Source organism: Schistocerca cancellata, chromosome 1 (genome assembly GCF_023864275.1).
Source record: "Schistocerca cancellata isolate TAMUIC-IGC-003103 chromosome 1, iqSchCanc2.1, whole genome shotgun sequence".
In the NCBI taxonomy this organism is placed as follows: domain Eukaryota; kingdom Metazoa; phylum Arthropoda; class Insecta; order Orthoptera; family Acrididae; genus Schistocerca; species Schistocerca cancellata.
This window is the reverse complement of record NC_064626.1, coordinates 750,341,609-750,485,787: the sequence shown is the minus strand read 5'-3', so window position 1 is coordinate 750,485,787 and position 144,179 is coordinate 750,341,609. Positions and strand designations below refer to the sequence as shown.

Sequence of the window (144,179 nt, the reverse complement as noted above, 5' to 3'; positions counted from 1 at the left end):
ACAGCATGTATAGAAAGAAAACTCACATGTTATACCTACACGGTGATAGCTGCCACCACCTTGCTCAGAAGAATGACGTGCTAAAAACTCTTGTACACAGAGCTCGCGCCCTCTCTGAAGAGGACAGTCTCCAACAAGAATTGGCCCATCTGAAGTCCATGTTTTTGAGGAACAGTTACACGGAAAGGCAAATCCAGGATGCTCTATGTTTGACACTGGCAACACAACTGGCGGAAACTAATGAAAAACCTGAGGTAAACATGGCCATGGCATTCATTCCATTTTGTGGGGCCTTATCGATAAAAGTTGGACACATTTTACGCAAATATCAAGTAAAAACAGTCTTCTACCCTCCAACTAAAACCAGAGCAATTCCTGACAGCGTTAAGGACGACCGGGGTTTACGTAAATCAGGGATTTACAAAATACCATGCCAATGCGGTAAGGAATACGTAGATCAGACAATTCGCACCATTGAAGACCAATGCTGTGAACACCAATGGCACCTGAGATTGCAACAGCCTAATAAGTCTGCAATCGCCGAGCATTGCCTGTCAGAACTTCACGGCATGGATTATGACAAGACCGAGGTCCTAACCCAGACTTTGAAATATTGAGACTGTATCATCAAAGAAGCTATAGAGATCAGGGTAAGAAAACCTGAACTGAATCATGACAGCGGCTATTCCCTTAACCAAGCTTGGGAACCAGCCATTACCCAGATTAAGGAGAAGATAGAAATATCCCAGAATGTACTACTCTGAGGGCAGGAGGAGGAACCTCCGAAACTTTGCCGGCAAACCTCCCTGGGCACGGACTTATGGGGGAACACTCAGACGCTGGGCCACAAGCCGGTCGTAGAACCCCAGTGCGAATGGCCGAAAGAGCACCCACGGCCTGGATGGTGGAGGGGAATCTGATATATACCTCACACCTGCCATTCCTTGGCAGTACATCAGAACACCAGATGATGGCAACAAGGTAGATTGCTGAAATATTGTGTCCTTTGTACAGTCGCACCAGGCTGTTCACTCGAGATTTATTTTGCAGGTTAATGCAAAAAAAAAAAACCCTACATAGGATGAGTGTACGATCTTGGAGAACACACTCTCATGTCAATTTTCTCTTAGCTTAATGGTCTGAGAACTGGAGTGGTGATCTAAAGATATATAGTTAACAAATTCTCTAGAAACAAAATTTAGAATTTTTACCCAAACTATGCAGTTGAGTGCGACAGTAATAAACTAGCTGGGCTTACTGTATGTAGGCTGCACTGTAATTCAAATATTGAAAACAGGAAAGATAAGATGTCATGAAAAAAAAAAAAAAAAAATTGAATTGCTACAATAAATTTTCAGTGAGTGATTCCTCAAACAAAGAGCTGCACTTGAATTTTTCCTTTCCATTTCAACATCTTCCCTCCCTAGCACTTTTACTCCACCTGCCCAACGAATAATAATAGCTATTTAGACTATAAGATGTTTAAGTCACATTTTTGTGTCCAGAAAATGAAGGTCAACTGTAGTTTCCAACTTTTGAATGTGAGTGTTGTTATTTAGAGCAGAGGTACGAAAGTCTCCTGAGGCAACTTCTGAAAGTGATGGTTGATGGATAATTATATAATTCAAAGTAGAGTGTCTGGAGAATTACAAAGAACTGATGCTATTAATAGAAGGCAACCTTATTATGTAAATAACTATGGGTCAGATGATTCTCAAAAATAAAATGAACTATATAGTTTCAGTGGGAATTGAGGGTTTTTTTTTTTTTTTTTTTTTTTTTGACTATTGCATTTTGTAGTGAACATTGATCCTGAGAATTTTGATGACACAGTGTTCTGTACCTTTCCAGTAAAGTGATACAAAATAGGAACTTAATGGGGTGTATTCAGATTGCTGCAGGTCTGGTGACCTGCATCTATTTTAACTACTTTAACAACCACATGTTGGGATTTGATTAGAATCTGCCAGTAAAATTTTTCTCTTATAGGGGATATTGCACACCTGATAGCAACATGGACTGGGTTGACGATTGCCACTACAACCAAGAGCTGTGAAAGTAAGAAAACGGGCATTAACAGATATGTTTGCCATTTAGGTATAAATATACATTCGACACCTAACAGATGCAAAGAACTTTGAAGCCTAAATGTGTAATCTGCGTCAGTCACATTCCTTAAAGTCAGCTTATTAATGACTACCTTTGGGTCAGTATTTGTCATTCCCTTATGTTATATTTATGTGACCCCAATTTTTCAGTTAAAGTAATAGTGTCATGAGACAGGCTGATGTTCCCACGACCTAGCTTTTAGTCTGGGTTTGATCATGTTTATTACTTCACGGATTGAATTCAAATGATCAGCATTTCAACTATATTCCTACATCAGAGTTTGGCTAAAATAGAGATAGATATTCACATAACATTGTGTTAAGCCCAGCAACATAATATTCAATCAATCCACTTGCTGGGGGGTTCAAGGTGATAGAGAGTGTCTGAAACTATTGTTTATCAACTCCACAGCAAGGTTTTTGTCTGCTAATATGAAATTAAGTATTCTACCCATTTAAAATGGTGTTTCGTGCCACTCTGTAATCAATCAAATTATTTATTGACATGAACTTATATTTTGTTGGTTGCAGCTAGTATTAACAAGTGTAAAAATCTAGGTATGTTTTAGGTTTTTCACCTTCAGATCTACAAGGGACTGTCGTTGAGATTATCAGAAGAATTAGGATGCAAAGGTTTTCTTCAGATTTCCAGTTTGAAGATGATATTGGGATCAGCATGCTCAATAGCACAGTTATCAAAGCCTTGCAAAATATGAGTTAAACGTTTGCTGAAAATGGCTCGTGGACACACATTAGACACTAAAGACTTTCTCGCAATAAAAGAGAATGTGGCTGCTTATCAGTATATTTAAAATGTTCTTTTAGAATTCGCCGATCAGTTGCAAAATTTTTATTTATTTAAACCGTTTTACCATGGTTTTAATATTTATAAAAAAATCTTTTTCAGAAGTAAATAGTGACAAACTGGTTTAAATGTTGTGGCAGAACTACATTAAAATATAGCCTAAAGGGCATATCTCTGCAACAACATGTAACCCAGTTGTTAACAATTTCCATCTGAAGACATTTTTATGAACGTTGAAACCATGGTAAATAGGTTCAATAAACCTTCCATTTTGCAACTGATGATTAATTCTGCTAGATTTCGTCCTACGGTTGCTGCTCCAGCCATGTACAAAATTTTAAAACAAAGTGTATAATAAAAACGTGCAAGGTGGCATATATGTCTACATGGAAATTCATGCCCTCAAATTTCACACAGACTGCAACTTACTTTCTGTCTCCTCTTACGATGCCTTCGAAACAAATTCTTCTACTTGGTTTTAGTGGGCGCAGTTACAGGATACCAACCTGTAGCCAAGGTAGCTAAGTGAAGGAGCTGCTACCTTTAGGTTTCCCAGCACACCTGTTTTTTAATTTTCGACACGTCTCCTTTATCTGGCTGCTGTCATTGAGGATATGGATCCATCTCACCAGGTGTTTTAGTACTGTATGTCCTTTCCAGGTTTTATCAAGGTTATCTCCTCTAAGAGGTCCGGCAAGTTTCCATACGATGTGGAATGCTCTTCGTCAGCCTCCTGTCTACGTGACTGTTAAGAAGGCCCTGCCAAAGGCTTAATCTCCCAGCATAGTCCCAGATCACGGAGTGCACAAACCACCTCACCACTAAAGTGGCAGTGCTCAAGGAGGTATAATACTGAAACTTCCTGGCAGATTAAAACTGTGTGCCCGACCGAGACTCGAACTCGGGACCTTTGCCTTTCGCGGGCAAGTGCTCTACCAGTGAGTCGTGCTTCGTTAGCTCAGTTGGTAGAGCACTTGCCCGCGAAAGGCAAAGGTCCCGAGTACGAGTCTCGGTCGGGCACACTGTTTTAATCTGCCAGGAAGTTTCATATCAGCGCACACTCCGCTGCAGAGTGAAAATCTCATTCTGGAAACATCCCCCAGGCAGTGGCTAAGCCATGTCTCCGCAATATCCTTTCTTTCAGGAGTGCTAGTTCTGTAAAGTTTGGAAGGTAGGAGACGACGTACTGGCAGAAGTAAAGCTGTGAGTACCGGGCGTGAGTCGTGCTTCGGTAGCTCAGTTGGTAGAGCACTTGCCCGCGAAAGGCAAAGGTCCCGAGTTCGAGTCTCGGTCGGGCACACAGTTTTAATCTGCCAGGAAGTTTCATATCAGCGCACACTCCGCTGCAGAGTGAAAATCTCATTCAGGTATAATACTGTCGTAGAAGAAGCTGAGTAGAACTGTGGTGTAGTTGTTATGATACTTAACTGTTGCACGGAGGGTCGTAAGTTGAAAATTAACCTGGGCTGTACAATTTTAATTTCTATATTAGGTTAGAGTACATTCTGGAAGTATCCACAAATGTAAAGAATCACTGCACTGGAATATTCTGTAGCTGTACATATATACTGTATGTGTTTTGGCCGGAGGCAGTTCGCTCTGCACTCTTGTATGTGCAAGTGCTGAATAAACCTTTGTTAAGTGAAGTTAGTGTTCGTCATTCAGCTACTTACACCTTCTTCTTCATGGCATTATTCTGGTGGAGGCGCTGGGTATTGGAACTTGTGATAGTGTACATTTTTTTTCGACGAGACAGTGGCTCCTATCAGGCCATGGCAGAGCTGCTGTTTATATGGCGAGAAACCCGAGTTCAAGCCGTATTCAACAGATTGCAATTTATCCGAGACAGAAAAAGAAGAGGATGTTACAATGACAGCAACTGTGTGCCACCAAATGAGACATCCTTCCGGGTTCTCTGGTGACAATGGCCAAGATCCGAGCAAGTGGTTGAAGGTATTTAACAAATGGGATGACACCGTGTGTTTGGCTAACTTATTTTTCTACTTGGAGGGCACTGCCAAGCAATGGTATGAGAACAATGAGGAAAAGTTCGCAAGCTGGGAAGTATTCCGGCGACACACAACGACAGAAGTGCAAGGCTGAGGATAAATTGAAGTGCAGGACACAGCGTCCAGGAGGAACCACAGCATCCTACATTAAAGATTTCTTGGAGCTGTGTAAAATAGTGGATCCTAGAATGAAGGAGGAAGATAAGGTTGCACATATCACGAAGGTTGTTGCTGAGGACATATATCAAGCCCTACTCCTGAAGGAGGTTTCGACAACAGACGACTTCATAAAATGGTGTCAGTATACCGAGACAATGCATCAAAAAAGAATTACCCGCAAGAAGTTTGAATGGCTTCCAAACGTCGTATCGATGTCTGTGATGGAGGAAGCAACTGATTTCACAAGTGTTTTTCGTCAGATAGTGAGAGAGGAAGTTCAGAAGGCACTTGGATTGCATAGCGAGCAAAAAACTGAGACGCTTCAAGAGGTCATAAGAGAGGAAGTGGAACAGACATTGAACCCAATCCCTCATCCTTCATTTCCCTTTAAAACGGTGAAAAGATCAAGACCCAGGCGAAGTTACGTTCCTACAATGTTGCACGAAGAACCTGTTTGGACACCAACGAAGACTGACGTCTGGAGGACCCAGGATAACCAGCTAGTATGTTTCCACTATGGACGACCGGGACATGTGGTGCACTATTGTCAAGGAAGTCTGCGGATATTTGATCGTGCCTGTGCCAGAAGACAGCAGACCGATCTTTACTGACACCAACACTGAGATGACGAAAATGAACAAGAAGATGTGGGTGCAGCATGACGTAGGTCACCATCGCCGCAAGCTAGCTGCTGGAGAGGATTCTCCCCAACACGCCGATCAAGGTCTCCACCGCCGTTTAGAAGCTCCAGCCGATCACCTAGCTGCTGCAACCTTCCTTGGAGGTGAGGCCGCCAAAGAGAAAAATCCTCCGCCGTCGATCACAACAAAAATGATAGGAAACAATGTCGATATCCTCATGGATGGCTGGCTAGACCAAGATCTTGTGGACTCTGGAGCATCATATTCAGTCATTTTGGAGAAGTACTGTCACCAGTTGCAGAAAATCTTATTCGCCGACAACAAAACATCTCTGCTTAAGGTGGCTCATGGGAAATAGGTAAAACCTACAGGAAGATGTGTCGTTCGTGTGGGAAAAGTAGCCATACACAGCCCTTAGACTACACTCTTGTAAGATGATGAATTCTTTCTCAGATGTGACTTTCTGAAACCTCCTCAGGCAATTATAGATTGTGGTCGCTTGAAGATTATGCTAGACAAGTGGACAGGAACATGCACATCCGAGTGTTTGGAGACTATGTGTGCTGGATGAAGTGATCATTCCTGCAGTCATCACCAGAAAGGTAACTGTCGCGTGCCATGCTATGCATCAACTCATGAATCTTGTAGTGGAATGTAACAGAAGCATACCACTGAAGAACAACTTTGTCATCCCAGCCTCTGTCGTCTCGTTTCAGAACGGATTCGGTAAAATGTGGATTGTTAACTGTCGCTGAGAACTGCAGATCCTTCCAAGATGCATGTGCATAGCAAACGCTGAGCCATTAATTGAAGAACAACTGAGCATCATAGAAACCTCCCATGCCAAGTCTGTGGGTGAAATTAGCACTACCACTACAAGACAAGATCTTCTAGCTCGACTATCACCAAATCTCACTAAAGAACAACAGAAGCTACCTGCCATCCTTGAAGAGTTCTCTGAATGATTCAATCCACAGGTGAAGAGCAAATTAGACAAATCAAAGGTGAAGCACCAGAGAGCACACCATATGTCAGCAACGGAACGTCAAATAATTCATGATGAGGTAGAGAAAATGAAGAATGACATCATTTAGCCTTCACAGCACCCATGGTCGTCACCAGTGGTACTTGTCAGGAAGAAGGATGGCAGCTGGCGCTTTTGTGTTGCTTACAGGAAGCTTAATAAGATAACTAAAAAGGACATTTACCCTCTTCCACGAATTGACGATACCCTAGGTTGTATGAAGGGGGCTAGGTTTTTCTACACCATGGACGTGTACTCAGGATACTGGCAAATCGAAGTAGATGAGGCTGATCGTGGGGAAACTGCATTCATCACCCATTAGGGTTTGTATGAGTTTAAGGTAATGCTGTTTGGCTTGTGTAATGCACCAACAACTTTTGAAGGGATGATGGATAATCTTCTAAGGCACCTGATGTGGACAATGTGTCTTTGTTGTTTAGATGACATTTGATGAACATGTAAAGAGACTGAGGGCCGTTCTTAAGTGTCTCCAAGAAGGTGGACTGAAAGTTAATCCAAGAAAGTGTCTCTTTGGAGCAAAAGAAATAAAGATACTTGGACACCTTGTGTCAAACGAAGGTGTGCAGCCAGATCCAGAAAAGGTGAAAGGTATAACGAATTTCCTATTCCTAGAAGTATTAGAGATATGAGAAGCTTCCTTGGATTATGTTCTTATTATTTTCTTGCAGTGATCTGGGCCATGTGCAACTTTCGACAGTATCTCTATGGAAGGCCATTCACAATTGTTACAGGCCATCATTCACTTTGTTGGTTGACAGGTCTTAAGGATCCAACAGGACGACTTGCCAGGTGGGCCCTACATCTTCAAGATTATGACATTACCATAGTTCACAAAAGTGGAACAAAACACCAAGATGCTGACTGTATCTCAAGAAACCCTATGCAAGACCATCAAGACTTTAATGAAGATAGTGACTCTCTCTGCTGAGCAGAAGGATACCAAGGTATCTCAAATTATGCTTGCCTTAAATTGGTCAGAGGACGTGAAAGGACAATTTCAGGTAGTTAATGGATTGCTTTGCAAGAAAAACTTTGATCCATTTGGAAAGAGGTGGCTACCAGTGATTCCTAAACACATGCACTTAGATGTTCTACAGAAATTCCATGACACACCTGAGGCCCGACATTTAGGATTTATGAAGACATACGATAGAATCCGCAAGAGATTTTTCTGGCCAGGTTAATTTAGGAATGTCCGTCACTATGTGTCACACTGTTGAGAGTGCCAGATGAGAAAGGCAGTTCCTCAGAAACCACTAGCCCAAACACCTTTCCAGCGTGTTGGGATCGACCACCTCGGGTGATTTCCAACGTCTGCGAACGGCAATAGATGGATTATTGTTTGCACTGATCATCTGACACACTAAGCCATCACAAAAGCTGTGAAAACAGCCGAAGCATCCGAGGTAGCCAAATGCACCGTGGAAGACATTTATTAAAACACGGTGCCCCAAGGTCGTTAATTATGGATTGAGGGAAAGTTTTTCAATCAAATTTTGTGACAGAGATAAACCGTCGGTGCAACATTACTCATCACCTGACGACTGTCTACCATCCACAGACTAACGGGCTTACTGAATGCCTTAATAAGACCTTGGCTGACATGCTATCAATGTTGAGCAGAGCAACTGGGATGAGGTGCTACGTTTTGTGACGTTTGCCCACAACACTGCCAAACAAGACATTTTTCCTGGTGCATGGGCGTGAGGCGACGATGGATACTGTGTTTCCATTACATCCTGATGAAGTGAACAACGACTACATCGACTAGGTATTACCCAGAGCTGAGGCAGCTCAGCAGTTAGCTCGACTCCGCACGCAGCGGGCTCAAGATAACAATCCCATAGGTATGATGTGAGCCCCCCCCCTGTTGTCTACCAACCTTGTGACCTTGTCTGGATCTTCACTCCTGTTCAGAAGGTTGTTATCTCTGAGAAGCTCCTCAGGCACTACTTTGGACCTTGTAAGGTTGTAAGATGGTTGTCTGATGTTACTTATGAGGTTGAAGATTTCGACCCTGACACAAGACAACGAAAGATCAGATATGGTCCATGTCCTTCGAATGAAGCCCTATAAGGATCCTGCAACCCAGGGTAAATTCGAAGCTCCAGCGACAGGCAAAACGCGGAAAGGTGACGAAGAATGTAATGGCAAAAGAAAATCACCACCAGGGCGAGCATCAGTCATCGAAATACGTTGGACCGATGACTCGTTCCCAAACTAGGACGACGTAGCACGGAGATGCTGTTCTCTTAAGGAGGGAGCAATGTCACAGAAGAAGCTGAGTGGAACCGTGGTGTAGTGGTTATGATACTAAACTGTTGCATGGAGGGTCAAGAGTTCAAAACTCACCTGGACAGTACAATTTTAATCTCTATATGGGGTTAAATTACATTCAAGAAGTATCCACAAATGTAAAGAATCACTGCACTGGAATATTCTGTAGCTGTATGTGTTCTGGCCGTAGGCAGTTAGCTCCATGCTCTTGTATGTGCAAGTGCTGAATAAACCTTCATTAAACGAAGTTAGTGTTTGTCATTCAGCTACTTACACCTCGTTCTACGTGACAATACAATCATGACAGAAAATACTAAAGCTGCTAAAAGCTATTCTCTGGTACATTCGCCTGGCTGATCACAAACAAAAACAGGAAGAACTAGCCCCTCCGAGAAGCGAATGTTGTGGAATAGTTCCATATATGGATATTAAGCATAAGTAAATACAAAATGCAACCACTACGTGGATGAGTCCCAGCAGACTGGGTGCCTGTGTGTCAGAGGACAACACCTTATTCTCATTTATGTCAAGAGCCCGGGCTTTCCATTTGTGTGATTGGAGCAATATTTGCCATTGCCAAACTGTAGCCTTAATTTGTTGTTCTTTACCTCCAGCTACACAGTCTCCCATTGATACAGAACTCAAAAGGGAGAGCACAGAGCAATGCATTAGTGCCCTTGCTGCCAGTCTGGTTAGCTCATTTCCTAGTGTTCCCAGATGGCCTGGTACCTAGTTGAATGGTACTTTCTCCACTTGACTTTGTATGTGAAGTGTGTCTTGTAGTTTGGTGAATGGTATTTGGGATACTTCACAAATCAGAACAGACCTGAAAATTATTTGTTAGCTGAACCTTCTCTCTCCAGTTGCTTTAAAATTGTAAGAGCTCTGTGTCAAAGACTATAAATTTGTTTGAGGATTTCTTGTAATTTGTAAAATTTAAAAACAATCTTGGCCTTGCTACTAACAAGGAAGGATGACTGTGATAAAACATTCAGATCCATCTTACCGAATTCTGTGAACTACTGCTTTTCTCTATTCAGTCTTGACACTCTTCTGTGATTCACATGCATACATGTTCTGCTGACAATTGTCCTGAAGACTCTTGTTGCTAGTCTAATGCCTTCTGGATGAATTGAGTCCATCATCTTTAAACATGATGGTTGTGCAAAGACAGATAAAATACAACCAGTTCTCCGGTCATGACTGAAAAAAGTTCTGTAACATAGTGATCGGGAGACACACTTGATGGTAAGCCCAGGAACTTAACTGATTCATTAATTGCACAATTCAGGGTGATAAAAAGTCATACACAAAAGATTGAAAAACATCCTCGAAAAGAGATCTCAGGACCTGGGGGATACTATTCTCCTGGATTTGTTGATGCAAGAGACCACTGCCAATTCTGAATCTAAAATTCTGCTGTGAAAGGAAGTATGTACCAGGAGGGGTAGAAAAACCTGGAAGCTCAATTCATACATGTTTCAGGTGATATTGTATCTCCATGTAATGCCATAGGCCTTTCCAACATCATAAAACATTCCTATTAAGTGCTGCCTATACACAAAAGCCTCCTGTATCACTACCTCAAGTAAGTAGATCAAGTGATACCTGCGGAAGTGACACTGGAGGTGGTTGAGAAATTTTCTGATTTCAAGAACTCTTACAGAGTGTCTGTTGATCATCTGCTCCAGGCTCTTCCATGTACAACTGGTAAGTACTATACTGCAGTAACTACTTGGGCTAGTACAATCCTTCCTGGGTTTCAGGCAAAGATTCATGATAGCTTCCCTCTGAGTTAGCATACTGTCCCTCAAACCTGATTGTTAAAAAGCATCAGAAGGTAGTTCTTCGACTCTGTATTCAAATGCAGTAATGGGTCATAGTGAACCTTGGGTCTAGTGTTATACTGTGGGCCACAGAGTGCAGATGCTTTAATTCTTTTGTAATCTTCAAGGTTTCTAGAGCTTAAGTTTGAAATAGGGAATTTTGATTGGCATTAGATGTAACTCGACATTGTCTGGCCTACAACTTCTGGTGAAAGCATGGGGCCCAATGTCCTTTATGACCACTGTAGTGAATGGCATAAAATGGTTACTGGACAGTAAAAATTCTTGTCATGTCCACTTTTTGCTCTCTGATGATGCACTGATCTTTGGCTGGGGTTATGTATAAATCTGTAATGTTTTCAGTATGTGGGTGGGTTGTGTTAGAATTTAAAGTGCTGCCCATTTCTCTGACAGCTAAATCTCATTCCTTGCCCTGCCAGAGGACTAACTGTCTGCCACATTTATTTGACGACTTCAGTACGTGCATGTTATACCTTGTCCTAAGAGTGACAGTACATAATAAAGGTCTTCAACTTCGGGTTCTACATGTGTCAGAAGTAAAGTAATCTAATACTTTTCAGTCTCTTTAGCCTAGTAAAGCAAGCTGTGAACAATCTGAAGATTGTTTTGAACACCACAGGATAGTTCTGTTAAGAGTTGGTATGATCTGCAGTGGTACAGTGGCTAGGTTTGTGTCTGCATTGCTGCATGTACCTGTATGGATTAATAATGGAATAGAGCAAAGTTGCTGTGAATTATTATTATTATTTTTTTTTTTTTAAGCAGCTTGATCGCGTGTCTGGCAGGTGGATTCAAAGAGAAGAAAGTCATTGAAAGATAAGATTAATGATAAACATAGAATTATGACCAATTGGTTACCACTCTACTGTTGTCGCCTTTACCTTTCTTCGAGTAAGTTGTTTGGAATCATGTGATGATCTGCAATAATAAACATCAAAATGCTATTGTCTAGAAGCAGAAAATAGGTTCTTGATGAACAGTCATTAAAGACAGATACACGAGAGGCAAGGCTCAGTATGGAATTTTTAGTAATGTATTGACGAAGTGAGGAATAGAGGGAATGGTTTAAAAACAGGAGGCAGTAAACTAGTGTTTTATGTAGCCTGGTAAGGTCAATATACTATGGCGAAAACTTTGAAATTTGTTGGTGTAAAGTAGAAGGGACAGAAATTGGTCATACAGTTGAAAAGTTTATAATATGGAGTCCATATAGATTTATGTAGGGATAGAAGAACCCATAGAAGGGATGGTCTGTGGTCAGGGAAATCCATGAAAGGATTGACCCAAACTGTTTTTGTAGCAAGGGAAAAATGAAGGAACACTTAAATCTTGAATATAATATGGTACACTCACAGTATCTGTCCATATGACTAGTACAGAAATATGGCACTGCAAAGTGAATATAAATGAAATTAAGGAAGTATTCTCCAAAATGGTTTGAAGCATATAGCTCTAACCTGGTCACTGTTGAGTCCTTTGAATCTTCATTTTCTGTACATGTTGAATGAATACAAATATTGATATGTGAAAATGTGGAGAGTTAGACGGATTGGAAAGTCAGCATGTAACTCATTGTGCTAAATAAAAGTTTGAACTTCAATATCTTAAGGAAATTGAGAAAACTGTGTCACAAGCTAAGCACATGGGATTATCCACTGTTAAGAGTAATATGATGACAGGGCCTGAGCAGTCATGACAAATGATTCACATTTGGCTTTTATGGCCAAGTACTGATTCTGAATTCCATAACTGACTGTTACAAATAATTTACAGTAGTTTACTCATGTTTAAATGAATAGTCACTAACAAGTGGAACGTGTATTGTTGAGGAGCATATACATTTTGCTGAATTAAGCTTCAGTTTATAACAAAAAATTACCATTAATGGAAATATCGATTTTAACACTCACCCATAGCAAAACATCTGGTTAGCAATTTAAAATGACTTATTTAAGATATCAGAACATACATATTTGTTGGGGAGGTAACTAAAATGAAATTTGGGCCCAAGAGATGTTGATGTAAAAACAATAATAATTTATCAAGTGTCAAAGCTATCAGATACCATAAATAATTATGTAATTTATTTCCACAAAATCTTTCATCTTAGTGGGAGAATCTGTAGTGGTCCATGTTGTTATTTAATGTAATTATATTTCTCACTTTTTTCTACTATAACAATGAAAGATGTTTGTGGAGAATCATGATTTTATTTAGTAGAAAGGACTGCCCACTGTATGTGATACGAAGGAAGAAAGTGAGCTCAGCGCATCAACAGGATGCAATGATGAGCAAATGTGTCTACTTGCAATGGAGAAGTCATTTGCATTTTGCAGTCGCACTTGGGCAATGCTTTGGACTCCAGAGAAGGGGATCTGACAACAATGGTCTACCCCCAGAACAAAATAAGCTATATTAAGTGAAGTCTTGCCGTCATTCAATGAGTTTTGTCCAGGCCAAATATGAGCATGTTCTAAATGAATGATATTTTCACTCAGTATTGTAGTAGTTACATACAGAGTAGTTCTTAGAAGAGTGATTATGAGATTGTTGTTAGAGAATATGAGCGCTCTTACCGCTCTCGACCCTCTGCAGGTGGAGATGAAGTTCCACAGAACAATTAGTGGCACTGCATACAAAATCAGTAAAAAGACAACTATAAGATGATACTCAAGGTAACATATTACGAACAGCATTAGGGTGACTGATCACTTCATGAAATAGGTGCACTCACCAATGCAAATGCAAATCTGAGCCACCGATCCACTGCAGAGCATATCACCTTCAACAGGACCATCCCTAATAAAGCACTGTGGTGTTCGAAATAACCTTCAGATTGGTGACAGCTTTCCTTTACTAGACTAAAGCAACTGCTAAGTATATGATGATTACATTATTTCTGACACAACCCAAGTACAAAGTTGAATAAATTTATTATGTACTCTCTCGTAGTGGGTATGAAGTTAAATGTTAATGTGGAAAATTCCAATTTGCAGTGTGGTCTAGGGTTCATATCAAACCTTTTAAGCACTACACAATCCATTCTCTCAATGTGCAAATGATGCCATTTTATAGTTAACTGGTTGACCCTTTTCTTCCAGGGGTTAGAGTTTTTTTAAATATGTATTTTGATTTCCTTGTTTGGATTTCTTCATGTTGTAAGGGGTGGACCTAGACTTGCCTCTCCCACTTGGGAACTTATAATCTGAGAAGATCTCCTTAAACTGGAATGAATTGCTCGTGTTTTCACCTTATTTTACCACACTAAGTATGGATGGGTATCTCAAAGTGTGTGATAGCTTTCAACTGAACGCCACTCCATTAACAAGTGCTGCCACACCACCCTCAGGCCCCCTACCACATATCTTCTTGTCACTTATCATGGTGTTGCTTTCTGTCCCTGTGATGGCTTGTTCCTGCTGTCACCACTCCACATCACGCAGTCTGTCCTCTCCAGACACTCACTGGTTTGGTGTGTGTGGAGGGGGAGCAACTGCTGGGTCACATATATCTTGCATCAGATGGAAGGTTGCGTGCCAGGAAGGTGGTCTCTTCCATTTCATCTTTATGGCACCCTTGTAATTGTGCCATCATTAGACACATGGTCTACCATCGTGATCACAAATTACTGTCTGTCCCGAGTCATGACTGTCAGCACATTTGACAAACACTGCAATATTGTCCCACATGCCCCTCAAGATACTTAACCACAGAGGCTCTGTGTATGTTGTGCTGGAAAAGGGGTTAACAGCCTTATTAGAGTAAAAGCACTTTGCATCTCCAGCAGTGTGTCATCCTCAAAGAAACTTTCAAGTGATCTCACTGTGGAAGTCCAGCTAGTTTCCATCCCTGTTTTGGATGTATAGAAGGGGATGAAGTGCTTTCAGGGCTATCTGTTGCCTAAAGCCCATTATCTGAATCAAAGTAACACTATATTGCTCTCATGATGTTTGCCATAGAAGTTTACTTTAGAGGAACCATTCACTTGCAGGTCAGTCAGCCCTCAGTTGGCAGGCCTGCCACAGGCACTTTCATTTCCCTAGGTGTTCTTCCTCATCCACCACTTTTTCCTTTGCCTATGACGCACACGGAAACAATTTTGGTTGGGTATTTCAGTTAAAGGGTCGGAAGAGCAAGGGTATGCCACCTCCAATAAAAGTCATTGTGAAGCACGGGTAACAAAGATGTTGGCTCGCAAGCCATGCCCAGGTTCACGTACCAAAGCACTCAGCCTCGCTTCACATTTCCCCCACCACCATGCCGCGCTGCCTGAGCATGAGGAGGAGGAAAAGGGGAAAATAGTGAATGCACCACATTTAAATGGCAGTCATTTCTCAACAACACAGGTCACAAAACATGTTTTCAGTATTAATTAATTTTGGTGTGCTGAAGACATAATATAATCTTTTTTGGTACGAACTATGAAGAGATGCAGACTATTTAACACAGTCATGACTGACTTAAGTTTCATAAGCAATTTTGCAATCTCATTATGGGCAGTTGGAAAATCTACCTGAGAAAAGCAATATAGACATCCTGCACAGTTTTAACATGAAAATATTTGTAATTTGAATTCAAAATACTTTGCAGGGCAATCAGTTACATTGTGCACGCATGGGATTGCTTTCAACTGAAATGGCAAACAGTCTCAAAAAGAGATGGAAGATTGAGTGTGTAATCAAAATCTTTTTTCTACTGTTGTAATTCTGGCAAGGCCACAATGATTCTACAAAACTCGTGCTTCAACGCCAGTGAGCATAGGGAATTGTATTGTATTTGTCATAATGTGTCCCTTCTACCACACATTTTTTTTTAAAAAATGCATTGCCATCATCAAATCGGAATGAAGTTACCTTGGAATGTCTTATTGTGGACAGTGTACAGTCTCGTTCACTTACAATGTGATGTCTGCAATACATTCCGGATGTTCTAATTTTTATTCCTGCCCTCCTTTTTCCTTCATAAATTCAACAATAGCAAAATTTAAATCATTTCAGGCATGCCTCTTGACTTAACCAATGCACTCTGCAGTAAAATATCAAGTCTCCAAACTCTTCGTTCATTTCCATTAAAACTTGTTGCAACTAAAAATGTGTAATGGGTGCGACTTCAGAAACTTTACTATTCATACCACCAAGTTCTTCAAGTGTTCCATGCCTGCAAATTTAGCACAAAGTGCTTCTTAATGTACAGAACAATGTGTAGAGCACCACACTACGACAACCGGCACAATACAGTGTGCATAAATACTCTGTGAAATGTACAATTCTGTGTGTAGTGTTACTCTTCGATTTTCAACTAGTTTAGTATCTCTGCTTCATGTATTAGGGAATCTGACGTACCTATACATGCGGATAATGTAACGTGGAAATAAATCAATTACTCTCAGAAGCTAACCACATATTTTGGTGACACTAACGTGATTTTACATCAATACAACAGTGCCCTCTCTGATGCACCGTATTGCATTGCAACACACAGGCTCGCTTCTTCTGTGCCAGCCATGTCGCATTTATTTTCATGCTTGGCATGAAAACGCAACAACAAATGCGGAACCAGCTGCAAGCAGTGGGATCAGCAGAATTGCAATCAAACCCCCACTGTTCTGGCAACATAACCATGTATTATGGTTTGTGCAACTGGAAAGTCAGTTGGTGATAGTACAGATATCGAAATAAATCTCGGGTGAACAGCCTGGTATATGTGTGCATAGGACACAATATTTCGGCAATCGACCGCGTTGCCATCATAAGGTGTGCTGATGTACTGACCGGCGCTACGTATATATAGGACAATTCCCTTCCCGCTCCTCCCTCAGGCACTTCCTATGAGTCGGTGTGGTCTGCGCCCCGTGCGTGGTCCAGGTGCAGCGTCCGTTCTCCCGCCGTCTGGGCACTGCGTCCTAAGTCTTCTTGTTCGGGGGGGGTCTGCCGGCACCGCTCTCTTTATTCTTCCCTCCTCCCCCAAAGTCAGTACACTCTGGGAAATATCGTTTTTCTTCTTAATCCGGGAGATCACGGGTTCCCACGCCTTGCTAAGGATGTAACCGCTGTTGCAATTTAGTTGTGGCTCTCTTACTCTGATCTGTATGGCTTCTTTGATGACACAGTCCCAGTATTTGAAAGTCTGTGTCAGGAATTTGGTTTGGTCATAATCCAGGCTGTGGAGTTCCAACAGGCAATGCTCAGCGATTGCCAACTTACTGGGCCATTGCAGTCTAGTGTGCTGTTGATGTTCTCGGCATCGGTCCTCATTGGTACGAATGGTCTGCCCTATGTATACACTACCGCACTGGCAAGGTATCTGATAAACCCCTGATTTACGTAGACCAAGGTTGTCCTTGACACTACCAAGAAGGCTCTTGGTTTTGCTCGGACAACGGAAGATGGTTTTCACTTGGTGTTTACGTAAAATGTGTCCAATTTTTCCGGATAAGGCCCCACAAAACGAAATAATAGCCAAGGCCGCCTCCTCCTGAGGTTCATCCTCAGTTTCCACCGGTGCTGCAGGTGTGGGATGTAGAGCTTTCTGATTTTGCCCTTCCTTGTAACCATTCCTCCGAAACACTGTCTTCAGATGGTCCACTTCTTGTTGGAGACTTTCCCTGTCGGAGATAGTGTGAGCTCTGTGTTCAAGAGTTTTGAGCACGTCATTCTTTTGTGCCGAGTGGTGGCAGCTATCCACATGTAGGTACAAATCGACGTAAGTCTTCTTCCTATACACGCTGTGGCCCAAAGTGCCATCAGCTCATCTTCTAATCAAAACATCTAGGAAAGGGAGCATCCCATCAGTTTCGATCTCCATGGTAAACTTAATATTCTTGAGTCTGGAGTTGAGATGTGTGAGGAGGTCTGCCAGTTTCTCTCTTCCATGTGGCCAGATAACGAAGGTATCATCTATATATCTAAAGAAACAGGTGGGTTTTAGATGTGCTGATTCAAGAGCTTCTCCTCGTAATGTTCCATGTGCATATTTGCGACAACGGTTGAGGGTGGACTCTCCATAGCTACTTCTGTCTGCTTGTAGTATTCACTGTCAAATAAGAAGTTGATGTCTGAAAAGGTTGGTGGTCTCTTCGTCAAATTTCTGACTACTGAGTTCCAAGGATTCTTGTAACGGGACTTTAGTGAAAAGAGATACCACATCGAAGTTCGCCAGTATGTCAGATTCCTGAAGCGCGAGGTGGTTGATGCATCCCAGGAAATCCACAGAGTTACGGATATGGTGTGTACATCTCCCAACATAAGGGCTAAGCAGTTGTTTGAGGTGCTTGGCAAGAAGTTATGTTGGGGCACCAATATTGCTGACAATAGGATTTAACGGAATCGATTCCTTGTGCACCTTCAGCAGTCCGTAAAGTCTAGGAGGAACAGCAGCATTCGGGCGTAGCTTCTTGGTAATCTCGTCATCGAAGCCGGAATCCTTGAGAAGTGCCAGTCTTCCTCTTGACCCTCTTGGTAGGATTGGTGTCAATCCTGCGGTATGCGCTGTCATCATGTAGGCCCCACATCTTCTCAGCATCATCTTGTCGGGATAGGATCACTGTTGCGTTGCCCTTGTCTGCAGGTAATATTACTGTGTCCGGTACTTCTCTTAGCTCCCATATGGCAGCCCTCTCCCTGTAGGAGATGTTTGGATTCATCAGCTTTGTTTTGGTTAGAGCTCTGCAGGTTTCGTGATGAACTTCTTCAGGTGGAAGCACTGTGCTAATGATGAGAAGGTGTGGTACTGAATTTTGCTAAGGTCAAGCATCACATCGACTCAGCGGCGCCAGAAGAATCAAGAAACGTGCCAGCCTAGCCTTGGTACGAGAGAGAGTTCGCTTCACGTGGTGGCGCTTGGACACTACCAACAAAGAACTCCTACAGTTACATCTACAACTGGCCAACCGGTTCAACCCCTGGACGTGGGATTGGGTTGATGGTGTCACATGGGCCACAGCACACTCAAGCCAGAGGAAGTCAGCCGTACAACAGGCATCCAAGATTGAACATATATCGGAGAAACAACCTTCTGATGGCAGCAGAAAGACCATCATCAATCTCACTAACAAGGAACTGGATGACGACGCTATTTTGGTTCTTAATAAAGGATTGAATTTCGCTCAGATTACTAAAGATGTACCTATTGCTGACATCATTAGCACAGTGGGACAAACAGCTGCACGACTTCCACCCGAAGCTGCTGAAGAAGTTCGTCACGAAACCTGCAGAGCTCTAACCAAAACAAAGCTGATGAATCCAAACATCTCCTACAGGAAGAGGGCCACCATACGGGAGCTAAGAGAAGATTCAGACATAGTAATATTACCTGCAAACAAGGGCAATGCAACAGTGATCCTATACTGACAGGATTATGCTGAGAAGATGCGGGGGCTACTTGGTGACAGCTCATACCACAAGATTGACACCGATCCTACCAAGAGGGTCGAGTGGAAGACACTGTTGCTTCTCAAGGATTCTGGCTTCGCTGACGAGGTTACCAAGAAGCTACGCCCGAGGGCTGCTGTTCCTCATAGACTTTACGGACTGCCAAAGGTGCACAAGGAATCGATTCCGTTACGTCCCATTGTCAGCAATATTGGTGCCCCAACGTAACTTCTCGCCAAGCACCTCAAACAACTGCTTAGCCCTTACATTGGGCGATGTACGCACCATATCCGTAACTCCGTGGATTTCCTGGGACGCATCAACAACCTCGCGCTTCAGGAATCTGACATACTGGTGAGATTCGATGTGGTATTTCTATTCACTGAAGTCCCGTTACAAGAATCCTTGGAACTCAGTAGTCAGAAATTTGACGAAGAGACCACCAACCTTTTCAGACATGTTCTGACATCAACTTACTTCTTATTTGACAGTGAATACTACAAGCAGGCAGAAGTAGCTATGGGGAGCCCACCCTCAACCGTTGTCGCAAATATGTACATGGAACATTTCGAGGTGGAAGCTCTTGAATCAGCACATCTAAAACCCACCTGTTTCTTTAGATATGTGGATGATACCTTCGTTATCTGGCCACATGGAAGAGATAAACTGACAGACTTCCTCACACATCTCAACTCCAGACACATGAATATTAAATTCACCATGGAGATCGAAACGGATGGGATGCTCCCTTTCCTAGATGTTTTGATTAGAAGATGAGCTGATGGCACTTTGGGCCACAGCGTGTATAGGAAGAAGACTTACATCGATTTGTACCTACATGCAGACAGCTGCCACCAACTGGCACAAAAGAATGACATGCTCAAAACTCTTGTACACTTAGCTCACATTCGGAAGGCTCTACATCCCACACCTGTAGCACCGGTGGAAACTGAGGATGAACCTCAGGAGGTGGCGGCCTTGGCTATTATTCCGTTTTGTGGGGCCTTATCCGGAAAAATTGGACACATTTTACGTAAACACCAAGTGAAAACCATCTTCTGTCCTCCAAGCAAAACCAAGAGCCTTCTTGGTAGTGTCAAGGACAACCTTGGTCTATGTAAATCAGGGGTTTATCAGATACCTTGCCAATGCGGTAATGAATACATAGGGCAGACTATTCGTACCACTGAGGACCGATGCCGAGAACATCAATGGCACACTAGTCTGCAACAGCCCAGTAAGTCGGCAATCGCTGAGCATTGCCTGTTTGAACTCCACAGCATGGATTATGACCAAACCAAATTCCTGACACAGACTTCCAAATACTGCGACTGTGTCATCAAAGAAGCCATACAGATCAGAGTAAGGTAGCCACAACTAAATCGCGACAGCGGTTACATCCTTAGCAAGGGGTGGGAACCCGCGATCACACGGATAAGAAGAAAAATGATATATTTCCCAGAGAGTACCGAATTTGGGGGAGGAGGGAAGAATAACGAGAGCAGTGCCGGCAGACCCTCTGAATGAGAAGACCTAGGACACAGTGCCCAGACGGTGGAGAATGGACGCTGCACCTGGACCACGCGCGGGTCGCGGACCACACCAACTCATAGGAAGTGCCTGAGGGAGGAGTGGGAAGGGGATTGTCCTATATGTACATGGCGCTGGCCCAGCGCCAGTCAGTACATCAGCGCACCTGATGATGGCAACATGGTCCATTGCCGAAATATTGTGTCCTATGCACACTTAAACCAGGCTGTTCACCCGAGATTTCATCATAAAATACACCTGGAGAAATTGAAGAATCACATCAGTACAGATATCATTGGATGAAATCGAATACAGCTATGTGTTGCAGCACTAAATTAAGATCTAGCTGTGGAAGTGGAAGACATCTTGGCTGTACTGCTAAAATTGAATTTTATGCGTCTATTAAAAATGCTTTAGTGACACATTTATCCCAGTCAGAGGCGAAGCGATTGGAAAAAAATTCTGCGAATGGAAGAACTCGGCAATCACAATACATCACAGCTTCTATGACATCTACATACACTGGTGAATAATACGACATGTTTCCAAAATGAGATTTTCACTCTGCAGCAGAGTGTGCGCCGATATGAAACTTCCAAGCAGATTAAAACTGTGTGCCCAACCGAGACTCGAACTCGGGACCTTTGCCTTTCGCGAGCAAGTGCTCTACCATCTGAGCTACCGAAGCACGACTCACGCCCGGTCCTCACAGCTTTACTTCTGCCAGTTTTAATCTGCCAGGAAGTTTCATATCAGTGCACACTCCGCTGCAGAGTGGAAATATCATTCTGGAAACTTCCCCCAGGCTGTGGCTAAGCCATGTCTCCGCAGAATCCTTTCTTTCAGGGGTGCTAGTTCTGCAAGGTTCGCAGGAGAGCTTCTGTAAAGTTTGGAAGGTAGGAGGCAAGATACTGGCAGAAGTAAAGCTGTGAGGACCGGGCGTGAGTCGTGCTTCGGTAGCTCAGATGGTAGAGCACTTGCCCGCGAAAGGCAAAGTTCCCAAGTTCAAGTCTCGGTCGGGCACACAGTTTTAATCTGCCAGGAAGTTTCAATACGACATGTACTATGAAACATGTAGCTGTCATGCCTGGCTTCCATTGCTCAGAAAATTTTAACATTTAGCACCATTGCTAGCACAGAAAGCGGACAGATTAGAGGAAATGTATCAGTATGTGAGTGTCAACATTAGTTTTACAACAAGATGCTTGCAGTGACTTTCTCCCCTGCAGTCACAGTTAGCTGAACTGACTACACAAATTGCTACACTGTAAAGGACACACACTTGTTGGCCCCATTGTCAGTTGTCGCAAAGCTGCAATTGACCACCTGTATGCTAAGTTCTGCTTGTAATGTACGCAGTTCAGCAGCAACGACTAGAAATGTAATCCACCATGTAAATGGAAACATGACAAGAGACAGTAGACACACTCACGTGTTTAAGCTACAACCACTGCACCCGATTACGAGGCCCTAGCTCAACCCAGCTGCACAATGATGAGCTACTGATGTTATTGGATAACCCCGCAGGATACAAGTTATAATGCATGACAGTGCAGTACAACATTTGTTTACAGGCAGACAAGTGTCTGACACAATAGTACAACTGTTCATACCTCACCAATTTTGATCATAACCAAATGCGTCAATGCACAACCTGGCTCATCCTGGGGTCTGGGGCATGGAAAAATTAGTCGGTTTCATCTGGTTAGGAATGGATGCAAACTAAGCCATTTGACAGAAACTGCATGGGCTGCCAGAAAAACAAAATCACTTGCTATGTCAAAGCACCATTAGACACATTTCTCCCCTTCCAGTATCAGACAGCTACAGTACTGCTTCAAGGTCATGGATCGATTTTCAACATTACCTGAATCTTTCCCTATGAAAGACAGTACAGAACAGGTGGGAACACAGACATTTTTTCGTAAAAGGATAACAGTATGCATTACACCAGATCAATGATATCAATGACACCAATTTGAGGCTTACCTTTTCAAAGTGTTGGCCAGTTTGTCTGGCACTGAACACATTCGTACCCGTGCTTATCTTCTGGCAGCAAACGGAATAGTAAAACACCTGCATTGCCCATTGGAGTCAGCCCTTTGGCGTCACACTACACAAAACTTGATGTAGACACTCATTGTGCTCCTTGGTCTCTGTACATAATTTAAGAATTACCTGAATGTTGCAGCAGCTGAATTAGTGTACAAACAAATGTTGCACCTACCAGGGGAGTGTATGCATAATGTGACTGATGATGCAGTTGATGCATCACAGTTTGTCACCCGATACTATCTCACATCTGAGAAATCCAGCCAGTGACTCCTAAGAGCTAGCACCATATCCATTGAAGACTCTAAACTGCCTTCTACTGTAAACAAGATGCAATGAGGACAGCTGTCCCCACAAATGCCAGAGATAAAGATGCAGTACCTGAAATTACACATGTCCAAGAGATGTGACAGCCAACAGGCACTGTAACGAAGAAAGTGACACAGAGTGATGTTCCCTATGAAAAGCTGGTACCACTGAATTCAATAATAAAATACTTGGTTTCTAGAAAACAGTGATGTGTGCTGGATGTCATGACTGATTAAACCTCAGATACCATTGACACTAGGGGTGGTGGGGGGTGGTTGTTGCGAGACATGTAGAGCATCAGACCACCAGTGCAGTGTGTATAAATATTCCGTTACATCTACAATTCTGTTTGTTGTGTTACTCTTTGATTTTTCAGCTCATTTAGTATTCCTTGCTTCATGTATTATGGAAGAGAATCCTACAAATGCAAGTATTAATGTACTGCATTATGCGGAAATAAATCATTAACTCTCAGAAGCTAACCACAAATTAATCATGTCTGTCGACCTTTGTAAGTTTTTGCTATTGCATTGTCATCTAAAAATCCAAATTTTTTTGCATGGTACTATGTTGTTTCATAGCAAATAAGCAGTACCTGTTGCTCATGCAAATTAAGAATTCTCATCCCCCTCTTCTATCATTTCCATTCATTTTAGAGGATTGTGACGACAAAGTGCAAGACTTTTCTGCAGACAGCCTCTAGGCCTGCGAATTTCCTTCATATCACAAACAAATAGTGAAGGGTAAACAGTGCTGACAACTCTGATTTCAGCAGAATTGTTACAATCGAAAAATGCCTATCTGCAATGCTAAATGAAATATTGCAGTTCCGGGTAATTCGGAGAAGGACCGAGTGGCAGGATGGGCCTCGACCTGCTCGCAGCCCACACACACTGCTGCATGGAGTTCGGCATGTCGTGGCCAAATCCTGTCGTAAAGCATAGCAGTATTCAAACCAAACTTCGGTTTGCTGAAGCTTTACATTTTAGTATACAGTAAGCTTTCTATGTTGGAATTTCAAATTTTCCTCTCTGGAATTTTCCAAATGAGGAAAGGCCACTATCTCATAACTCCAAAAGCTGAAAGATAAATTCTGAAATTAGAATTAAATCGTTCCTCCATTGGAAATGCTGCACAAAAAGCCTGCACTGAATGACTTTCTTTTAACTGTAATTACCATATACATGTTAAGTCATGTACATATATCTGCAACACATTCAGTTTGCTGTACAAGAAAGTGAAGTAAGAGTTTTGGTGCATGCACCTGTTCACTAAAAACATTCCAAACTGTCAAGTCATCAACATGTTCTTTATTTTTATAATTTTAACTTAAAATAGTGATCCAATATTCCAAAAAAGAATTTAAAAATGAGGATTTGTTTCACTGCCAGAATGGCTATACAGATATATTTTACGAGACATACATGAGTGCCACCCAAACAAAACATTCATTACATACTGACGATACATAGTTATTTTCAGTAATTGCTTCTGAGAGAGAGAACAGGCTGTAATTGTGCCTTATGAGTCTGATTAATCCCTTGGATTTACACTCTTTTCTTACAAGTTTCACCTATACATCTACCTTCTGAATATTCAACGTTACCTCCTCCTTTACTGTTTTTCTCTCATTTCAGCGAAGAAAGTTGTCACTGCTACTTCAATGAAATGACAACTCTAACTGCAGTGGCTTTTCAACAGCCATGCTCAAATTGGTATTTGATGAAACTTTAAATGAATGAGGATGTATAATTCAAATATTTGTTCACTATTATACACAGACAGGGTGATGAAATTGAAAACAAGATGGATATCAAATTTAACCTTTCTGAATCACAGGTTCGTTTTTCAGTTAGCTGGTGAGAAAGCAAACAGAAAACGTGTAGGGAAGAACCAAGCTATTCACGAAATTGACTCGAGATGTATAGGAAGGTTACAGTAGCACATAGCATATGAAATCCAAGCAAGTGGTTAAGAAATTAATTCTTAGCAACAAGATAATGGTCATGGGCATAAAATAGAAGCAATGAGAAATATAGCTACACAAAGCTATAGCAATAAAAGACAGGTAAGAGCCTGAGGAATATGACTGCTGGGGAGGAACTTAATGAAATCAATGTGCTGTATTGCAATGCTCTCCTGAAAACAGAAGATGCTAAGGCTATTTTCTGTGTACATTCACTGTAACTGTCAGCTCAGAAGTGAACAATGAATATTTCTTGCAAGTGGGCTAGTGACTAATTAAAAGTCACGATGACCAACTGTTTTCTTCTTTATATGTTAATGGGAAGTCCTTGTCTTACTTGTGTAACCTGGATAATTGAATACTTCTGGCCTGTTTCATCAACAACACACATACACAAATTATGGTACAGTGGTGAAGGAATGATGCTAAAAGAAAATACAGTTTGTGGTTATTTTCCTTAATCAGTACTTTTACCAGAGGATGTACTTAGAGAGAAAAGGGCTTCTTTTTTTGAGAGATGTCCTTTCAAAAAAGTACTGTGTGCTGAAGGCTTTTATATAAAACCCTGTCACATTAAAGTGACCACCACTTATGTTAGGCATCAACATGTAGTAACCACTCAAAGATGGAGGTGGCAGCCCTGGCAATGGAGGGTATGTTAAGCGTGTCAGTGGGACACGGAAAACAGTGCAGTCCTTGCTGTAATGCAGAAATGGTGTTTATTATCTGACATTCAAAGGGCATACTCATTGGCCAAGGGTGATAGCATTTCTGAAATGCCCAAGTTTGTAAACTGTTCGCGTATCACCATAGTTAATGTGTACCATGCATGGCAAAACTGGTGCTGAAGCACCAGTGGCCCATAGACGACAGGGGTGACTGACTAGTGTGTGCGTGTGTGTGTGTGTGTGTGTGTGTGTGTGTGTGTGTGTGTGTGTGCGCGCGTGCGTGTGCATGTGCATGTGTGTTAGTAGACGTGCAACTGACTCCGCCCAGGTGAGCTAAGGGGGCTTAGTCAATGACTCTTCAGAATATGTTGCTGCATATGGGCCTCTGTAGCAAGTGCCTGGTTCATGCAACCATGCTGACTGCTGTTCATCAGTGACAAAGGCTGCAACTGGACGTCTGAATGACAACAGGCGGCCTTTCCAGATGAATCAAATTTTATGCTCCACTGGCATATGTCTGAAAGCGAACACCCTGCAACATATGTTGGAAGGGTCCAAGGAGGAGGGAGCGTTATGGTTTGGGAAATGTTTTCATGGCATTCTTGGATGGAGGGCACTATGGATCAACACAGATATGCATCTATCCTTGGAAACCATGTCCACCCCTGCATACAGTGTGTTTTTCCTCAGCAAAATGGCATTTACCAGCTGGATAATGCAACATGTTGCACAGCTCAAAGTGTGTGTGCTTCATAAGACGAGTTTAGAAACTCCTGGATTTAAAAACAGTCGAAAATCTGTGGGACAACCTTGATCAGGCTGTTCATGCTATGAACCCTCAAGGGAGAAACCTATCACAGCTGATCATAGCAGCAGAGTCCACATACCTCCATTTCCATGTCGGTACCTTCCAGAACCTCACTGACACTTCCAGCACATCTCTCAGCATTCTGGACTACAACAATTGGCTATTTAGGTATAATATAGGTGGCCACATTAATGTGAACAGACAGTGTATATATGGGCAACTCATGACAGAAAGGTCTGCACAGATGAAAGTTCTGTGACATTCAGTTTATGATAATACAAATGATTTGGTTGGTTGGTAGATAACACAACCCAGCAGAACATAAATGACACAATGCTTGGATTCAGACACCGAAAATGTCACGGCAACTGAATCCATCTCACACTGCTCTTAAACATAACAACTTCTGTGAAGGCTACAATTCCATCGTATCTTCATAGGATACTAAGATGAACAAATTTCATATGCCTACCATTAGCACCATTGTCAGTGGACTACCTACACGATTTCCAGTTTATTTCACTTGTTTCATCCACTTGACTAACACGAAATGTGTTACAAAATAAGATGATAGGTTTGAAGGCATATTAATTGTTTATTGTTTGAGTGACAGAATATTGAAGGTAAAAGCATAGAGCTCTAACATATATTTATATTATCAAAGAGATGGTAAGTTCATCAAAATACCAATCAGATACTTGTCATGTACCATTAAGTACTAACACATAAAATGAAGCAATGATTACATTAAAAACTTTTTTCTTCCATATTGACGAAGGAGTTAGTTTCCTTCATTATGGTTCCAGAATCTTGTTTCCACCTCGCCTTTCATATTTTTGCTTCACTATCCTTCTTTATTCATTATCTTCCTTTCTACTGCTGTTATCACTCATAAATAAATTTCACAATTTGTTTCAGTTTCTGATAAAAGTCACACTGTGTGATACAAAGCCCAATTCAAATTTTTAATACGGTAATCTAAGTGCTCCCCACGTGACACACACACGCGCGCCCGCGTGTGCACAATCTCTCAGTTCAGAACTAAAATTGTTGTTTTTTATTTTCTCTAGATAAGAAGTACCAAGTCATCTGCAACCATAATATGGTTTGCTTCTGAGAGTTTATCCATTGCTGCACTAATTTCTTCTTGAGAATATGGTGTGCTCTGCTCACTGTTCGCAAACTCCGTCACTCTGGCCACCGATAATGAATGTGTCCGAGCTTCTCTAAACACCTTTGCCAAGCTCGCTTTGAAACATTTGAACCTGAAATAAAAAATACAGTACGTTAAATACCATGGAATTACATAATTAACAGAAGTGGTATTTTAAAACTTCGTACTTGACTGGGACAGCTACCATAGGATGAAATCTACTTGTAAAATTAATAAACTGCCAATCCACTGCAAACTGAAGGTTTATTTAAACCCCTTGACCATGGTTTCAACATTTTTGTAAAGCATCTCCTTCAGAAGTAAATGACGATAACCTGAGCTTGTTGCTAATGTGCTGAGATATTACACACACAAGTATTAGCAATGTGATGTGTGATGTGTGGTGTGTGTGTGTGTGTGTGTGTGTGTGTGTGTGTGTGTGATACATTTTTATAAACATTGAAACTGTGGTCAAGGGGTTTAAATGAACCTTCTGTTTTGCAACTAATGGCTGTTTATTATGTTTACAAGTAGAGAACAAATTGGCTTGCAAATGTTTTTTGGGAGAGGGGAGAAAAACAATCAATGTCAAATACAATATAATATAATATAATAAAAATTCCATGTGGCTTAATGCCATGGTTCAAGTCTTCAGTGCCACTTTGGCGACATGCCTGCCCCTAACTTACTCCACAGTTTAACATTGAATCCGAACCACATATCACCGAGAGGTGAAGCCAAACTAAAATATTCCAGGGCCTGACTAATTCAATCCAACAACCTTTCCATTTTCATTTTCAAGCATTAACTTTACCACTTGACGATAAAGCACAAACTACATGTCAAATATCAAGGGGAATACAGCCACCCTGAACACTAGATATGGCTCCATAAATGAATACCTGGTATCTGGACAAACTGATTACAGCCAATGGGCTAAATAAAAAAAAAAAAATAAAAAAAGTATAACTTCTCAAATCACATGAAACATCTGCAGCTAAAACAATTTGGTAAAGAAGCGTCTTCTGTAAAGTACACTAAAAGCAACACCAGGAACAGAATTTTTCACTTATTGTGCAAAAATAATACTTTTCCATGGCCATGAGAGTGTGCATTTGGGTGATATGCGATTGTGTGTGTCAAAGTGGATACTACTGCTAGTGCTCGAAAGCTAGCGTGAATGCTGTTTTCTGTTGTGTTACTGTACTCCACACATCAATGCACTAGAGGTGAGTAGTTTTCTTTCTCTTATTTGATGTACAACTTGTTATTAATGTTCGTTAATACCATCAAAAGGTGAATTCAAATAGCAAGACAGTAAAATTGCAATGAAACAGAATGACTGGCCAATACTTAACTTCAGGAGAATACATTCAAAATGCCTTCTATTATAAATATTTGAAGGAGATAAAAGCTTTTGGAACTTTTATAGTCCTCCCTTAGGGAGGAAATGGTTGGGAAGGTTATTCACTTAATTACGCATCATGTTCTATAAACACATTATGAAAGAGCCTTTAGGAAGCACAATTAAGTGTAGTTAACTAGCAGAAGCAGCTACCTGCAGGCAACTTCTGTAAAGTATACTAAATGCAACACCGGGTACAATATTTTATTTATAACGTATAAGTAATACAGCAAAAGAATACTTGGTTACATTTGTTGGCAGTTTGGGGGTATGAAATTTAGTACATGGAGTTACCACCTCCTGGCAGCAGCAATGACTAGACCAGGTGGACATAGGGGTATATAATACAATACTACTTCAATTTTAGTGGCTGGTGGTGTGGTTTCAATGGATGAGAAATCTGGAGAATGTACTGATCAGTGCATCAGCTGAATACCTTCAATGTCAACATTTGTCAGGATAGCACAGGTCTTGAATTATTGTGCTGAGAGATAAAGTCATGGAGATGGCAAAATTGGGCACAGCCAATGGCCTAAACCCATCAGAAATGTACTGACTGCTGTCTAAATGACAGAGAGGTCATCATATTGTGTACAATGTGGCACCCCAACCCACCAAAACAGGTGCTGAGCCGGTACGATGATGAATGCAATTTAGCAATGTCTGTTCTCAGAGCCTCCACATACAAATGCATCTACAGTGATGCTGTACACCTAACAGACTCATCTGAAGCTACGATGTGGTACTGTTCCTTTGTCCACTGTTGTTGATCAGACCATTGTCAGTATGCCTCTCTCTGCTGCCATGTCAAGGAAGGCTGTGGTTACGGCTAATTCAGATTTAAGACATACTCAATGTCTCGTTGTGCTGAGGAATAGGGAAGAAATTTTTTAATATCTGCTTTAGGATGAGTTTTGACTAACAAAACTATGGTGTGAATACAATGATCTCACAGGTACACTCTGAACTGTAGCATCTTCTTGAAAAAAGATTCTGACACTGCAGCTTGTTATAATCAGGTGTCCCCTAACACACTGAAGCATCAGGGAGGAGGAGGGGGAGGGGCAGGAGGAGGCAGTGCCCTGACACTCCTGTACTTCAGGGAGCACCTGATGACAATGAGCTATATTGTCACAAGAAGACACTAAAATCCAGCAGTGTACCTTGAGACCATTGTACAGCATCAGTGCTAGCAAACTATTAAAGGGACCACACCCTGCCTATCTAACCCACATTAATTTAGGCAAGTATTTGACCCATTTCTGAAAAAACTATTTGATGCACGACCTTAATATTTTTACTGTATGTTACACGATGCTAATAATCAACTGTACTAAAATCTACTTTATCCACTTTATAGTTTTTAAGAAATACTTTTTTAAATTTATTAACAAAAATTTTTAGAATGAGATTTTCACTCTGCAGTGGAGTGTGCACTGATATGAAACTTCCTGGCAGATTAAAACTGAGTGCCCGACCGAGACTCGAACTCGGGACCTTTGCCTTTCGCGGGCAAGTGCTCTACCAACTGAGCTATCAAAGCACGACTCGCGCCCGGTACTCACAGCTTTACTTCTGCCAGTACCTCGTCTCCTACCTTCCAAACTTTACAGAAGCTCTCCTGCGAACCTTGCAGAACTAGCACTCCTGAAAGAAAGGATATTGCGGAGACATGGCTAAGCCAGGAGTGCTAGTTCTGCAAGGTTCACAGGAGAGCTTCTGTAAAGTTTGGAAGGTAGGAGACGAGGTACTGGCAGAAGTAAAGCTGTGAGTACCGGGCGTGAGTCGTGTTTCGGTAGCTCAGTTGGTAGAGCACTTGCCCCGCGAAAGGCAAAGGTCCCGAGTTCGAGTCTCGGTCAGGCACACAGTTTTAATCTGCCAGGAAGTTTCAAAAATTTTTAGGTTTTTTCTGCAGAAAATATTTTTTGTGAACTTCCTAATGGGGGAATATTAATGAATGTGGTACCAGAGGGGGCTTTTTACGTTATGCAGCGTCTTTGAAAATTTCATTCACTTATTTATGATAGTTTCTGATATAATGGGGCATATGTACTGAAAATTTTAGTTTGCAGAAAACTGACTTTAAAGAAAAAACTTTTGAAATTTGTTACTTGCAGTTAATTAAAACTGCCCTGCTGCATATGATGGCCCTTCTTTGGCCTATATCAGGTCTTACAGCTTCTTTTTCACCTTCCTGGATGTTTGGCTTGCTTTCTTGGCCATATTAGATGCAGACCTGTCTGCATCCGCTATCCTCATTTTATTGCAATGTTGCAGCCCAGTGACCATATTTTCACCAGGATTAATTCCCAGCTTTTTCAGTACCCAACACTTTCCAATATTACCACAATTTAATGTAATAACAGCATCATGAACTTCTAGTCATTTTATGCATGCCTACAAATACAGTTTTAGGAAGGTTGTTCCAAATTATGCTGTTCAAACATTCATTTGGGTTGTGTATCTGCCCTTGCAGACATTTCCTTAGGAGGTCAGGATGAGCCAAGTCTCTGAAAATAGGTTTAATTGCTGTAATAACAGCAGCAGGAATAGAATGCTGGTGAGAATAAGATTCTCCAGTTGCCTGAGCCCTACCGTATTTGCAGCACAAATTTTCTCCTGATGGACCCAATCGATGACATGGCTTATCATCAATAGAGGATTTATGGAAGAATATGGCCCAAACATCTCTCTTCATTGCCTCCAGATATTCTTTATTTCTCCTCATTGCCATTCCCTGCAAGTTTTCTATTTCAGTTTTAGTTAACCGACCCTGTCTGGTCAACAATTTTCCACCTAATTTTTTTCCTCTCATACCAACAGTTACTTTTTTCAGCATAACGTGCAATGTAGGCGATATAAAGATCTAAAATATATGCAGAAAGGTGGGTGACAGAAAAGTGGGCTTGGCACATAAACACATGTGGTAGGAAAATGCTCGAAAAAAAAATTTTTTGTCAACAAAATCCTTTTCAGAGTACTTAAACAAAAGCTTAATCTATTGAAATATGATGAAAACCAAAAATCGATTTTTTTCGACCTGAACCACGGTGTGGTCCACTTAATATCTTACATCCATATACCAGATACCTTCAACAGAAGTGAGGGACTTACAAGTTCTGTACTCAAGTCTCTTTTGCAGTAAAACTGCAATTTCCCACAATCCTATGAATGACTTGTAGCTTGCCATTTTCTTATCTAAAACTGAGAATGTGGTCACTCCACATAAAATCCCCATACACTGTTACTCCCAAATATTTGTATGCCACAGCAGTCTCTGGCTTAGAATCATAAATCCTGTAGCTAAAAGATATGAATCTTTGACATTTCACTTCATGAATTGAATAACTCTGCATTTCTCAACAGATAGCTAGTGACAAGTCTTCAAACAAGACTGGTACTCAGTTGAGCTGTAACAGATTATTACAGCTCTTTTTTTTTTACCTCAAAGGTATTGTGTCGCACAAGAAAGGCAGAGAAAGAAACTAGTACTATCTACCAAGTCATTTAAGTGTAATCTGAATGGTACTGGTCCTATTACACTCTCAGGGGACACACCAGATATTACTTCAGTGTCTGTACACAACTCTCCACCAAGGTAGTGTGTTGAGGCCTTTCAGCCAGGGAATTTTTTTATCCAATTAGAAATCCAGTTATGTTTCCTACTGGAATGTATTTTCCTTAGGAATAGTCAATGTAGTACTGTATTATAAATTTTTCTAAAGCTCACTACGAACAGCTCCATCGTACAACTCAATCTGGTTGTCCCGTATCCATGAAACTAAGAATATTGTGTTAAGTGTCAAGTTCTGTTTCCCAGAACTGAAGTTTTCAAAATCTGTGCTGATGTTTGCAGATTGGGTTGTTTTGTAGCAGATACACTGTAATGTTTGAACTGTGAATATGTCCTAGGATTCTGCTACAAATATACGTAAGTGATATAAAGACGCCAGTTTCTTGTATTAGTTCTATTGCTTTTGTTGTAGATGGGTATAAGCATGATGTTTTTGAATCACAACATATATTTCTCTGCTCATGGGATCTATGTAACTTACGTTCAGCAGCAGACCTATTCTCGCTTAAATTGCACACAGAACTCTACATGCACACAATGGAGCCCTACAGGCTTACTGAGTTTAGCAATTTGAACAGATGCATCTTAGCAGCAGTACAGATATTAAACTTCCTGGCAGATTAAAACTGTGTGCCGGGCCAAGACTCGAACTCGGGACCTCTGCCTTTCGCTGGCAGTTGGTAGAGCACTTGCCCGCGAAAGGCAGAGGTCCCGAGTTCGAGTCTCGGTCTGGCACACAGTTTTAATTTGCCAGGAAGTTTCATATCAGCGCACACTCTGCTGCAGAGTGGAAATCTCATTCCAGTACAAATATTGATTGATGGCAACATTGAGTTTCCTTTGTTAAGGAAAATTTTAAGACATATGAACTATCAGTCAATTGTTCTGTAACTGCAGAAAATTTATGTACTTAGTAGGCTTAATTTTTTTCATATCAAAGCTATGTTTTTCTTGCTTGTAAATCAAACTATGAAGTATCCATATTCAGTTCACAATGGGAATATTTATAACTACACATTGTTACAAAGCTATGTAACTTATCTTAGTTGTTAAGTGTTTGCAACAAATTTGTCAGCTGATAATGTTATTTGCTTTAAAATGAATTGGACAAAGACATAACTGCAACACACACACACACACACACACACACACACACACACACACACACAAATCTAAACTGTACATATATTCATCTTCAATCCAAGCAGGTAGACAATATACTTATCATACAGCTCTTATTTACTTTTATTATTCATGTCATAATAAACTTACCTCTCATCAGATATAGTAGTTGCCCCTCTTGAAGGAGACTTGGGTGCAGAAGAAGTTGGTGGTGCTGATTTATCTTCTGCATTTCCTGGCTCTGTCAGATGCACTGCTTCACTTTCATCTTCTTCACCGTCTTCTCCAGAATCTGTCACATCATCATATACGTCATGGCCCTCTTCCCCAGACTTTGGTGTGGGTCTCTGGTTAAACAAAAAAAATAAGCAAATTATAACAATGAAAAAATGATGCAACGAAGACTTATTATGTGGCGCAGAATATTGTGGGAGTCTAACATGAAAATAATTGCAACAAAAAGAAAATCTTGTCAAAGTCAGTTTGACCACAGACACTAAATTACAATTGTTGAATAGAATTTGACTCAGAAGACATCATCTGGTCTGGTTCATGTTTATTGAAGACATCTTTATATAATGGACCCAAAGCCAGCATACCTTATCCTCATTCCTCCGCAATCTCAACACCTTCTCCCCATCCATTTCACCTGGTCCTCCTCCACCCATCATGCAACCTTACTGCATGTCAATCTCCTCCTCTCAAATGGCTCCATTCACACCTGTCTACATCAAAGCCACCAGTCACCAACAGTAACTGCACTTTGATAGCTGCCACCCCTTCCACACAAAAAAATTCCTCCTGTACAGCCTAGCCACCTGGGGCAGATGCATCTGCAATGACGACTCCCTCGTTCAGTATGCTGAGGGCCTCATAAAGGCCTTCACTGACAGGTAATCCCCCGACCAAATACACAAACAGATCTCCTGTGCCATATCCCCCCCCCCCCCCCACACACACACCTGGTCCTCACATCCATCCCCAGAACCAACCACAAAGAAGCGCCCCTCATCGCCCAATACCACCCGGGACTGGAATGACTGAACCATGTCCTCCTTCAGGGCTTTGATTATCTATCACCATGCCCTGAAATGAGGGACAACCTACCCAAGATACCCTCATCCCCTCCCAAAATGGTGTTCCACTACCCACCCAACTTCCACAACATTCTAGTCCGCCCCGATCTCCTGTCACAGGGCTCTTACGCTTGTGGAAGACCCAGATGCAAGATCTGCCTTATCCACTCATCCAGCACCTCCTACTACAGTCCCGTCAGAGGCTTATCCTACCACATCAGAGACTGGGCCACCTGTGAAAGTAGCAATTTATATACCAGCTCTGCTGCAACCACTGCATAGCATTTTACATTGGTATGACAACCGACCAGCTGTCAACCAGAATGAATGGCCACTGTCTAACTGTTGCCAAAAACAAGGCGGGCCACCCAATGGCACAACATGTGAGATTTCAATGGCTTCTTCACAACCCATGTCGTCTAGATCCCCCACCACCAGCTTTTCTGAGCTGCGCAGATCCTTCGCTTCCGTAACCTCAAACTAAGGTTACTCGCTTGCCTCTTACTCTCGCCCAATATGTGTCAGCTAGTTGTGTGCTGCCATCTCATGCCCCAGTCTGTGAAATCGAGTGCTCAGCCATCTGCCATCTGCCATGTCCCCCCCCCCCCCCCCCCCCCCGCCTGCCCCATGGATGGCTCCCCACTCTCTCACGAGCCACTTGCCCCCAACCCCTCCCCTGCCTCTCTCCATCCTTCATCCCACCCCACACTGCACCCCCACCCCACCTCGGACCAGGAAAGAGTTGCAGTTGAATGAACACAATGTAGGGAGACTGGCTTATGCATGTTAGAGAGAGAGTAAGTGTTTGTGTACATGTTTCTCCTACAGCTTGAGAAAGGAGTTCCATTCTGGAAGCTAGCAAATTTTTTAATCTCGCAATCTTCTTCACATGTGGAGCTAGCTGCCATACAAACTTTAATACTGATAGTGGATGTTGGTTTCATGTCTATGATAATGTGTTCACTATGATGTTCATTAATGGTTTACCTGCATGGTACGTTATTTGGTTTTGTATTGATAACCCTGTACTCCCTATCCATTTCCCCTTTTAAACTCTCTAAGCAACCTCACCAATTAAGGGATCTAACATTCCCCGCTGTGACCCATAGAATATAAGTTTATTGTCTCATAACATACAGTTTCAAGTCACTACCTTAATGTATAACAGAATTGTCAGAAAACAAAAATTTGTTTACAAATTTTCTTACAATATCATGCATTGGATAATTAATTTATTAGATAGCAACAAGATTTTAAAAATTAACAGTCGTAAGTACTAGCTCTCTCCTGCTCAAATTTTCAGGTTCTCATTCATGACTTCTACTGAATAATAACATTTCTGCCCTAGTTAATCAGATAAAGTTTTGTTTTTCTCAGTGTTTCTAAATTTATGCTAAGCAATTCTCTTCCTTTCACTTTGTCATAAATTTTCATACCCATGTACTGTGTAGTTTGAGCACAAAGTTTTAAACTGTGGGTGGGCAGCATAAAATTATTTTGATTTCTGTTGTTTTAATCATGTCAAAAATGACTTGCTACAAATAAATCACTGTTGCTACATATAAAGATAATCAGCTCATAGAGAGAGAACTTAATATACTTAAGATTTTTTAGTAGTGAGCGACATTTTCTTCGTCCTACATTCTGAAGTTTTAATATTCAACACACATGGTTTGAGTTATTCCATAATAAAATTGCATACTTTATTACTGACTAAGTAGCTGTGATATACTACTTTTATTATGCCCATAGTAGTAGCGTTGTACCATATCCTCACTTCAAATGCTAGGCTATTTGATTTATTTACCAGGTACTGTCTACGTGAGCCCCATGATAGATATTCATCCAGTTGCATTCCTAGAAATTTCACACAGCTAGCTTCCTGCAAATCCTGGTTTCTGCGACTGATCTGAATATCATCTAATTTTTCTTGTTTTGTTTTAAACTACATTACCTGAGTATTTTCCATGCTTAATTTTAATAAATTGAAAACAAACCAAATATCTAATTTTTCTGAAGCAGATAATACAATTTGGGGAATTTGGTCAGTAGTATTACTTTCAATGATTACAGATATGTCATCTGCAAATAAAACTGAGTGACACTCAATATAAAGTGGTAGATCATTTATGTAAAACAGAAACAGAATGAGACCTAAGATTATTCCTTGTAGAATGATTTCCCATTTTGAAGTAGAAGTTCCTCTCTCTCATGATATAACCACACTTTGACCCCTGTTGGTTTGGTAGGGCTTAAACTATTCTAATACAGTGCCCCTAATTCCATACTTTTTCAGTTTACATAGTAGCAACGAGTGGCTCACACTATCAAAGGCCTTTGATAAGTCACAAAAAATTCCTGTGGCATGCAGTGAGCTGTCTAGAGACGAGCTAATTCTACCTACAAAACGGTTTATAGCAGATGCTATGGTTTTCCTTTTTTGTAATCCATACCGATTTTTTGAGATAATTTTAAATTTTTCTATGAAATTTTGAATTTGTATCGGTGACTACCTTTTCAAATATTTTGGGTAGTGATGGAAGAAGAGATACGGGCAATTGTTTCCCATATGTTCATTTATGCCTTTTTTTTTTTAAATCGTGGCTTAACTACAGTGTACTTACCGGCGTTTGGAAAATAACCTTCTTGAAGGGACTGGTGAACTGTTATAGATAGTAGCTGTGCAATTATTTTACAGACTGTTTTTAACTGTTTTGTTGGTATCCCATCACATTCTGCTGAACTTTTACTTCTTTGTGATAGTATCACGTTTTCTGTATCCTTTACAGTAGTTTTGGTGAACGTACTGAGAAGTTCACCTTCAAATCGCTCACTGTTAAAGAAATTTGTCTTATCTGGGTAATTTTCTACACTGATGTTCGATTTGTATACATTTATAAAGAATTCAGAAATTTGAAATATCATAGCCTCTAGCTGTGGTACCTGTTTCAGCTTTGATCATTGAGCATGATGCCTTTGATTTGTTTTCACTATCCAAAATCTATTATTTGCCAGTTTTTTGCTGCCTTCATAACTTAAAAAAAAATATTTTTGTAATTTTTTACATAGCTACCAAAATCTGGACTACATAGCTATCTTTTTCTTGCTCTAGAGATTTTTATTCCTTCAGTAATCCACTTTACATTATTTCTTACTTTTTTATGATTTACAGTAATGGGGAAAGTTTCGTCAAAAACATGTAGGACGTTTTGCAAGAAAGTAGCAAAATTTTCAGAACATGAAATAACTATGATCTAGAGCCCACTCCACTTTATTTGATCTATTATGGAATAAGTTCATGTTTTCTTTGCAGAACTGGCATTTGGTGTAGGTTTTTCCCCCAAGAAAGGGTCTATTGTTTTTGGTATCTTCATAAACAGAAAACAATTATCAGGAAGTCCTAAATCAACACAAAACTTATTTGTCTCATTATAATTGGTTAACATATTATCTATAGATGTTGCTGACATTTCGTTTACTCGATTAACACCAGTGAAATTAGCACTGAAACCCGATATTTGAATCCCAGTTTTGTTTTTTCTCCCTAGTAGTCCTCACCCTGAAGATCCAAGCCATCATCGTTTAAATATACAGGAAAGCTGCATGCATTTGCGGAAGCAGTACCAGCACAACACGGCCATGTTGGCTACTGTTACAAGGCCATATCACAACTACTGAAAAGATTGTTGTCCTCTTCAGGAACTACATTTGTCCTGCCTCTCCACTGTGGTTGAACCTATAGTATGGCTACCTGTATAGTGGAGGCACACAGGCAACTACACCTTGGCAGGGTCCATGGGAGGGAGTGGAACGGAGATGGGATTGAGGGCTACAGATGTGAGAAGTATATAAAAACATGAGGCATTGAATGTAATATTATGACAGCCAGGGTCGCTACTCAAATTTATAAAAAAAAAGTTCCTAAGAATTCTAGGTATGGGAAGCAAGATGGCATCATACAAGTTCATGATAATTAATAATGGTGAGGGCTCGAGCATCTCACATTAATGAACTACTTTTCTTTCTTCTTGGCTGAGAAATACTATAGTCAGGACAGTGTAAGTAGATCTTCGCCAGCTCTTAGTGGTGGTGTCAGCTTAGCCATCTACAGAGCTGTGACAAGACTAAGGCTTTGTCATAGACACATTACAAAATCATGTTACATGACAGGTTGAAGTAGACCCACAGAGCTGTCGCACCCAGTCCACTGCAACTGTCAGGGATCAACTTACGCCGACTTAACTATAGCCGTAAGCATTAGTTTGACCACAGTTTTTGAACATTGGTAAAAAAAAAAAAAGCTGTTCAAATGAGCACTTTGGGACTTAACATCTGAGATCATCAGTCCCCAACATTGGTAATTTATATGGAATAATATTCTTGTAATAAACACACTTTGGACTATTAAGCATTTTATAATTTGTGGTTTATAAAACTCAATATAATTTATTTTAGGACGATAGGACAAAAAACACTGAATTCCGTGAAATTTTATGAAATTCCTTGAGATTTTCCTGGTTTATCCAGGTTTTCCAGAAGAATCGCCACCCTGACATCTGAAGTTCTACTCAGTTATGGAGCTCTACTAGTTTCAAATGGTTGCCTGCAGCACATTCGTTCACATCTACAGCAGTCTGAACTCAATACTGTAGAGCACGAGATCAATGCAGGTAACTTTCCAAGTGTTCCTGAACATACTCCACTACCACTGACACACAGCTGTCCGATCAATCGAAGCAGTACTGTGTAGGCAATCACATGAGACACTAGCTGCACAATGTCTTATTGGAAAATGCCTTTTGTATTCAAGCAACGACAAGCCAATGAATGGCTTTTGTACAGCAATCTGTGCTATCAGTAACATTCATCTTTTTATTACTTCACGAGACAGCATGTAGTGCCACAGCAAAACCAAGTTGTGAGGCACAACCCAAGGTATCCAGACAAGAAGACATCTGTTGTCAGTGCACAACTAGCTGAACCTAATATAATCAATAATCAGTGTCTTGTGCATCAGTCTACTTTGTCCTTTCATAGAGAGAGAGAGAGAGAGAGAGAGAGAGAGAGAGAGAGAGAGAGAGAGAGAGAGAGAAAGCTATATACATATATTTACCTTACTCTTCTCCTTGCGTGTTTTTTTCTTAGGCCTGTCGTCACTACTTTCATCAGCTGATGCATCCCCATCTTCACTCTGTCGCCGCCTCTTCTTCTCCTTCTCGAGGACCTATCATAGGACAGTATTGTCCAATACTAATGAAGAAAATATGTACATAGTAACACATCAGAGAAATATATATATTACTAGACAAGGTGAGCTGGTTAATTGGCCATGGCAGCAGCATCACATAGTTTATGCCCAAGAAGTGCGGGAGGGAGGAAATAACTCACGCCCTTCAGCATTCTTACTAGTGGAGCCCTGTCACACGATACATGTCTACAGGCACCACTCTCTGAATGAACTGACTAGTTACAACAAGAAACAAGACGTACAATACAACTCACCCTGGCTGCTAAAGACGTTTCGCTGGCATTATTTGTAAAACTACCTTCTCCAGTGATGTCACTACATTCCACAGCTGTGTCTACTGATTCATTGTCTGCTGTTTCAGTCATGGATGATAATTGATTTTGTTGTCTTTTCAGTTTTGTCCTCCATCAAAGTATCTCTTCCTCAGTAGTCATTACACATTTTTTGTTGTGATGCACAGTATTCTAGCGTTATCGTACCACAGCAGTAAAGGCCAATGTCACAGCCGCATAAGCAAACTGAATGGTCAGTGGTTAAGAGTTTCTGGCCAGTAATGGTGAGATCCCAGGTTTCACTCTCAGCAACCACCTCACATTACTATCTGGTGGAAAGGTCTAGAAGGAGATCCATTCAGCCCTATAAGGCTAACCGTAAAGCTGCTTGAATATAATAGCACAGAAACAGACATGCAAACTGTCGAAGTAGCATTCCACTGAACGGCTTTCACCAGCCTGGATGACAATGTTTATTTATTAGCAGCAAAAGCATCATCCATTAGTTTTTTTCAGATTAGAGAGTGAGATGCTTTGATGTTTTATAACTATCGAACTTATTCTTTGCAAGATTCCAGATCAGTGCTATAAATTAGGTCTCGGTGGAACGTAAACAATTTTCTTGCAAAAAAATTGTCATTCGAATAAAGAGGAGAATGTTGGTGCTCCTTAATCCATTGGTTTTCCTTTGTTCTAAGAATTTTTAATTTTTCCATGACCATTTCTAAATCACATTCCTGCTTTAGTCGTAGAGGAGAAGTGAACACAAAATAAAACAATGAAATGCTGCACGACGCTGTTGTTTGACACTTTGTACAGTTACTTATTCCCAATGTAATCTGTACGAATCCACATTTGTCTAAATAAACCACTAGTCACTTTCATCTTGATGCTTCTTCTTTTTAAGAAAAAAATCTAATGTAGGATGTTCTTTTAGCTAGCACATTCTCTTGTCTGCAGACAACAATAGGTTTGTTATGACACTTTTTAACATCAAATTCCACATACGGATCAGTTTTTCTCAGTTTCTTTGCTAACCTGGAAGTCCAATTCTGTGTGACAAAAGCTGTGAAGTTTTGCAAAGATGGTATTACCTTGTGTTGTTCACAAAATTACGGAAGTTTATTTAGTACCACATTAGATATACCACCAATGAAACATTTCCTGTCAATGTTTAATTACTGTGTGGTAACTTTAAAAGCAAGTTTGATGAGGCCTTCCATGAAGGTATTTTTGGTGATCACTTTTTGCACTCAAACTGTGAAGTAACAATGCACTCTACTCTCAATTGGAACGTTACTGTACTCAGTGAGATGATCAAGTTAGTTCTCGCCATTTCATGTAACCAGTTCACCCTGCTGAGTAATTTAAGTTATGGCCCTCTTGAGGTATGAATACAGAGTTTCTTTCAAAAAATGCTTCTATGGCCAAATACAAAACATTGTATTTGTACAACTTCTGCTTTGACTTATATTTACCAGCAGTTGGTGGCAAGCACAGTTAACTAAAAAATAAAATCAGTACACTAAAATTAAATACCATAAATAGAATACAAAAAATAAATATTTGTAAAATGTGGTATAGTTCTAATAATTTTATTTTTTTAGATCCCCACTGACACTGCCGACTGACCACTAGAAGTTTCGAACAAGATGCCAAGTTGAACATCTAACAATGCAAAGTCCAGGATGGAATAACAACAAAATGTAAAATTAAATACTGCTCACTATATAGAGGAAGCTTAGAGTTGCACACGGGCACAATGAAAAATGATGATAAAAATATTTCAGCTTTCAGAAAAAGTCATTCTTTGGAATTAGAAAACTGACACACATTCAGAAAATGAATGACTTCTAATCTAGTTTTTCTCAGATTGCTGGCAATATTTATCAATAAAGATTAGGAAAGCATTTCTGCAGAAAAAAATCACGAGTATTTCTAATCTAGTTTCTCTCAGACTGCTAATAGTATTTAGCAATAACAATTAGCAAAGCACTTCTGCAGAAAAAAGTATGAGTATTAGAAATTACTATGGGATACTTTTATTTTGATTGAGTGGAGGGTGGGATGAGGGGGGCTGCAGTATCATGCACCAGAGATGAGAAGTACAAAACCCAAACAGAAGACTTACTTCAAGATTTGGACCTGGGTATTACCTTCTTAAAATATGCAAACTGCACTAACTCAATGGCTGCTTGAGCATCTTCCACGTCCACTGTTCGTGAGAGCCGGGCCTTTGCATGAGCTGTTGAAAGACGTATTAAAGTTTCTAATGTACGAGCTGTCACAGGTTGTGTCTGAAACAAATTCACATATTAACCTTGTGAAAATAAAAATACATGCTGAAATTTATACACAGAATCGGAAATTAAAAAACACTTACTCGGGCAACATCATTTTCTACACTGTCCTGAGAGCGAAGCTTTGAATATTCCTCACAGATTACATTTGAAGCCTCTTCTGTTAGGGTAGGCTTCATCATCTTTGCAATATGTATATATTTACGCATAAATTTCACACTAATAATTTTGTCCCTGTTCAAAGAAAATCAAGTTTACTTTAATAGTTATTACTGAGAAGTTCTGGTGGTTATTCATTGTCTAAACAAAAGAACCATGTGCAATTTGCAGTGAATTTTGTTAATGAACTGATGTAGTTACTACATTATAACCCAAAACTTTTCCTTAAGAACGTGTTCAGTTAGCACTGCCATGCTTAAGTATATGAACAGAATTTTTGTGTGTTACCAGTCCTTTTTGCATTATTCACTCAAAATAATTAAACAAATAACTGCCAATTGATTTGCCACGTTTGTAACACCAGTTCCCACTTGATCTCCAAAGTTAAGTGACATTGGGACTGGCTAGTGTTTGGGGGAAAACCGAGTGCCATTAGTTTTCAGGGCATGCAAGTTGCCAAAGTGGTGTCCAATTGACAGATTTGCACCAGGCCATAGTGTCACATGACACTGATTATTTTTTTATCAAACAACTTAAAAATAAGATGATGTGAATCGCACCAAAGTATAAAGAATAGAGTTTAATGACATGTTCAACAGAGCAGAACTACTTCTGCTTAAACAACGAACATACGTGTGTGTGTGTGTGTGTGTGTGTGTGTGTGTGTGTGTGTGTGTGTGTGTGTGTGTGTGAGTGAATGGGGGGGGATTACATTATATGATGTTAGAATTCAAAAGAATATCCTAATATAATAATAATAACTAAATTTAATTACTTTCGTGATCTTGTGTTTCCATGTAGAAGTGCATCATATTTTTCATAGATTGGTGCATTACTATCATCCTCCTCTTCCACATCTGGATTGTTGGTAGCAAGTAAGTCAGCTGCTGAACCCATTGGCAACACCGCCCCATCCTGTTCTCCTGGGTTCCTACACATTTTGAGATTTATGATATTATTCCAACATGTACTCAGCACAGCACAAATGAACTAGTAAAGTTTTTAATTGAGAGAAGTAAAAAAAAGAGAGAGAGAGAGAGAGAGAGAGAGAGAGAGAGAGAGAGAGAGGTCACATCCACTACCATGAAATATTATAACAGCATATGGAAGGTCTAAAATTAATAAGTTAAAATTGCCGCTTCATGACAAAGTTTAAGGACATAAATATTATTTTCCACAACTCCATATGCAGTTATGATGAGAATGAGGAATAGAAAAGCACAATAACAAAGACACAAAATACACTACCCTACAAAGAAATAAACTAAGCCTCTTACACCTATATCAAGTAACAGGAAAAAACTGTTTTATTTTGTTGTCAAATTTGGCATTATTTTTGCTAATTCAGTGTTATTTTTTGCCTAGTTTCATGTTTTTTCTTGTCATGTTAGTCTTTTTTGGCAAATTAGCTATTTTTCGCTGAAGTCAGTGTTGTTTCTGCCAAATCCAGAATAATTTTTTTGGCCAAATTCAATAACTTTTTCCCCAACATGAGTTTTTTTACCAAATCCAGTGCACTTTTTTTGCCTATTGCATATTCAGTGCTTTTTGCCACATTTGGTGTTATTTGTTTCCCATGTTAGGTCTTATTTTTTACCATATTCGATGGTTTTGTCAAATTCGGTGTTAGGTTCTGCCAGGCAGAGTGTCACCACAGATTGTCACGGACAGATTAGTGGAAGCTGGGTTGAGATCTTTACTTACTGTGTGGCCTTCACTGCTGACATCATACTAAAGACAAAGACTTGCACGATTTGAGCACGACATAACTGGAACAGTAAGTGGTGTTCTGTGATGGGGCCTAATTTTTGGTTGTAGATGTCAGTGTTGCTTATGCCTCTGTAGAGGACTGCTGACTAGTCACACTAAGTAGCGATTCTTGAGATAAGTAGCGATTCTCTAGACCCTACATGACCAACTCTTGGAATCATCACATGCAGAGCTTTCAGATATAACAAAACTGATTGGGTAATTGTTAAAATGAAGCCGAGTGCTTGTCAGGATGTGGCAAGACTGGTAAACCCTGTTGCTGTACCCTTCATGAACAGCGTACAAGACAGCATGTTCCAGCAGGATAATGCAACATCCTCCACAATGCTGTTCATGCCACAATCAACCTTGAGGAATGTATGAATGTATCCCTGCCTAGTCACCTGATTTAACATCCAAATGTCACAACTGGGATGTAATGGCAAGAGACACCTGCTTTCATACCAGCCTCATCAGCAATCTTAATGAACTGACATAGCAAACGTTTCAGACACAAGAAGAAATTCGTCAAGATGACATTTGGAGGCAATTTACTTCCATGTTGCAACAAATGTGGGAGTGTTCTCGTGCTTCACACTCATGATGGTGGTCATCAGTTCTGAATGGAATGAAAGTTTGATCATTTAATGGTAGTTACACGACGAGCATCTTCACAAAATTTGATAAATATTGGACTGGTGATTCATGGTGCTTATGTACAATTAACAAAGTACTATGGAGTCCACACAATTATGTATCATCTGAGCAGTTTCATATAGTTCCACAAATTGTACAAATGGCAGCCAGCACATTGAGTAAGTATTTGCGGAAAAGAGAGCTCCAAGTCATAAATTTGTGTTAGTCGGGAATAAAGTAACAAATTGGTTAATGGAAATTGTAAGAGGGAAAAACCAGTAAATATTTATGCCAGGTCAAATACTTACACACAATTAGTTTCCTCATATGTATCGTAAATGTGCGTATACAAGACCGTTAGTGACTAACTGAAACTTTGCATATCTTACTTTAACTATTTGTTTTTGTTTTGTTTAGTTACCTGTATCTGTGCATGCGTACTACATGATCAGATATCCTGTTGTCCTGCTCTCCATCCACAAGATCAAGCATTACAAATAGCAAGTCAAAACGTGAAAGAAGAGAATCTTGAAGACCAATATTCTCCATTGGAGTTTTGTACTGGTCATACTGCAACAGAAATTACAAATAAGTATGAAACTAACAAACTGCAATTTAATCTCAAATGTACTACACCACGGAATTCAAGTTCCACTGTATAACTATTCAGATTAGTTTCCATTTTATACACTATGATGAAATGGTTTGAAGCCCGTGGTGACAAAAAGAAATATTTTATTTTTATCATCAGTGGCCATTCACAGTTTTTATTTATTTATTTAGTGTACAATGATTACTGGAAAAATAATTTTCAATGTCAATCAAGTCTTTATTACGACATCTTTAGTAAGTAATTTTATATTAAACCACACAAACAAAAGGAGATATAAATGAAATAATTGCAGTATTCAAGTAAATGAAATTGTATTGTTGGAAACTGACATTCCGAGTCCACAGTCGTGTTCAAAGTACAAGTTGATCTCTGAAAAGGACAACCAGCCAATGCTCATAATGGTATTCATTTGCATAAATAGTGCCATTACTGGTTTTGAACCAACAGGTTTACCTTAAGATGGCACTTTGTGTTCAATTTGTCATCGTTTATATTAGTAGTTGGTAGCTTTCTCCCTTTCTTGTGAAAGTTCCTTGGGATGGTAAGTGCCCAACAGAAGAAAAATAAAATAAAAAGAGATAAGGTGCATTAAACTGCACCTGTATGTAATAACAAATAAAAACAATGTACAATAATCTCGAAGATAACCGAGCTTTAGGTCGCTTACGTTGAAATTCCTGCATCATTATGTTGCAAAGTTGACTGCTAGTCTACATAACATAGTGAAAAATACATAACACACTTTTTTGTATTAAAATATGCACACAGTGTAGGGCACCACACAGAGATAAATGTTTTTGTCACGTGGAAGACGATGTACAAAGATAGCAATATCATATCTAAAACACTCCAAAGAGAAATGTTGATACGTACACTGACGTGTCAGCAAAATATGTACAATGTATAAACGTTTCACTATATGCAGTCTACAATGAATGAGAAATGATTACAACTAAAATAAACAAAGAAACCAGTTTGTTAGGAAATGTTATGGAAATACACATTACGTAAATTTTATGGCACACAAAAAGAAAGAAAATAATTATGAAACAATTGTGCATAAAAATTGTTCATCAACATGATATTAAAATGTGATTACTAACTGGAAGTTTACATTAATGCAGCTATTGTGTTCATGTATGACTAAGCAGGCTGTTGTATTTTTGTGTAGTGTTTCATCTTGGGCTGGCTGTGTTGTGTTCTGTTGTGTTGTGTTAGCCAATGCAGGCTTTCTACAAAAATTTCATTTGCCTGCTTTCCAGTTTGAAACAAACACTACTCCCAATGTCAAAAACAAACACACACACACACACACACACACACACACACACACACACACACACACAAACGTGAAATACTACACTAAAATGTAACGCCTGCTTAGACATACATTAATACAAAACTTGAAATAATGTAAACTTTCAAATGACTATAATATGTTAATATAATGGCCACCACCATAACATTTATTTATGTACAATTATTTATCCTTTATTTTGTTTCCTTTGAATACCGTCAATATTTACTTAATATCTTTTTGTTACTTATAACAAACTGGTTTTATTATGTGCTTATTTTAATCGTAATCAGCACTCATCTATTATAATCTGGATGTAATGGAACTACAATAGATTGTAAATTTTCTGCTGTCACATTGGCGAGCACACCAGTAAACCCCCAATTCTATGAAGAGTTGAACTCCCATGTATGTTGATTACTTTACAAAATATGATCTAAAGTGTTGGGATGTCAAGCACGTCAGCAAGAAGTAGTTCAGGAAAAGTGTGAAACTGTGCTAAAAATTGGTCGGAAGTTCGGGAATTTGCACTCCATTTTAAGCAAACACAAATTTCTCACCCATGTTGCATATCCCAGTTAGTTGTTCAAAGAACTTTTGTCACCTTTGTTTATTGAATTTTATTCACCTTTATATGTGCAGCAATCCACTGGCAGAATGAGTGTGGAGCTGTTTCATAGCTGCAGACTCAATCGACAGTGTATCTTCTTCTGCAATAACTGAAATGTCATTCTAGAAGAAGGAAAAAACCTACTACTACTACTACTACTACTACTAAATGACATCCACATCATCTTAAGATATTTATCTATTGTATCTTGTTCCCTTTTAGGAGTTAATGAGTGCTGATTTCATTACTGTCACGATCTTCTTAATTCCACAGCCTGCAGTGCATTTCTGAACCGGGACAAAAGTGGCATGGGGTAATTACCCAATTAGCAGGTGCTGAAACATGCAGAAGTACTGCCCTTGTCGCCCGTCTTGCATATATACTGTGTCCGTGCAAACTAGGGCACATGCACAAAAGAAAAAAATTCTGCCCAGTTTACAAATCAAAACTGACTGTTTAACTAACAGAAAAACACTTGCCAAGGTTATGAGCGTCATTTGTCAATTAGAAGAAGACATGGGCCTACACACACACACACACACACACACACACACACACACAACTAACTTTACCCAAAGTGATATGTTACATCACAGCATCTCAATGTTCATGACATATCTCCTGAACTATGTGTCATACAGTGATGTAATTTTGCAGGTACATTCAGTGGGATATGTTGACACACCTGCGTACTGTGTTGTGAATAGAGTTGGTAGTAAGTTAGTAATAAATTAAAGTGTCATGTTTGATGGTGAAGTTTTACTGCATGAACAGGGAAAATATAGCAAGCCAAACTTTTTTCCTTTCATCCTTTTATGGGATGTCTCTGCAAGAAAAGTTTTGTTAAGGTTGGAAACTGTGTGTAAAGTTTGTTGGAAGTTGCTAATTGCTTTCATTTCTACATCTACATCTGTACTTTACAAACCACTGTGAGGTGCATGGCAGAGGGCATAGCCCATTGTACCAGTTATTATGGTTTCTTCCTGTTCCATGCACGTAAGGAGCAGGGAAGAATAATTGTTTGAATGCCTTTACACATGCAGTAATTATTCTAATCTTATCCTCACGATCCCGATGTGAGCGATATGTAGGGCATTGTATAGGTCCCCAAATACTGTATGAATAAATTTCAGATATTTATGCTCAAGACAAACACACTTTCAAATTGTAATACTTGTCTTGTTGTGTTACATGTTCAATATTAGATTACACCTTTTAATGAGCAGATTATGACAGAATTTAAAATGTTTAAATTCTATCAATAAACACAGGACGTATTAAAAATCACATTTTTGTTGCCCCTGTAAGATATTAGTTCAGCAACATGCAGATGTACCAGGTTATGGGAGAGTCAGTCAGCAATATAGATAGCATAACATCTGAATGAGAAAGAGAGAGAGAGAGAGAGAGAGAGAGAGAGAGAGAGAGAGAGTGTGTGTGTGTGTGTGTGTCACTACATGCATATTCATAAATAAAAAATGTGCTTTATGTATTTTTTGGTCACCAAGTGGCAGCAGGATACACACATAAAATAAGGTTATAATTAGGCAAGCTTTCAGAGCCAGTGGCTCCCTCTCAAGGCAAAAGGGTTGAAGGGGAAGGAATACGTGCGAAGGACGAGAACTGGAGAGGTCTAGGAAAAGTGGTATATTTTGAGAAAGTCACACAGAACCAGGGGTCACAGGAGACTTGCCTGACAGGATGGAGCAAAGACTCAGGAGAAGATTTGAAAACCTGAGAGCTTAATGGTGGAAGACACAGTAAAATGCAAGGCAGAGATTATGGCTTAAACATCATGTACAAATTAATAAAGAGTGAAAAGCTTAGTGCATTGTATGTAACAAAGGTGGGAGGGAGGGCGGTGATCGCAAAAAATAGACAGGTAAGAAAATGAAAGATATAGAAAACTAAAACAGAGTAAAGAAAGGAGTAGTTACTGCGAAGAAACACAGATAGAAGAAATTAACATAAATTAAGGCCAGGTGGGTGGCAAGGACCAAGGACATTAGCACTAGTTTCCATCTGCGGAGTTCCGAGAAACTCTTGTCTAGGGAAAGAATCCAAATGGCGCATGTGGTGAAACAGGCACAGAGGTCACGACTGTCATGTTGTAGAGCATGCTATGCAAGAGGATGCTGCGTTTTGCCAGTATACACCCTCTGCCTATGTTCAGCCATCCTAACTGATAATTTGGTGGTATTCATGCCAATATAAAAGGTCAAACAGTGTTAACATAAAAGCTGGTATATGGCACGTGTCATTTCACAGGTGGCTCTCCCCTCGATAGTATATGTTTTACCAGTTACAGGGCTGGTCTAGGTGGCGGTAGGAGGAGGATGCACAGCGCAAGCCTTGCAACGGGGCAGTTACAGGGGTAGGAGCTGTATGGTAAGGAGATGGGTGCAGGGGAGTATAGGGTCTGACAAGAATACAGCAGAAAATAAGAGGGCGGCGAAAAGCTATTCTAGGTGTGGTAGGCAAAATCTCAGACTGAATGGATCTCATTTCCGGCCACGATTTTTGGAGGGATCAGCAGTACCACAATTGGATGTGACGGCCTGGGAAACCTGTTTTTGAAGTAGGCTGGAGGCTGAGTTGAGAATGGTAGTGTATTGCTGCAAAGAGTTTGCATCTGAACAAATACATTTGCCTTGAATGCCAAAGCTATATGGGAGGGAATTACTGACATGGAAAGGATGGCAACTGTCCAAACGTAAGTACTGTATGTTATGAGGTTTAATGTGGACAGAAGTGCGTAGCTGGCATTCTTTGAGGATGAGATCAATATTAAGAAAAGTGGCACATGATTCAGAATACGATCATGTTAAATATAATTGAGAGATGGTATTCAGAGATTGCAGGAATTTTAAAAGGCAGACTCACTATGAGTCCATATGGTAAAGATGTCATCAAGTCTCCCCTGTCCCAGAGTTCTTGGCGACTTTCCCAGAATCTACATCTTTCCCTAGATCTATCCAGTCCTTTTCCTTCACCCCTCTTCCTTCCACTTCAACCCTTCCGACTGAAGGTGAAGCCACTGGCCCCAAAACCTTGCCTAATTATAACCGCCTTTTATGTGTGTGTTCTGCCACCATTTGGTGAGTAGATTTTTCATCTATCCAATTACATTATTTTGTCAAAAATTGATTGATTTCGTTTTTATATATGTTTTATATAATAGAGGGAAACATTCCACATGGGAAAAATGTATCTAAAAAGAAAGATGATGAGACTTACCAAACAAAAGCGCTGGCAGGTCGATAGATACACAAACAAACACCAACATACACACAAAATTCAAGCTTTCGCAACAAACGGTTGCTTCGTCAGGAAAGAGGGAAGGAGAGGGAAAGACGAAAGGATGTGGGTTTTAAGGGAGAGGGTAAGGAGTCATTCCAATCCCGGGAGCGGAAAGACTTACCTTAGGGGGAAAAAAGGACAGGTATACACTCGCACACACACACATATCCATCCGCATATACACAGACACAAGCAGACATTTGTAAAGGCAAAGAGTTTGGGCAGAGATGTCAGTCGAGGCAGAAGTACAGAGGCAAAGATGTTGTTGAAAGACAGGTGAGGTATGAGCGGCGGCAAATTGAAATTAGAAATTAGCGGAGATTGAGGCCTGGCGGATAGCGAGAAGAGAGGATATGCTGAAGGGCAAGTTCCCATCTCCGGAGTTCTGACAGGTTGGTGTTAGTGGGAAGTATCCAGATAATCCGGACGGTGTAACACTGTGCCAAGATGTGCTGGCCGTGCACCAAGGCATGTTTAGCCACAGGGTGATCCTCATTACCAACAAACACTGTCTGCCTGTGTCCATTCATGCGAATGGACAGTCTGTTGCTGGTCATTCCCACATAGAAGGCTTCACAGTGTAGGCAGGTCAGTTGGTAAATCATGTGGATGCTTTCACACGTGGCTCTGCCTTTGATCGTGTACACCTTCCGGGTTACAGAACTGGAGTAGGTGGTGGTGGGAGGGTGCATGGGACAGGTTTTACACCGGGGGCGGTTACAAGGGTAGGAGGGTAGGAGCCATAGGGTAGGGAAGGTGGTTTGGGGATTTGATAGGGATGTAACCTCTTCGTAACCTCTTAGTTCATCCCTATGAAATCCCCAAACCACCTTCCCTAGCCTCTGGCTCCTACCCTTGTAACCGCCCCCGGTGTAAAACTGTCCATGCATCCTCCCACCACCACCTACTCCAGTCCTGTAACCCGGAAGGTGTACACGATCAAAGGCAGAGCCACGTGTGAAAGCAACCACGTGATTTACCAACTGACCTGCCTACACTGTGAAGTCTTCTATGTGCGAATGACCAGCAACAAACTGTCCATTCGCATGAATGGACACAGGCAGACAGTGTTTGTTGGTAATGAGGATCACCCTGTGGCTAAACATGCCTTGGTGCACGGCCAGCACATCTTGGCACAGTGTTACACCGTCCGGGTTATCTGGATACTTCCCACTAACACCAACCTGTCAGAACTCCGGAGATGGGAACTTGCCCTTCAGCATATCCTCTCTTCTCGCTATCCGCCAGGCCTCAATCTCCGCTAATTTCTAATTTCAATTTGCCACCGCTCATACCTCACCTGTCTTTCAACAACATCTTTGCCTCTGTACTTCCGCCTCGACTGACATCTCTGCCCAAACTCTTTGCCTTTACAAATGTCTGCTTGTCTCTGTGTATATGCGAATGGATGTGTGTGTGTGTGTGTGTGTGTGTGTGTGTGTGTGTGTGTGTGTGTGTGTGTGCGCGCGCGCGCGAGTGTATACCTGTCCTTTTTTCCCCCCTAAGGTAAGTCTTTCCCCTCCCGGGATTGGAATGACTCCTTACCCTCTCCCTTAAAACCCACATCCTTTCGTCTTTCCCTCTCCTTCCCTCTTTCCTGACGAAGCAACCATTTGTTGCGAAAGCTTGAATTTTGTGTGTATGTTTGTGTATCTATCGACCTGCCAGCGCTTTTGTTTGGTAAGTCTCATCATCTTTCTTTTTAGATACATTATATATGTTTTAGCTATTCTGTAAACACAACAGTCAACAGTATAACACGAAGACGTGGTAATTTTGATGTAAGTAACCAAAAACTCAAAGTGTTTTACTGTGAAGAGTTTTTTTTACATTATTTTCATTCGTTATTATTTACAGTTACAGTTAAGTAGGCCATTTCTCTTACCTTCTTTTGCTTTTTTTTTTTTTTTTTTGGGGGGGGTTTTAGGGCGCATAACTGCTAAGGTCATTAGCGCCCAGCCCGTGACTTAAGACAGTAAAAAACCGAATTTTAAAACCAGCAGCAATGGGAACAAAGTCAGAAAATTTGAGAAACTAAAAATAGAAGAATGCTTAAAAATCCACTACAGAAAGGGGGTGATTGTCCCCAAAAAAAGGTTCAAATGACTGACGCCATTTCACTGTCACTAATAAACTGGAGAACGCGGTCGGCGGAGCGCGTGTCATCTGCTAAAATCGACGATAGATCAGGCGATAGCTGTAGACGGGAGCGTAACAGATTAAAATAGGGGCATTCAATTAAAAGGTGTCTTACCGTCCACAGCTGAGAGCAGTGGGGAAAGAGTGGGGGAGGATCGCCGCTTAAAAGATGTCGATGGCTAAAACGACAGTGCCCTATCCGGAGTCTAGCTAAAATTACCTCCTCCCGACGACACGTTCGGGAGGAAGAGGTCCAAGCGCAAGGAAGGGCTTTCACTTCCCGCAATTTATTACAGGGAAGTGCCGACCAATGCGCATGCCATAAATGAGCAACTTGGCGACATAAACCGCTCCGTAGATCGGTGAAGGGAAGCGACCGAATAGCTGGCCGAGGAAGAGAGACTGCGGCCTTGGCCGCTATATCAGCCGCCTCATTCCCACAGATACCAGCGTGTCCCGGGAGCCAGAGGAACGCCACCGAGACGCCCCTCAGGTGGAGCAAGCGCAGACAGTCCTGAATCCGGTGGACCAGAGGGTGCACAGGGTAAAGAGCTTGGAGACTGAGGAGAGAGCTGAGAGAATCTGAGCAGATTACGTACTGTATCCGCTGATGGCGGCGGATGTAGTGGACAGCCTGGAGAACAGCGTAAAGCTCCGCAGTATAAACCGAACACTGGTCGGGAAGCCGAAATTGATTTGGGGTGTCGCCAACAATATAAGCACTCCCTACACCTAACGATGTTTTCGAGCCGTCGGTGTAAATAAATGTGGCCTCCGTCATTGCTGCACATAGAGCAGCAAATGCCCGACGATAAACAAGTGTAGGGGTACCATCCTTGGGAAATTGACAAAGGTCACGGAGCAGGCAGATCCGGGGACGGAGCCAAGGCGGTGCTGTACCCCAAGTTGTCCAGAAGGTTTTAGGAAAGCGGAAGGAAAGAGAATGGAGCAGTTGACGGAAGCGGACTCCCGGGGGTAGTAGGGAAGAGGAGCGGCCTGCATACCCTACATCAAAGGAGGCGTCGAAAAAAAGGTCATGGGCTGGATTAGTAGGCATGGAAGACAGATGGCTAGCATAACGACTCAGGAGTACTGCCCGCCGATTGGACAGCGGAGGTTCAGCAGTCTCAGCATAAAGGCTTTCCACAGGGCTAGTGTAAAAAGCTCCAGACACTAAACGTAATCCACGGTGGTGGATAGAGTCGAGACGCCGAAGAATAGACGGCCGAGCAGAGGAGTAGACTATGCTTCCATAATCCAATTTCGAGCGCACTAAGGCGCGATAGAGGCGGAGAAGGACCACTCGGTCCGCTCCCCAGGAGGTACCATTCAGGACACGGAGGGTGTTAAGCGATCGCAGACAGCGAGCCGAAAGATAGGAAACGTGGGAGGACCAGCTTAGTTTTCTGTCAGACATAAGACCCAAGAATTTAGCGACGTCTGAAAACGGAAGGTTGACAGGACCTAGATGTAAGGAGGGCGGAAGAAACTCCTTACGTCACCAAAAATTGACACAAACGGTCTTACTGGGTGAGAAACGGAAGCCAGTTTCGATGCTCCACGAGTGGAGGCGATCGAGACATCCTTGAAGACGTCGTTCAAGAAGGCTGGTCCGTTGAGAGCTGTAGTAGATCGCAAAATCGTCCACAAAGAGGGAGCCCGAGACATCAGGAGGGAGACAATCCGTTATTGGATTTATGGCGATGGCAAATAGTACAACACTCAGCACAGATCCCTGGGGTACCCCGTTTTCTTGGGAGAAAGTACGGGAGAGAGTAGTGTTCACCCGCACCCTAAAAGTGCGCTCTGCCATAAATTCGCGAAGAAAAAGGGGCAGCCGGCCTCGAAAGCCCCAAGAGAACAGTGTGCGGAGGATGCCTGTCCTCCAACAGGTATCGTATGCTCTCTCCAGATCAAAAAATATTGCTACCGTTTGGCGTTTCCGGAGAAAATTGTTCATGATAGAAGTGGAGAGAGCAACAAGATGGTCAACGGCAGAACGATGCTTCCGAAATCCGCATTGGGCTGGTGTTAAAAGACTGCGGGATTCTAGCCACCAAGCTAAACGGTAATTCACCATACGCTCCAAAACCTTACAGACACTACTCGTGAGAGAAATGGGGCGATAGCTAGAGGGGAGATGTTTGTCCTTTCCAGGTTTCGGAACGGGAACGACAATAGCTTCCCGCCACCGTTTGGGAAAGGTACTGTCGGTCCAAATTCGATTATAAAGGCGAAGGAGGTAACGCAGACTAGGGGTTGATAAATGCAGCAACATTTGGACATGGATACCATCCGGTCCCGGGGCGGAGGAGCGAGAAGATGAGAGGGCATGTTGGAGTTCCCGCATGGAGAAAACAGTATTGTAGCTTTCGTGATTTTGAGAGGAGAAAGCAAGAGGTCGCACTTCCGCTGCACGTTTCTTCGGGAGAAACGCTGGCGGGTAATTTGGAGAGCTCGAAATCTCAGCAAAGTGCTGACCCAACGAGTTAGAAATTGCGACGGGGTCCACTAAGGTATCATGCGCGACAGTGAGCCCAGAGACCGGGGAGAAACTAGGCGCGCCTGAGAACCGTCGAAGCCGACTCCAAACTTCCGAGGAGGGAGTGAAGGTGTTAAATGAGCTAATAAAGAATTTCCAGCTTGCCTTCTTGCTATCGCGGATGACGCGACGGCATCGCGCACGGAGCTGTTTATAGCGGATACAGTTGGCCAAAGTAGGATGGTGACGGAAAATGCGAAGAGCACGTCGCCGCTCACGTATTGCATCACGGCATGCCTCGTTCCACCAAGGAACTGGGGGGCGCCGGGGCAATTCGGAGGTGCGTGGTATTGAACGTTCCGCAGCTGTAAGGATAACGTCGGTAATATGTGTGACCTCATCGTCGACGCTGGGAAAGCGACGGTCATCGAATGTCGCGAGAGACGAAAAAAGTGTCCAATCGGCTTGGGCAAACTTCCAGCGTCGCGGGCGCATATATGGCAGTTGAGGCTGCAGTCTGAGGACAGATGGAAAGTGGTCACTCGAGTGTGTATCATCAAGGGCGAACCATTCGAAGCGCCGAGCTAGCGGAACAGTACCGACCGCAAGGTCCAAATGAGATAAGGTTGTCGTGGAGGCAGACAAAAATGTGGGGACCCCAGTGTTGAGGCAAACTAGATCCGCTTGGTGGAAGACGTCTAGCAATATGGAGCCACGTGGACAAGGATGAGGAGATCCCCAAAGCGGGTGGTGGGCATTGAAGTCCCCAACCAGCAAATAGGGGGGTGGAAGCTGACCAAGAAGATGAAGGAGATCAGCTCGTGCCATTGGTGTGGATGATGGAATGTATACAGTAAAAAGAGAGAACGTGTATCCAGAAAGGGAAAGACGGACGGCGACAGCTTGGAAGGAACTGTTTAAGGGGATTGGGTGATAATGGAGAGTATCATGGAGAAGAATCACGAGTCCTCCATGGGCTGGAGTGCCTTCAACAGAGGGGAGGTCATATCGGACGGACTGAAAGTGAGGGAGAACAAAGCGGTCATGGGGACGCAGCTTTGTTTCCTGAAGACAGAAGATGACCGGCGAGTAGGAGCGTAAGAGGACCGACAATTCACCCCGATTGGCTCGAATGCCGCGGATATTCCAGTGGATAATGGACATGGGGTGAAAGGAAAATGGAGGAATGTGACCAAAGTTGCTGTCAACTCAGAGACTGCTCGGAGCTAGCAACCGACAGCATGGAATGGCATTCAGCCGAAGGCAGAAGATCCTGATCCATAGGTTGGTCAGGAGCAGTCCCTGCCACCAGCGATCGGCCGGTTGACCGGCCACCAGCAGTGCGCCTCGGCGACACAGAAGATGGCCGAGGGCGATTTCCGCCAGGTGGTGCTGTAGAGGGGGCACGCCTTGGCGGAGAAGGAGAGGAACTGGGTTTCTTTGTAGCCTTCTTGGAAGAATGTGGTTTAGATGAAGAAGGAACCGATGGTTGTGAAGTTGCGGTACGTAAAAACTCTTCACGAGTATGCTCTTTTTTCGAAGACTTGGCGTCCGACTTTTGGGCTCGAGATGTAGCAGAACTCGACGAAGGGTGAGCCACAGAGTGGGCAGGCGAAAGTGGTGAGGTTGAACGAGCGATCTTTGCGCTGGCCGATCTGACGACCGTGGTACTAAAGGTGAAGTCGCAAGTCTGCGTGGCCGCCTCCTTTGTTGGCCGAGGAGAAGCAAGGACAGTGCTGTATTTTCCTGTCTGAGGCACGGTGGGCTTGCGACTGGCGAATAATTTTCGAGCAGCAAAGGTCGACACCTTTTCCTTCACCCTTATTTCCTGGATGAGCTTCTCGTCCTTAAAAACGGGGCAATCTCGAGAGGAAGCAGCGTGGTCACCCATACAGTTGATGCAGCGAGGGGATGGAGGTGGACAAGCACCCTCATGGGCATCCTTGCCACACGTAACACATTTGGCTGGATTGGAACAGGACTGGCTGGTGTGATTGAACCGCTGACATCGATAGCAACGCGTAGGGTTTGGGACGTAAGGGCGAACGGAAATTATCTCATAGCCTGCTTTGATTTGCGATGGGAGTTGAACTGTGTCAAATGTCAAGAAGACAGTGCGGGTTGGAATGATGTTCGTGTCAACCCGTTTCATTACTCTATGAACTGCCGTTACGCCCTGGTCAGACAGATAGTGCTGAATTTCTTCGTCAGACAATCCATCGAGGGAGCGTGTATAAACGACTCCACGCGAGGAATTTAAGGTACGGTGCGGTTCCACCCGGACAGGGAAGGTGTGGAGCAGAGAAGTACGCAGCAATTTTTGTGCCTGGAGGGCACTGTGTGTTTCTAACAACAGGGTGCCATTCCGTAATCTGGAACAAGACTTTACAGGACCTGCTATTGCGTCGACACCTTTCTGAATAATGAAAGGGTTGACCGTGGAGAAGTCGTGACCTTCATCAGACCGAGAAACAACAAGGAACTGTGGCAACGATGGAAGAATCGTCTGTGGCTGAGACTCAGTATACTTACGTTTGTGAGCAGACTTAGTGGAAGGTGAGGAAACCATTGCGGAAGAATCCCCCATGATTACCGGCGTCTCCGATGGCGCGCTCCTCCCTTGTGGGGGCCCTCTCTGAGGGCACTCCCGCCTTAGGTGATTGTTCACACCTCAGGTCACACCTCCCGACAAACGGACGGAGGGACCAATCGGCATTTTTGGAAGGTATCAGCTCGGGTAATCACCCCTCCCTGGGCCTGGCCGTTACCAGGGGGTATGTACGTGTCCTACCTGTCTACCCGGGGCGGGGAATTACGCGTTACCCCGTCACCGGCTACGCACGAAGGGCGTGGGTCGGCCTTCAGACACGCACAGGGAGGAAGAAAGAGAAAGGGAAAGGAAGGAAGAGAGGTCTCAAACGCCGCAGCGGAGAAAAGGGAAACAGAAGAGGTAAGGAAAAGAGAAGGACAAAGGAAGGAAGAAGACAAAAGCAAGGAAGGCGAAGAATGCAGTACATTTACGAGCGTCCGTCTCCGGACGTAGGCACAAACCATACTCCCAGATGGGGAGAAAGGGAAGGAAAGAGTCAGAGGTGAGGGGAGGAGGGGCGAAGATAGGGATGGGGAAGGATGCGGAAAGGGAAGGTATGCAGCCCGGAAAGGAAGGAAGGCCACATTAGCTCGGGGTCCCGTGCTCGCTACGCACGTATCCACAAAAGAGTTGTGGACCCCCTGGGGGGACCTTCTTTTGCTGTAGGGTACCATCACCCCTAGAAACTTTCAGCACAAGGGAAGAAACAGCCAACCACTAATGTAAACAACAGCAAATGTAACATAAATGGGAACAGCCATCAGCAGATGAATCTGTTAGTTCAAAACTGCTTTTGACAGTATTTGTGTAAATAAATAGCATTAGTAACAGTGGCTGGTTGCTGATTTCAAGAATCAATTTTCAAAATGTGAACATGTCTTTTATAATGGCAATCAATCCATTCCGAGACAATACATTAAGATATTTCCTGTGTGAGATGCATGTGTCCTAAGTTACTCAAGCTCTAGAATCAACAACTGCTCAGGTGGGAGAACTGTACTCCATATTGAGATGTGGGGAACCCAAAATAACCAGGATTTTTGTTATTTTGAATGTTTACTGAGCTCTACATTCACAGTACTTTAGCCCCCTTCAAATTACTGTTCATAAGCATTAATATGCTTGTCTCTATGTTTTTGCCACTGCTGAAACATTCTGGAACTCTTCCGGCAGGATACTTTTAAAGCCAAGAACATGTTTTTTTTATGTCATCCACGTCACTGAATCACATGCCTTTCAAACTTTGCTTCATCCATTGAAACAGAAAATAGTCACACAGAGCCAGATTGGGTGAGTAAGGTGTATGAGGCACAGGCACCATATTGTTTCTGCCATGGACTGTCGGATCATCAGAGCTGAGTGGGATGGAGCATTGTCATGATGGAGCAAATTAGTTCCCATTTCTCCAAAGTTCTGGCCTCCTTTGTCGCACACACTTGTGTAATCTTCTTAACACATCCAGACAAAAATATTGGTTGACTGCTTGCCCTGGAGGAATGAACACTCTGTGCAAAATGCCACTGCCATAATACGAGGATTGTCCAGAAAGTAAGTTCCGATCGGTTGCAAAATCCGGTAAAGCTTTGCACAGATATGTCGGGCAGTGTCTCTAATACTCCTGTCAATCATGTCGCGTCTTTTCAATTTTGAGTGAACAGTGAGCATGTAAAGATGCGTAGGGAATAGCGTCTCCCGCCCAGTATGGGGCCTGGTTTGAGATTTCGCCTGTGTCATGCGGCCCGCACAACATCCCTTCTTCATGCCAATTCTTGCCCGCACACTGCAGGGGCAATGAAGACGCTCCTGCAGCGTTTCCAATGAGAAGTGTTTGATCACCCACAATACAGTCCGTAATTGGCTCCCACTGAGTCTCATCTCTGCTCACAAGAACCGCTGGCTATGAAGACAAAATTTTTCCACAGATGAGCTGCAGACCAGTGCAGATAACTGGCAGAAAACACATGCTGCTGCGTTCTATGACGAGGATAGTGGAAAATTGATACAACACTAAGACAAAACATTAAGTTGGAGCGGCAACTGTATAGAGAAGTCGGTGGAAGGTGTACCTAACTGTAGCAAATAAAACTGTTTCTGGTTTTCACTGTGGTTTCCATTTCGCAACCTATCTGAACTTATTTTTTGGACAACCCTCATAATAATAGAAGTAGTAGTGAAAGCAGAGAGAGCTTCACTTCAAGTTTAAATGCAGCCAAAACCTCTCAGACAAATAGAAGCTAAACGATGTCAAAGTTAGCGTAAGGAGGGCTATGCGTGAAGCATTCAGTGAATTCGAAAGTAAACTTCTATGTAGCGACTTGACAGAAAATCCTAGGAAGTACTGGTCTTACGTTAAATCAGCAAGTGGCTCGAAACAGCATTCATAGAGGAAGACCGCACTGCAGTTCCTTCTCTAAATCCTTGCACAAACGAAAAAATGGCTGACATCGAAGTAAGTGTCCAAGGAATAGAAAAGCAATTGTAATCACTCAGAGGAAAGTCCACTGGACCTGACGGGATACCAATTCGATTCTACACAGAGTACGTGGAAGAACTTGTCCCCTTCTAACAGCCGTGTACCACAAGTCTCAACATGTTTTTTGCTCGCGTATCATGTCATTTCTAGAAACCCAGAATCTACTCTGTAGGAATGAACGTGGATTCCAGAAACAGCGATCGTGTGAGACCCAACTCGCTTTATTTGCTCATGAGACCCAGAAAATATTAGATACAGGCTCCCAGGTAGATGCCATTTTCCTTGACTTCCGGAAGGCGTTCGATAGTTCTGCACAGTCGCTTGATAAACAAAGTAAGAGCCTACATAATGTCAGACCAGCTGTGCGGCTGGATTGATGTGCTTTCTTGGACCATTGTGATGTTTGAGTTTTCCATTGGATTGGTGCTTGCTTTGATTCTGGATTATATCCATAGCAACAATTTTCATCCCCAGTCACAATTCTTTTAAGATCATTTGGATTGTTCTGCACTTCAGTCTTCAAACCACGGCAAAAATTTGTGTGGTGTTCTCTTTTGTCATCTCTGAGCAAGCAAGGAAACAATTTTGCAGACACCTGACTCATGTGCAAATCTTCGTTTGAAATTCCATGGCTCTCTCCATGACACTCATTTCCTCAGAAATTTGGTCAATGGTCCTTTGACGATCTTCATCAATTGAACCTTTGATTAAGGCAATGTTTACACAATTTCTTCCTGTCATAGGTTGACTGGGGTTTGGCATGTCTACAGATGACACACTGCCATACGTGAAAAGAGAGAACTGCTTGTAGACCAGTGATTTCCCCAACGTATCATCATTAAAGCCTTGCCAAAGCATCCCAATAGTCTCGGCTGCAGTTTTCTCTAACAGAAAACGAAATTTCACACAGAAGTTTTGCTCTTTCGTGTTGGCGTTATCATTAATCACTGAAGGGTTGAAACAGGAATGCAAACAACAGAGCACAACAAACATATCAGTTAACTCTGACTGACACTAGCTTACTCAGTGATGTGGGAGACCCCAAACTAACACTTCCTAGTAGTATATGCTTAACTATGAAGTGTGCATACGTGTGCAACAGTTCATGCGAGGAAGCAGGTATGGGAATGGAAGGGTGGATGACGGGGACTAGCTGAAATTACGACTGGGGGGTTACAGAAGTGAAGGATATGTTTTAGGGAGAGTACCCACCTGTACAATTCAGAAAAGCTGGTGTTGGTACGAAGAAACCATATGGTGCAAGCTGTGAAGCAGTCAGTTAAGCACATTACGTTGTACAGCACATTCAGCAACTGCGTATTCCAGCTTTTTTTGTTATAGTTTGGCAGTGACCATTCATGTGGACAGACAGCCTGTTAATTGTCATGTCCATGTAGAAAGCGGCACAGGCATCTCCTACGCCATCAAAGGCAGGGCTACCTGTGAATGTAGCCATGTGTCGGACAAACTAAGCCTCAACCATTACCGCTGTCTACATTGGCATGGTAACAAGCTGTCTGTCCACATGAATAGCCACTGACAAATAGTGGCCAAGAGACCTGTATCATCCAATTACTGGACATGCTGCCCAACACGATGTGCCTCACTTCAATGGCTGCTTCACACTCTTCACCATCTGGATTCTTTCTACAACAAGGGCTTTTCTGAATGGTACAGGTGGGAACTCTCCCTACAACAACACATCCCTTGTTCCTGTAATCCCCCTAGCCTCAACTTCTGCTAGTCCCTTTCTTCCACTCACATATCCCCTTCCCTGTTCCCACTCAGCACTACACATTTTTTCTGTCCCACCAGCAATCCCATTGGTTTTTTTCCCTTCTCTACTTTTCTTCTGCCCCCCCCTCCCCCCCCCCCCCAAAGCACTGCACATAGCAGCTCTATTCAATCCCCACGAGCAGCACACCATCTTCCTCTACTCCTACCCTGCTATCCCCCCGCCCCATGCCGCCTCCTTACCTTCAACATCCACTTCAACAGATTGCTGGTCACATCAGATGCAGATGCAATTGCAATTGGGCTCAAGTACCCAGAGACAGTGGCTATGTGTGCGTGTATTCTACTTGTATGAATGTGGGTGTTTTCTATTTCAGAAGAAGGTTCTTTGTCCAAAAGCTTCATTCAGCACTTTTTTCACTGTGCTCATTTGCAACTCAGCGTCTCTTACATGAGGTGAGTAGCAATCTACTCTTTACATAATGTTAATATAATAAATGAGCTGCACAACAGATTCAAAGGTGGAGCTTAGTGCTCCAGAGTTGGTTACCTTGCGTTTCGACTTATGTGCTAAGATAGGTCTTTCTTGGAGCAGGAAACTGAATTCTGTATGAAAGTTTTGTGGAAAAATTCTTGGGTAATTTCGACCCTTTGAGGCAGCAGCTTCGGAAATACCCAGTAAAAGTGAATTTATGTATGTATGGACCATTAATGCTATGAAAAGTGTACATGCAAATTTTTATTTATACGGATGAGACCAACTCACTGAAACTTACAGAACAGTGTGTACCATAAAAATTGTCAGTGTTACGAGTATAGTCTAAACATACCTTGCATAAATGAATATGACTTTAAATCTGTATAGCTGCAGCAACGGACTCTACTTCAAATGACAGCTACTTCTGACAGTTACTAAGGAACAAAATCTCTCTGCAGTTCATCAAACAGTGTTTCCTGAGAAAAGTGTTCATGATATAAATGGAGAGGGCAACACGATGGTTATCTGTGGAATGATGCTTTCAGAAACCGCTTTGGGCATTTGTTAAAAGGTTTCGGGACTCCAGCCACCAGCCTAAACGGTAATTTACCATACACTCCAAAACCTAACAAACACTACTTATGAGATAGACTGGGCGATAGTTGGAGGGGAGAGGTTTGTCCTTTTGAGGTTTCGAGACAGAAATGATGATAGCTTCCCGCCATCTTCTGGGAAAGTTACTGTCAATCCATAGTAGATTATAATAATGGAAGAGATAGCACAGACTAGGGTACGATAGACACAGCAACATTTGGATGCGAATACCATCTTGTCCCACAGCAGAAGAGCGATAGGAGGAGAGCGCATGTCTGAGTTCCCAATAGAAAAAACAGCACTATAGCTTTCATGAATGGAAAAGCAAGAGGTCCCTATTCCGCTAACTGTTTCTTTGGGAGACAATTTCAGGAGTGTCAACTTAATGAGTTAGAGATTGTGACTGGGTCCACTAAGATATCCTGTGTAACAATTGGCCTACAAGTCGGGGAAAAGCTGGATGTGCCGGATAGCCGTCAGAGTTGACTCTGAACATCTGATGAGGGAGTGAAGGTATTCAAGGAGCTGGTAAAGAAATCCCAGCTTACCATCTTGCTATCATGTATGATATGACGGCACCACGCATGTAACTGCTTATAGCGGATACAGTTGGCCAACATAGGATGATTGCAGAAAATGCGAAGAGCACGTCTCTGCTTGCTTATTGTGACACAGCAAGCCTTGTTCCACCAAGGAACTGTGGGGCGCCAGGCCAAAGGGGAGGTACAAGGTATTGAACGTTCCGCAAATGTAAGAATAACTTCCATAATGTGAGTGACCTAATCGTCGATGCTAGGAAATTGACAATAATCAAATGCTGCTACAGAGGAGAAAAGTGTCCAATCAGCTTGGAAAACTTCCAGCATCTTGCTCGCATAGATAGCAGTTGTGGCTATAATTGAAGGACACATGGAAAATGGTCACTCGAGTGTGTATCAACAAGAGCGAACCATTCCGCTGGGTGGTGCTGTAGAAGAGAGACACTTGGGATGAAGGAGGAGTTGATGGTTGTGAGGTCTGGGTACTTAAAAGTCTTCACGAGTAGGTTCTTTTTTGGAAGTCTGGGCGTCCAATTTTGGGGCCTGTGATTTAGCAGGAGTCGATGAAGGTTGAGCGGGTGATAGTGGGGAGGTTGAACGGGTGATCTTTGGGCTGGTTGATCTGACGACTGTGGCGCTAAAGGTGAGATCACAAGTCTGCATGGCTACCTCCTTAGTAGGTTGAGGAGAGGCGAGGACAGTGCTATATTTACCTGCTGGGAGCACAGTAGGCTTCTACTGGCGATTGACATACGAGCTGAATAACTTGTTCATCTTTAAAAATAGGGGAATCTCTACAGGAAGCAGCATGGTCGCCCATACAGTTGATGCAATGAGGGGATGGGAGGGGTGGACAATCACCCTCGTGGGCATCCCTGTTACAGTTAATGCATTTGGCCATATTGAAACACTTCTGGCTGTTATGATTAAACCTCTGACACTGATAGCAATGCGCAGGGTTGGGAATGTAAGGGCGAACTGAAATTATCTCATGTCCCACTTTAACGTTCAATGGAAGTTAAACTCTGTCAAACATCATGAAGAGAGAGCGGGTCGGTACCAATTCCTTTTCAACCTTTTTCACTGCTCAATGTACGATCATTACTCCCTGATAAGACAGATAATTTTGAACATCCTCATTTGATAATCCCTCGAGTGATCTTGTATAAACCACCCTGCATGATGAGTTTAAAGTACAGTGTGCTTCCACCCAGACAGGGAAGGTGTGTAGCAGTGTAGTTCGAAGCAATTTGTGTGCCTGGAGGGCACTGTCTGTTTCCAACAACAAGGTGCCATTTTGTAACCTGGAACAAGACTTTACAGGACCAGCAATTGTGTTGACACCTTTCTGAATAATGAAAGGGTTGACTGTTGAGAAGTTTTGACTTTCATCAGTGTGAGAAACAATTAGGAACTTTGGCACTGATTGAAGAATTTTCTGTGGCTGAGACTCTTCCAGCTTTCTCTTGTGGGTAAAAGTTGAAGTAGAAGAGACCATTGCAGAAATGTCCCCCACGATTACCGGCGTCTCTGATGCTGCGCTCCTTCTTAGTGTGGGCCCTCTCTGAGGGCACTCCTTCCTTAGGCAATTGTCCACACCTCAGGCCACACCTCGCAAGAAACGGACAGAGGGACCAATCAGCATTATGGGAAGGTATCAGCTCATGTGATCATCCCTCCCTGGGCCTGGCATCTTTACCAGGGGGTACACGTGTCCTACTTGTCTACCTTGTGCGGGGAATTATGGGTTACCCCGTCACCAGTTACACATGGGTCGACCTTCAGACACGCGAAGGAAGGAAGGAAGGAAGAAAAGGAGAGAAGAGAAGAATTCTCAAACACCGCAGTGGAGAAGAAGGTAAAGAGAAGAATCAAGGAAAGAGAAGGACAAAGTAAGGATAGATACATTAAATTGTAGAGATAAAAGAAGAGAAATCACTTCATTCACAATCATCTGTCTCTGGACGAAGATGCAAAACATACTCCCAGCCAGAGGAAGAAGGGGAAGGGCTGGGGCAGGGTGGGGCGAGAAAGGATCGGGGACAGGGAGGGGTGTGGAAAGGGAAGGTATGCAGCCCAGAAAGGAAAGAGCTGCATGAGCTCAGGGTCCCATGATAGCCATGCACGTATCCACAAAAAGATTTGTGGGAGGGGGGTTGTTCATGACTCCAGCTATAGTAGTGGAGAGGAAGCAAACCCACTTTTCCAGTTTAAGTTTTCATCCATTTGTGTACCTACGAATGTAAAATTTTCTACCCTGTTTAATATTTCTTGTTGTATACCAGGCTAACAGGAGATCAAATATTTTTGACAACACACAACTGGGTGAAGCGTGTTTCTTTCTTTCAGCCCATTCCTGAAAAGCTATTCAGCAACTTTAAAAAAACATTTACTACTTTCTCTGTTGATCCTCCTTGAGGTTGAAGCTCTTCTGTCTGTGTTTGCTGACAAATAGATTTGTATTTGGAGAGAGTCTCCTTTGAGCAAAACACAATTTTTGCCTTTCTTTTCCCTGAAGTTTCAGCATCATCTGTGGGCTTTTATTACCTTTCTTGTTAGCGCATGCTGTAGTTTTCCTGCATTTTTATGTTTTTATTGCAGTTATTTTCTTTCATAGTTGTCATTTTGTCTGGTTTCCCCACTATCTTTACTGTGAAGACCTGCACTAAGTAACTTTCACTGTCACTATTTACAATACGTTGCTGTTTACAAACAAAGGGACAAAATCTTGTTTCTGCAGTTTGTAAACAATGACAGTAAAGATAATGGTGAAACCAGAAAATATGTCCAATCGTAATAGAAAACAAAAATCCAGGATGTGTTAACAAGAAAGATTATAAACGCCCACAGATAATTTTGAAACTTCAGTGAAACTTCTCTGGAAAATGAAAGATAAAAAAAAAAAATTGTGTTGTTCTCAAGGTGGCCCCATTCCAAAAACAAATCTGTTGACTCTTCTTTGCTCAGCTTCACAGCAATGCTTGTATCATTTGCAAACACAAAACTAATTCTGGCTCCTGATTCAAATAATATGGCAAATCATTAATATAAAGCAAGAACAGTAGTGGGCTGATGATCAAATTTTGCAGGACTCTGACTGTAATTTCTTTCTGTGCATATGATGTGCCATTCCTCTTTGTATTACTAGAATAGCCTAAGATAATTTTCTGCATTCTGTTTCTTACATGAGAATACACAGCTACTCCATTGAACATCCACCACAAGAAACTTGTTAAAGCAAAAGATTTTTGTCAAATTAAGTGAACTTATTGCAGTTACAGGAATGTGTCCTTCCAAGAATTAAATGATTAAACAGCAACTACAAACACTAAATAAAGCTATTATACAGGGACTGTAGCATTCAGACAACATATAATTTTTGTGGACATACCCTTCCGTAAACCGGATTTGCTGCTGCAAGCACAGAGCAACGAGCATTCAAACGAGCCTGTATTCCAGCTTTTGCAATAGTGACTCTTCCTTGTTCCATGACTTCATGAATAGCTGTACGATCTATGTCTGACATCTTGTCAAATTCATCAATACAGACAACCCCACGATCAGCCAAAACCATAGCACCAGCTTCTAACCTGACAAGTAGAAAAGAAAAAACAAAAATAAAACATGTACAGTGATTAACATAAGTGATATTCCTAATCAAACAAGTCACTGTCTTATCTCTTATTACCTGAGACTCAAATGTTCCAAACTGTTTACATTAATTGTAAAAATTAAATGCGGAGACAGTTCCAAAACTTTTTTCAACTCCTTAATGAATACTAATTGCTACACTTTCATTCAGAAGTACCAGACAAACAAACATCCTTTCAATGTTATCCAAACCCAAATTGCTGAAAAAATTATGTAACACTACAATTAAAATACAACGGGGATAGTCCTCAATTGCATCTTAGTGAATATTAAGAGAACCGATCTGGACAAATCTCAACGTCCATTTCAGATATTCACACCATGTAGCTGTTACTTTCACTTTATGGGACCAACCACTGATGGGCGGTAACTTCCTGGCACATTAAAACTGTGTGCCGGACTGAGACTTGAACTCGGGACCTTTGTCTTTCGTGGGCAAGTGCTCTACCACTGAGCTACCCAAGCACAACATACACCCCATCCTCTGGCAGTACCACGTCTCCAACATTGGTAGAACACTTGCCCGCGAAAGGCAAAGGTTCCAAGTTCAAGTCTTCGTCCAGCACACAGTTAATCTGCCAGGAAGTCTCATATAAACACACACTCCACTGCAGAGTGAAAATCTCATTCTGAAACATCCCCAGGCTGAGGCAAAGCCTCCTTTCTTCCAGGAGTGCTAGTTCTACAAGGTTCAAAGGAGAGCGTTTGTGAAGTTCGGAAGGTTGGAGACGAGGTACTGGCAGAAGTAAAGCTGTGAGGACAGGCGTGAGTCTTGCTTGGGTACCTAAGTTGGTAGAGCACTTGCCCACAAAAGGCGAAAGTCCCAAGTTCGAATCTCCATATGGCACACAGTTCTGATCTACCAGGAAGTTTCATATCAGCGCACACTCCGCTGCAGAGTGAACATGTCATTCTACTGATGGGCTGCACACAAACCTGCACTGCAGACAGCATGGTGAATGAATGACTACACCTTTTTATATTTGGAGGATTTGTATGTCCCATAAAAACTGAAATCTTAAAAGACAAAACTGGCTTTGAGAGCTCTGTTATTTATAAAACAGGGGCTGGAGGTCAGTAAGATTATTAGTTCACTTGCTGATTATCTATCAACAGAGCCTCTAATCCACTTTTGTCTGTTAACAATCAGCTTTTTGTGTTCATTCCCAAATGATTCCATTCAAGAAGATTAAAGACACTCAGAGAGAAATTTGAGGAGAAGCCCATTGATAATTGGTAAACTTTATGAGTAACAGCAGCTGCACAGTGTTGATTTGACATTAGATCTACCCTGGTTGGCCCCTTTCTATACTCTCCAGTCAAAGTAGGCCAGTGTACCACCAGTACAGTTGTGTAGGTACCACTGCCATATGAGCTTCTGGAACATTAGTATGCTTGTCTAAGTGAAAGAACTGCTTGAAGTAACGTACTGACAGAACTACGATAAAATGGTTTAGGCCATGGAACAAAACTAGCTACCTCTGATTATTCACCTAGCTGCTTGAATTCTGGCTAAATGAACAAAATGAACCTTAGCATGGAACTGCTTCTCCTATTTTACTTAGGAACAATAAATGACAAGAATTAATTATTGGAGTTGGAAAAGGAGATAAGCAACATGAAAATGAATACCATGGGATTGTAACGAACGGGGCCCAGCGACCTTGCCGCAGTGGTAAACACTGATGCCTGTCAGATCACCAAAGTGAAGCACTGTCGGGCTGGGCTAGCACTTGGATGGGTGACCATTCAGTCTGCCGAGCACTGTTGGCCAGCGGGTTCACCCGTCCCTTGTGAGGCAAACTGAGGAGCTACTTGATTGAAAGTAGCAGCTCCGATCTCAGACTGACATATGACTGGGAGAGAGTTCTGCTGACCACATGCCGCTCATGTGCCATGCCAACCAGTGACGGCTGGGGGCTGAGGATGAGACAGTGGCTGGTCTGTACAATTGGGCCTTCATGGCATGTTCAGACAGAGTTAAGTTTTTTTTTTTTTTGTCATTAACAGGGTGAAAAAATGAGAACTGATTATAGTTAAAATCAGCATGTTTCACTACACAGGAGTGGAGCAGCGAGAAAATTACGTTGCATGCTTTATTGTAAATAAATAAATTTAAAAGCAGTATATGAAACAACATGGCGTAGGCCTCAGAGGAGTTATATCAACCAATAACTGACAAAACTCTACTAAAATATAATAATAAAGTATGATAATGCAGGTGTGATACAGAAACTAAAACTCTGAGAGAAATGTGGTGATGGCAGCAGATATGGTTATGCAAGTAATAGAATCTGATGAAAATTACCTGTAGTTTTCTTCAGTAACAATGTGTTGAGGACAAAGAAGACATGGACTTGGCAAAAGCAAGAGAGAGAGAGAGAGAGAGAGAGAGAGAGAGAGAATCGAATTTATCAAATACTAAAGAAATTTCATATGATATGATGATCCTAAACAAGTTTACAATTTCTGGTGATTCCAATCAAGTAACATGTAGAGTAAAAACAGATAAAGAATAAAACTCAAGAAAGGAATCTTAAATGTAGATCATGAGAACAAATGAGGAACATGAATGAGGTCAGCCATGAGTGCACTTCTCTGACAGGTTCTGGAAGAACCCCAAAGGGGGTGGTGCGCGTTCAAGTCACCAAGCAGCAGAAAAGGGTGAGAGGTTTGCCCAATAAGCTGGAAGTCTGTCCTGGTGATGCTGGATGACCGAGGGATGTAAGCTGGACAAAGGGGAAAGGTCAAGTGAAAAAGGAAAACGCGTACTGCAATAGCCTGAAGCTGGGTAGTCAAGGGAGATGGGCTGACTATGAATATCATCCGAGATGAGCAACAGGACCCCCGTGAGATGAAATGCCTTCCACTGGGGGAAGGTCAAAGTGGACTGGGAAGAAATACAAGAGCTCAAAGCAGTAGTGAAGACACAATTTTGTTTCCTGGGGGGCAGAGAACAAGTGGATATTGATTCCCAGGGCAGCCATAAGTCCTCTTTGTTGGAGCAAAGGCCGTGAACATTCCATTGGAGGAGAGTCATGAGAAAGAAGGGGGAGGGGGGGGGGGATGGAAAAATGAAAGAGTGTCGCCTTGGCAGCTGCCAACTGCCAGTCTTCAATAATTCGCTGCTATAGGGTTGTAGAGGCTGGAGGATCCTTCTCCATGAGATCTACACAGGCATCAGCATTCTCCTTCTGTCTGTCTGCAGAGTCCAGGGAGAAAAACGGTTGTCTGTGCAGACCGGTGACACAGAGGTTGGCCAGGCGAGCATATGACAGGACGACACCACCCAAGAAGATCTCAAGAGTCAGTGAAGAAGAAGATCATTTGCCTTTGTTTGATTTCTTGGAGCCTTTCCGGTTAGTGGAGTGAGACTCTAGATGACTGTTGGCTGGAGGGGTGTAAGAAGTCTTTAGAGGAGTATTCCTCCTGTCTGCCAATTTTGCAGTAGGTGACTTCACCCCATGAGGCGAAAGTTTGGTGGCTTGTTGCACAGCTGGAGTAGGAGACGGGGATGCTACCTAGACATTGGGCGATTTGACAACTGCAGTGCTGAATTTGAGGTCACATCCTTCGTGGAGTGAGATGTAGCAAGAACAGTACCGAAAGTGCTGGATGGTAGAATGCAAGGTTCCCGACTAGCCAACAACATGCGAGCGACCGGGCAAGGCAATTTTTTCTTCACCCGTATCTCCTGCACGGCCCACTAAAAAAAAAAATATGAGAAACTAATCTTTAAGATTGAACTTTTTTATCATGTGTTATCCTCTAAGATAATTCAATGCACATTCTCACATGTAACATAATTCGTCTTGCGTAAAAGGAAATTTACTTTGAATGTAACGCTTTTTAATCCACTATTTGCAATATTTTCCCGTGACCTATTAGCAATGTGAACAGTTGTGATGTCATGCTCATCAAAAGCAGTTTGTTGTTACAAAGTGTTGCGTAATCTTCATTGTAAAGCTTTTGACACATTTTGATGTCAGCAGTCGCTTGTATGTGCGCTACACTTTCTTGTTGTAAATACAAATTTTCCTTTCAACTAAAGTTTTATTTTGGTGTTATTCTCTTGTTTACGTTTTATTGCTGGAGTATGATTCTTCAGTAGTGGGCTAAAGTAAAATTCTTCATTAGAGCATCAGCTCCTGCCAGTCAAAATTACATAAATTTAACTGAAACCCAAAATAATTAAAAATTCCCCAGAATCCTAAAAAATTCTCTGATATTTCCTGGATGAAAAAATTCCTGGGCTTTTCCCAGTTGTCCTGGGGCATATGCTTTCCATTAGAATATGAAATAGTTTTTCAATTCGACATAAATCTACGCAGTTACATAGTGCTTTCAGATTCAAAAATTTCAGAAGAGATACTGAGTTTCAGGTCGTAAATGAGTTCATAATATTGCAGCACACTGGCAACTTTTCTATCAAGGAAGTGTCAAGAGACTATTGAAAAACATTTTTCGCCTTTCTACAACAACTGCAATTATTGTGGCAATGTCTTATCCAAATTTAAAACCGAACAGTTCACCTGTGATGCTGTCCATGACCAAGGGAGCCTTACAAGAAACAACAGACACATAACAGCCAAAGGAATGTCAAAGAAACTTGGTCACGAGTTTTGAACAAAGTTTCAAAATAAAAAATATTTTATTTCAAATTTGAGTTGGAAAGTGACGCCGATGTAGAATCACAACAAATTATTTGGAAAAAACTACAGTGGAATTGATGATTTCTCATTCTTTTCTGAATAAGATTGAGAGTTAAAAGTCGTACATCATTATCACGGAATACAGACGATTTCAGATGATATAATGCAATGATATCCACTTTGCATGTGAAGGACATATTTTCTTCAGCATCACAATAGGTAACCTCCAAAACTCAAAGTTTCTGATGAGATGTTTGGCAAAACCAGTTTTCCTGAAAACTAATTTAAAAGTAACAAAAATTATATTCGTTTAATAAATGACATAGATTTGGAGCAAAAAATTTCACCAGATTTCAGATGTATCTATTTATTCATAACATGTTTTATTCGTGTAAGTAAACAATGTTTTGGATAGTATGTGTTATTCACGAATAATGAGTACTTCTTGTCTGTATTTATTACTCAAATTTTGCCAAACTCTGGTGGCACATAAAGTGCATCACGCATTCAGACGCTGCAGCCCCATGTCAAGTGAATGTCCTTGTGTCTATGAACAGCAGCTCGCTCTGCTGTGGTATCCATGTGGCTCACTCGGCTGTTCCATCCTTACAGCCATGAATGACAGCTCAGTCAGCTGTGCTGCCAGCATGGCCATGTACAAATGTCCACATAGCTGTCAGGTGAGACAGCACTAGTAATCTTTGGCAACTTCCACACAAAAACTCTAGGTATATTCACACTCTCTCTCACACACCCGAGCCACATGAATGCTCGAGGATTGTGCAAGCGCTTGCAGTGCTCTGCTCACGTAGGTACTCTACAGCAATTGAAGCATTACGTTTTATGCCAACTCCTTTTCGCTATCTATAATTATATTGATACCAAACACACCATCATGCATGCTTCACTGTTCTTCTCCATCAGCGCTAAGTCGCTGTTTTTAAATGTACTTTGAATGTTATAAATAAAATTTAACAAACTACACCATGCCTATGAAAACAAATTAACACAATAACAGTTGTGAATATTTTATGAGTATGACCTATAGCATTACTAAAATCATTGGTGGTTGGTTATGGATGTAAATTTCTATTTACACCATCACACACATACATAGTATACCTAAACTAATAACATCTACTTTCAAAATCTTGCACTGCGAACACAAGTGCTTTAATATCTCCCAGTCCAAAATTTTAGTAAACAGATAGGCTCTTATCCACCACTATACTTCCAAGAAAAATATAAATTTGCAGTAGCAACCTAAATAACAGTTGGACATTCCAATGACACAAAACTCGTCATTATTGTGCTTGATGCAGTATCCAGCTCTTGTTGGTCAAAGTTGAAAACTTTAACAAATTTTCATTGGTTCAAGGGGTGTTGTGGTACCAATACATTTAACTTAGCAATTGAATTTGACATAGGCCTCACCTTCAGCCCTACACCCAAATTTAACCACACTGGACTTAAAGACCTGCTCTCCTTCTCCCGATCTCTGCAATGGAAGCACTTCTTTGCCGCCAAACCCTCCCTAACTCCAACAATGGATCCTGTCTCTTCCAGTTCAAACTACCATCCAACCGTGATCCCCTGCCCATCCCCTCCAACCTCACCAACTTCCAGGAATTCTTTACCTCCAACTTAGCCTCAGAATCCTTCCCCAGGTCCCTTCCTCAGAACACCAACCTTTTTAGCAGAAGAACGAATAGCCACATACAACCTCAACACAAATCCTGACCTAATCATCCTACCTGCAGATAAAGGTTTCACCACTGTAGTTATGAATTGCAGTGGCTACCTGGCAAAAAGCCTCCACCAATTATCTGACTACTTCATCTATAAACTGACAGAGTGATCCCATACCAGAAGCCCAACAAACTCCAATCCCCGCTTAAAGCATTAGGCCCTTCCCAGAACACCTCCCCTGAATCAACTTTCCTCCTTGCCCCCATGACACCTTGTACACCCACATTCTACATGCTCCCCAAAACCCACAAACCTAACAATCTTTGATGCCCCATTGTTGCTGATTATTGTGCCCCCACTGAAAGAATTTCGGCACTGATTGACCAACACCTCCAGCCAATTAGCCGTAATCTAGCCTCCCATATCTAAGACACTAACCATTTCCTTCACCGACTCTCCACCATCCCCACCCTTTCACCTCCCATATCCCTAACTTGTCACTGCTGATGCCACCTCCCTATACACCAACATCCCTCGTGCCCACAGTCTTACCGGTATTGTACACTACCTTCCCCAGTGTTCTTCATACTACTACCTCATTCCTCATACACCTTACTAACTTTATCCTAACCCAGAACTACTACTCATTTGAAGGGAAGGTATATAAACAACTCCACTGCACAGCCATGGGCATCCGCATGGCATCCTGCTATGCCAACCTTTTTTTATCAGCCGTCTAGAGGAGACCTTCCTACCCCCTCAAAACACCAAACCCCTAGTGTGGTTCAGGATCACTGACAATATCTTCATCATCTGGACCAGGGCTAAGACACCCTATCTCCGTTCCATCACAACCTAAACACCTTCTCTCCCATTTGCTTCACTTTGTCCTCCTCTACCCAGTGTGCCACCTTCCTAGATGCTGACCTCTCTGATGGCTCCTCCACACATCTGTCCACATTAAACCCTGAAAACATCAACACTACCTGTGTTTTGGGAGCTGTCATCCCTTTCACACCAAAAAATCCCTCACATTTAGCCTGGCTACCTGGTGACGGCGCATCTGCTGTGAAAAAATTCCCTTGCTCAGTATGCTGAGGGTCTCACCAGACAGGTACTATTCCCCAGACCTATCTCACAAACAGATCTCCCATGCCATTTCCTAACTTCAGACTTAGCATAGCAGTTACTTCTTGTGTTCTATGGCAAGGAGTGGATTATCAGACAGCCACAATTAATTATTACACTATTTACTACACCACATACATGAAATATGGCTCATTTTTTTGAAATATTGTGCCAGATTTGGCAGCTTTCAATTTTTTCCAGCTTCTCGTTATTTGGTTTTCAGCATGTATAGAAGCAAAATTGTTTGTAAACATGAAATGATTTCAAATTATTACATAAATAATCAAATGCAGCACCTGAATCAAACAAATGAAATTTTTGTATACTATGAGAAAGTTTGGCAGACATTTCTGGGACGACACACGCTTCAAGAATTTTTGGGGGCCAGAAATTTAATTTGCCATTTTTGTATCCTCTGTCATCAGGTACTGTATCTGTTACATCCAAATTCCTTATACACTCTCATGATGTACTTAAAAACAAAACTTAAATCCCAATTTTTATAAAACTCAATTCCCAATTTTTCATATACTGACAATGCTCTTATAGGTGTCAAGAGGAAGCAGACCACTTACAGTACAAATTTGAACTGCATGCACTTAAAAACTAACAAATAATAATAATAAATAATAATAATAAGTTTCTTATCAACATTATCAAGATTTTTGTTTAATTATCATAAATTATTGTTTATTATGGCTTTCATAATTCAGATAGGAATCTAAATTTTTCCCTTGAACACAAAAACTATGGAGACCTACTACATAAATAATAAGAGTAAGTTAGGGTAAATGCTATCATTTCATGATTATGGTATTACAACAAGTATGAGAAATAATGTCTTCCAAGATTATCACATACCTTCTCTCACCAGTCTCCTGATCTGTGGTGACGGCAGCCGTTAGACCAACTCCTGTTGAGCCTCGTCCTGTCGTCGGTATAGCTCTGGGAGCTGTAGCTAGCACATATCTGAGTAACTGAGATTTTGCAACACTGGGATCTCCAATAAGAAGAACGTTTATGTCTCTGAACATATAAAAAAATAATACAATAGTATAGTATTAAAAGCAACAAGACGAGAATTCAATGATCTACAAACACACTACGTCTACCGTCTGCTATCCCAATAGTGCAATGCAAAATAAAGTTCAAAACGGTATAAAGTGTATAGCATCACAGTGATACTGAAAAACCTGAACTGCTAGACACTTTACGATAAGGGCATAACTATCTCGTGAAAGCCTACTCACAGAGCTTTAAGAACAAGCACATCTAAGTCCACATTTTCTGATGAATCACACACACACACACACACACACACACACACACACACACACACACACACACACGTTCACTCTGTTATACTTCTTTTGTTATTGGCTGCATTGCCACTGGTGCCAGCAACTGATCCTAAGTTCTATGAGACATCACTATGAATGAGATACATCTGCCATCACTTGCTAACACAATTTCAATCCAGGACTATGTTCATGACTCATTACTTGCTGTTCAGCCCTTCTATCCTGAACATTAGAGTGTTAAGGACTGTAATTCCATGAAACAAAAAACTACATTCAATGCAGCAGGTAATTCTCTCCCATTTAAACATCATGTGGTATCTTAGGAAACATTTACTACTAGCACACAAGAGCATCCAATAATCAATTCTCCTCTACAGCATTTTATGTGAAGGACTTGGGCCACATATGTTCCATATGTCAAGTTTCACATAATTTGTATGTTCCCTGCTCTGTGCAGCAATTTTTTGAGGTAGTAGTATGTCCGATAGCAGATTGTATGTTTTAAGAACTGTAGTGACAAAACCAAACTCCTTATTTACAGAAAAATTGATCAATCTCTCAAGTCTTAATTAGTTGTAGCACATACTCACCCTCTCAGCCTTGTTCCATTAGGTAATACTTTTTCTACACCTCCCAACAGCATACACAAAATTGCTTTCTTAATATATTCATGTCCATGAATTGATGGTGCCAGAGATTTGCTAAGTAGTTCAAAAATATCACCAGTGCTCTTTGCATTTACAAGCTTTCTACATTTGGCCACATCACCTCGTGACAAGGCAAGTGTGTTTTCTTTGCTCAATGGTGAAATGTTGTTAGCAATCAAAATCGTCCTAAAAATGAAACAAAAAATATTGACGATGTACATTAAAAGTATAAAACTAAACAGAAATAGCAGTATCAGTGATATAATAGTCCATTATTAACATTCAAACTGGATACAACAATGGGAAAATGTCATATGATCAAACAAATTATTGTTCAAATTATTCCTGGCCAATGGGTGTATTTGATTTTGAAAAATGTCAACAGAAACCTATGATGTTGACTGTTTCCAGCCTACTGGGTTGCATTGTAGGGATTCAGTTTGTCATGTAGTGTGATGCTTGTGAATGATTTTCATTATAAAGTCACAAAACAACATCAATACCTTTTATAACCAATAAATTCACAAAAAATATATCTGACCAATGTTTGGAAAATTTGCAATGTAGCAAATGATGTTTTCCCTAAGCAGCTAAAACAGCAAAAGCCTATATAAGAAAAGGTAATCAGCTTTGTGTAGGTAACAATAGGCCTGTGTCATTACTGTTAGGACTTTCAAAAAACAGTGAAAAACCATTCCTTTCGCAACTGACTACATCCTTCGACAAAAGTAATATTGTCTATGGATGTCAACATAGCTTCAGGCCAAAATGCTGGCCTGAAACAGTTACTTTTGCCCTAATAAACCATGTCTTCAATGCAGTGGACAATTACACAAAAGCTGTAGAGATATTTTTAGACTTAACAGAAGGCTCCTGAGAAAGCCTAATGATATGGTTAAGATGCGTACCAAATGAGTGAATCACGTCACTATCAGACCAAAAAGAGAAAGTATTTGGAAGACAATGATCCCCATGTACATATTTCAGAACCATGTTGTTCCACAGGGTTAAATTTTAGCTCCATGTCTTACTTCCCATAACACATTAGAAATTCAGAACAAGTACTTTTTGCAGATGAAACCAGTCTATTGATCGAAGGGAATAATAAGGAAGATCTTATTGCATCTGCAAAAGATATTATGGAAGAAGTGCAGGTAGTTTACCAGAAACAGATTAACAGTAAATCCCCAGAAAACAAATCTGGAATTTCTATGCAGATCAAAATAAGAAATGCAACACAACCAACAATATACACGGTTAACAAAAATATTAGTTCTGTTGCTGAAACAATTTATTGGGATTCGTATACAAGAAAACCTTAAATGGAGTTGTCATATTTAGTTATGAAATTAAAAAACTAGCAAAAATGAACGATGCAGTAAAAATTCTTTGCAACAACCTGATTGCTGAGAGTTACAGCCATACATTTTGCTTGTGTCCATTCATTACTTAGTTACAGTATGATTTCATGGATATAACCCAAACCAAAATAGTTTTCAGAAAATAAAACACAATTTTAAGAATAATGAACAATCAAGCAGCACAGAACCATGCAAACCTTTCTTTAAACATTTAAAAATCTTATCCTCCCCCTGCATATATATTTACAGTAGCTACAGATGTATAAAAGCAAGTACACTGAGAAAAGAAAACAAAATTGTCCATGAATACAGCACCAGATCAAACAGTGGCATACGAGGAGTTCCTTGAAAAATTAAGCTAATTCCTCTGTTATATTTTGATTGTGTTCATATGAACTGTCATTTACTTAAGATTCATAAATATGTTATTTTATCTATTATTACTTTTCTGTTGTAATTTCATGTACTGATACATTCCATGACCATGGAGATTTGCTCCTCAATTTGGCCCTCCTGAACTAGATATGCAAAATAAATAGACATGCTAGTCACACAACAGTGTGCCACAAAGTGTGTATCACAGAAGAACAGAGCTACACAACATATTATCCAGACATGCAGAATCTCTTTCTGAACTACGTTGGGCCTACCTTTCGAAAATTTGCGATATCCTACCTACTACAAAACTGCTTTTATTCTATCTTTCAGTATCTTGTTCATGAGAATATGTAATGCATGCTTTTAATTTTAGTATGCTCAAATTTGTAACTATTCTTGGTAAGCACCCAATTTGTTATAAAAATTAAATGACATATTTGCAAGTTCTGAAACAAACAAGTAAACAGATTTTCTGTCCAGTATCTTCTGTGGAACATACATATACTGAAAATTTATATGCACAAAAATAAACAAACACATTGTAAATGGAAGGAGACAGCAGAGCATGCAAGTGTATCTCTAAGAAAGAGATCAAAACTTCTGAGACATTCAGAAGCTATAAACAAAAGAGAGAGAGAGAGAGAGAGAGAGAGAGAGAGAGAGAGAGAGAGAGAGAGAAGAGAGCAGACAGGTGTGGGCACTCGAGAAAATACAAAAGCACATTTAACATTAAAATAAAGATGAAGATTGTGGGTAACGAAAAAATACAAAGCTGTTGGATGTCCCTTATTTTTCTTGTTTCTCAAGCAGGGCTCAACATTCTGCTCATCTTATTTTATACTACATCACACCTACAACAACACAACCACAAGTTGTCCAAATATCATCCTAACTATCCATATACCTACATTGCTACTCCTTTTAAACATTCAAATGCTGCTCTTCTGTCTTAATTGGCAACTTACAGCTTCTGTTCATATTCTCAGATTCCCACACTTCATATGTGAATGGAACGCAGAAAGAAAACATAAATGGCATGATGGGACGTACACTCTGCTACGCACTTCACGATGGTTTGCGGAGTATGGGTGTAGTTGATGATGTAGATGTAAGACAAATGGTTACTGAACACATTAGGTATGCATTCATTTACCAGCTGTGAATCCTGAAACGGTAGTCTTTATACACACACTCAAAAATAGGTAACATTGTAACAGACTGGAAAACTTCAATTAGAAAATGTGCTGACTTGTTTCACCTCTACATAGTCAATGAGAAAATCAGTTCTTCTTCCTATCCGGTATTGCACCTAGTGGCCTATTACAGTCTCAGTCCAGCACCTTGCTAGTTTTCAACCAACTCTTCTGTCTGTGGGTTGGTACTTTTTTTTTTCTTTCTCTTTCCAAGATGTTCAGTAGCTCTATACTGTCTTGTGATTGGTTTTACTTTGAGATCCTTAAGCATGTTATCAAATCTTTTTCTGTTTCATAGTATGTAGCCAGCTATTCTTCTCATGAACTGCATCTCAGCACTCAAGTCTCCATTCACCATCTCTTTAGATTGGCCACACCTCAACAGGATAGGTGTAGCCAGAGCTTGTAAAGTTTTAGTCTGGTGTGCTGCTGAACCAGAGATTGCCTGAAGAAGGTATTTATCAGTCCCATGGCGTATCTGAAGTTTGCGATTTTATGTTGCGTACCATTGTCTTCAATGTTGCTGAGGTTGTACCCTAGTTATTTGAATGCTCTCTGTTCTCTTGTAGTCTTTCCCTATGTAGCATTTTATTGAGGGAGATCTCCATGCTGCATGTTTTTGCTATTGTGTGTAGGTTATACACTGATCTCTGTAAAGCATCTGCAAAATGCACCCAGTCATCTGCAAACAGTAGTGTGTGTAGGTCAGTTTGTCTACCTGCCTTGGTTCTGCCATGAGGATTTTGTCTCCGTTCAGGTTAATTTATTTATTTCTTGGTGTGTGATAAAATAAACTAAAAAATTACATTACTAAAGTTAATAATAATTAGTTTAGTTTAAGTTAATACTGTAAACAGTATGCTGGCTGAAGTTTGCAACCAGAAAGAATAATTACAATTCAAATGTACATACCCCAAATTCTTCATTAAACTCTACAGATTTCTCTACTTTTTGCAACTGGATACAGAGACTAAAACACTGAAAATTACGGAGGTAGTGCAATTAGAAGGGCAGATAGGTCCTGATAGGGCTGAAGAGAATATATGAATTTATGAGGGTCACATCTTCATGAAGAACTACCTTCTGACAATGTCACCTAGATATGAAGACCCACCCAACCAAAATGCACCTAGATATGAAAACCAAACCAAAATGATATCTTATAAACTGGAATTAATTATGAAGGCATTTTCACATTAATTAATTATAAATCTTCTGACCTGAATGTGCAGTTGGAGAAACCACCCTGTTTGCTTGGTAAACAACGATAATTGCCTACTATCTGTACTCTGTCTCCTGGCTTACAAATGTCCACGAGGTCATTATCACAAATGACATCCACAGATCTTGGCAGCTGACCTGCAAATGAAAAAGAGGATATTCTTTTAAGTTGCTTGATGGAGTCCAAGCCATTACTCCTGATAGCACAAAACTCCAGGAATTTCACTATCTGTAATATCCGAAGCATTGTGAAGTCCCATTAAGAGATGATCCTCTGAAAGAAATATTAACTCCCTCGCAGGGAGGTAGATCTACCATCTTGTCTGAACTTTCGGAAAAGTTTCTCACTTATGGTTTTTACTATTGCAAATTGCACATACAATATAGCTATCAATGAGCAATACTGTTCAGCAAAACACAAATTACAAATTCATCCAGTTTCTGGTCCAACCACCAAATAAAAATAGGGTGACTTTATTGTTGACAGATGGAGTATATGAAACAACAGTAATGTAAACACACATTCAAGAAAATCAACATTTGCACTGTTCTGTGCATCATTTACATACTTCAAAACCAACAAAGAAATTTCATAGAGGAAACTTCTGGTTGCTAATGAGCTGTTTGTGAAGAAATTATCATCAGCGAGGAAAATAATCAAGCTCCATCCCAAAATTCTCGGTTGAATAAGTACATGCTGGCAACGAGACTGCATCTCTAATGTGTATCCAATGAAGGACAATGAACATGTACGTGTTTTAAAATCTTTTAAGTTCCATTGAACAATGAAGGAAAGAAGAAGCCATTAATTTGAGCATTTGTTACAGCATACGGGATACAATATGACTGATCAAATGATATGCAAATACATTGAAAAGTTTGCATATAATACCAGGGCAACGTTAAGAAATTTTAGGTTGTACCTCAATGAAGTAGTGAATCAGTTTCCCTAAAGGCATTGAGACAATCAACCCTGTGGAAAGTCTCACAAAACCAATTGTTTAAAATCTGCGTATAAAACCAAAATATATTGTGTAGAAAGAGTCTAACAGTTCTGCACACAGCCAGAGGCTGAAACATGGCCAAATGGTGGAAGTCACTGGCCCAAATTTGTCTCTGAGTCTTAATAATTTAAAACTATCATTTAGAATGATTTCAGTTACAGCATAATACTGAACAATTATAAAAAGTTTATTTGTTGTTTATAAAAAATCATCACTTTTCTGAATGTTGCATCAGCTGGGTACAGTGTACTGTATGTAGCATTATTTAGTAAATTTCTTCTGGATATTTAATGTTTTTGTTGTTTAACTTCAGCTTTTAGTTAGACACTAGTGAGAAATTATTGAAGGACATAAAAAATAACTTAAGTTCCATATTTTGAAGGAAAAAATGCTATATAGCTTCATGGCTTTTATATGCTTGTTGTGTTATATCTCAAGTCTTCAAAAATCCTTTAACTTCGAGTTACAGACACATTCACTTCTGTCCGCAGATTTCCTCTAAGATAAGCGCATCAGCTATTGGAGCATATAAGTAGATATGAAATCAGTATACTGTGCCTGGGTTTCTACATAAATCCCATTTTTTCAAGCATAACTAGACTAATAACACTGACTATCAATCTGGCAGTTCACACTTAAAATTCTTTCATGCAGTGAGAATGTTATGAAACAGGGTCTATCAAATGTCAGGAAACCAATCATGAGGCAGCTAGAATGAAACCATGACACTGGCACAATTAGATCATAAGTAGTATTGACTCTTTCAATCAAGCTGTGTACCTTCTTCACAATAACACAGTAAGTGGTTTTGTAGATTATTCAGTCTTTTTAACACTTATTTGGATACCTGACAGAAGATGTCTTCTCTCAGTACCTTTATCCCTGAAGTGGAATCTTCTATGCACATCTCACATTTTATAGATCTACAGCAATACACACTGTTTCTACGCCTACATCTTTACTCTACAAACCATGAGGTGCATGGCAGAGAGTACATACCATTGTACCAGTAATTAGGATTTCTTCCTGTTTGATTTAGTATGGAGCGTGGGAAGAATGATTATTTGAATGCCTCTGTATGTGCAGTAATTATTCTAATCTTATCCTAAAGATCAATATGTGAGCGATGTGTAGTGGGTTGTAGCTAATTCCTAGAGCAATAATTTAAAGCTGGTTCTTGAAACTTTGTTAATAGACTTTCTTGGGATAGTTTATGTCATAATCTTCAAGAGTTTTCCAGTTCAGTTCCTTCAGTATCTCTGTGACACACTCCCACGGATTACACAAACTCATGACCATTTGTGCTGCCCTTCTCTGTATACGTCCCATATACCTTGTTAGTCCTATCTGGTATGCATCCCACACACATTGTTTGTTTGTTTATTTATTTACTTCTTTCACCCTCCGGTGATCCATGTATCACAGGATATGTAATATGTCAGTTTTACAAGTTTGTTGTGGTTGCATTGTACAGTGTTATGTAATCAATTTCATATTAAAGTATCTACAACTTAGACTGTAGTACAGAAAAATGCATATCACAGAAAAACTATTATACAAAAATAAATATGTTTACAATAATAAATGGACAGGCATGAAAGTAAGGATCTGGGAATGAATCTGCACAAAGTAGTTTGGGAACTCGTCTGTATTGTAAAATGACTCTTAAAAAAAAACCAACAACAACAACAACAACAACTTAAAATCACTAAAACAGACCACCTTCTGTACCATACTGAGATTCGCGTGCCCTTTGTGGATGTCGTCTTTTCTCCTAGTACTATGACTATGATACACACTATAAGAGGCTTTTCCTTATGAAACACATAAGGGGAATCTATACAGTGCAGTGGATGTGAGGATTTCAAGTTTCTTAAAACAATAATAATTTGGCTATGGCTCTAAGGTAAACTCCACTTATGATTCTTATGAATCTTCTCTGCATACATAGCACTTCTCTAGTCCATTGCCGATGTCTCCAAATGTGATTCTACATGCCACAATGGCATAAAAATAACCATAATAAGCTGACTTAATAATTTCTGTATCTCTACAAGAGCAAATCATGTGTAAAGCCTAAGTTGCAGAACAGTCTTTTGCACAAATTGATGCTGTGGTCTGACCAGTTTTTTCCCTATATCAATATGTATGCCCAGGTATTCTAGAGTATCTATACCCATCATAGTTATCTGCTGGTCACATAGTTTTTGTCCTATGTCTTTATCTTTAGAAGCTGTGTGAAAATGAATGTAACTAACAGAAAGATTATTTGTGCTAAACCAGTTCACAATATCCCTTATTAGCTCACACCTTAAGTTCGTCTAGTGCATTAATGAGTGAAAAATAGTATCGTCAGTAAAAATGGTGAATTTATTCTGAACAAAGAGGTAGATCATTAATAAAAATAATAAAAAGTAGATGACCCAGAACTAAACCTTGAGCCATTCTACATGAATGGTACCAATTCTGACATGCGGAGACACCATCTGGACTATCCCACGCAACTGTTTTCTATCAGAAATGTACAACTAAAGCTACTCCCCTGTTGCAGCAATTATATCTACATCTTTATGTGAAAGTATTTGGCGAGTGACGCAGTCAAACTTTCTTTTTATAGGTTGCCCTAATATTATGGTCATTAAGATGCTTAACAATCCTGGCATGCATTAGTTTCTCAAAATCTTGGAAAAAATTGTGAGTAGTGAGATTGGCTACTTGCCTTATCTCCATTCTCATACAGTGGTTTTACTACTGCAGGCCTGAATCATTCAGGAATGATGCCTTGCCTAAAAAATATGTCAAATGATTTTACTCACATGGCTGTAGTAGTATTTTAATAAGTTACTACACGTAGTTAACTCCACAAAGATTTTTACTTTTCAGAACTAATGATTCTTTAAATTTCCTGTACAGTGAATGTGCTTGCTTGGATTTGTTGTACTGTGCTAGGTACACTGGCTTGCAGAAAATTCAATGCTTGATTTATGGATCATTGTGATACTATTTTCTCTGTTACTGTTAAAAGAGGTCTGTTGAATTTATCGTTAACTGTTTCTGGACCACTAAGATGATGATCCTCTTTATAAATGAAAACACATATGACACTGATGTAATATTCTGCAATATCTATAATTTTATTTTACAAACTGATACACTGATACAAATGCACCTGATAGTGGCATAATAGCTCAAAACTGGTTTGTAAAAGAAAACAATAACTATGTAGAATATTAAACCAGTGTTGTGTGTGTCTTCATAATGTATAAAATATTCTACCAAGAACTGGTGGAACAGTCACATCAATGCAAAATGATCCTAATTTTTTTTCTTTTTTCTTTTGATCTGGATATTTTCTCTACAAAATGCACTTTACCCAATTTCCTTCTTTATGAAATTCCAGATGGTTTTTATTTTATTGTTAAGAGTTATCCATTTCTGCTTCTAAGAACACACTTTTTGAAGCCTGTATCTCTTGTTAAGAATTCTACTGTTCAGTTTGAAATGTCTAATCTTATGAAGATTATTTCATTTACTAGCTACTGCATGAAGTTCCCCTTTCAGTCTACAAGAAAATTTGATGCTAACAATTCTGTTCCGACATGTGGAATTACACTATTCACTTTTGCTCTGTTTATAATGGTTCCATTTACCTTTTTACATATGAAGTACTTTTTTCATAGTTCACAAGCATTCTGTGCCTGGTATGACATCATCTGTCTGGTTTATGCTGTATTTTCTGAATGAAGAACACATATGTTTTATTCAATTATTACATTCTAGCAACTTCCTTTTGAAACAGCTATACATACACCACATAATGATAATTTCTAACATTTAGGCATGCAGACACAATAATATTTTTCTTTGTTGCTCCTGGCTTAACAATATCTGTTGTTCAACATATACGGTATTCTTTGAAAAGCCTTTTCATGTTTTTGCCATGACTGTCTGCTAAAATTATACACTACATTCGTATTTATGCTACTTTACTTTCTTTCGACATAGTCTTTCACCTTACTTCCACAATCACATGCACTGGATGGTATGTCCCGTTTCTCAACTTCACTGATTCTCCTAACATTCGATTTAGACTGTTTCACGATTCTACTGACATGAACATTTTATTTTCACTTAGCAGTTCAGTCTCTTCACTTACATAAAGAACTTAAAATTTGTTTTTAACCATCAACTGCAAGTTGTTTTCACACACTACTCTATGCACTGATGATTAACTGAAGACTACATATTAATTTCAACTTACTCATAACGATTTTCTATTACTTTTAGTGTTTTTTTTTTTTTTTTTTTTTTTTTTTTTTTTTTTTTTTGCCCAGTTATACTCGAGCAAACTGCCTCACCCTGAATAATACAACAAATGGCTCTAAACATCCATGCATCAATAATGCACAGTGCTAGATAATCTAAAGATTCTTACAAACTAAACATTTTGAATTCAGAAAAAAATTGAGGTGAAGGAAAATGGGTTCAAAATGTTTGGGCAGATGATCAAAATAGAAATCAAATAATTCTGCAACCACTACTGTGTTGTGTCTAAACTGCCTGACATGTAACTGCTAGCAGGACAGACCTCAGTGTGCAATATTAAAAACTGGAAAAGCTTGACAGAATTAATATTTACATCACTGAAAAAATTACAATGCAGTGAAACAGTGAATGTTGAGTGTGGGGAGAAGTAAAAAAAGAAAAGGAGAGCAATTTTCAACTGGATACACGTACAGCCAAGTAAACTGAAAATTTTTATGTTCTTAGATGACAATATTCCTTTTGTCTCAGATACTAGAACAAGAGTTTCACTTTGAGGAACAGTTTAAATCGATAGCATTCAATCTGATTTGCTGATGTATGCCACAAAACTGATATAACTGATGCATACTCTTACTTTTGTGTTCTGTATAACAAGGAAATGCATAGAAATTTATAATATGCAGGAACATTAAACACTAGAAGAAATTACATGGCCAATTAAGTACGCTAATCACGTAAGTGCCAAACAGAGGGTTTATAGAACATTCTTCACAATAATTCTCTATTATTCCAATCTCGAACAGCGCATGGAATAAAAGAACACCAATATCCTTCTGTGTGAGCTCTGATTTCTCTTCTTTTATTATGATCATTTCTCCCTATGCAGGTTGGCATTAAAATATTTTTGCATTCGAAGAAGAAAGTTGGTGATTGAAATTTCATGGGAAGATTCTACCACATTGAAAAACACCTTAGTTTTAATGATTTACAACCCAAATCCTTTATCATGTTAGTGACGCTCCCTCCACTATTTCTCGATAATACAAAACATGCTGCTCTTCTTTGAACTTTCTCGATGTACTCCGTTAAGCTTATCTGATACGGATTCTCACCGCGCAGCAGTACTTCAAAAAGAGGACACATGTAGTGTAGGCAGTCTCTTTAGCAGATCAGTTGCATTGTCTAAGTGTTCTGCCAATAAAATACAGTCTTAGGTTAACTTTCCCCATAACATTTTCGATGAGTTCTTTCCAATTTAAGTTGTTCGCAATTGTAATTCCAAGGTATTTAGTTGAATTCATGGGCTGAAGATTTGACCGATTTATTATGTAACCAAAGATAAACAGATTCCTTTTAGCACTCACATGGATGATCTCGCACTTTTCATTATTTAGGATCAATTGCCAATTTTCGCACCACACAGATATCTTTTCTAAATCATTTTGCAGTTTGCTTTAATCTTCTGATGACTTTACTAGACAATAAACAAAATCATCATCTGCCTGGGGGGGGGGGGAGTCTGCTTCGCCTCCATGCTTTGAGCAATGCTGGTTTTCACATCACTATATTTTCCTCTTATTTACAGCATGTTATCTACCTAAAAATTCAATAGCAACACACACACACACACACACACACACACACACACACACACACACACACGCACACACACACACAACATTTATCTTGTAATGCACACACACACACACACACACACACACACACACACACACACACACACACACACAAACACCCTAGTAACTATCAGGACCACTTTCACTGAGAATATCTGTTTCTTTTTGGATGAAAATGTGAATTAGAAATTACGAATTTCACACTGAAAGTATAGGTATATTAAGGTACTTATATCTAACAAAATATAATTTCAGTGGCTTATACTGACTTAATATGCTGCAACTTCCTGATAACCACATACCTGCAGGAGCTTTCTCTGGCATCTCTTGAATTGTTAATGTTTGGTGATCCTTGTAAACCGAAAGACCATACTCTGTTTCCAGTGGATTTCCATCTTCATCCTGCAAGCAAATTCTCCCTTATTGCTGCACAATTATTTCACTGACTTTCACACACAGAGCTTACCAACATACTATTGCTAACCTATACTACCTAGCACCTGTTTTATCTTTATGTCCCTTTGCACACACAGCAAATGGAAGGTATGAAAGACTATGACCCCCCCTTTACCTCCATTCTTTCACAGCCAATCCCATTTTGCTCCCAAAAGCTAGGATTAGTAATTTCTACCTTTAAATATGTTTACAGGGTGTATACATGAACAAGGATAAGAAAATTCCTGGATTTTTCCCAGTTAAAAATACAAATTTTCCTGGATGAAAACACGCACATTTTCCCGGGTGAAAACATTTTTTCCATGTTAAGTGACAGTATGCTTCTCTCAGAACTGTAAAACTGATTAAGCCTTTGAATAGCAAATACATACTGGCGCAGAACTTCCCAGCACTTTAGGAAACGAAACCCGGCAAAAAATAATGCGTTCAGGAAAGATCTTTAATGCGCAACAAGATGTACACAGCATATTTTCTAAACGACGAAAGTATAAATACAAATTCCACCAGAAACAGCACATTAGTTTCTGAAGGACTTAAATAGAGATTGTGATGCGGTTTCGTCAGCCAAGCATAGTTCACATATTATCTTGCTATAGAATGACAGCAGTTGACAGCACATATTTAGAGCATAGGATGCTCGATGTAATTAGCAAATAGCAACATCACTGTTAAATAGTGCAAACACACAAATAGGAAAAGTTTGTGGTTTATATTAATACACAAACATTATAACACAAGAAAAGCTAACCTTTCACAGATAATGTCCGTCATGTGTTACCCTTTAAGTAATATCAAACACATATTTGCCAGTAAAATTTTAAATGACAACATGAGTGTCTGGTCTTCCGGGCCTGAAATTTTTCATAGTATTATCAAAGTATTTTGAAAGAGTCACATGCTCTTCGATTTAAGAAACTCATCGCACATTCTTACAGTTAACATAATTCATCTTGCATAAGATGAAATCTACTTTGAAATTAATGTTTCTCAAACTGCCATTAGCAATATCCTCCCACAACTTGCTGGAGGTAAGTTCATCTGAGCAGTTGCTAGAAAGCACCAGAAGACATGCATTACTGCACGTGTGCAGCTATGAGGACATTGCAAGCCCATGCTTGGTGTTTGCTCTGCCCAAACATCTTTCATCGCATTTCTGTTTGGAACTGCACACGCAGTGGGGCATCTTGTGACCATGTGCAGCAGTATGGCTTATTTGGAGGGGTCACACGGAGTTATCGTACTTAGGGTTTTTACTTAAAGCAGATAAGGAATTCAAAATTAAAAAGCAGTCCTTGGCACAACATTAGTTTCAAAACTAGGTCCTACAACTCAAAGTACCCTAATACATTGCTATGCAGTTACTTCAACATAGATTTTATCATTTATTTGTACTCTGCAATACTGTTATTTATCATCTCCAATCAAGTATACATCTGCACAGCATGGGGGACTGCAGAAAGCTAGTAAGAAGGAACAGAAATTTCTTGTAAAAATAAAGAGAGACAATTGTTTGTATTTACCAGAACCAAGAACAACAATAAGCTTCTAATGACTTTTCAAACTGCATAAAAATTAATAACATTACTTGTGAAACCAAGAAACTTTATCAAGTGGCAGTTTATACTCTACTCCAGGAGTAAATACAAAGCCTCACGGGGAGTTACAATGATAAAACACATTGTGTTGCCAGTCTACAATTTACTGGAGACTGGCATCCCGCAAATTTAAGACTCAAACCACACAAATTTAAGAAATAATGTCAGGCCTACAGGAGGAACCAGACTATTATTAAAACATGTCATGCAATCAAAAAAGATTGTCTTTCATGGAACGCACATATGTAAAATTCTGTTAAAGCTTTCCAGTGTGGTTTCTGGGATGCCACTTTTCTTGGAGTACCGTTACTGTATTTTCTCATATTCTGTTCTTTATTATGACATTAAGCCATATGTGACCGAAGATGAAAATGTGTACTTGAAAGTCAGCAAACAGTTGCAACTAGCTAACAGTGTGGAATGAAATACTTCATTTCAAATAAATTTATCGCCTACGCAGAAAAGATTAAGCAAAGGCAAATTTCCTTAGCAAACAGACAAAAATAAATTCAGTATTTTGCAAAGTGATTAATGCTTGTTTGTCAATAACGTGGAAATAAAATAAAATCAGAAAACTGAAACTAATAACATATTTTAATCTTCCGTAAATGTTGTTGTGGTCTTCAGTCCAGAGACTGGTTTGATGCAGCTCTTCATGCTACTCTATCCTGTGCAAGCTTCATCATCTCCCAAGTACCCACTGCAATCTACTACATCCTTCCTCTCTTTGTCTCCCTCAACTGATTTTTTACCCTCCACGCTGCCCTTTAATACTAAATTGGTGAGCTCTTGATGCCTCAGAACATGTCCTACCCAACCCCTTCTTCTAGTCAAATTGTGTCACAAATTCCTCTTCTCCCCAATTCTATTCGGGACCACCTCATTAGCTGTGTAATCTACCCATCTAGTCTTCAGCATTCTTCCGTAGCACCACATTTCGAAAGCTTCTATTCTCTTCTTGTCCAAGCTATTTATTGTCCATGTATCACTCCCATACATGGCTACACTCCAAACACTTTCAGGAAAGACTTCCCGACACCTAAATCTATACTCGATGTTAACAAATTTCTCTTCTTCAAAAATGCTTTCCTTGCCATTGCCAGTCTACATTTTATAACCTCTCTACTTTGACCATCATTATTTATTTTGTGCCCCAAATAACAAAAGTGATCTACTATTTTAAGTGTCTAATTTCTTAACCAAATTCCCTCAGTATCACCTGATTTAATTCGACAACATTTCATTATCCTCATTTTGCTTTTTGTTGATGTTCATCTTATGTCCTCCTTTCAAGACACTGTCCATTCTATGCAACTGCTCTTAAAGGTCCTCTGCTGTTCATGACAGAATTACAGTGTCATTGGAAAACCTGAAATTTTTTATTTCTTTTCCATGGATTTTAGTTCCACTCCATTTTTTTCTTTTCTTACCTTTACTGCTTGCTCAATATAGAGACTGAATACTTTCGTTAAGTCTACAAATGCTAGAAATGTCTTAAGGTCACTATTGCCTCACTTGTTCCAACATTTCTATGGGATTCAAACTGATCTTTCCAGAGGTCGGCTTCTGCCAGTTTTTCCATTTGTCTGTAAAGAATTCATGTTTAATTATACTCTTCTTGAAGTCTGAGTCTATTTTGCCTGTCTCATACATTTTGCTCATTAAATGGTAGAGTTTTGTCATGGCTGGCTCTCCCTCGACTATCAGTAGTTCTAAAGAAATGTTGTCTACTCCCAGGGCCTTGTTTTGACTTAGGTCTTCCAGTGCTCTGTCACTCTTCCACTTAATCATCTATGTATTCTTCAATCTCCATAATATTGCCCGCAAGTACATTGCCCTTGTACAGACCCTCTATTTACTCCTTCCACCTTTCTGCCTTCCCTTCTTTGCTTAGGACTGGTTTTCCATCTGAGCTCTTGATATTCATGCAGGTAGTTGTCTTTTTCTCCAAAGGTCTCTCTAATTTTCCTGTAGTGATAGATGCTCCTACATCCTTAAATCTGTCCCCTAGACATTCATGCTTAGCCATTTTGCACTTCCTATTAATGTCATTTTTTAGATGTTTGAATTCCCTTTTACGTGCTTTTCTTTTATTGCATTTTTATATTTTATCTTTTCAGCAATTAAACTCAGTATCTCGTCTGTTAAACACGGATTTCTACTAGCTCTCGCCTTTTTACCTACTTGAGCCTCTGCTGCCTTCATTATTTCATCTCTCAAAGCTACCCATTCTTCTTCTACTGTATTTCTTCCCCTGTTCTTGTCAATCGTTCCCTAATGCTCTCTTAAACTCTCTACAACCTCTAATTCTTTCAGTTTATCCAAGTCCCATCTCTTTAAATTCCTTCCTTTTTGCAGTTTCTTCAGTTTTATTCTAAAGTTCATAACTAATAGACTGTGGACATTGTCCACATCTGCCTCTAGAAATGTCTTACAAGTTAAAACCCAGTTCCTAAATCTCTGTCTTACCATTATATAATCTATATGAAATCTTCCAGTGTCTCCGGGACTCTTCCACGTATATAACCTCCTTTCATTATTCTTAAACTAAGTGTTATCTATGATTAAGTTATGCTCTGTGCAAAATTCTACCAGGGGGGCTTCCTCTTTCATTCCTTACCCCCATTCCATATTCACCAACTTTTTCTCTTCCTCCTTTTCCTACAATTGAATTCCAGTCTCCCGCAACTATTAAATTTTCATTTCCCTCACTATCTGAATAATTTCTTTTATCTCCTCATACATTTCTTCAATCTCTTTGTCATCTGCAGAACTAGATGGCATATCTATACTTGTACTACTGTGGTAAGCATGGGCTTCGTGTCTGTCTTGGCTACAATAATGTGTTCATTATGCTGTTCATAGTAGCTGACCCGCACTCCTGTTTTTTTATTCATTATTAAACCTACTACTGCATTACTCCTGTTTGATTATGTATTCACCTGACCAGAAATCATCTTGCTACTGCCACTGAACTTCACCGATTCCTACTATATCTAACTTTAACCTATCAGTTTTCCTCTTTAGATATTCTAACCTACCTACCGGATTAAGAGATCTGACATTTCCCATCCGTGAAATGCACACAAGCCTCCCAACCAATGGCAAGGTCCACGATTCATGGAGAAGAATGTATTATGTGAATGTATTTTAATTCATTTGATAGCTGATCTGTTTTGTTTTTATCTGATGTGAGAGATGTCAATGAAGAGAGAACAACAAAATCACGAAACACGAATACAGGTCACGTGGAGACTACTACTCACTCAATTACGATCGCTCTGTGCATGCGCGAATCTGGAACCTTGGGCACACCAGAAATATTTTTCTGGGCAGCTCTGCACATGCGTACGAGCCCACTGGCATCTGCTCAAACAAACCAAATTTAAACAGCTGTGTTACCATTCTTATCGAAAGCCATATGTTATTTCGAAGTATTGCACAATCTTTGTCCTAAAGCCTCCGACATTTTGCTTTCGGCAGACGCTTGTGTGTGTACGCGCACGGTGTTTTGTTGTTGCAAATGGAGCATTTTCTTTGCAAATTACGTTTTATACTGGTGTTTTTCTTTTCTTTATGTTTTATTGCTACAGTATTGTTTTGTAACAGTGGGCTACAGTAAAATTCTTTGTTAGAGTATCATTCTGATCAGTCAAAATTACAAAAATTTAACTCAAAACTGAAGTAATGAAAAATATTGGAATTCTAAAAAGCTCCTGGGTTTTTCCCGGTTGTCCCGGAACGTATACTCCCTGGTTTGTTAGCAGAATTAGAAATTTCATCCTGTGACTGCCCAGTCATACTGTCTCCTGTGGTTTTACTGTTATCCAACATTAATAAAGGAAATCTACATGGTGAATAAAGGCACCTAAACTGCAGAAAAGAGTTAAAACTTTCTAGAGATATGGAAAGTACTGTACCCTCAAGAATGGAAACAATTTCTCATACTCATGTGTTTCTTGAACTACCGATAATAAAAAGGACAAAAATTTAGCGTAACATTCAGTAGAAGGATAAGGTAAATGACAGTCCGACTCTAAAGAGGGAATGTGGGATTAAATAAGGAGTCACAAGTGGAACTGAAAGTGTAATAAAGTTACTGTCACACAGCAATAGAAAATACTATTGTGTTCTTAGATGTGAACACGGTGTGAAAGAATCTGGGTACTCTTTCAATCATTTTGTGCCCCCATTTTTTTTTGCCCCTTAGATCATGTTTATCAATTGTATGTATGATGCAGGATATGTCTCAATATGCTGAAGTAATGGGGATAATTTAAGAAAGAATGGGCAAACACTACAATGTTACATCCACGAGATTCAATTTTGGAAATGCACTTGCAAGTTATTACAAAGTATGACGAGACAGAGTAACTATGATACGATTTAGCAGAACTGCAGCAGTTTTAGTTGAATGTGGTCTTGCAAAGTGCACAGGTAAATTAATTACCACAGATAATAGATATATAAATAAGCATGTGGGGCGGCGAGTGAGTAAGCAAATTGCTTGTGAAAATAAAGTTTGTTATTTAAATGTGGGAAAAAAACACTGCACTTCCCGGCTTTTGGAATGTTGTATAATGCTGTCTTTCGCCGTTCTCAACACTGGCTCTCTCTTTGCTTTTTGGCACCCAGAAAGTGATTTAACGAAACGTGGAGCCTGTAATGAGAGTTCCTAGTGCCCACTTAACCTGAGAATATTATTATAGCTGCAGCTTATAGCTCTGAAGAAGTAGGAGATTGTTCGGGATTTCTAATCAAAAACAATTTTCCAAAATAGTTGAGTATATTCTGAAATTCACTGATAACATCACAATTATCCCAACAGCCTAACAAACAGAGCAGTTCAGAGTCTAATTCGCTGATGCAACTATAAATGTCCGAATTGAATGTCAAAAGAATGCTCGCCAAAATTTGATGAGAAAATCTCATCAAACGCCACGCTAAAATGATTGGTAGAATGTCTGTCCCGCGACGGCACGTGAAAATACAACAACACGCAAACTGAAGCTAGATAATGAAAATCATTCCAAAAATAATCCTTCATTTGAAATGTTTTCACAGTTACGCGTATACATCGTAACTCAATACGGCACCCGAGGCAGTTTGTAGCAGCGCTACCGTAGCGAAGCGACTCCCGACACAGCTGACGTGCTATTCAGCGTCTGGAGAGAACTGGGGCCTTCCTTACTCGCGCAGTGCTCTTATATATATAGCCTCGGTGCGGACGGCTAAGAGAACGCCGGCTCTAACTTGGCTCTCACGACTGGCCGCTGGGCTAGTAACGCACCACTTCAAGTTACATAATAATTTATAGCTTCTTTTGCTGATGGCTTATGAAGCTGTTAATTTAATCGTGCATTTAGCACGCAGGTAAGTATTTATAATAAAATTATGACGTGGCTAAGTTAAATATCTTGGGCGAGAGAAATAATTAAGTTACGCTGCACGCAGCAGATGAGCTCTGAACTGGTCCTTTTGAGATCCGCTATCACTATAATTTTATAGGTATTCAAAAGAAACTTTTCACATCTTCATAGTCATAGCGGACCTCCAACCTATTTAAATCTAAACATCCTAGTCTTATTCATTAGCCTACTTAATCTATCTTGCTTCCTTCAGTTTTGAGATGAAAACCAGAAAATCATGAATTTCCACTAAAGTCTTAACCTGTGAAATCCAAAGTACTGTTTTTATTAAATCATTATGAAAGATGAGTCTAAATATAAATTTTGAAGTCTCTAGCTCCTTTCTGTTGCGCCAATTATTTTTTTAGAAAAACGCCCAAATTACAAAAATGGCTGAAGTTATCGCACTGATATTTAATACACATTAATTTAGTATTATTCCTTACATGCTGGAAAAGTTTCAGATCATTTGCTTGAATTTTAAGGTATTGCGCAACATTTATGACGTCAGAGCTAGTTACAGCAGACTGGCTGGCACACAATGGAAACTGATGTGAATTTACTACAGCGTGAGTAGGCTGCTTCCCTACATCACCCCCTACTTAAATTTTTTTGTTTATGAATGTTAATGAATGAAAAAAAATTTAATTACAAAAAGGGAAGCAAGAGTACAATTTAACTCCCTATAAAAATCAAAATTGAAATATAAACATGTAAAAACATTAAAGAAAACTGATTATCTACATTAATTATTTAAATTGTGGGCATGTTCACTGCCTTTTAAACAATGTCAGTACTCAAAATTTTAAGCGAAGTCACTGAAATATTTCGGCATACATATTGCCTTAGACCAACAAACACATAATAATTGAAAAATTATGAAAATCTTAGACCCATTAAATACATTAAATACACTTTTACATACACAAATTCAAAGAAAATAACATGATACATAAACAGATGATTATCTCTTAGCAGTCTTTTCTAAACCTGAAAGAAAGTTCACAATTTTTACACACGTGGTTGTAGCCGCTTTGGCTGGCGTCCTACACTTCCATTCACAAGGGTAGAGGAGGGGAAGTTGCTATGGTGTGCGTTCTTCACGTTCTCTCTAACTTACATGGGGGAAAGGGGAGGGTCACTGTGAGTTGTGTCCAAGTCACTCCACGCTTTCACGCAGCTACCAGGCTGCCATTATCTGGTTTGTCCTGTAGAACAAACAAAAGAGTGCCTCAGACTCTGTTCACTTAATATCTAAGGGTGGGTCACAATGAAATGGGGATATATACATTTTAACTTCCAATATATTACTGGAACAAAGTTAACAGAACTTTTTTTCAACATTACTCTTGCGGTTACTTAAATGTCATAAAATCGGTAAATAAATGGCTCAAAACGCCGTTAGTCACGTACTAGAGAAAATCTATGCTCATGGCATACAATCATGACTCCTATTTAACGTCAATTTATTATTTCTGGGCCGGAACACTGAACCAATGCTCGGTACATTCCTGACATTTGTATACTAAGCACTTAACTGAATCATCTTTGATTATCTTATTCTTAGAGATAGTATGAGTATGATTAGTGGTTGTTTTCTCAGCTTCTTTGTATATGTGAGTAACTTTTGGTAATAGTACAGTCCTGAGTGTTCAAAACACACTACGTTTAGTTGCCTACAAAATCCACTTATTGGTCCTCTGCTGTTGTCAGTTCCACATCTGCAATTAGGGTCTTACTTATTTTGAAGTGTATTTATGCTGAGCTAAAATTAATGTTTCACGTCTGCCATTATGTTTCTTATTTATATTGCTAGTGTATGTACTTATTTACCACTCACTCTATTAATATTTAAAGCATAGGATAGCACATTTATTTCATATTCATAGTGTATTGCGGCTGATTAGTTTGCTCACGTGGCAATCCATTTCCACTCGATCGGATGCTGAAACCTCAGGTAGTCTCTCTCGGACCTACCACTAAAGTGCATCAAATAATTAGGGACGAGCGTAATGGTAAATTCCTTAAACCTATAGGACACCATGAGCTGCTCTGTCTCATCTAACATAAGGGTACCTATGGTCGCATTCACGCTACCAACTCATAACCTCAATACACGTAGGTGTATCCTGTCACACACTACACTAAAATAATGGCCAGCTCCAACTTTATAAATACTTCAGGGACGTGTCCTTCACGTCTCAACCACAAACACTGCTCAATTCTATTACACTGCCTTCCTTGCTACACCAGGTGAGTTCAATCTTACAACTTATCTGCATATTTTTCATAACACTTAGCAATCTCTTTCTTACTATTTATTAGTTAGCTCTAATGCATACACTAGGTTTCACTACCACTTCAGATTCTGCTTGTACACGAATTCATATATCTTTTTAACTCACTGTTGGTGGACCACTTCCAATAAAACAACACTTTGTACTTACTATATTACCAGGGTACTATACATAATTGTTACTCACATACATCGTATCTTAATTACATCCTACTTCTCTATTGTTTGTCACTTTTAGGTTTGTCACATCAGGTATTTTTCTTCACTAATCGGTGGATAGAATGGTTACATAACTCATGGCTTGATAGACATGACAGAAAAATTTCATGTCTGGAACGAAGAGGTCGAAATTTTTGAGGACAGGAAAGAGGAAGAATGAGTGAGACCTGAAAGGGAAATAAGATCTCACACAGCTGGGACTGCACAGCTGCCACACTGTGTAGAGGTTACAGAACAACCTCCTCCCTACAGCATTCATTGGCTGCCTATGAATCTCTTTAGGTCAATCACGTTCCTTAGACCTAATAGCTTCTTACTTTTAGGGTATTCTAGCCTATATGCATTGGCATGTGGTTTTCCTATGATCCTGAAAGGTCCTTGGTATACGAACATGAATTTCTTTGTTTCTGCATTTACCTTCTTGGATTTTTCTTTGGTTTTAACAAGGACTAATTGACCTATTTCAAAGCTAGTAGGTACAGCTTTTGCATCATGCCGCTTCTTCCTTTCCAACGCTCTTTTTCTCATATTAGCCCTAGCCTTTAGTTTCTTTTCGTCTGTGGATATTTGCGTTAGAATAGGGAATTCTACCATATCTGCTATCACATTGTGAGGTTCTTGGCCAAACATCAATTCGCAAGGTGCAAAACCAGTTGCATCATGTCTTAAGTTGTTAATTACATTCTCGAAATACTTAATGTGCTCTGCCCAACTTGAGTGTTTTCGAGCACAATAAGTTCTGCAAAGCCTATTCAATTCCCTCATAATACGTTCACTCATATTTCCTTGGGGAAAATACGCAGATATTTTCAGATGTTTCACGCCGGCCTTATCTAGACATTCCTTAAATCTATCAGAAGTAAATTGAGGCCCATTGTCTGACAGCAAATTCTTCGGAACGCCAACGTTCACGAAGAAATCTTTTTCCAACTTTTCAACCAATGTTTTTGCATTTGCTCTTTTAATTGGGTATAGCTTAACATATTTACTGAATCCATCCACAACCACAAAAACATGGGTACAACCACCTCTCGAAACAGGAAGAGGGCCAAACAAATCACAAGCCAGTAATTCTAGGGTTTCAGTGGGCTCTACTGAATGCATATCCCCTTGTATTCTGCTGTTAGCAGCACGGACCTTCTGGCACACTACGCAAGATGCTAGACGCTTGGCCACACGGCGGTACATGTTGTCAAACACAACCTTTTCCTTTAATTTTGCAATGCACTTCTTTGCACCGTAGTGCCCATACCTCAGGTGTACATAGTCGATTAGCAAGTCTACATGTTGTGAGGGAAAGCACAGCTTCCACTCAGAAACACCTATCTTTTTCCTCCTAAACAGAATACCTTTATGCAAACAATAGTATTGTGAAACCTTAGGATAGTTCGCATTTCCTAAATAGCTCTTCACTAATTTCAGTTGGTCATCTGCATTCTGCTCACGTCTCAAGTTCTTAATCACTCTCTTTAATGCACCTTCTTCCTTTACTTCGTGCAATGCAAACATTCGGACTTCATTTAGGTCTGTTGCTGTAATCCCCGCGTCATCACAGAGCTCCGCACTTCTAGATAACCCATCAGCTACCAGATTGTCTTTCCCTTGAATATATCTAACCTCAAGGTCAAACTGCTGGAGATACAATGACCATCTTACCAACCTAGAATTCCTCAACTTACAGGTTTTTAAAAAGGTCAACGCCTTATGGTCACTGTAAACAATTATCTTGTGACCTAATAAATACTGCTCAAACTTTTGTACTCCAAATACAATGGCTAATGCTTCCAGTTCGGAGATGCCATAATTTCTCTCTGCTGCCTGTAAAGATCGACTTGCGAAAGCTATAGTCTTGTGCACTTCTTGTTCGTTCTCTATTTCTACCTGGAATATTTCCACAGCTATACCATAGCCACTAGCATCAACAGACATACAGAATGGCTTTTCAAAATCAGGATGATGTAAAATTGGACTATTAATTAAAGATTGTTTAAGCACCTCAAACGCCTGTTGACATTCTGCTGTCCAAACCCAAGGGGTATTCTTTTTCAGCAGGAGGTGAAGACAGGGAGCATTAAAAGCCTGGTCACTAACAAAACGCCTATAGAAGCCGAAAAGACCGAACATTGATCTCAACTGCTTCTTGTTTCTGGGAGCCTCAAATTTTTCAATGACTGCTAGCTTCCCTGGGTCAGGCAGAATACCTTTTCCACTTATCCTATATCCCAAGAAACCTATTTCCTCTTTAACGCACTCTGTCTTTTCAATCTTTAGTTTCATGCCACCTCTCTCAATAGCCTCTAACACTTCCTCTAATAAAGCTATATGTTCTTCCCAGGTAGGAGTTGCTATTAACAGATCATCTACGTAGACTGTTATTTTATTACTTAAAGCTGGTCCTAAAACATGGCACATCACACGTACGAAGGCACAAACAGAGATATTAAGTCCGAAAGGTACCACACGGTATTGGTAACAAACTCCTTCGTACAAGAAAGCTGTGTACTTCCTTGAACTTTCCGCCAGTGGCAAATTCCAATATCCACACGTGATGCCCATAGAAGTTAAGAATTTTACTCCCCGGAATTTTTGCAATAACTCGTCCATGTTCTGCGGTCTATCACTTTCCCTAATCACTATTTCATTTAACCAACGAGCGTCCAAGACCAATCTGACACTCCCGTCTCTTTTTGGTACAACAACAAGAGGATTATTGTACTCACTGACCGCTTTCTCAATCACACCCCACTCCAGCATTCCCTGTATCTCTTTTCGAACCGCCTCCTTCCTAGCTACATGTATTTGGTATGGTTTCCTGAAAAACACTTGGCCGGGTTTCACCTTTAATTGACACTCATAACCTTTGACTATGCCAGGTCGATCTGAAAATACCTTATGATGCCTTTTTAGAACCTGTCTCAGTTCTTCCTTCTGATTGTCTGAAATCTTATCTATTTCCTGTAATTTAGCTTCTATTTTGTCCAAAATAATTGCTTCTTCTTCTTCTGTGTTCAGCTTATTGTTACTAAGATTAACACCTTCGTCCCAATACCTCCTATTTTTCAAAATTCTTATAGGCAACTCCCAAGTTTCATGATCAGTTACTACATGCTTATCACTAAAAGGTACTATAATTACTCCGGTTATTGGTAAGACCATTTTTAATTGGCTGTTCTCAAAGTCCACAACACTCTGATATTTTGACAAGAAATCTATGCCAATTAAAACCTCAATACTGAGATTGTTTACAATTAAACATGGATGATCTATTAAATTACCATTAATGTTAAAGGGTAGTAAAGCTTCTTGCTTTACCGTTTTTGAAACCTTGCCAGTAGCACCAATTATTCTTAGTCCTGATACTCTCATTACTGTAAGCTTATCTTTACCAGGTAATGCATCAAAGAAGGACTGAGATATTGCACTTACCTCACTTCCACTGTCTAAGAGACAAGGTACATTGACACCCAACATATTTACTATTATTATAGGGTGGCTTATTCTAGGTTGTACAGGTGGTTCCTCAAATTCATCTAGTAGTTCCTTTTTGATTTGCCTCCAACTAAAGTGATTGACATCTGTCTTCATTACATTTAGGTCACAGTGTGTAGGGGTTTCCTGAATTACATTTTCAGCTGCCTTTTCCAGTCGGTCTATTAATTTTAAATCGAAACACTGCACAACTTCATTACATTTAGTTTGCTGAACATAACCCAAATTACTGTAGTCTGAGCGATTCTGCGTCTCCAGACCGGGCATAACACTAGTTACAGCTAAACCACTTTTACCATTATCGTCAGTTTCCTTCTCAAGTGACAACTGGTCACAGCTACTGGGTTCATCGACCCTCAACAGCCTACCCTCTACATTCTCACTTATCTCCTGTCCTAAGTCTATTAGTACATTATCAACATCCTGCACAGGCACTTTAGATAAGAGCACATCATCCTCATCGTAAATATAAGCATGAATTTCTTCTGCTTCTTCACCTGTCAATTCAATATTTTGTAGCTCTTCCCTATTGTTACACTGCTGCGCCTTCTCTTTCTCTTCCCACTTAGAAAGCGTTTCTAACACGGTATCTATCAAATACTGTGAGTGATCTAATATTTCTGTTGTATCTTTAGATGCTACCGACTCTTCATCCACATGTTCAGTTTGAGTATTCTGATCTGTCTTACCAATTCCCTTAACTACTGGCTTAGGAAAAGTAACCGCCTGGTGAGCGCCAGTGTCCTCATAGACGGGAACTAGTTTTCCTGCCTCGGCCTATTGCTATTTTCTTTAGTTTCATTATAATTGACTGGCACAGCATTGCTTTCCGTACTGTTGTTTACATGCATATTTCTGTTCGGAACAAAATTATTATCTCTTGGACGCCATTGTTGGTTCTGATAATTATTTCCCCAATTCCTACCTCTCTTAGGATGGCGAATACCTACTGTTCTGATGTTTACATTACCATTTTGCTCATTCCTAAAATTACTATTATTGTTAGTGGCATTTCTGTTATTACGTGCCTGCTCCTCATTGGCAGCAACACGTTCTACACGTTCCAAATATTCAATGAAACGATCAAGATTGTCTCTAGGGGCCGATATAATTCTGGTTTGCCAATACCATGGCAGTTTGGCTTCAAGACCTAATATAATCATTTCTGGCTTTAGCTTTTCCGCCAAATGTGACAAACGTGAAATCCATGACCTAGCAAATTCTTTAATTGATTCCTTGCCTGCACTGAAGCGTTTTCCACTCCAAAATTCTCTTAACACTTCATTTTGCTTATTACTAGACCAATATTCATTAATGAAAGCTGTTTTAAACTCCGCTAAAGTTTTACACTTCAACATAACATCAGCGGACCAACGCAAGGCGTCACCTGCTAAATGGCTTTTAATAAATGAGATTTTCTCTCGTTCAGACCAATTTGGTGGAATTACATCTTCAAAATCGTTCCAGAAATCTAGCGGGTGGATATTTTTATCTGGATCAAACCGCAAGAACTGCCGACACCCGATAAATGCGGCGTTTGCAGCTACAACTTGTTGTACACTACCATTACCAGAAGTTACTGAAGCTACTTTACTCTCAATGTTAGCAATGTTAGTACTGATATTTTCTACTCTCAATTCAACATTATCTACTCTTTGTACAATATGAGTAGTATCACTTTTGATTGCATCTACGTCTGCTTGACATATGTTTACTTTAAGATTAACATCTTTAAATCTATCTGAGCACAGTTCAGATTCCGACTCGATCCTTTCTGTTAATTTGTGCTCCAGCTTCGCATCTTCCATTTGGAAGTCTTTGCGAACCTCAGCAACTTCAGATTTAACTGTTTTATACATTTCAGAAAATTGTTGAGCAACCTTTTTCTTAATATCCTCATGGTTGTAATCAATTTTATAATTCAAACTGTCTAGATCCTCTTTCAACTTATTGCAACCAGCCTTGAAGGTATCGTCCATTACCTCCAATCGTTTATTAAAATTAGTTTGACTGGCCACAATCCTGTTATTTACCTCAATTATATCAGATTTTAATTCAGCATTACTGTTTTTGACCTGTTCACTTATTTCAGATTTTAATTCAGCTGTCATTTGTGCATTACTGGCAGCGATTGCTTGTAATATAACATTTAGACAACAGCCCCAGCATTTTTGGGTTGCTCACTAGCTGGCTTTTTATCACACTCAGGTGACGAAAAACTAGCTCCAACACCAGAATCATCAAAATTAAATGAAACTTCTGATTGATTAGTCCTATCTAACTTCTCCTTCTTAAACTCTACCATCTCTGATGACTGTTTCATTTTTAATTCATCAGAGAAACTATCATCCAATAAATTTACAATTTCTACTTTCTGCTTTACTACAGGGGTCTCTATTATTGAATCATTACCCCTTCCCACACTACTGTCAGGAGATAATACTTCATATTTTACTTTAACATTACCACTTTTATGCATATTTACACTTGAACCGTTGTCTGGATTTACAGTTCCCTCCTCAGACATAGGTTCTGATATAAGTTTAACCTCAGTTTCTTTTGGCGGTTCCATCGCCGACAGTCTCTTAGTGCAGGTTAGTAAAATTTTTAACAGTTTTCCACTTAACTTAGTTCCTTCTGCACGACGTTGCCGTAGCCGGCGCGGCGTACCAGGATTCCTGATGCGACGTGGCACGTTGAACTGCAGACGGCACTCCGACGGCTGTGGTGTGTTTACGTGGCCCGTAACTGCAGGCGCGGCCCCCGGCTGCTGCTGCGGACGACTGCGGTACGGCGAAACTGGCTTCTCGCGATGCCGGCAGCACCGCTGACTCAGTGCCAGTTTCGTCAATCTAGATGCGTTGTTGATTCAACTGCGTTGTCCACCTGCCTATGTAACACTTTCACTGTTCTATTACTCAGCTGCGTGTCGCATTTCACTCGCGAATCCGAATAGTTAAAAATCACTTTCACTTGGTTGATTTCCCGGCCGATGCACCATATGTGGGGCGGCGAGTGAGTAAGCAAATTGCTTGTGAAAATAAAGTTTGTTATTTAAATGTGGGGAAAAAACACTGCACTTCCCGGCTTTTGGAATGTTGTATAATGCTGTCTTTCGCCGTTCTCAACACTGGCTCTCTCTTTGCTTTTTGGCACCCAGAAAGTGATTTAACGAAACGTGGAGCCTGTAATGAGAGTTCCTAGTGCCCACTTAACCTGAGAATATTATTATAGCTGCAGCTTATAGCTCTGAAGAAGTAGGAGATTGTTCGGGATTTCTAATCAAAAACAATTTTCCAAAATAGTTGAGTATATTCTGAAATTCACTGATAACATCACAATTATCCCAACAGCCTAACAAACAGAGCAGTTCAGAGTCTAATTCGCTGATGCAACTATAAATGTCCGAATTGAATGTCAAAAGAATGCTCGCCAAAATTTGATGAGAAAATCTCATCAAACGCCACGCTAAAATGATTGGTAGAATGTCTGTCCCGCGACGGCACGTGAAAATACAACAACACGCAAACTGAAGCTAGATAATGAAAATCATTCCAAAAATAATCCTTCATTTGAAATGTTTTCACAGTTACGCGTATACATCGTAACTCAATACAGCACCCGAGGCAGTTTGTAGCAGCGCTACCGTAGCGAAGCGACTCCCGACACAGCTGACGTGCTATTCAGCGTCTGGAGAGAACTGGGGCCTTCCTTACTCGCGCAGTGCTCTTATATATATAGCCTCGGTGCGGACGGCTAAGAGAACGCCGGCTCTAACTTGGCTCTCACGACTGGCCGCTGGGCTAGTAACGCACCACTTCAAGTTACATAATAATTTATAGCTTCTTTTGCTGATGGCTTATGAAGCTGTTAATTTAATCGTGCATTTAGCACGCAGGTAAGTATTTATAATAAAATTATGACGTGGCTAAGTTAAATATCTTGGGCGAGAGAAATAATTAAGTTACGCTGCACGCAGCAGATGAGCTCTGAACTGGTCCTTTTGAGATCCGCTATCGCTATAATTTTATAGGTATTCAAAAGAAACTTTTCACATCTTCATAGTCATAGCGGACCTCCAACCTATTTAAATCTAAACATCCTAGTCTTATTCATTAGCCTACTTAATCTATCTTGCTTCCTTCAGTTTTGAGATGAAAACCAGAAAATCATGAATTTCCACTAAAGTCTTAACCTGTGAAATCCAAAGTACTGTTTTTATTAAATCATTATGAAAGATGAGTCTAAATATAAATTTTGAAGTCTCTAGCTCCTTTCTGTTGCGCCAATTATTTTTTTAGAAAAACGCCCAAATTACAAAAATGGCTGAAGTTATCGCACTGATATTTAATACACATTAATTTAGTATTATTCCTTACATGCTGGAAAAGTTTCAGATCATTTGCTTGAATTTTAAGGTATTGCGCAACATTTATGACGTCAGAGCTAGTTACAGCAGACTGGCTGGCACACAATGGAAACTGATGTGAATTTACTACAGCGTGAGTAGGCTGCTTCCCTACAAGCATAAACACAGTATTCCAGATTATGAAAGCAATGAACTAGAATTAATATTCCAGAAATAATTAAACTACAAAGTAATGGAAAATACAAAAATTATGATGAACTTCCACACAGCCTTCAACAAAACGACAGTGCTATATTCACACAGCTGTAAAATTGAAGCCTAATATCACATTCTCTTTATTTTATTTCTTGCGGAAAATTATTATGTATGTGACTTCACTTATTATTTTTCACACGGATGAAATCAGCTGTCACTTGTACAATACAGAGTATGCCAGTAGAACATCTACATTATCAGTAAAATAAAACACATGAAATAAATGGTTGTAGTGATGAACAGAACTATATCAAGGCAAAAATTTTAGAAAGGAGACATTGTGTCACAAGAGACACCAGTAATCTTGTCTTAGTAGTAATTAAATAATGCAAATATTACGGGTTTATTAAAAAGCATTATTGTTTTCTCCTTCTTCATGCTGGTCTATCCTCTTCGGACCTCTTCATCTCTGCTAACCACAGCAACTCACATCAATTTGAGCCCATTTACTACAGGATAGTCTCCGACTCAGTCTACAGTTTTTGCCCCTCACACTTCCATCAAATTGATGATTCCTTGATGCCTTAGTGTGCGTCTTATTAATCAATCCCTTCTTTTAGGTTATGCCATAACTTTCATGTTTCCTCAATTCATTTCAGTACCTCCTCATTAGCCATTCTTTCCACCCATCTGATCTTCACTATTCTTTTGCAATAACACATCAAAAAAAGCTTCTATTCCTTTTTGTCTGAACTCCACGTTCCAGTTTCGTATGAGGCTACACTCCATTCCAGTACCTCCACAAAGGACCTCATATCACTTAAATTTATATTCAATGTACACAAGTTTCTCTCTTTCAGAAACTTTTTTTGCTATTGCAAGTCTGCATTTTAGATTCACTCTACCTTGCCCATCATCAGTTATTTTGCTGCCCATCCACTATTCTTGGTATATTATTTCCTAATGTAATTATCTCAGCGTTGCCTGAAACAATTTACTTAAACTCCATTACCCTTATTTTACTTTTGTTGTTGTGCATATTACAAACTCTTTTCAGGACAACACACATTTCGTGTAACTGCTGTTCCAAATACTTATCTGTCTCTGACAGAATTACAATGTCATAGGTAAACCTCTAAGGTTTTATTTCTTTTCACTGACTTTCAATTTCCTTTCCAAATTTATCCTTGCTCACTCTTCCTGCTTACCCGATGCAGACTGAATACCACCAATGAGAGGCTACAACCCTGCCTCGATACCTCACTACTACAGCTTCCCTTTTGTGTCCTTAAACTCAAATGTCTGATTTCTGTACAAATTTGTATATAATTGGGATTATTGTATGTCTCTTCAAGTCTGAGGGCATTTTGAAATTTGTATATAATTGGGATTATTGTATGTCTCTTCAAGTCTGAGGGCATTTTGCCTATCTCGTATCTTGCATACTAGAACAGTTTTGTCATGACTGGCTCTCACAAAGATCTCAGTTACTTTGAGGTAATGTTGCCTGCTCTAAGTACCTTGTTTTGACTTAGGTCTTTCAAAGCTCTTTATTCTGTTCATGGGCCCATATCTCCCCTCTCATTTTCATATACTTCCTCTTTTCTTTCTATAACCATCTTTGAGCTTGTTTCCCTCGCAGCCCTTTCTGCCATCTCTGCTTTGCTTGGTATGCCTTGCCGTTTAGATCTAAATGTTTTTTTCTGCAATTTACACTAATTTTTGTCAGAGGATTCATAGGACCATTTTCAGACTATTTTCTGTCCCTCTCTCTTGAATAGGAAGTGGGAAAAATTAACACCTAAATGTTTCCACGCCAGCTATTATTTCATTTATACACTATACAGATGTACCCATAGGTACTTTCAAGCTACCATTTCCCTTGAAGTCATGTTAAATATAGTAGTTGATACAGTTTTAACAAAACCCAAGTTTCATCCAGATAAACATAGACTTTTTGTCCTCTGTAAACTATAAATGCACACTCCACAAAAATGTAGCCCTTGAGGAGGCAATATCCCTTCATTCCATGACAAGTTGTGCCCATTGTTACATTTCCTGAACTTAAAAGCGATGTCCTTTACATGGTGAATAACAGACATTTCCTCACACCAAAGTTCGTTTTTTAGTCGGACACAACGTTACTCGCATTACGATACTCTCGTCTATTGTAGTATCCTAGAAGAGTCCTACAGATCACTTCTTTAAGTAAATTTACTTTCCCTTTTACTTCCCTTTCATGGCAAGTCACAGATGGCACTCACACCTAAAGCTTCTGAATTAGTTATGAGAAAGTCAACATGTTACAGTGGTCTTTCTGAGACTCCACATGTTTCTATCATCAATTTTTGTTCTTAGGCAAAGTAAATGTTCCATCTAGCTTCTTTACCATGAGCAAGGTAAACACTTATTGATGCGTGACGTTCACCAACTGCTATTTTGGAATTCACTGGTCTCCTGAATATATGGAACTGGGGTCAATGTACTGCTTGCATGACTGTTCATATCAGTGGGAACAACAGCTTTTATGTTGCCTCATTAATTCGAGCCACTGAGAAGTAGATGTTTTGAAGAACCTAGTGTCTATACCAAACTATGCAATATCACAATCAAGTCCAAATCTGAAAGCAGGGTAATCAACAAAATGCAAATCTTAGCACTGAAAGCATGTTTATTACACACACCACCGTACAGACAGACCAGAACTGCCTCCTGGACAGTGTGTGCTGACATTCATACAAACATCAAATATTGCAGAATATGTGAACATTAAAAATTTTGAGTGTTGCTGACCAGGACAAGTACACACAGTTGTTTCTAAATAATCAGACACAAGGCCATTGTGGGGTCAGCATGTACCCCACAGTACTTTGTACGGAAGAGCTCTTTATAGTAGGAACATGGGAACTGCACTGAGGAAAATGTTTTTTTTTTTTGTTTTTTTTTTTTTTTTGTAGGTGTTTAACCTGTTACTGCATGCGTGTTTCCTCACAAAGGAGTGTTTTATCCTTTTGTTTTTGTTCTTCATGGGTAGATTTTGAGTCAAATCTCAATCATCGTAACATAAATTTCAGTCTCATCTCTCACAGCACTAAACGAAATATTGGGGGGCAATTGTTGAATTTTACAACTTGTCAAAAGAGGGTGTACATGGGTATCACAAATTTTGCCACAGTTACTAAACTACGAAAACAACCAGATGTTGGCCTAGGAGGTAATTTTAATTGTGTTCTCGATACCACCACCTTCTTTCTTTTGTAGAAAAATGGCACACTTTTATAAGGATGAAGATAGTCTACAAGAGCTACAGAGGTGGCAACAAGAACAAATGTGTAGTAGTGATGATAGTGAAGAGTTGTTCAGTGAAAGAAGACAGCATCGAAATTCATGACAATGACGAAGAGGAGCAATTCGATGTCCTTTGTGAGAATGAAACCTCACTCCAAGAATATTTTTCACCAACTTAGCCTTTATCATCTTCTGTTGATGACTGTAGAACTTTCGGTTTGGTGAAAGACCAAAAAACTATTTAGACAGATAAAACTATTGTCCCAACAGCATGCCAGAGTATCTTTCAGGAACATTATTATCCATCTCCCTGGAGCTAAAGGAGATGCTACAGTTGCTGTCACTGATGTGGACTTATTTTCACTGTTTATAACTGACACAATGGTTGAGATTTTTGTCTTTTGTGCCAACGAAGGAATAACCCACTTGGTATCCACATATGAAGCTGTTCGTCTCATGAGTGCTGAAAGATTCAAATATAAGACATGATGACATGTACAGTCTGAGGATTGGCCCCCCAATATTTCGTTTAGTGCTGTGAGAGATGAGACTGAAATTTATGTTACGATGATTGAGATTTGACTCAAAATCTACCCATGAAGAACAAAAACAAAAGGATAAAACACTCCTTTCTGAGAATTGTGGACAACCTTTTGTGAAAACTGCCAGCGCAACTACTCATAGTCTGACTACTTCACAATCCACCTTCCTTCATCTCGGCTAAGGAGATATCACAGAGCAATTCAAGGTTCCTGTTTCAGCCTGACAAGATTACGGTTGCTTTCAATGAAACACCGGGGAAGAGTGATCATTACTGTCTACCATGCACAATGAAGGAGAGGTAAATCTAATATCTGGAAAACCGGAAATTGTTGAATTTTACAACTTGTCAAAAGAGGGTGTACATGGGTATCACAAATTTTGCCACAGTTACTAAACTACAAAAACAATCAGATGTTGGCCTAGGAGGTAATTTTAATTGTGTTCTCGATACCACCACCTTAAACAGCAGTATTTTATTCAATCTGAAAGGGACAAAATCTACCTGTGCCAAATTCTTGAAATCTCTAGCATATTCAGTAGCAGAACCCACATGAAAATAGGAATGTATAACTCAAGGCTACCTACAATTCTGAGGCAAGATAAGAAGCGTCCTTTACCTCAGCAAACAAACCATACCTCCACCTGCTGATGTGGAGCCACTAGAAAAACAAAGAAAACTGTGTAGTTTTGGCCATCGTAGTCAGGCCAGAAAAATCAGGAACATTTGTCAATTTGCAAAAAGCCAGTTTGTAAAAGCCATGTATGTTCTGTCCAGGTTTTAAGATCTTGCCATGAAATGCAAAAATAATGTATCTACTTACAAGCATTTTGTATTTTTATTATATGTTGTTATTTTATTTATGGAGGCTAAGTTTTGTTCAGAGACTGGACTAGTAGGTATAAATACTACAATACAATTAAAATTGAGATTCATTTCTTTAGTTTATATATTTTATTCATTGCAGTGTTTTCACAGCTGTCAGTATTTTATTTTGTAGATAGGTACAAATATTTCCTGTAATATGTTTAAATAATATCTTTACAACCTGAAGAATACAACAATGATCATGGCAAAACCTAGCCTAAAATATTCGCATTTAAAATTACATTATTGTTTTCTTCTTCTTTCGTTTCACCCTCTTTGGGGTACGCTGGATCAATCATTTTTTTGTGTGTTGTTCTTTTCTTAGGGCCCAATATGTCTTCATTCTGTCTGATAATCTTTTCCTCTTTTCTTCTGAGATGAAGGGTTTGGATTTTTGTATAGATTTGTCTTGGAATATTATGTTTTCATCTTTAGTAATTACTTCAGTTGTTTGATCGATAAGTGAATTTTCTGTAATCTTTAATTCTACTAGGTCTTTCTCAGTTTCTTTAAACCAGTTGGGTTTCGTTTTGCGGTTACAGAAAAAGTCAAAGATTTGTTAGATAATCTGTTGGAATTCATTCTGAGAAGATGACCATAAAAATTTATCCTTTTTTTATAGTATCTGAAAGTTTTTTAATTTTCTTGTTGAGAGTTTCATTTTTGATGTATATAATCTTATTGTCTTGAAATTTTGGTCCTATGATTTTTCTTTCCTTTAGCTCAAGCTTCTCCATTTGGCCTCTGAAATTTGTGTTTAGTGTATCTGCTGCATACAGTGCTTCTGGCCTAATTGCTGTTTTGTAATGTGTAATTTTGGACCCCCATGAAAGGGATTTTTTGTTGTATGTATTTTGTTGTTAGTTGGAAGGCCAATTCAAGTTTATTGTTTCTAGATTCCATTGCTTTGCTTTCCCCAGCATTAAGACTATCCATTCTCCGAGATATTTGAATTTTTTGTTCTTGAACTTTTGAGGTGTTTACACATGTGCTGGATGTTTGTCAATATCTTAGTTTTTTCAAACGAGATGTGAAGACCTATTTTAGCTGATTGTTTCTTTAGTTCAAAGATTTGCTCCCGTGCTTCTTCCATTGTTTCAGTAAACAGGGCCATATCTGCATTGTTCCATTCTCTGACTACTTTCTCAAGCGCACAATTGAACAGCAACGGTGACAGCCTATCCCTGTGTCACACTCCCGTTTTTATTTCAAAGGGTTCCGATAATTCGCCCATAAATTTAACTTTAAAAAATGTACTTGTAAGGGTCGCTTTTATAATATTAGTCGTTTTCTTATTCAAACCCATTTCTTTCAGGACTGATATTAGAGATTCTCTTTCAATCAAATCATATGCTTTTTTTAAATCAATGAAGGAGATTACTTATGTCTTTGCCCTTGATTTTTGGTATGCCATGATGTTTTTGAGGTTTAGTATTTATTCCGAACATGATCTACCCTTCCTAAAACCTCCCTGGTATTCCCCGATTTGCGGGTCCAATTGCGGCTCTGGCCTGTTCAAAAGGACTTTAGAAATAATCTTCTATGTTATGTCCAGCAGTGATATTCCTCTAATTGTTAGGGTCTGTCTTCAAACCTTTCTTGTAGATAGGGTGGATTTTATCAAAAAACACACTGAAGGGACGTAACTGCATTTTTGTCAGCTTTTTTCCATAGTTCGGCCACTATTTGGTTTTCTCCTGACGCTTTGTTGTTTTTATGTTCTGAAATGACCTTTTGTAGTTCTTCAGTCGTTGGTGGTTCTGAATTTGGCTTTTGACAGTTATTTGGAATTGATTCAAATTTTTCAAGGATGGGTTCACAGTTTAAGAGTTTCTCGAAGTAGCCTGCTAGTATTTTGCAATTTTCCACATTATTGTGAGCAATGGTCCCATTCACATACCGAAATTGGAGGGTGGGTGCTTTGTATCTTGATAACCTTTGTTTGAAAGTTTTGTAAAAGCTTCTTGTGTTGCTTTTAGTAAATTCTTTATCAATTTGGAGGGAAGTTTTGTTTTCATATGTCTTCTTAATCCTTTTTATATTTTCATCTACCAATTTTCTAACAGTAATGAAATTCAATCAGCTTTCTTCTGTTTTCTGTGATTGCCAGTTTAGCCATGCCCATTCCCTTGTTTCAATGATGGCATCACATACCAGCAACCACCAGGAATGTTTTTCACTTTTTACGTTAGGTGCTATCCGTCCAGCTGTAGTAATGAGGTTTTCCTTGATAACCTCCCAGCTTTGTGTCTGCATGGTTTCTGTTGCTTTTGTGAATTCAGCTGATTTAAATATCTTTTCCGTGCTGTACTTCCGACCCTTAATTTGTTTCATGCTGCGTTCCCTGTTTGGGATGACTTTGATCTTAATTTTAGAAAGGTAAGTCTGAATACAAGTTTGCACCCCTGAGTACCCTAACATTCATAATTGTTTTATATTATTAATTTGTTTATTCTTTCCTGAACATGCCACCATACTCCCACAAAAGATTTCACATACTGCAACTGGGTGGGGTTCGCAAAGACTTCACACTACCTTGTGTGCCCCGTTTCCCCATGGTATCATTGGAGGATTAATTATCTTGCACATAAAATCACTTGCTTAACCCTCTCATGTGTGTGTGGGGGGGGGGGGGGGCTATGTATAAGGTGTGCCAACCACAAATAATACTGTCTTGAAGCATTCCATTGTTGTTTCACTATTGTGAGCCTGCACCTATTCCTTCATTATTGCTGACACTGTGATACGCTATGCTCTCATATGTCCAAGTGAGCAACAGTAAAATAAACAGTAAGCTAGGTGAGAAAAAAAATTATAATTTGTGCAAGAAAATGAACCAGATTCCAAGATAGTAGCGCAATTTCACAATGAGACAGTTGTCTACAAAATAATTAGCACTTGAATAAGCAGTAGGCTGAGATCTAATGCAATTGCACCGTTTAATGCTTTGAGTGAGTTATTACTACGGGGTAACATTTGTTAGCGGCAACAGGGTGATATAATGAAAGTTTAGTTTAATACTGCCTAATAAAACCTTGATTTAGCCCATATAACATAAGTTTATTTTATATTGTTTGATTAAACTAAGGTTAAAATGTGACTCTGGTCAAACATGTTTACCTTGATAACCTACATCTACATCTACATCCATACTCCGCAAGCCACCTGACGGTGTGTGCCGGAGGGTACCTTGAGTACCTCTATCGGTTCTCCCTTCTATTCCAGTCTCGTATTGTTCGTGGAAAGAAGGATTGTCGGTATGCCTCTGTGTCGGCTCTAATCTCTCTGATTTTATCCTCATGGTCTCTTCACGAGATATACGTAGGAGGGAGCAATATACTGCTTGACTCTTCGGTGAAGGTATGTTCTCGAAACTTTGACAAAAGCCCGTACCGAGCTACTGAGTGTCTATCCTGCAGAGTCTTCCACTGGAGTTTATCTATCATCTCCGTAACGCTTTCGCGATTACTGAATGATCCTGTAACGAAGCGCGCTGCTCTCCGTTGGATCTTCTCTACATCTTCTATCAACCCTATCTGGTACGGATCCCACACTGCTGAGCAGTATTCAAGCAGTGGGCGAACAAGCGTACTGTAACCTACTTCCTTTGTTTTCGGATTGCATTTCCTTAGGATTCTTCCAATGAATCTCAGTCTGGCATCTGCTTTACCGACGATCAACATTATATGATCATTCCATTTTAAATCACTCCTAATGCGTACTCCCAGATAATTTATGGAATTAACTGCTTCCAGTTGCTGACCTGCTATTTTGTAGCTAAATGATAAAGGATCTATCTTTCTGTGTATTCGCAGCACATTACACTAAAGTCAGCTATTCTTAAGCTAAGTACAAAGCATGCCATGTGCCGGCTCATATTATAAAAAACAGCATACCTACCCAAGGGTTAACTTAGTAAGTTACATAAACAACATTTTAACTAATCTTACAGCCACATGTTATGCATGAGGCCCACTGTTACTAACTCATTTATAAATCACAAATGTGCACACTCACATATATAGCATGCCATGTACTAATTTCTATTCTCATTTTTAAATTGTCTTCACCTTTGTCGGATAAACAGCACTTGATGGAAATGCATCGAAAGATGTCAGGTCAGTATATCTTCTTTCCAAGGTCTTTTTTGTAACTGGGCAATAATGCACACTCCGAACAACTTTGGGTCGGACCAGCGAACCTAAAACAACAAGAATTATCATTCAATTCTGCACACTCAGCACAGATGATGGGAAAACAAGCCACACACGGGAAAAGAATGTGAATTTAGACAACAGTCAAATCAAAGCTTAATCTCACAGGTGAATGATTTAACATGATTTCACACGTAAAATATGAAGAGGAAAATCTGAAGGCATTACACACATTGTTACCAGCATCATAGCCCACATGCTGGAGTCAAATAATTCTATAAATAGCTAACAGCTTGAAAATTGTCTGCACTCCCCAGTACTGTGCACAACACTGCCAACAGAGTAATGATTAAAATATTATCAGTAATTTAAGGGCTACAATTTGCTTATACCAACAATCATGAGCACAGCAGACCACTGTTAGTTCTAAGTTCTATTAGTAAAAGGATAAATGTTCAGAGCTCTTCCAAAACAGAGTTCCCCTATAAAACATAGGCAAAGAACAGTAAATCATTGCCCTAAAAGCAATTCAGAAAAAACAAACCAGCAGTGCTGGAAAAAAAAAGTGTTGAATACAGACATTAACTAAGTGGCATTTTAACACAGGTTCTTCCAATACTCCAGTTTTCCTATATACATAATTGATATGTGTTGAACACTTTCTTAATCCGTGCTGCACAAAAAGCCCTTCTCAGTTTTTCATTTTCCTATCTTTATCTGCAAAATGCAGATAAAAAGATCATATATTCCCCTGAGAGCCCGAATGCCTCCATCCATTATAAAGAACTTCACAAATCAGACAGATGGCCTTCATGGAATGCAAAAACCTCCACCAACTTGTCTGGTCTGACACCTGACAATATTTCCAAGAACTGTGGTCACTTAATTAGGGCCGAGGTTTTGACCTCCTAAAATACCTCAATTTATTTTCTCAATCTTAACAACCATCGCACTGTATCACAAACGGATCAGCTTTGCAGTTAAATAATACTTAGTGTAACACCATTGTCAAACCCATCTTTTAAGATAATAGATACCTACAATGACATAATGTATACCTTTATGCCCATCAGGTCATTTATGAGACAAATATGATGACAACTTTTGTGTGTTAATCAAATTTGTGTGACAGTTTTTGCTGATTCTCTCACTGTCAACACTGCATGAGTGACAAGGCACCAACCTCCACGACATGGCTCTCCACAACCATCACTGTCAGGTCCAAAGTAAAGCCATGCACTGATCGTATATGCACTTTATAGTCATTTGACATTTGTGGCAAACTTAAATATCACAACTGCCTTTGCTTCGATAGTTACCAAAACAGCTGGATCATACATCTTACTGATACCCCTACCACTACAACTTTACAATTTTTAAAATCTTCACAATCATCTCAAACAACTTAATTGTCATCGCTACTTTTACTGGACGTTTCAATGTATTCCTGACCACTACACACTTTTGGCCACAAAAGAACCATGCCAACAACACTGCTTTGATGACCCAGCCATGATCACACATGCACGTCTAACACCTGCCAAGCCACTGCATTGTAAATAATAGTTATATAAACCTATCTGCTGAAGAAGGCCTAGAGAATTCTGAAATAGTTCTGCTCATGCCAGCCAAGTGCAGCACCTACTATAAATGGCTTATGTGACAAAGAACAACACTATGTTTCACAATGTAATTTTACATCAAAATCAAGATATACTCCAGCCAGCTCAGAGTAATGTGTCTGCTAACACATCTGCTAGCCAACAACATGGTACCTGCCTTGTTATTTGTTACAGTTTATGTATAGGGCTACAGGCTTTAAACTTTTATACTGCAGGAATTAAACAACATGGGAAAACCATTATCATTCCTCGACATATAGTAATCATGACGGCTAAAAGTAAAATAACCTTATCCTTTCAGAGAAATCATTTAACCACATCTTAAAAATTATTACAATGAGTATTTTTGATATAAATATGTCTTACATTTTGTCACAATGCCTTCAACACACACCAAATTACCAAGGAACCGGCTAAGTAGTGTCCGTGGCGTCACATGCTTACTGCCAAAACTGCCTTCAAATGCAACAAAAAAATCATCAACTTCTTTTGCATATGTTGGATCAATGCTTCCAACATACTCCTTCAATGCTGCCTGGAATGCTATTTGTTCTTCAAATGGGTTGTTCAGTAAGCTGCAAACAAGAGAAATGCATGAAGATGATACACTGCTAATGATTAACTTTGACACATCAGACATTTAAAAGGCCCAACAATTTTGTTGGGTGCTGAAGACTTAGCATACTGCACGTTCTTTAATGACAAATTCATGAAACTATACAGCCACTGGCTCTTATTTACTGTAGACAGACAACTCAGCAACAGTAGTTTGCTGTAAAAACAATGAAGGACTAGCACAGAATTAAAAAATAAAAAACTATTCAAGATATCTGAAATTGTATAAATAACAAGACTACGAAAATGAACTAAAAAAAAAAAAAAATTTCACAAACTGTGCACTTCAGGACCAGACAAACTGGTGATTTTATATACAAAAAATCAGTCAAATTATGAGGGCAAATAACTGATCAAAGCAGTTACTATAAACAAAAGCTTATCACAGACTGATTATTTGGATTGCTTAGTAAAGTTAGTTTTGTTTCTGCAGTGAGAGTTCTAAACAAAGTAACTGATGTAGCTGTTAAAAAAATTGTTTTCATCATGCATATTTTATATCAGTTGTCAGATAGGGCACAATTTTTTGGGGTGTAGGAAATGCAACCCATTCGCTTGTTCAAGCTACAGAAAAAAACAATCACACAGATGATGAGAGCAGACAATAGACTATCATTCAATCCAATATCAAGAAGCCTTGACTTAATGACAAAAAAGAAAACAATTCTTTCAAGGAAATTGTTTTACACAGGCTTATGAAACAACACATTGGTCAGACAACATGTTGCCTTGTCACAGATATAGTTAGTTTGAAAATCAATGTATTACATGGCTTCGAAGCTTAGCAATAAAACATGGTATAAATTGCAGGACTAAAAACTATAGAAGCTAACTTTGAAAAATACTTAAGAATCAAATGTTATTTCTCTGCAGAGAGAGGCAGCAGGTGTATGGAATAGGAATATGGGAGGGAGCAGTGGCAGGTGCACAGGTTAGGCGTGCTGCATACAAGTACTGGAGATGGTGAAGTGTAGCACATGAAGAGGAGGATGTGGATTGGAAGTGGGTGACAGGACAGAGGAATAGGAAACTGTTGGGGCAGACGAGATGGGAACAGCGGGTTAGCGGAGATTGAGGCCAGAAGGATTACAGGACTTCAAGATGTGTTTTAAGGATAACTGCTGTCTATGCAGTTCAGAAAAGCTGGTGCCACAGGGAAAGATCCAGAAGCATGGGTTGTGAAATGGCCATTGAACGTGTGCATGTTGTGCTCAGCAGCGTATTGCACCACTGGATGATCAACTTTGCTCTTGGCCACAGATTGGCAGTGGGCATTCAGTCTGGTGGACAACTGTTGATGGTTGATGGTCATGTCCGCATAAAATATTGTGCAGTGATTGCAGCAGAGCTAGTATATGACACGGCTGCTTTCACATGTGGCCGTGCCTATGATGGGATAGGATAAGTCTGTTGACCGGAGTGGGGTAGTATGTTTGGGTGGGTGAATTGGGCAGGTCTTGCACCTGTGTCTTATAAAGGTGTATGGCCCCTGTGGCTAGGGGTTGGGATTGGCTTAGGGATGGACTAGGATGTTTTGTAGATTGAGTGGGTGATGGAATACCAATTTAGGAGGGATCCACCATTTCCAGGTTTGGGCGAGGGGGTTATGCCTGCCTGTGAATGCCTTCATGAGGCTTTCAGTGTATCAGTTACGGGCATTCTCATCACTGTAGCTATTCCATCCACAAGTGGCCTGGCTGTACGGGAACGATTTTCTGGTGTGGAAGGAATGACAGCCGTCAAAATGCAGGTAACGTTGGTGGATGGAACCCTCTGAGAAGTGGAGGTTATCATCCAGAAGGGTGGCACATTGGTTTGAAGAAGACAAGGGTGAAATAGATGGGAGAGAAAGTGTTGAGGTTGTGACGAAATGAGGATACTGTGTCTTGCCCTTGGTCCATTATCGTGAAGATGATATCAATGAAACCAAAAAGTGGCTTTGGGAGGCTAGCAAGGTTTTCTCTAGATAGTCCATTGAGGGATGGGCATAGGAGAGTGCCATGCATTTGTCCATGGCTTCTGCAGATTTGTTTCTGTTTCTCCACCCCTCAAATGGCTCCATTCACACCTCTCACCACATTCAACCCACTAACCACCAACAGATCCGCATTTTGAAAGCTATCACCATTTCAACACCAAAAAACTTGCTTCTGTACAGCCCGGCCATCGACAAACGGCATATCTGTAGTGATAAGAACTCCCCTGCCCAGTATGCCAAAGGTCTCACAAAGGCCTTTACAGACAGGCACGCCCCCCCCCCCCCCCCAAACCTAGTTGACAAACACATTTCCCATGTCTTATCCTAACACACCTCTAATTCTCCCATCACCCCCAAGAATCAACTGCAAAGGGGTACCCTCGACACCCGACACCACCCCAGAGTGGAGCAACCAAACCATAGCCTTCTTTACAGTTTTGATTACCTATATATTTGTAAACTATGGACATTGTACCCCAGATACTTGTCATCCCTCCTAAAGTAGTATTCCATTGCCCATCCAAGCAACATAACATCCAAGTACATCCATTATCCTCTCCTATTCCCAACCCCCTGCCACAGGATTCATATCTCTGTGGAAGACCCAGGAGTAAAACCTACCCAATGCACCCATTCAACACATTTTACTCCATTACTGTCATAAGACTTAACTCATTCCATTAGAGGGAGGGGCTCCCTGTGGTAGCAGACATATCAAACATCACTTCTACTGCAGTAACTGCACAGCATTTTATGTGAAATAACAATTTGTACCAGATGCTGTACCAGCCAGGCAATGGAGTGGAAAAGATTTTGCATTTTATATGGCTATAGCTACCAACCAGTTGTCCACCAAAATGTATGGCCACTGCCTAACTAACTAAGAACAAAGTTGGCCACCCAGTGGCACAATACACCGCTAAGCACAACACGCTAAAGTTCCATCACAACACCATCAGGATTTTTCTCTCCAACATATCTACTAAATTACATAAATGAGTGTAATTCTTAAAGCACATCCATCAGTCCAATAATCCTCCTCGCCTCAATCTCCGCTGACTCACTGTCTCCACATGTTCTATCTGACAATTTCTGCTTCCTCCATCCTGTCATCTTCTCACAGTCCACACCTTTACGTCATAGATATGTACCCAGTACAACAGTTCATAATGGGAGGGACTGCCCCATGCTCTACAGTCACTGTAAAGAAACTTCTAAAGAAACAGTGATTACTGCAGGTGTAAAACAAAGCACGGGGCTATAGACAGAGAAATGCTGAATAAAACGTGCCTGGCTGTCACGAGAGCAAAGTGTGAAGCCTTCAATGACTATTGTAGCAAAATATTGTCACATGATCTGTCACAAAAGGCAAGAAATTGTGGTCATATGTAAAGCTGTCAGTGTAACAAAAGTTACTGTCCACTCCCTAGCAAACGAGACAGGAACTGAAATTGATGGTAGCAAAGCAAAAGCTGAATGCTAAACTCTGATTCCTTTACAAAGGAAAACCCAGGAGAACTGCCCCAATTTAATTCTCGTGCCACCAAAAAGATGTGTGAAATCAGTACTAGTGTGAGGGGTGTTGAAAAACAGCTGAAATTGTTACATCCCTGTTAGGTTCTATACTGAATTTGTGGCTGAGTTAACCCCCCTCATGTAACAGTAATCTATTGTAGATGAAGAAACCATGCCCAGTCCTTGGAGAAAAGTGTAGGTTACACCCATCTACAAGAAGGGTAGTAGAACTGAACCACAAAACTACTATATAATATCCTTAACTTTGATTTGTTGTAGAATCTCAGAACATATTCTGAGCTCCAACATTATGAGGTACCTCTAAGAGAATGACTTCCTCCATGACAACCAACGTGGGTTCGAGAATGACTTCCTCCATGACAACCAGCAAGGATTCCTTGAAATTCAGTCATATGAAACCCAACTCTCACTTTTCTCACATGGCACACTGAAAGCTTTGTATCTAGGCAGTCATGTAGGTGAAATTTGTAACTGGACTGAGGACTTTTTGGTAGTGAGGATGCAGCATGTTATCTTGGATGGAAGTCATCATCAGATGTAAAAATTATTTCGGGTGTGCTCCTGGCAAGGGTGTTGGGACCCTTACTGTTCATGTTGTATATTAATGACCTTGCACAGAATACTAATAGTAACTACAGACTTTTTGCAGATGATGCAGTTATCTGTAATGAAGTGCTGTCTGCAATAAGCTGCATAAATATTCAAACAGATCTTGATAAAATTTCAAAGTGGTGCAATGATTGGCAACTTGTTTTAAATGTTTAGAAATGTAAAATGTTGCACTTCACAAAACAAAAAGTAGTATCCTATGACTATAATATCAATGTGTCACTGGTGGAATCAACCAAATCATACATATACCTGGGTGTAACACATTGTAGGGATATGAACTGAAATGATCACACAGGTTCAGTCATGGGTAAGGCAAAAGGTAGACTTCGATTTATTGGTAGAATACTGGGGAAGTGCAATCAGTCTACAAAAGAGACTACTTTCAAATCACTAAGACGACCAGTTCTAGAATATTGCTCAAGTGCATGGGATCCGCACCAGATACGATTAACAGGAGATATTGAATGTATACAGAGAAGGGCAGCAAGAATGGTTCAGGTTTGTTTGATTCATAGGAGAGTGTCACTGAGATGTTGAAAGGACTGAACTGGCAGACTAAGATAGTCCTAAACTATCCTGAGAAAGTCTACTAACAAAGTTTGAAGAACTGGCTTTGAATGACATCTCCAGGAATACAGTGATGATGAGGATAAGATTAGAATAATTACAGCATGCATAGAGGCACTCAAACACTCATTCTTCCCACACTCCATATGCGAATGGAACAGGAATAAACCCTAATAACTGGTACATTGGGATGTACCCTCTGCCATGTACTTCACAGTGGTTTGTCAAGTCTAGATATAGATTATGATGATGATCTTCGTGTGCCTCACCTAACCTACTCTAGTACTTGCATGCTGCATGCCTAACCAGAGCCCCTAACCCCTTCCTAGTGTATTTCCAGCCTACACACCTGCAGCCTCCCTCTGAGCTGTTCCAAACCCTCATGCTTCCCCTCCACCTCAACCTCCCCCCCTCCCCAGTCCACCTGCTGAACGGCAGTCCCAGTACAATGTGGGTACACTGTGTGTGTGTGTGTGTGTGTGTGTGTGTGTGTGTGTGTGTGTGTGTGTGTGTGTGTACAATCTAGCTCATCAAAAAGGACTTCTTCCAAAAGCTAGCAAAGTTTTCATTGTGCTTTGTTTGGGCCTACTGACGACTCAATGTTTCTACTATTCAGCCAGTTGTTTCCTTTACTCCTAAAACACATTCAGCTGGAACTTTCCTACTGCGTTTGTACATGGCCACCGCAAACAATATATATTTGTCTGCCACAGTTACTTGTCATGCAGATAAAATTAATCCTCAATTCTTGAAGTTAGGTGATCAGATAATTAGTAAGAATAGAAAATAAAAAGTGTATTCTTGACTTTTCTTTGTATTTACATAGATTCTCACTTTCTTGTTTTATATCAGATTGGAAGATATTGCAGTTATTTAGATAATCATTCACCTGAAACTTTGCTACTACTAATAACAAAAACCATCGAGTAAATGTAAAACATTCAGCCATTTGTTTAGTTTACATAGTACTCTTATTGCTCATTTTTTCTCACTTTGTTTCACTGTACAAGAAGGTAATGGATTAAGGCAAGAGTTCAAAAAATGGGCAGAGCAATATATACAATAAGACACACTTCTAAGAGTCGTTCTTTACTGTTCTCGTTGTCAACTCCAAATGAGATTATTACCAAGTTTGCAATGCTTCTGTCCACACTTTGGGTATCGAAATGTTACATCTGTAAACCTAATATAACAAAATACTAGTGAAATGTTAAGTTTTAGAATTACTTTAGTACCGGATAATTTATGCTAACGAGTTCAGTTCATCCACCCACACACACACAGTTGGGCTGATGCAACCCTAAAGGCACAAGTTATATGGGATTACAAGTTCTGTAAGCAACAGAGTGTGGATCAGTCCCTACCTACTGCAGGATAAAATTTGAGGGAAGCAAAGGATTCCACCTCCCGAGGTTGGTGATCAGATGGAAAACGCTGCAATTCAGAAGCAGCAACCATGACAGCTCATGTGACTGACACTGAGCAATGCTATCCTTTTCTAAACAGTAGCGGTAGTGATGCATCCTGCCTCCTGTCACATTCCAAACAAAAAATAATATCAATGTGTACCACATGCCTCTCTCCCAGGCTATGAATGATCTAAACTCTCCTGCAGAGTATTATCTTTCCATGGATTACTCCTGGTTCAACTTTTAAACATTCGCCACCCAATGAGGCGTCGTGTTACAAACTCTGAACTCGCAGAAAGTATCCTTGGAGTTACTTCATACATTTGTCACACAAATTCCTACAGGAACACAGTGACTGGAATTTCTGTTTTTGGTAGTCATTTTGTTCTGGTCATGCGAAAGTTCCAACCATTGCCATTTTAGAGCAGAATCGTTGATACAGTACTTTTGCATCATCATTGTTCTCTGGGGACAGGCAGTCCTTATGTCAACGATTTGGCATTAGGAGCTTACAGGTCCGCCAACATGTCAGTGAATGGCTAACTCATCTTGACATAGTGATATGCCTTAATAGTAAGTCTTCCTTTTCTATAAACTGCTGTTATGGAACTGTGCCTATGCCATTTTCTTTTCCTGTCTAGTATGGGGTCTGCATTTTTTTAAGATTTGGCAAAGGTTGTTTTGAATACAGTGTAGTCCTCTCCCTAATTTCCAGAGTGTTTCTATGTGGTACTGTTATTATAAATATTGTGCTTTATGGAGTTTCCATTAGCTTTGTGTCTTCCATGGTTTAAAATCTATGTTAAGTCAAAATTGGTGGTGTGTTTAAAAGCTAATTGTTAGGTGTTGTTTTGGATCCATTACAACGCTTTACATAATTTCCTGATAATGTCGGTTTAAGAGTGTTGTTAGAAAATATTTACTTTTACAGTTTTCATTCACTTTATGTTCAACAAACTTTGATCATGTCAGTCTACATCTGTCTGCTGCCTGGAAGTTAGTTGCACAATGCACCGAAAGATAAGTTTTTACTGATTATTACTTTATTACAGTTAAACTGGGTTCTTTTTACTTTACTATAAGAGTAGAGCAACGTGCGACAAAGTGGATATTGCCGTACCTTAACTGGTACAGGAAAAACATGTCAGGAGTGTGGGCTGGTGTTTCATGAGGGAATGTAGTGGGGCAGCTAAAATAGTGGCAAACTGAACTCTTCCATGGAGTTTGAGATATGTAGTCTAGATAAGAAATTTATGAAACAGAGGAGAAAGATCTGTGCCTTCTAGGCAGAATTAGAAAAACAAGATAGACAAGCTTATTGTATGCCTTTAAGATGTAAAAAAATTCTGAAGTGATAGATGTTCTGTGCCTCTCTGAACAACACTTAACCACAGGGATGGAGAAGTTAAATATCAGGCATACAGACTTGCGCCATTTTCATGTAGATTTTACATGAAAAAGGGAGGAGTCGCAAACATGTAAAAGTTTAACACAAAAATATGGAAACAAATAGTTTTTGTGTTGATCAGAACCTAGAAGCATATGCTTGTGAGTTGTTACGGCAGAATACTTCTCTGATAATTTTATCAGTCTACAGATATCCTTCGGAAACTTTTAGTTATTTATGAAAACTCTAGATGAATTAGTTAGCTAATTTTCAGACACAAAGAAACAGTTAGTAGTTTGCGGAGATATCTATGTAGATTTTTTAAATGACAGAAAAAAAAGTAACAAGAATTATTATTTGGACATTTCAATTTAATTTCAGTAGTAACTTTTCCAACTTGTGTGAAGGAAAATAGTAGATCGCTGATTTATAACTTTTTATAGATGGTGCTCAGGCTGAAATAATTAATACACTATGTGATCAAAAGTATCTGGACACCCCAAAAAAAAAATACTTTTTCATTTTAGGTGCATTGTGCTGCCACCTACTGCTAGGTACTCCATATGAGCAACCTCAGTAGTCATGAGACATCGTGAGAGAGCTGAATGGGGTGCTCCATGGAACTCACGGACTGTGGACGTGGTCAGGTGATTGGGTGTCACTTGTGTCACACATCTGTACACGAGATTTCTACACTCCTAAACATCCCTAGGTCCACTGTTTCCGATGTGATAGTGAAGTGGTAACATGAAGGGACTCGTACAGCACAAAAGCATACATGCTGACCTCATCTGTTGACTGACAGACACCACCGACAGTAGAAGAGGGTCATAATGTTTAATGGGCAGACATCTTTCCAGACCATCACACAGGAATTCCAAACTGCATCAGGATCCACTGCAAGTACTATGACAGTTAGGCAGGAGGTGAGAAAACTTTGATTTCGTGGTTGAGCGGCTGCTCATAAGCCATAAATCATGCCAGTTACACGACAATAACATCCCTGTTGTGGACTGGCCTGCACAGAGTCCTGACCCGAATCCTATAGAACACTTTTGGGATGTTTTGGAATGCCAACTTGGTGCCAGGCCTCACGGACCAACATCAATACCTCTCCTCAGTGCAGCGCTCCCTAAAGAACAGGCTGCCATTCCCCAAGAAACCTTCCAGCACCCGATTGAATGTATGCCTGTGAGAGTGGAAGCTGTTATGAAGGCTAAGGATGGGCCAGCACCATACTGAATTCCAGCATTACCAATGGAGGGTGCCACAAACTTGCGAGTCATTTTCAGTCATGTGTCCGGGTACTTTTGATCACACAGTGTATGTACGCAATTGCTAATGGACTACCTAATTATGATGCATAATTAAAGGAAACAAACAGTATGGCATCTTACAATTCAGAGGCCGGTTCATACAGAGCAGTGACACTTCTTAATAACAGCAGGATACAATTTTTTAAAAGTAAGCTAAAAGGTGTGGTATGGGATGAGATACATGTAGAAAGTGATGCTAAAGTCAGATCCAATTTATTCCATAGTAAATTTATGTCAATACTTGAAAGTTGCTTTACTAAAACATTATCCCGAAGATCTATTTAAAAAAAATTGCATGTAAAAGGAAGAAGGAAATTCACATAAAGGCCACAGTATGTCAAGATGTGACACTGTTTGCATACTACAATAAATATTGGAGTGTTTTAAGGACAATCATTAAATATCCAGAAGAATGCCCTGACAGAAATAAATAATGCAGATGATTAGATTAAAACTATATGGGGCATTGTCAAATGGGAAGCAGGACAGCCAGTCAGTGTACAAGATTCTACAACAAACTAAACGACATCATCGTGACTGATAATTTGCATGTTGCAAGTACTTTAAACAATCACTTTCCATCGTAGTAGCTAAATGACTCAGCTGAAGAAGCAAGAGGATATATTAAAAATGTAATCCCACTGAACTTTAAGGAACTTCCACTATGTAACATCTGACTGGTTCGACTGCACTCAGGAATGACTGTTGGACAGCAACATGTTTGCATATCTCTCGGCAGAGGGCAAAAGTGGGAACCGAATGCACGGCTGGCTCCTTACACTTTAACAACAGGTATGAGGAATTACCCTGTGTTAAAAACAACACTTCTGCCTTCTTTCAGAACACTATATCATATTTGTGTAGGTCCTGGATTTCAAGTTGCACACCTTTTTTCCAATACACAACTTACTAGAATAGTGGCAACCAGAGGTAAACACGTCAGTTCCTTAACCTATTCCTTCTCGACATAAATGATAAGTTACTTAAGTTGATTTTGAGATTGTTACGTTTGTATTGTACAATATTAAGATACCGTATTTACTCGAATCTAAGCCGCACTTTTTTTCCGGTTTTTGTAATCCAAAAAACTGCCTGCGGCTTAGAATCGAGTGCAAAGTAATCGGAAGTTCTGAAAAATGTTGGTAGGTGCCGCCACAATTAACTTCTGACGTCGAATATATGTAGCGATTCACATGCATGCTTTTCAGGCACAAAGATAAATACTGGCGCCAAAACCTCTGCGTCAGTAAATAAATAAATAAATAAATAAAAACGGTGGAAGACGAAATTTTTTCTCCGCTCCGAGTTTCGACCACTGCATTTTCATACATTATCCAACGAAGTAAATACAAATTCCGTATTGTTCGTCTTCGAATGTAGCAACATTTCAATGTACTGTACTACGAAAATCCGACTGGCAAGACTGTTTGGGATGTTTGTCAATATGGCCAACTCTACGTTCTGAATTTTTTCTACCTATGAGAAGAGATGGTTGCTAATAGGAACTTTTATGAATTGTGAATCACATGCAGTATTCTCTTCACCATAAGAATAATACGTATATAAACATTTTGCCATGTATTCTTTCGTGTTTGCTGCTATCTCATTTAAATCCTGTCTGCTTAATAAACTACGAAACTAGAGTGAGACAACAGCAAACGCCGAAGAATATACATATCATTTCATGTTTATATTCGTATTATTCTTATGCCTAATAGTGATACAGTCAGAAATGAAGCACGTCAATTGACTAGATTTTTAAATCTAAGATGACTAATTTCTGTACAGAATGTTATATACTAAAGAGACGTCTGCAAAGATTTTCAAACAGAGAAAAATTTTCGCTAAACTCTCGTTCAGAACATCTTCTATCATACGCAGTCTATTATTTGGTTCTTGTTGATCATTGTCAAAGAAAGCAGCAATGTTAGTAACAACAACTAGCAGTCTCTTGCCATTGTTTCGCTAACGAGACGATTCCTCTCTTTTTCTTTTTTTAATTGTAAGTGGCGTTAGCGCGCACAAAAGCAAGCCACGCCGCGGGCGGCGACAGGCAGTAAACACTGATTATCAGAATGCGACAAACAGTACATGACACAGTACAGTAATGCATTTTCAGCTTAGAGTGACGTAAACACCTATAACAAAGAGAACGGCACTTATCAGATCAAAGAAAAATAAGCAATCGATCCAAACCAGACGAAGCTCGTGAAAAAGGAAGGGTACCCGTATAAATATGGACGGAGCGCCTGACGCATAGCAATGGCTACCTGGTAAAGCCTAATTGCTAAGTTTACTACGCGAACCAAACTACTGTAGCTGTATCGTCATTCATTTGACCTAAATTGTGTCTCGTGTTACAATGGACCAACTTTGTTTCAATTTGGAGGTGCGGCCTAAAACTTTACTCTCCCCTTGAATTTCGAGTCTCATATTTTAGGTGCGGCTTAGATTCGGGAAATTTTTTTTTCCTTGATTTCGAGTCTCATTTTTCAGGTGCGGCTTAGATTCGAGTAAATACGGTATTCACTGAGACAAAATACTCTGACAATTACTAATCACACACTGGAATAGAGCTATATGCAAAGGAAGGGGTATTTTTTTATTGTTATTTCTGAATGATAGACGTTGTGGCACTATCTAAGAGGAGTGAATAATTAAGGAGATCAGCATAAGAAAGTGTTAAACATTTTGATATTTGATTACATTTGAAGACAAGAACATGAATACAACACGATGGAAGAAATTATATAGATGACACTGCCGTCAAAAATAAAAAGATAATATGAACGGTCTAATATTTACTAAACTGAGGGTTAGCATCTTCTTCTGCAGACTCCCCTCAGTTGCATTGGGACTGTTCATTCTGCAGTAAATTAGGGGATACACACATCTGTTTTTTAATTTCTAACTGGGCAAGCTTTGTGCCTCTCCCTCTATGTGTAGGACATCTACATCTATTGCATATTTGCGGTTCTGGTTTAAGCACTGTCCAGCAAAGAATTAATCTGGCTATTTTAATATCCAGTTTCTATAATGTTCTTGGGGCCTAGTAGAAATTGACCGACCATTCTATTTTATATAGTAGGATTAACACACTGCAAATACTGTAAATTCCATTCTTCGTGATCATAGATTGTTTATCCCCTGTACTGAAGAAACATGTACTTAATGTATGTGGAACACAGAAATACATATATCCACAAACTGCTTACTCTAAACATTGTATTTAACTGTTTTATCTCTATCAACTTCCTTAAGGTAATAATGTGCGAGGCAAAGTCTCATGGCAATACAAATTCCACTCTTTGCTTAAAATAGTTTTTTTAATTATACTATCTCTGAAAACATTAGCATTCACAATGATAGAGGGTTTTTTAAGGGCGCAAAACTGCTATGGTCATTAGCGCCCGGTCTGTGACTTAGGAAATGGTAAAAAACGAAAATGGAAAGCAGCAGCAATGGGAACGAAACTCAAAAAATTGGAGAAACTAAAAGGAGAAGAAAAGCTTAAAAATCCACTACAGAAAGGGGTTGGTTGTCCCCAAAAAGAGCTTCAAATGACTGACGTCATCTCCCTGGCACTAATAAACTCGAGAATGCGATCGGCCGAGCGCGTGTCATCTGCTAAAATGGAAGATATATCAGGCGACAGCTGTAGATGGGCGCGTAACGGAGTAAAATAGGGGCACTCAATTAAAAGGTGTCTTACCGTCCACAGCTGAGAGCAGTGGGAACAGAGTGGGGGAGGATCGTCGCTTAAAAGATGTCGATGGCTAAAAAGACAGTGCCCTATCCGGAGTCTAGTTAAAATTACCTCCTCCCGACGACGCGTTCGGGAGGAAGAGGTCCAAGCACAGGGAAGAGCTTTCACGTCCCGCAATTTATTATGGGGATGTGTCGACCAATGTGCGTGCCATAAAAGAACAACACAACAACATAAAACACGCCGTAGATCGGCGAAGGGAATCTATCGAATAGCTGGCCGAAGAAGAGAGACTGCAGCCTTGGCCGCTATATCGGCCGCCTCATTGCCACAGATACCAATGTGTCCTGGGAGCCAGAGGAATGCCACAGAGACGCCCCCCAAATGGAGCAAGCACAGGCAGTCCGGAATCCGGTGGACCAGAGGGTGGACACGGTAGAGAGCTTGGAGACTGAGGAGAGAGCTGAGAGAATCTGAACAGATAACATACTGTATCCGCTGATGGCGGCGGATGTATTGTACAGCCTGGAGAACAGCGTAAAGCTCCGCAGTATAAACCGAACACTGGTCGGGAAGCCGAAATCGATTGGGGGTGTCGCCAACAATATAGGCACTCCCTACACCTGATGATGTTTTCGAGCCATCAGTGTAAATAAATGTGGCTTCCTTCATTTGTGCACATAGAGCAGCAAATGCCCGACGATAAACAAGTGAAGGGGTACCATCCTTGGGAAATTGACAAAGGTCACAGAGCAGGCAGATCCGGGGACAGAGCCAAGGTGGTGCTGTACCCCAAGTTGTAAAGAAGGTTTTAGAAAAGCAGAAGGAAAGAGAATGGAGCAGTTGACGGAAGCGGACTTCCGTTGGTAGTAGGGAGGAAGGACGGCCTGCATACCCTACATCCAAGGAGGCGTCGAAAAAAATGGCTAGCATAACAACTCAGAAGGACAACTCGCTGATTGGACAGCGGAGGTTCAGCAGTCTCAGCATAAAGGCTTTCCACAGAGCTGGTGTAAAAAGCTCCAGACACTAAACGTAATCCACGGTGGTGGATAGAGTCGAGACGCCGAAGAATAGGCGGCCGAGCAGAGGAGTAAACTATGCTTCCATAGTCCAATTTCGAGCGCACTAAGGCGCGATAGAGGCGGAGAAGGACCACTCGGCCCGCTCCCCAGGAGGTACCATTCAGGACACGGAGGGTGTTGAGGGATCGCAGACAGCGAGCCGAAAGATAGGAAGTGTGGGAGGACCAGCACAGTTTTCTGTCAAACATAAGACCCAAGAATCTAGCGACGTCCGAAAATGGAAGGTTGACAGGTCCTAGATGTAAGGAGGGTGGAAGAAACTCCTTACGTCGCCAAAAATGAACACAAACGGTCTTACTGGGAGAAAAACGGAAGCCGGTTGCGATGTTTCAAGAGTGGAGGCGATCGAGACATCCCTGAAGACATCATTCAAGAAGGCTGGTCCGTTGAGAGCTGTAGTAGATCGCAAAATCGTCCACAAAGTGGGAGCCCGAGACATCAGGAAGGAGACAATCCATAATCGGATTTATGGCAATGGCAAACAGTACAACACTCAGCACGGAGCCCTGGGGTACCTCGTCCTCTTGGGAGAAAGTAAAGGAGAGAGTGGTGTTCACCCGCACTCTAAATGTGCACTCTGCCATAAATTCGTGAAGAAAAAGGGGCAGCCGACCTCGAAAGCCCCAAGACAACAGTGTGCGGAGGATGCCTGTCCTCCAACAGGTATCGTATGCTCTCTCCAGATCAAAAAATATTGCTACTGTTTGGCGTTTCCGGAGAAAATTGTTCATGATATAAGTGGAGAGAGCAACAAGATGGTCAACTGCAGAACGATGCTTTCGGAAACCGCATTGGGCAGTTGTTAAAAGACTGCGGGACTCCAGCCACCAAGCTAAATGGCAATTCACCACACACTCCAAAACCTTACATACGCTACTCGTGAGAGAAATGGGGTGATAGCTAGAGGGGAGATGTTTGTCCTTTCCAGGTTTCGGAACTGGAACGACGCTTCCCGCCATCGTCTGGGAAAAGTACTGTCGGTCCAAATTCGATTATAAAGGCGAAAGAGGTAAAGCAGACTATGGTATGATAAAATGCAGCAACATTTGGATGTGGATACCATCCAGTCCTGGGGCGGAGGAGTGAGAAGAAGAGAGTGCATGTTGGAGTTCCCGCATGGAGAAAACAGTATTGTAGCTTTCGCGATTTCGAGAGGAGAAAGCAAGAGGTCGCACTTCCGCTGCACATTTCTTACGGAGAAACGCAGGCAGGTAATTTGAAGAGCTCGACATCTCAGCAAAGTGTTGACCCAATGAGTTAGAAATTGCGACAGGGTCCACTAATGTATCAAGCGTGACAGTGAGCCCCGAGACCGGGGAGAAACTAGGCGCGCCTGAGAACCGTCGAATCAGACTCCAAACTTCCGAGAAGGGAGTGAAGTTGTTAAATGAGCTAGTAAAGAATTTCCAGCTTTCCTTCTTGCTATCACGGATGACGCGATGGCATCGTGCTCGAAACTGCTTATAGCGGATACAGTTGTCCAAAGTAGGATGGTGGCGGAAAACGCGAAGAGCACGTCGCCGCTCACGTATTGCGTCACGGCATGCCGCATTCCACCAAGGAACTGGGGGGCGCCGGGGCAATGCAGGGGTGCGCGGTATTGAATGTTCCGCAGCTGTAAGAATAAACTCTGTAATATGTGTGACCTCATCGTTGACGCTAGGAAAGTGACGGTCATCGAATGTCGCTAGAGACGAAAAAAGTGTTCAATTGGCTTGGCCAAACTTCCAGCGTTGCGGGCACATATATGGCTGTTGAGGCTGCAGTCTAAGGACACATGGAAAGTGGTCACTTGAGTGTGTATCATCAAGGGCGGACCATTCGAAGCGCCGAGCTAGCGGAACAGTACTGATCGAAAGGTCCAAATGAGAGAAATTTGTCGTGGAGGCAGACAAAAATGTAGGGTCCCCAGTGTTGAGGCAAACTAGATCCACTTGGTGTAAGACGTCTAGCAATAGTGACCCACGCGAACAAGGATGTGGAGATCCCCAATGTGGGTGGTGGGCATTGAAGTCCCCAACCAGAAAATGGGGGTGGTGGGAGCTGACCAAGAAGATGAAGGAGATCAGCTCGTGCCATTGGTGTGGACGATGGAATGTATAGAGTACAAAAAGAAAAGGTATATCCAGAAAGGGAAAGACGGACAGCGACAGCTTGGAAGGAAGTGTTTAAGGGGATTGGGTGATAATGGAGAGTATCATGGAGAAGAATGAGTCCTCCATGTGCTGGAGTGCCTTCAACAGAGGGGAGATCAAATCGGACGGACTGAAAATGGGGGAGAACAAAGCGGTCATGGAGACGCAGCTTTGTTTCCTGAAGACAAAAGATGACCGGCAAGTAGGATCGTAAGAGGATTGACAATTCATTCCGATTGGCTCGTAGGCCACTGATATTCCAGTGGATAATGGACATAGGGTGAACAGAAAATGGAGGAACGTGACCAAGGTTGCCGTCAACTCAGCGACTGCTCAGAGCTTGCGACCGACAGCATGGAATGGCATTCAGCCGAAGGCAGAAGATCCTGATCCATAGGTTGTTCAGGAGCAGCTCCTGCCACTAGCGATTGGCCGGTTGATCGGCCGCCAGAGTGCGCCTCGGCGACACACAAGATGGCCGAGGGCGATTACTGCCAGGTGGTGCTGTAGATGAGACACGCCTTGGCGGAGACGGAGAGGAACTGGGTTTCTTACTAGCCTTCTTGGAAACATGATGTTTAGATGAAGGAGGAACCGATGGTTGTGAAGTTGGGGTACGTAAAAAATCTTCACGAGTATGCTCTTTTTTCGAAGTCTTGATGTCTGACTTTTGGGCTTGAGATTTAGCAGAACCCGATGAAGGGTGAGCCATAGAGTGGGCAGGCGAAAGCGGGGAGGTTGAACGGGCGATCTTTGCGCTGGCCGATCTGACGACCGTGGCACTAAAGGTAAGGTCACAAATCTGCGTGGCCGCCACCTTTGTTGGCCGAGGAGAAGCAAGGACAGTGCTGTATTTTCCTGTCTGAGGTACGGTGGGCTGTCCACTGGCGAATAATTTTCGAGAAGCAAAGGTCTACACCTTTTCCTTCACTCTGATTTCCTGAATGAGCTTTTCGGCTTTAAAAATGGGGCAATCTTGAGAGGAAGCAGCGTGGTCACCCATACAGTTGATGCAACGAGGGGATGGAGGTGGACAAGCACCCTCATGGGCATCCTTGCCACACGTAACACATCTGGCCGGATTGGAACAGGACTGGCTGGTGTGATTGAACCGGTGACACCGATAGCAACGCGTAGGGTTTGGGATGTAAGGGCAAACGAAAATTATCTCCTAGCCTGCTTTGATTTTCGATGGGAGTTGAACTTTGTCAAATGTCAAGAAGACAGTACGGGTTGGAATGATGTTAGTGTCAACCCTTTTCATGACTATGAACTGCCGTTACGCCCTGGTCAGACAGGTAGTGTTGAATTTCCTCGTCGGACAATCCGTCGAGGGAGCGTGTATAAACGACCCCACGTGACGAATTTAAAGTACGGCGCGGTTCCACCCGGACAGGGAAGGTGTGTAGCAGTGAAGTACGCAGCAATTTTTGTGCCCGGAGGGCACTGACTGTTTCTAACAACAAGGTGCCATTTCGTAATCTGGAACAAGACTTTACAGGACCTGCAATTGCGTCAACACCTTTCTGAATAATGAAAGGGTTGACCGTGGAGAAGTCGTGACCTTCGTCAGACCGAGGAACAACAAGGAACTGTGGTAACAATGGAAGGACTGTCTGTGGCTGAGACTCATTGAACTTACGCTTGTGAGCTGACATAGTAGAAGATGAGGAAACCATTGCGAAAGTATCCCCCATGATTACCGGCGTCTCCGATGGCGTGCTCCTCCTTTGTGGGGGCCCTCTCTGAGGGCACTCCCGCCTTAGGTGATTGTTCACACCTCAGGTCACACCCCCCAACAAACGGACGGAGGGACCAATCAGCACTTTTGGAAGGTATCAGCTCAGGTAATCACCCCTCCCTGGGCCTGGCTGTTACCAGGGGGTACATACGTGTCCTACCTGTCTACCCGGGGCGGGAAATTAAGCATTACCCCGTTACCGGCTGCACATGGAAATGCGTGGGTCGGCCTTCAGACATGCACAGGGTGAAAAAAGAGAAAGGGAAAGGAAAGAAGAGATGTCTCAAACGCCGCAGCGGAGAAAAGGGCAAAGAGAAGAGGTAAGGAAAAGAGAAGGACAAAGGAAGGACGAAGACTTGCAAGTGGAGAAAGCAAAGAATTTTTTACAGTTTCGAGCGTCCGTCTCTGGATGTAGGCACAAAACATACTCCCAGAGGGGGAGAAAGGGAAGGAAATAGGCGGAGGTGAGGGGAGGGGGGCGAAGAGGGGGGGATGGGGAAGGATGCAGAAAGGGAAGGTATGCAGCCCGGAAAGGAAGGAAGGCCACATTAGCTCAGGGTCCCGTGCTCGCTACGCATGTATCCACAAAAGAGTTGTGGACCCCCTGGGGGGGAGTGATAGAGGTGGCCCTGAACATACATTGTGCCTGTTTCCAGTGTGTGTGAGCTACTGCCAATTTCTCTGAAGGGCTTATTCACACACACTTTGTTGTATCTACTGATGTTCTACAGTATGCATCGTCCGTCAACGTAATACTTTATTTACTCACATTGTATTTTGTAAATGCTATGTGCTCTGAGCAATTATGCTACAGACCAGAATTGTCAAACAGAAGCCACCTCATGCCACGAACTTACAACAATAACTGAACTAGAGAAGCCATGATAATGGCTACAACAAACAAACACATAAAAATTGCAAACAATTTCAGGAGGTACCTGCCAGCAGAACACCATTGAGGAGGAGCACGAAGCTTGCATTTTTGCCATTATGCAGTTCAGTGACAGGGAACATTAGCTGGCTCCTGATATAATATCAAGTCAGTCTTCATACTTATAGCAAAACTATGCCCACTCATAAGGCTTGTGAAACATAACGTAGGCTTTATAACTCAAAGCACTTACAAAATAACAGATAAGGGTGGATGTTACTACGAGGGCAGCAACCATACAGTTACCCCCACCCGATTCTAAAAAAAGCTGGATGTGTCTCCTTTCGGGCAACAAACCATAGGTAATGTCAGATGAGGTGTGTTAATCACTCAAGTATGAGGAGACAAATATGCAGGACATAGTGTCAACAGAAAAGAATACAAAGAAAAAATAATTTAAAAGGACTTAAAAAATTATTTTTGGAGTTATTGCAATGAAAGACAACACCTCAAACAGTGGCATACGTTCTCTACCAATGAGAATATCAACAATGTAGGATAAGGTAGATTGTTACTTACTGCAAAGATGGTAAGTTGCAAAGAGGCAAAATTAAAAGACACTTACATATGAGCTTTCAGCATAGCCTTCATCAGCAGAAGAGAACACACACCATTCAGCCATGCCAGCAGCAAGCACAACTCACACGCACCTGAGCGGCAGCTCCAGCAGCTCAGGTCAGAAGGGATGGAAGCAGTTGACTGGAAGGGGAAAGGATAGCAGTGTACGGGTGGGGAAAAAAGAGAGGAGTGCTGTCTGGCAGAGTGCGCAGGCACTAGGATGGCAACAGGTGCAAGTCAGGAGGTTGTGGAACAGGGAGGTGGGGAAACCGGACTGAAAAAGACGAAGAGTGGGGAAAGATGGGCGGGTGCATTGGCAAATGGCAAATGACGTGAATGGGGATCAAGTAATAGGACAGAGGGAGGGGGGGGGGGGAGGGGAGTGGATACTGTTTGGTGGAGGGTATGAGGAGAGTATGTTACAGCAGGTTCACAAAATAAGTAAACTGAATTATATATGTATCACTAAATGTATCATAGCACTCACTCACTGTGTATACAATAAATAAGATGTACAATGCTTGCTCATTGCAACAGCGATGAGTACAACCTCTTTCATGCAAAAGCAGCCATACAAAGCAAAATTTTAGGCCAATCTGCCTCCTCTTGTACAAATTTCCACTAAATCCATTACCAACAACTGATCCTCCAGCAAAAGAATAAGGCGACATTAGAAATGGATTCAGCACACACAACATATTAGTTACAAGTCATTAACTTAATTTAGAAATGAACGAGTCTTGTTACCACTGTCTGGCATTTTTAGATGTTGAGAAAGCTTTTGACTCAACTTCTACTAAATCTGTACACAATTATTGCAAGAGTAGAAAACTTAGTCGATTAAAATTTTGTCATGAACATTCTAAAAGCTACCACAAAGCTAATCTTTACTGCAAGACCTGCTTCTGTATCTTAGTTCTGGTTGTCACTAAAAGGTGTCCAGGTGGCTTGCTGGTAACCACATGTCAAGCCTACTACTTCTCGACAGTTCTGCCTGAAAATTATAACTTTATGTACAATACACTGAAACATCAATAATTTTCTGATTACTGTTCTTGGGAGGAGAAAATATTTGTAACAGAAGCAGCAATCCAGTAAAATCATTCAGAGCTCAGTTGATACAAAATTTGAGCTCATTTGTGCTCCATACAATACTACATCTTAGTTGTTAACATTTATTACTTGGCCCACAACAAAGAACTAAGCAGAGGCAAGCAAACAAAACAACATTCTGGTGATGAAAAACTCAAAACTTTCAAATAGAAAAGGAAGTAAATATGTAGATTTAAATATATGTCAGTGCTGAAACTTCCACTAAACTTAACTAGAATGAGAAATTTAAGGACAAATGATTCCATATCACCACAACTATTCTCACCACTAGAAGAAGACGTTAGAAAATTCTTAAGCATGGAAAACTAATAAAGAATATCATATCTGAGGAACCTTACCTTTGGTTTGTCGTTAAGACTGGGAAAACAAGTAGCAGCAAATATGAAACCGATTAACAGAATCTTAGATTCAGTTGATAAGTTCTTATGTTTAGTATAGTTGACAACTGGATAGGAAGGAACATGCAAATAACGAAACAAACGAGTAAATATGAATTTGAATGCTTTTCGTAAAGGAAACAGTTTTCAAAACTGTGACTCCAAAGTGTCTGAGAAGAAAAGGTTACAATCATGTGAATTACTAGTTCCAACATACAGCAGCCTGATATTCTCATTGTGACAACCATTAAAAAGACTGAAAGATGATCAACAACCAACGCATATTCCGAGTTACTAAAAGAAACAGGAAAACAGACTGGAGTGCAAAACACTAAATTTATTTTCATTTAAGTGGAGGCACGAAATTGAATGACTGCAGCAGTTAGGAAGTTTTCATGTTACAAGCAGCCTTGATCAGTACCCTATTAGTCAGTAAAAAGTATCATCAATGCGCTAAATCGGAAAGTAGCGTTAACAAAACATAAATAAAGTTAAGTTTTGTTATACTTAGAATTACACTTATATTAAACAATACCTTGCTGCCCTCAACGGATTCTTCCTCCGCAAATCATTTATATTAACAACCAACCGTCTCCGTTTATCAGCGACCATATCCTTAACTAATTTTGAATAACGTCCTTGGTCTTCCTACAACAAATACGAACAACATTAACAACCAAGTGAGCTGAAAACATACACAAAAGATTGCAATGTTTGTAAAACCTTTTTTGGTAAGGCTACAGCAGGAAAAATTTAAAATCTTTTTATTTTCCCAGCAGTGTTCGTAGCTATTGTGCCTCCTACTACAATTATACATGAAAGGGCATGTAGGCTATATGTTTATTAATAAGTTATTCAATCTAATCATTACTGAGAAAGGATCACACATTTAAATTACACAACACGATTAACTAACAAATTTACCTCGTCGTCGAGAAAGTCTAGGTATTCTCTCTGATAGCCTCTCAGTCTCTGATCAACATCCGCTTCTTCCATTGCCATTTTGAGTTAAAAAACGATATTTATCAATAGTACTGGCTGAAATGACTATTATGTACTATTCACCGTGTTTGATTACCACGCACCACACATACGCAACACCCAAATAGCGCGGGAAAGTGTTACCGCCATCTAACGCTGTCAGTTATTCAATTGTTACTACCAACCTGTAAAAAGGAAGTTATCATCTTCCAAATTTAAAATATCTCCATAACCACATATTATTTCCCGAGGGTAAATTATATGCGAAGAAGAAAGGTTATAAGTTATCAAGTCGATACGATAGGTTAAGGCCGCTTCACATTGCGTTACGGAATGGAACGGACCGCCAAGCGGAGTCGAGACCTGGAGCTGGCGCAACGTAGAAAGGTGGCACGGCAAAAGGCCAGTTCATATTGGCCGTCTCATCAAGGTGTATTCACACTCACCCAATTTGCATGGGGCTCCCAGAGCCGAATTTCGTAAACCGATTTCCCCATAACGCATCTTGGTGGTCATTCGGGAAATCCGCTTCTAGTTCCCGGTTTTCCACTTTCGCAACCGATTTTCGCTACAATGTAAACGCAACCAGTTTTGAAACGTGCTTGGGCTGCCAGGTTTCGTCTCGTTTTAAAAATCACAAGTTAATATGGACGGAGTGTTTTTTTTTTTTATAGTGAGGGAAGGCAGCAATATTACAATGAAGCTGTTTTGAAGAGTATTAGCGAATGCGCTGATTAAATCAAAAACTGTAACAGCTGTTTTCCAGGCATCATATTTAACTGGGTTAAGTTGTCTGCTTCTGAAACGACAGCGAAAAACGGTTTCCGAAATTCGCCGTTCGTCTTTCGGAAGATGTGTTGCATGTAAATGGGGCCACTGTCCGGAGTACAAGATGGCGCCGAGTGTAAATTGCGAGTATGTTCCCAGAATAAGTGCATCAGAAATAATAAAAAGTGCTTGACGTGTAACAAATTTGACGTGAAACTTGATTAAGTGTATACTGCGTGTTTTATTATCAAAAATGTTTCTGTAAGAAGAAACAGGGTGGCACAGATTTGCGAAAATGAAACCGCACATGGAGCAAGCACATCGTTGTACGAACTGCCAGAGCAGGCATCTGAACTTTGCTACTGCAGGACACGTGCTGTAAAGGGTATAATGTGCATGATCTGCAAAACTATGAATCATTTTACACGTGTAAACGTAAATCCAAGACGAAATCAATGGTGTAGCAAAGGATGTAATGTATACGGCCTTGGCAAAACAATAACGAAAGACTGGAAAGATGAAATCATTGCCATGCTGTTAGAAGAGATTACTGTTTTAAAATATAAACATGACAATCTAAAAAACAAAACAGAGAACGCGATAATAAAGGAAACAGTGAACTGATATTAGATAGCGGTGCTAGGACATTGGGCTACAAATGTGATGGGGTGTATGAAAAAATGCAGGATATTGTATTTGTGAAGTGTGAGTCAAAATTTCACTTTCGATGTGGAAAGCTAGACTCCTCATTGAAAGGAATTGAGAACTTTACAAAAACATATGTACTGATATGCTAAATAGGCCAGCAAATATCCCTATAACAAACAGATTTGAAGTGCTTGGTGACAATAGTGACAATGATGCTGTTGTAGGACACACTGAATATATTCAAACAGGGAGTGTGCCAATAACTGCTCTGGGGAAAACTACCGTTTCTACACATCAACATGAAGATACACAAATTCTGTATGGTGCTGTTCCTGTTCCTGAAAACATCTGCCAACATGATTCGGATCGTAATCGCCTGAGAAAGCCTGTGATTCCTGCTGACAGTCACTGTCGGGGGGTGGTTTCTTGGGTAAGTGAAGTGACGGAAACTGTGGAAGCAACAGGTTTTGTCAAGCCTGGGACTTCGCTGTCTCAAGAAACAAAATACATTCATTCGGAGGAAATCAGTATGACATTATCAGAGGATTACGTTGTACCATTTGGTGGCTCAAACGATATGTACTGGAATGTAACATCAGTAGCCTTCCAAGAATTAAAGAAATGCTTGAAATAAATGAAATATATGTCAACATTCCACACCAATATGATTTACCACCCTAGTCAAGTGTTAACAATGAGATCAGGACTGCAAATGAATAGCACCCAAACATATGCAGTCAGTTAGCAAATGTGAATGTTCTGGACACCAATAGTTTTGGCCAACGATTCCACACCACACATGGCCTTCATTTGAAAGGCGTTGGGAAAAGCTCATAACTCACAAAATATTCTAAACCATCACATGTAATTGTCTCAAGTCAGATGCTAGAGAAGTTATAAAAAATGTTGTATCTCCTATTAAAAGGAGAAAAAGTAATTGTTTGCAACTGCAACATATTCCTGTAGTAATTAACACTCAAAGAAAGCCTTTTTTTTCGGACTAAAGGCTAGAGAAAGTTACAGAGTAAATGTTGAACCCTGTAATAATAATTTAGTTCATGCCAAATCTAACAGTAAGAAACCTGTCAGAAGTACAACAGGTTACATGAATAGCTTAAAAATATTTCACCAAAATAGAAGAAGCCTCTTAAATAAAGAAGAAGAACTATTGCTTTTCTTCAAGAAACAGCTGACACCGATGAAACTGTTGCTGATGTATTCTGCCTAACTGAACATTGTGTGGAAGCTACTGAAATCAATCAAATACATTTAAATAATCTTGGAAGAAAGATTAAGAAAAGGCAAACCTACGTTTCTAGCATTTGTAGACTTAGAGAAAGCTTTTGACAATGTTGACTGGAATACTCTCTTTCAAATTCTGAAGGTGGCAGGGGTAAAATACAGGGAGCGAAAGGCTATTTACAATTTGTACAGAAACCAGATGGCAGTTATAAGAGTCGAGAGGCATGAAAGGGAAGCAGTGGTTGGGAAAGGAGTGAGACAGGGTTGTAGCCTCTCCCCGATGTTATTCAATCTGTATATTGAGCAAGCAGTAAAGGAAACAAAAGAAAAATTCGGAGTAGGTATTAAAATTCATGGAGAAGAAGTAAAAACTTTGAGGTTCGCCGATGACATTGTAATTCTGTCAGAGACAGCAAAGGACTTGGAAGAGCAGTTGAACGGAATGGACACTGTCTTGAAAGGAGGATATAAGATGAACATCAACAAAAGCAAAACGAGGATAATGGAATGTAGTCAAATTAAGTCGGGTGATGCTGAGGGAATTAGATTAGGAAATGAGACACTAAAAGTAGTAAAGGAGTTTTGCTATTTAGGGAGTAAAATAACCGATGATGGTCGAAGTAGAGAGGATATAAAATGTAGACTGGCAATGGCAAGGAAAGCGTTTCTCAAGAAGAGAAATTTGTTAACATCGAATATAGATTTAGTTGTCAGGAAGTCGTTTCTGAAAGTATTTGTATGGAGTGTAGCCATGTATAGAAGTGAGACATGGACGATAACTAGTTTGGACAAGAAGAGAATAGAAGCTTTTGAAATGTGGTGCTACAGAAGAATGCTGAAGATAAGGTGGGTAGATCACGTAACTAATGAGGAGGTATTGTATAGGATTGGGGAGAAGAGAAGTTTGTGGCACAACTTGACTAGAAGAAGGGATCGGTTGGTAGGACATGTTCTGAGGCATCGAGGAATCACAAATTTAGCATTGGAGGGCAGCGTGGAGGGTAAAAATCGTAGAGGGAGACCAAGAGATCAATACACTAAGCAGATTCAGAAGGATGTAGGTTGCAGTAGGTACTGGGAGATGAAGAAGCTTGCACAGGATAGAGTAGCATGGAGAGCTGCATCAAACCAGTCTCAGGACTGAAGACCACAACAACACATTTAAATAATTATAGAATTGTTTCTCACTAAAGCAGGACCAATTTAAGGCAAGGTGGGGTAACAATTAATAGGCAAAATACTCTTAAATCACAAATCATAGATGTAGTTCAGTACTGTATTGAACAAAATTTTGAATGCTGTGGTGCCAAATTAGAAATGGAAATTCAGTTTCTCATAATAAATGCAATTTACAGGGTAACCATGGGAAACATTAAAAAGTTCCTCTCGCAGTTAGGATTAGTTCTTACCAAACTTTGTAGGAATAACAGTCAGATAATGGTATTTGGCGATTTTAATATTAATTTTCTTTCAAATAGTAACAGTCATAAACAACTGGAATCTTTGGTCTCTTTCTTCATCCTACTCCCGATGGTTTCACTTCCAATAAGAATAAATGGGCACAGCAAGACCTTGATTGATAATCTGTTCCTAGACACCATAAATTACAATGATGTAAAATCACACTGATTGCGATGCTCAACTGACAATCTTAAAACTCGCCAGTAGAAAAACAGTAAATGATCATATCCAGATTAAACATATAGAATAATAAATACAGAATCTACTAGCTTGTTTAGAAACAGTTTACACCATGAACAATGGGAGGAAGTGTACCAGGCATTTACAATGAATGAGAAATTCAATTCATTCATGAACTTACTTTTCAAACATTTTGAAGCCTGTTTCCCCCAAAGTCAGTTTAAAATGAAATCAAACTCTTGTGGAAGCAAAGAGTGAATAACAGCTGGCATCAAAATATCATGTGCTAAAAAGACAGCCCTGTATATAGAACAAAGGGCTAGTACAAAGCTATCAGCGAAACTACATTACAAAAATTACTGTAAAATTCTAACACGTGTAATCAGGAAGACCAAACAAATGCATTATGCAGAAAAAATCAGCAAGTTAGACAATAAAGTAAAAACCAAATGGAACATCATAAAAATTGAGACAAATAGGGAGTCTGAAGAAGCATGGACTGCACAGTCCTCTAGTAGTGGTTCAGACAAGAATAATTTTCTCACTGTGGCCGAAAGAACAGGGAACCATACTAAACAGTCTCCTACAGAAGCCATAGAGCCACTAAATCACTTGCATATCAGACTAAACACAGAACTCCATTTCAAAAACATAACTCCTAATGAAAATTGAAAAAAAATCATAAAATTACTTAAAAGCTCTGGATCTTTGTGATACAATGTAATATCAAACAGTTTCTAAAATCATGTACAGACTTAATCAGTCACATACTATGCTATTTATGTAACCAGTCAATAAAAACTTGGACATTTTGTGGACAGGCTGAAACATGCAGTAGTACTGCACATCACAAAAGTGGGGCAAAGAATGTACCATCGAATCATTGGCCTAGCTCTTTGTTTCCAGTGTTCTCAAAGGTGTTTGAGAGAGTAGTTTATGATAGGATTTATGGCCATGTGACACAAAATGGCTCACTGTCACCTAGACAGTTTGACTTTCATAAGGGATTCTCCACCGAGAGAGCTATATTTAACCTAACAGATGAAACTCTGGGTGAATTAAATCTCAGAAGG

General features: G+C 40.3%; 1 protein-coding gene across 1 annotated transcript; it reads right to left on the bottom strand.

Moving 5' to 3' along the window:
* Positions 1-24,439: 24,439 nt before the first annotated feature.
* LOC126185920 (zygotic DNA replication licensing factor mcm3) lies at positions 24,440-138,968 on the bottom strand. Its single transcript, XM_049928168.1, has 16 exons — positions 138,751-138,968; positions 138,362-138,474; positions 117,127-117,335; positions 115,055-115,185; positions 88,564-88,663; positions 81,357-81,495; positions 77,148-77,390; positions 76,118-76,282; positions 67,528-67,726; positions 45,709-45,857; positions 43,678-43,833; positions 42,827-42,977; positions 42,600-42,740; positions 40,037-40,147; positions 33,998-34,194; positions 24,440-27,858 (listed from the first exon to the last, which is right to left on the bottom strand). The coding sequence occupies exons 1-16, from the start codon at positions 138,826-138,828 to the stop codon at positions 27,660-27,662; spliced, it is 2,481 nt and encodes an 826-aa protein (XP_049784125.1). The 5' UTR covers positions 138,829-138,968; the 3' UTR covers positions 24,440-27,659.
* Between the last annotated feature and the right edge of the window lie 5,211 nt (positions 138,969-144,179).

What these genes read in the sequence shown, in the direction of transcription:
- LOC126185920 (XM_049928168.1), bottom strand. Translation starts at nt 138,828, where the DNA reads ATGGCAATGGAAGAAGCGGATGTTGATCAGAGACTGAGAGGCTATCAG. An exon ending in TGAAGGCATTGTGACAAAAT is followed by an intron (nt 115,186 to 117,126) that starts GTAAGACATATT and finishes TTGTTGTTTTAG; the next exon opens with GTTCGCTGGTCCGACCCAAA. An exon ending in CACGCAAGGAGAAGAGTAAG is followed by an intron (nt 34,195 to 40,036) that starts GTAAATATATGT and finishes TTGTTTAACCAG; the next exon opens with AGACCCACACCAAAGTCTGG.